The 144179-nt window shown below is 38.5% G+C and overlaps 10 protein-coding genes across 12 annotated transcripts; 5 read left to right on the top strand and 5 right to left on the bottom strand.

Annotated features, from left to right (window-relative positions):
• Nucleotides 1-643: 643 nt before the first annotated feature.
• Nucleotides 644-7188, bottom strand: LOC122651996 (copper-transporting ATPase RAN1-like). Its single transcript, XM_043845611.1, has 9 exons — nt 6814-7188; nt 5026-5640; nt 4468-4897; nt 4010-4335; nt 2700-2758; nt 2282-2624; nt 1951-2151; nt 1577-1834; nt 644-1339 (listed from the first exon to the last, which is right to left on the bottom strand). The coding sequence occupies exons 1-9, from the start codon at nt 7132-7134 to the stop codon at nt 863-865; spliced, it is 3030 nt and encodes a 1009-aa protein (XP_043701546.1). The 5' UTR covers nt 7135-7188; the 3' UTR covers nt 644-862.
• Nucleotides 7189-28586: 21398 nt separating this feature from the next.
• Nucleotides 28587-31423, bottom strand: LOC122649843 (protein RGF1 INDUCIBLE TRANSCRIPTION FACTOR 1-like). 2 transcript variants are annotated; one of them, XM_043843091.1, is made up of 4 exons: nt 30921-31407; nt 29636-29710; nt 29382-29522; nt 28587-28956 (listed from the first exon to the last, which is right to left on the bottom strand). In XM_043843091.1, exons 1-4 carry the CDS (start codon nt 31116-31118, stop codon nt 28630-28632), a joined length of 741 nt encoding a protein of 246 aa, XP_043699026.1. In that variant the 5' UTR covers nt 31119-31407; the 3' UTR covers nt 28587-28629. The 2 variants fall into 2 exon arrangements, with proteins under 2 accessions (XP_043699026.1, XP_043699027.1); XM_043843092.1 differs by lacking the exon at nt 29382-29522 and having other exon boundaries at nt 30921-31423.
• A 12213-nt stretch (nt 31424-43636) lies between these two features.
• LOC122652009 (UDP-N-acetylglucosamine diphosphorylase 1-like) lies at nt 43637-60887 on the top strand. The gene is made up of 15 exons (XM_043845626.1): nt 43637-43849; nt 44067-44121; nt 44219-44370; nt 45788-45827; nt 46824-46916; nt 46987-47099; nt 47202-47276; nt 52916-52955; nt 53077-53159; nt 53246-53323; nt 54501-54644; nt 55334-55401; nt 59695-59809; nt 60089-60245; nt 60526-60887. Exons 1-15 carry the CDS (start codon nt 43697-43699, stop codon nt 60621-60623), a joined length of 1464 nt encoding a protein of 487 aa, XP_043701561.1. The 5' UTR covers nt 43637-43696; the 3' UTR covers nt 60624-60887.
• A 6553-nt stretch (nt 60888-67440) lies between these two features.
• On the top strand, nt 67441-69896 carry LOC122652169 (protein GRAVITROPIC IN THE LIGHT 1-like). The gene is made up of 2 exons (XM_043845847.1): nt 67441-68083; nt 69130-69896. The coding sequence occupies exons 1-2, from the start codon at nt 67477-67479 to the stop codon at nt 69894-69896; spliced, it is 1374 nt and encodes a 457-aa protein (XP_043701782.1). The 5' UTR covers nt 67441-67476.
• A 3983-nt stretch (nt 69897-73879) lies between these two features.
• On the bottom strand, nt 73880-74495 carry LOC122651220 (bidirectional sugar transporter SWEET3-like). The gene is made up of 3 exons (XM_043844526.1): nt 74456-74495; nt 74301-74337; nt 73880-74171 (listed from the first exon to the last, which is right to left on the bottom strand). Exons 1-3 carry the CDS (start codon nt 74490-74492, stop codon nt 73880-73882), a joined length of 366 nt encoding a protein of 121 aa, XP_043700461.1. The 5' UTR covers nt 74493-74495.
• A 5564-nt stretch (nt 74496-80059) lies between these two features.
• Nucleotides 80060-81815, bottom strand: LOC122651219 (bidirectional sugar transporter SWEET3b-like). Its single transcript, XM_043844525.1, has 6 exons — nt 81779-81815; nt 81632-81668; nt 81273-81495; nt 80995-81156; nt 80359-80478; nt 80060-80239 (listed from the first exon to the last, which is right to left on the bottom strand). The coding sequence occupies exons 1-6, from the start codon at nt 81813-81815 to the stop codon at nt 80060-80062; spliced, it is 759 nt and encodes a 252-aa protein (XP_043700460.1).
• A 10795-nt stretch (nt 81816-92610) lies between these two features.
• Nucleotides 92611-94308, bottom strand: LOC122653210 (tyrosine--tRNA ligase, chloroplastic/mitochondrial). 2 transcript variants are annotated; one of them, XM_043847159.1, is made up of 2 exons: nt 93790-94308; nt 92611-93741 (listed from the first exon to the last, which is right to left on the bottom strand). In XM_043847159.1, the coding sequence occupies exons 1-2, from the start codon at nt 94243-94245 to the stop codon at nt 92671-92673; spliced, it is 1527 nt and encodes a 508-aa protein (XP_043703094.1). In that variant the 5' UTR covers nt 94246-94308; the 3' UTR covers nt 92611-92670. The 2 variants fall into 2 exon arrangements, with proteins under 2 accessions (XP_043703094.1, XP_043703093.1); XM_043847158.1 differs by having other exon boundaries at nt 92611-94308.
• A 1128-nt stretch (nt 94309-95436) lies between these two features.
• Nucleotides 95437-98501, top strand: LOC122653207 (pentatricopeptide repeat-containing protein At5g16640, mitochondrial-like). The gene is made up of 2 exons (XM_043847156.1): nt 95437-98153; nt 98480-98501. The coding sequence occupies exon 1, from the start codon at nt 95828-95830 to the stop codon at nt 98036-98038; it is 2211 nt and encodes a 736-aa protein (XP_043703091.1). The 5' UTR covers nt 95437-95827; the 3' UTR covers nt 98039-98153; nt 98480-98501.
• A 2272-nt stretch (nt 98502-100773) lies between these two features.
• Nucleotides 100774-128198, top strand: LOC122653209 (cytochrome P450 97B2, chloroplastic). Its single transcript, XM_043847157.1, has 15 exons — nt 100774-100784; nt 105337-105507; nt 105677-105857; nt 106094-106201; nt 107163-107247; nt 112322-112551; nt 113991-114164; nt 117998-118045; nt 118187-118246; nt 118713-118799; nt 118990-119078; nt 122019-122110; nt 125458-125519; nt 127638-127787; nt 127881-128198. The coding sequence occupies exons 2-15, from the start codon at nt 105353-105355 to the stop codon at nt 128097-128099; spliced, it is 1740 nt and encodes a 579-aa protein (XP_043703092.1). The 5' UTR covers nt 100774-100784; nt 105337-105352; the 3' UTR covers nt 128100-128198.
• Nucleotides 128199-140784: 12586 nt separating this feature from the next.
• On the top strand, nt 140785-140959 carry LOC122652883 (defensin-like protein 1). The gene has a single exon (XM_043846771.1). The coding sequence runs from the start codon at nt 140786-140788 to the stop codon at nt 140948-140950; it is 165 nt and encodes a 54-aa protein (XP_043702706.1). The 5' UTR covers nt 140785; the 3' UTR covers nt 140951-140959.
• The last annotated feature ends 3220 nt before the right edge of the window (nt 140960-144179 follow it).

The raw sequence follows: 144179 nt of genomic DNA, 5'->3' as shown, positions 1-144179 counted from the left end.
TTCATCAGCCAAAATCTAACAGGACTGAAATTCTCTTTGTTTAGGCTTCGATAAATTAAGAACTCGGTCAATATAATCTCAGTTCATTTTGTAAGGGCTCTGTTCTCACTCCTAGGGTTTGCTGAGGTCTCAATCGAACTTGAGTGAGCCAACTCCAACTGGCAACAAAGCAGATCAGTAAGGTATTTCTTGTCTATGGTTTTACACATAAATGAATGACTCCTCAGTACTAACAGGCTATGGAAACTTCAATTCCAGTGAAGATCAATCATTCCACGTTTTAGGTTTGTAACCAAGAAATCAAGTCATGCACTCATGTCCACTGAAATTGCAAAGTAGTCAAGCAGGATCGGTGTTACTTCCCACAGACCACATCTCAGTAATAGCTTTGCTGATTGGCTAAAGGACAGAATCCTAATGCCCAGCCCATCCCAATTGAAATTAAACTCAAAACATTATATACCTGGAACTATTGGAAACTTGTAATGATTAGTGCTTTATGATTGGAGTCATTGGACCTTCTAAACCATGGTCTCACAGCACTCCAAGGAAATTTGAGGACTACATCACTCGTAAATGGTCTTAGCACCATCTGGAAAACCTTAAAAATGAATGTAAATGAGGAACAAGAGAGCCAATCAGGGAACACATATATGTTCTTCCATTCAATCAGTGGAAAATGGAGACAGATACAAGTACATGTGAGATATACACACAATGGAAGGGCAGATTCACCCCCCATGGTATCTTAACGAAGTAAATAAATGACACCCAAAATTGGGATATGGAATGTTATTTCATATTCATTCCATTCCCGATCATCCTATTTTTTTTTTCTTCTTCTTCTATTGACACTATTATTTCAATCTACAGTTATCCCAAGTAGAGTTGTAAGTCTGGGTCTTTTGTATCTTCTCAAAAGCAAAGAAGAACATACAACACTTACAGATGAAAGGGCCATGCAGGCCCCAGCTACCCAAGGCGGCAACCTGAACCTCAGTAAAGGGAAGAAAACCCCTGCTGCGACCGGGATGGCAACAACATTGTATGCCATGGCAAACGCATAATTCCATCGGATACGGGAGAAGGTCTTTCTCGATAGATCAATGGCTGCAATGACATCTTCCAAGTTGTTCCTCATCAACACATAATCAGCAGCTTCTATAGCAATATCTGTCCCTGCTCCAATCGCTATCCCAACATCTGCAGCCGCAAGAGCAGGTGAATCATTGATACCATCACCCACCATGGCAACTGTGCTTCCATCTTTCTGAAATGAACGTATAGCATCAACTTTTCCAGATGGCATCACCTCTGCTCTCACATCTTGAATGCCAACCTGCCAGCCATGAATATTTATATTGACCTTATTTATAGCAGGGAAATAATCAGGAGAGCAAAAACATATTCATGGAACAATTAAATCCCCTTGTAACAATTTAATGAGAGAGAGTGAGAGAAGTAAAATCTGTGCTTAAAGAGAATAGAAACTCCCAATTGCACATGCACTTATCAACTCACATGATTTGATGGTTGAGGTTTGGCTATGGAAAGTTTAACCAGAGATGAAACAAACCTCTTTAGCTACAGCCTGTGCTGTCCTCCAGTTGTCCCCCGTTACCATTACTGGTCGGACACCCATATTCTTGAGGCCTTCTACAACAACAGCAGCTTCTCTCTTAAGAGGATCTGCTAATCCCAAAACGCCAATGAGAGTGTCATGATATGCCACAAGTATCCCTGTTTTTCCACTTTCCTCTAATTCTGCCACAAAGCTTTCAGCTTCATCGGGTATAGTAACCCCATTTTCAAGCAATAGTTTTCGGTTACCAACCTGTTCATTATACAGTGTCCAACAAAAAACAACATCCATAAAGCACAATTATACTTCCATGATTTCAATTCGAGTACGTGAATGTATTTGAATGAATCATAACGTCAAAAGCTCACCAAAACCCTTTTCCCGTTTATAAAGCACTGCACACCTCTCCCTGGCAAAGCAGAAAAGTCCGAGACATCAAGAAGCCATCCGGAAAAATTAGACTCTTTGTGTTCATTATGGAAATCCTTAGCAGCAGATGGCTCATTGAAGAAATGAAAATGGTGAGCATAATTTACTAATGCCCTCGCCAATGGATGTTCACTGCTAGCCTACATCATCAGCAGAAAAATAGAAGGAACAATTGTCAGTAGAATGTTTAATTCGACGGTTTATGTCCATATCATACCAAGTGAAACAAAAACTAACAATCTTGAAAACAATTATGAGATCTGGACTAACCTCAGCAGAAGCAACGAAAGTAAGGAAATCTCCACGATCAATTTCTGTATAAGTTCTCACTGTTGTGACTGTGGGTCTTCCCTGTGTAAGGGTACCTGTTTTGTCAAATACCACATACTTAACCTTCTGAGCCCTTTCCAAAGCATCTCCTCCTTTTATAAGGACACCATTATTAGCACCAACACCTGTTGCAACCATGACAGCTGTTGGTGTTGCTAAGCCAAGTGCACAAGGACATGCAATCACCACAACTGATATCGCAAACATGAGGGAAAAAACAAAACAGCTGCTGTTTTCAGGTAGCCACTCTTCTGGGTAAATTCCAAATGTCCCACAAATATACCTGCACATTTATCAAAATTAAAACAGAATGGTGTGTATTTAGCAACTACCTCACAATACGCCACAGTAAACTTACCATCCCAAGAGTGTCAGCAATGCCATTGTAACCACTGTAGGAACAAAAATGCTTGCAACCTGAAAGCAAGACAACTGAGTTAAGAACAAGGTTCATGGTTTTCATTCATTTCGGACACCAGAGAACTATAAGAAGCCACACAAGGGAGTAGTTAAACCACGAAACAGAAGAATACAAACATGACAACCAAAGTTAACAATAATATAACTGATTTATTTTCAGGCATGGGGAAGGCTTACTCCACACTCAATGCTTTTCTTTCCTCTTTTTTTTCAGGGGGGGGGGGGGGGTGATGATGAGAGATTGCATTCACCCTATTCTCAGTTTCTCACAGTGGAACCACCATCAGGGGTCAATCCTACTGTATTAAGGATCCCAACCATGCGTCATACAATGTGCATGAGGTGGAATTAGATTTTCTTACCAAAGCTGATTCCATTAATTGCAGTTAGTGTAAAACCTATTTTATAATCTCTCTTGATTTTATCAGATTGCACAATTACAATTGGTATTTTCAATTCCTGAAAGTTGCTGTGTATTTTCATTTCTACCATTATTAAGTTCTCTTCTGTTCCTGTTCCTCTTTGATTTTTGGACAAATAATGAAGACCCCATTATTAAGTCCATCACTTTATCTATTTGGCTTAGCTTAAATTTTATTTTTACTTGATTACTTGCAGTCTTCAATGCTTATGAAATTCAGAGCCAGCTGAAAACTAACTCATCCTAATGGCCAGAAAGGAGGGTGAACCATGGTGGAAGTTAGTCTGCTTGAAAAATCTTAAATTTTTATCAGGAACCAAAGCCAGACGTGCAGCAGAAAGTAAAAACAAATGGTTCCACCATTTGAAGCACCATTCTGGAAGGAGAATCATAAGGGAAAGGGACACTCATGATTATGTCTAAACAAGACAAGCACCCTAACAGAAATCAATTTCTTTATGCAGATAACTATTTAGCTTCAATTGTTTCGATATTAAGACATTTTTTTTGTGAAAGACAACTGTTTAGATTCCCTATCCTCTGAGTGTACCGGGTAAATTCTAAAACACTGATAAACCCATTTTAGAGGAAGAATGAACATATAGGTCAAAGTTTGTAGAATAGGTACAGATTGGTAACTGATGAGGTAGAGGAAACAGAATGAATCAGCAGTGTAAAATAAATCCTGCTCAAAGTACTAGCATTGTACGTAATTTAATCATTTATGGAGGTTATTTTGCTTCCCCCAATTTAACGTAAACCAGTCATGGATGCAGTTGAAACTAACTAGCACATTTATAAGCTAAGACTGGACTACATGTACTTACAAAATCAGCAAATTTCTGAATGGGAGCTTTTGACATCTGCGCTGTCTCAACCAAAGAAATTATCTGACTCAAAACTGTGCTAGACCCCACTTTAGTGGCTTGTACATGAAGAGCACCATGAAAATTCATTGTGCCACCTATAACCACAGAATTGACCTCCTTCAAAACAGGTTTGGATTCACCAGTTACCATACTCTCATCAGCATAACTTGAGCCCCACTCAACCACACCATCAGCAGGAACCTTGGAACCAGGAAGAACTTTTAACGTGTCACCAGGGTGAATTAGCAAAGCATCTATCTCCCTTTCTTGAATACACTTCCCACCTGGAACCCAACATTAAATAAAACAAACCACCAAATTATTGTGAATCAGTATAAAAGGGAAAGGGTGGCTGTGCTCTACCACAGAGTGAAGCAAGAGTAATGCTTCTAAAAACTTATACGGGTGAATCACACCTGCATCTTTGACAAGCAAGATAGCCGTTGCTGGTGCGAGTTCTACCAACTTCTTGATAGCATCTGATGTTTTTCCCTTGGCAAGAATTTCCAAATACTTCCCCAACAGCACAAACGTTATTAGCATGGCACTTGTCTCAAAATATGTTGGAGACCAGAGCCCAGTGAAGGCACCATATAGAAGGGCAAAGACAGAGTAGAAGTAAGAGGCTGAAGTTCCCAGCGCAACCAAAACATCCATGTTTGTCGATCCATTCCTCAGGGCTCTGGCAGCTGCTATGTAGAAGCGCTTGCCAATAACAAATTGAACAATACTTACCAATGTAAATTGTAACCAATCACTCATTAAGAAGGGCCCACATCGCCAAAGCATTAGAGAATAGAAGAAAGGTATGTTGGGACAAACTACCCGTATAAGGAACACAGGAATCTGTAGCCATGTCATCAAATATCGACAGTAAATTGAAAAGGCCAAAGAGAAAAAGATAAGAAACGACAGAATCAAAATAGCAAGCATAATAGGTCATACATTCAAATTACAAAAAAAATCATACTCACACTGAGGAACAGACTAGAAATGAAAAGTTTGAACATATTTGAAGATTCTTCCATATGGTTTGAAGTCATTCTCGAATAAGGGCTCTGGACATTGACTTTAAGTTTTCCATTGCTTCCACCTTCAATCATATCAACTATACATCTGGAACCTATGACTTCAGGATCAAATAGAACTTCTAGTTCGGTCTGATTCTGGTTAAAATTAAATTGTTTCACCCCTTTCATGTCCCTAAGCATGCCATCTAAAATTTGCACATCCACTTCACTGGACAATCCAGCAACCACCAACAAAACCTTATCCTGTTCACCACTCTGTACTAGTGCAGCTTCAAAACCAGCATCTTCTATTGCGTTAACTATATCATCCTTACTAATGACAGAAGGATCAAACTCAACTTCCCCTAGTGAAGTGGCCAAGGCAACAGTTGCTCCGCTGACCCCAGGGAGCTTTCTCAAAATACCTTCAACAGAATTTACACAAGCTGCACATGTCATACCTCCTATCCTGAACTGCCCCAACAACTTTTTTTGTGTTTTTGTTCCAAATGTATTGGGATCTGGTAGAATCTCGGCATCAAAACCCGCATCTTCAATTGCAGTCTTGATGTCTTCATCCTGCACCCAACAGATACAGTTGTAAGTGGGAATGTCAATTGAGTTTCAAGATAATTCCTGGTCCATGTATTTGTAATAGTTATCAAGTATATTGACTAATTAGAAACTAAGCAACAGTCAAGCACAGACGGAGCTGTCCATCATGCAACTTGATGTCTTCATCCCCCGCACCCAAATGACTTTCTTTCTAGTTATCATGTATTAGAGCTACTTCTAAAACCCACAATGTTCTTTATTTATATTTAAAACTTGACTGTGAATTCTTCTTCTTCTTTTAAATTTTCCATTTTTAATTGATTTTACCTGTCATTACGCTATAATTTAGAAACCTATGCTTTCCTTGAACCAATATGAACAATAAGTGTCAGTTTGGACAATGAGAGTACCAATTCCCATGATTTCAGGAAACATGCTCAAGGATAAAATCTAGTGCTCAATGGCATTTTCAGTCCCGACAACAATGAGTTGTTTTTATGATTTGTGGAGTCAAAACATCCACCTATTTAAGTGGGAGGTCAAATGTATTCAATTTCCATGCTGATGATCAACATCACCAGATTTAACACGAAACTGAAGTAATTCTCTGCAGTTTGGATTCTCATGATCCAAACTCAGCCTAAAAGTTTTCTTATGGACAAGACAAACAGAATGAATAACCATTAGAGTCTCTAGGAGAGGAACTACAATGTAGGTATGCTAAGATGGCATTAATTGTCGATAATTGATGCAAAGCAAGGTGGATCCATTGCTATCACTCAATGTTAACAACCTATAAAAATTAAAAGGACTAACTAAAAATTCAGAATACCACACCACATCCAGCCCCATACCCCAAGAATTTTAAAAACGAGAAGTAAAGAACTGCAACACAGAGAAGGAGATTTCCCAAAAAATAAAAACTACCCAATGATAATCACAAACAACAAAAAGAGTTTTTCCTTTTGAGAACTTGAAGAATAGAAGCCAGGAATCCCAGCCAATAAGTCAACACATATACGCTCATAAATCAAAGAGAATCAAATCACGTGAACCTTTTCTCATACAAATAGAACAACCAAATATTCCTTAATGCGAACCAAATTCTCAAAATCCAAAAACGACCCCCAAATAAGTTACCAACCAATAAACACATAAAACGAAAGGAAATAAGAATCATGTATTTGAAAGACAAACCTTAACCAATCTGTAATCAAACACCACATCCGCCTTGTTCTGAAGCAAAGCAACAGAAGCCCTTACAACCCCACGGATTCCAACAAGGGCTGCCTCCACAGAATTGGAGCAAGCAGCGCAGGTCATCCCCAAGACACTAACTTGAATTCTCCTCATACCCTCTTCCACATTACCTTTCTTCTCCCTCTCTTCTCTCTCATAAGAATCCAAAAGCCTCACATCTTCAAGGTCGCCGGTATCATCCACCGGAACGACAGTCCCCGGCGTTCTTCCAACACCAGGAACCGGCATGAGCTGAAGGTCTCTGATACTCGGAGCCATTAGAGGATCCGATAAGAGACCCAAAACACAGCGAAGTTCAAAAGAGGAGACCTTTCTTGTTTGCAAATTCCAAGTTGTAGCAGCTCCCGCCGAAGTCGCTGCTGTCGATAGCGGAGAAGGAGAAGGTATTAGTAGAATTAAGAGTCTTTTATTTGACTGGAATACCCTTAAAAATATCATTTTAGTGACTGGCATATCCCTTGTACTACTCCATTTCGTAGTTTGTACTGCCAATATCCCAAGGACCCAAGCTGTCATTACCTTACCCAAAAAAAAGTTGTATTTGAAAAATAATTTCAACGGTAGGTGACCATATGTTCCCTTCTTTGGGGTCTAATGATCTCAACCGTCCAATTTAAGCTCGAAATAGTGGGAACCACTCAGTAGGATTGCTGGAATTTCTTCTTCGATTCAATGATTACGTGGGTCTATAGTTACTTGTTACCCTTCTTGGATGAGGACTTTTGATCAAGATGGGTCTATGGATCTACCGTCCATTCTAACCTATATTAAGTGGGTCCCATTTATAGGATGGGGCTCCCCCACTAGATGTATCTATTCCTTTTGGGTGGGACCTTTTGATCAAAATTGGAGCAATGAATATAACGTGGAAATGAATCAAATGATGCCTTCTAAAATGTATAAACTATGGAATTGTTTATGGGTCTTACCTAAAAAAGAAAGAAAAAAAAAACAGTTAAGGGGGATGTCTTAGGGACCAGGATCCTCTGTTGTGCCGCAGGATGTGCAGTACAGTAGAGGATTTTTATTCATGTCTTTTTTTTTTTGGTAAAGGAAAGTCTATTCATTAGAATGTGAAGAGCTCGTAGGAGAGTGAGTTAACAACTCAATCACTCATGGAGTGGAAAGAGGCCAGACTGTCGTACACGTACAAGACAGGGCCTTCCTAGCTAGGGAGTTTGTGATACAATTCGCCTCCCTAGGAATGAAAGAGAAAATACAATCCTTGAAATAGGTGGAGATATGGACAACATCAGAAAGGATAGACTGTATGGCTAGTGGAGGAGCTGCAGTGGTGCCTTGGATATATGAGATGAGGGGTTTGCAGTCAGACTCAACAATGATGCTCTCAATGCATTCGAAAATAGTCTCAAGCAGGCCAACCCTCATTGCCAGTGCTTCTCCTTCAATAACTAAAGAGAAGGAGATGACTTCAGATTTTGCAATAATAGGACGCGAGTTGTGATCTCGAATTATCAAGCCTGCTCCACAAAGTAATGGTCAGAGCTCCAGGAACCATCACTGTTGAGTTTGTAAAAAGGAGAGTCTGGTGGGGTCCAAACTGCCTTCACAGATGAGTCAAGAAACTGCTTGTTGATCTGATCGATTTTCTTTGGGGCAGACAGGTGTGCATTCATATATTCCTGGTGATAAGAAGTTGCTGCCCGGATGACGTCCAAAGGAGACCAAATTTTCTGACAGAACTGAAAATCATTCCTTGCTAGCCATAGAGACCACAAAATGTGGCTACAGAGGCTTGAGAAGTCTTTCCACTATGTTTTACGTAGCTTTAGCTCCTTGCTCCAGCTACCTATCCAGTCTTGTATTGTGAAACTTGAAAATTTTGTGATCCGAAAAGCTATAGGGCCTCCAAACCAAACAGCCCGAGCAAAGGGGCAGTGAAGAAACACATGATCTACTGACTCTACCACGTCTCCACAGCGTGCACACTTTGGGTCTACATTTAAGTTCCTGCGACAAAGTTCCTCCCCAATAGCTAGCCCTGACGGACACGCACGCCACAATAGCATCTTCAGCTTTGGTAGAGTGTGGCATCTCCAAATGGACTTCCAAACTGCTGTTGCCGTATCATGCCATTTATTAATCCTAGATGAGGAGGGCTCCGCACCAAAACAGGTATTTGGGATGCTCCTGTTCTTGATATTACATTGTAAATGGTAAGCTGATTTCACCGAATATATCCCATTCTTTGCCGCCCCCCAAACCTAGGTATCTGGACCTGGGAGGAGCGGTATCTGGATTCGAAGGATAGCTTGTTTCACTTCATCATTGAATAAAGCGTCAAGCAAGTCTAGCTTCCAGATGTGATTTTCAGTACAGATCAGCTCATCAACCCACTTAATATTACAGTTTGGAGGGCATTCCTGCTGGACTTTGTAACCAATGAGGGATGGAATCCATCTGTCGTTCCAAATCTGAATGTTAGATCCCCGTCCCTCCTTCCAGATAAGGCCTTGCTCAATAACCTTCCGACCTTCAAGAATACTCCGCCACCCCCATGATGGATTGTTGTTGAGCTTCGCTGTCATAAAGCTGCAGTTTGGATAGTATATTTTTTTCATGAGTAGAGCCCAATCAGTCTCCAGCTCACTATAAAGTTTCCAATCTACTTTTGAAAGAAGGTCAAAATTGTGCAGAAGAGGATCTCTTAGACCAAGCCCCCCATGCTCTTTAGAGTGGCTCAGCTTCTCTCAAGACAGCCAATGAATACCTGAGACTTCATTGAAACCTCCCCAAAAGAATCTAGTTGCTTCCTTTCGAGTACGATCATGAATGGACACAGGTAATTTGAAATGAGAGGCAGCATAGTTCATGGTTGGTAGCACCAAAACCTTCAACAGAGTCTCTCTTCCTGTAGGAGAGAGGTACTTTTGTGCCCAACCATGGATCTTCTTACTGGTCCGATCATTCAGATCATGGAATAAAGCCACCTTATTGATCCCTAAGTGTGATGGAAGTCCCAGATACTTCTGTAGCCCATCACCATAAGAGATTTTCCAGACTCTGCTGAACCACCTTTTAAACCGGTTTGGTGTACTTGGGCTGAAACAAAGTGTAGACTTCCTCTTGTTGATCTACTGTTCAGTAGCCTTACAAAATAAATCAACACAGTCCTTTAGGCCAAACAGCTCTTCAACCCTTAGCTCTGAGAAGATGAGACAATCATCGGCAAATAAGAGGTGGATGAGAGGCTGAGTTCGATTGTGAATTCTGATGCCTTTGATAAGATGATTCCCCTCAGTAGCCTTCAGAGTGCTACTTAATGCTTGCATACAGAGAATGAAAAGGGCAGGGGAGATAGGATCCCCTTGTCTGATTCCACGAGTAGGTTGCACCTCACATCGTTGTGCCCCATTAATAAGAATAGAGTAGCGCATTGTGGTGACACATTTCATAACAAGAGTAATAAAGAAGAAGCAGAATCCCAACTGGGTAAGGAGTCTCCTAAAAAATTCCCACTCGATACGATCAAAAGCACGCCTCATATCTAATTTTGCTGCAAACAAATGGGTCCTTCCTTTCGTCTTTCGTTTGATGTAATGGAAACATTCATGAATCGTAAATCGGATATGCTTCTTCCAGGCACAAAAGCAGACTGTGTTGTGGCAATTGTGGGTGGAAGGATGAGCTTGAGCCGAGTAGCCAAAACTTTGGTAATAACTTTAACTGCAACCCCACAAAGGCTTATTGGCCTAAACTGTTCAACACCAGTTGGATTTTCAACCTTAAGGATTAAGCATATGAGGGTATCGTTGCTTCCCTGAGGTAGTTTTCCAGAATTGAAGAAAGTGGAAGGTTTAAAAATTGAAAAAAATAAAGAGGGGAAGAGGGTCGCAAAGAACGCTACTTGGTCGTACATGGCCCTGCGTCCAGAGTTTAGGTACAATAGCGCTAAATGAATGCCCTGCCCCCAAGAAAAGTCAGAAAACCTATCCCTTGTGATGCTCACATACATGCTCTCATTGGCCCCCATGCTAACACAGGCCATGCGACCAGGTAGTATTGTATTGCCTAAAAAACATATAAGGTAAAGGGTTCTCTGAACCAATGACATAGAAAAACATAATAATAAGGTGCAGTGGAAGGGTACTTCATCGAATGTCTTTTGTGCGTAGTTTTAGTGCATGGTATCAGATTGTATAACGATACTTGCATAATCGATACAATACCGATATGATATCAGCACGGATTTACCTTAGTGGACAAATTTGCTCATAATTTTCCTTACAAAAACAGGTTTTTTTATTGTTTTATCCTTTATTTGTACTGTGTGGCGATACAGTATCGCCACGGTATCAAGATTGGTGAATACCGTGCTACGATACCGATACCTCAAACCATGCTTATGTTTGGTACAGGTTTTTCTCATTGAAGGTCTTATGCGTGATCGTACAACCATGTACGGCTGTGCAAAGAGCTTTTGCCATAACTTATTGTAAGAATAAAAAATTTAAAAAGGAATGATGCAGTAAGTTTGTTGGTAATTTACCCAAAAAAAAAAAAGTTTGTTGGTCCTGTCAATTTGTGTTGTTGGTGATATTTTGGTGCAACGTCAGTATTAGTTAAGGTAGCTAACCAGCCCATCACAAATAGAAGGCTTCGTAAGATTTCAACTTCAAAGAGTGGTTTAGGTTTGAATCACGGTCCCAGCAGATAAAGCCTTTGTTGGTTGACACGTGTTGAGTAGTTAGACTACTTTTGAGAATTTTGTGGAGATACAAGAGTGGCCATTTCGTTAAGGAAAGCCCAAAAGCCCACCCACTTCACTTTAAATAAAATAAATATTTTTGTTGCAGAAATTTGGGTAAGGGTGTGGACCCCCACCCCCCACTCCTTAATCCAATAATTGTTATCCAAGAATAAATATTCATGATCCACAATTGCAACCCAAAAGATCTGGACCGTCTAATAATATATGATTCAGTGTTTTGAGCCTACGATGACCAAATGATCATAACCGTTAATTAAGCCGTAATAATATCTATCCTAAGATTGAAAAAAACATGCTAGAGGGATGTAGGTCCGACTTAAATTAAATAGTTGAGCTTGAGATCGGTCCAACTGATTACTAAACATGTTGGGCTCAAACACTGACCAATTAATAAGTGGATGTTGTTGATGCAAAATAGTGGTTCGATTGTCATCAGATTGGGATGGACATGGCCCATTTAAGTTTATTTCTAGTTCGTTTGAGGACTATTTATTTTATAGCCTGATTAGCCAATGAGTCCGATTATGGATGGATTGGTAATCAATCGATTAAATAAAAATGTGTCCATGGCTTGGCGTACGAAGCCTAATTACCCAAATAGGCGAAAACAACCTTAAATTGATGGAAACCGATTGAAAGTTGAAACCGACCAAACTCGACCGATTGCACCCGGGCTACTTTTGTGGTTCTTAAGTGAAATTGACCAAAATGCCCACCAAATGCTCTTCCAAACCTCCCTTTGTTTACAAGGTACGCAATCCAATCTAATCTCACCCAATATATATGAGAGAGACGACGTCGTCCCAAACATTTTTCCTTCTCTATCTTTTTCTTCATTGGCTTTTAGAAGCAATTGAAGGTGGGGTGGTGGGACTTGGCAGAAGAATCCATTTTTCATTTCAAATCTAACATAACTTTATCACGCCATTATCTTTTTAGTCATATAACATTAAGAGCAAACACTGAAAGAAAGAAAGATGCGATTTAATTAAAAGTGAAGCTAACTTCCAATTAAGGAGGAATTAAGTGCAAATTAAACAATCATGCTGGCCGGGCCCCCCGCGGGCCCCCCCCGCGGGCCGGGGGGGGGGGGGGGGGGGGGGCCCGGGCCCCGGCCGCCACGCCGGCCAACCGTGGCCCCCGGGCTCCCTGGGGGGGGGCACCAGGGCTCACGGGCGGAACACCCGGGGGGGCCACCCCCCAGGGCGGCCTCGCCACCGCGCACCGGCGGCTCCGGCCCCGGCCTACCTGCGCGCGCCACTGGCCCCTCGGCGGCCTCGCTCTTCCCCCTCACCTAGGCCGCCACCTCCGGGCGGCCTCACCGCGGCCTCCCTAGGCACGACCCACACCGGGGCCTGGGGCGGGGGCACACCCCGGGCGCCCTCTCCCCCCCCCGGAAACATTGGGCAACGAGGTGGGGCACCCACCTATGCCCGTCGTATCGCTGACTCGTCACCACGGACTGAGCCCGCGGCTTAGAAGTCATGTCACCAGGCGATTCAAGCACCAAGGCGTTATCACTTCACACGGGGTATCTATCCAACAAGGATCTTGATACCACTAGGACAGCCTCCTCGCCGCGGGAGGTGATCAATACGGGGGGGGGGGGGGGGGGGGGGGGGGGGGGGGGGGGAGAGCCGGGCCGCCGTTGCCCAGGCCTCTGTCCAATTAACGCTCCTGACAATCGTCAAGCGGGACTTCCCACCGCCATATGCTACTATGGGGTGCAAGGCAGACACAACCCTATCAGGGGACATATCTAAAACTCATCTTGAATAATCACTATTCATCTATTGTGGCCAGGAGATCTAACTTTGGCATCGCGAGAGCCCTTAGGGGACCACACCGGTTCTCTCTCAAGACGCCTTTGGTCCACTTGCGGTGGGACGGCACTTTCAGGATCATTTCGGCGATTTTCTTGGCGACACATGGAATGAATCATTGCGGCTCTTTATGAGATTGGATTCCATTTCTATGGACTTTAAGGGTGTACGAGAATGGTTCTTGTTTGAAAACCTGATCCAGCCTCACTCTTTAGGGGGTTATCGGGTTGATTTGTTCCAAGGTGTTGTTGAATGAATAGTTTTACATCGGTTATCTCTAAAGTTTTCTATTGTCTCGTATGTATGTGATTCCTTTCATGTAATAGTTCGAACATTTGGATTTGATATTAAGATTGTATATATTAGAGCATGTCTCTGTTCTATTTTCCATGCATATATTACACATCTACGTAGTTTTGTCCTACCTACACATGAGGATAAATGTAACCCCTCAAATTTTATGTTGCCACATATATTTAGAAGTGTTACTATTCTAAAGTTCTACGTTGCCGCATATACCTATTACCTATTAGTTCTTACATTGAATAGTTCAAACTTTTGGATTGAATATTTACTTACTGCTTGAGGAGGTTAGGCTTGTTTAATCACTTAGTGTAGATTAGAGGTTGTTTGCTTTACAATTTTCATGCATTGTGGTTCATTTTTTGTTGATCATCAAAACAAGAAAAAAAGAAAACAAAAAAAAGATCACTTTAGTGAGTTAACCTTATTGGTTTAGGATTGACCTGGAGAATTATGAAAGTATTGCATCGATGACTGAAAGGTAGTCATGACTCATGAGTCCAATATTGCAAATGAATGGACAAGAAGACCATTTCGCACCAAATAATAAACGAGAGAGAGAGAGAAAGAGAGAGAGAGAGAGAGAGAGAGAGAGAGAAATTCAAAACATCTCGAACCTTAGGCATGAACAATGGAGCCATTCTATGTCTACTTGTCTACCACTTGTGTGAATAAGTTGTGTCCAACAAATAAACCACTTCTTATCTGTCCAGATTAGATACACTAGCTTTTGTGAGTGGTGTAAAGTAATTAACGAGGACTTATTTGATCTTGTAATCTATCTTAATTACCTCATCAAGCAATTAATCCTCCCATGTTCTGTAACTTCATTATTAACCTATAGCTTTCATAATCCTTATGGGCTTTGAAAGGGAAGATCCCCCAGCAGTTGGTTCCTAATGAATTGCTAATTACTTTATTATACAATACCATCAGCTTTAATTTGGTGCGAATTAATTTTGAACCATAATTGAAAAACCAGGTTTTTTGACTCAACTCATCCTTTTTAAAACCTTGTGAGTCAAGCGAGTCAAATCTAGTCAGGACAAGTCATGTTTTGTCTTCTTTTTTTTTTTAATATATCTTCTTTCTTCTCTTTCTTTTTCTCCGAGTGAGGAAGGATTGAGGCTATGCTGGATCTAGATCCTCTACTGCCGAGCTGCCCGGCAGGACCGTGCTGCCCAGACACGGTGCTGCATGCAATGACCACCTTACCCCTACTCGGGCAAGGCATTTGGGTAGGGGTAAGGCAAACATTGCGCGCAACACCGTGTCTGGGCAGTACGGTCCTGTCGGGTAGCTCGGCAGTAGAGGATCCAAATTGGGCTACGGTTGCTTCACAATGAGAAGAAAAAAAGAGGACTAATATTGAAGACAATAAACAAAAATTCTAGGGTTTTGCTTAGTTTAAATCAAACTTATGATCTATGAATAGTATATATGGTCCAATAAATAAATAAAACAGACTAAGTAAGTTTCAGATGACTCGGGCAAAAACACCGAACCAATAAAAACTCGGGCTGAGTCGGACTTGATATGGTCATTGACTCATTTCTTAAACCTCCTAATTAGGTTTTACGTTTTATTGACTTAACTCGGATGACTCACTCGAGTCAAAGCTTGGTTTTCCAACTATGATTTGAACTGTACTTAGTATTCTTTTTCATGGAAGAAGGACTCCAACCTTGTTTTATGTTAGGGACAAAGAAGGTTGCCAAATTGCGTAGTGCTTGAGGCTAAACACAGGAAGGGTGAAATGACCGCACTGCCCCCATGAAATGAAAAATTCCACCTCTATTTGATGCTCGTGTGAGACTCTCATTAACCCTCATATTGGTGCAAGGGCCACACAACCTAGCAGTGGTCCTCTGCCCTTTATGCTAGTTATTAAAAACCCTTTTAATAGATAGATGTACTTTATAGGAAAAAAGATGAGTACCAAAATCCATGGTTTATAGGAGATAAAGCATAACCAAGCTTAAAACCATATTTTCCCTTTAATTTTATTTACATAATTATGTTAATGAAGTGAAAATGGTGAATTATGGAGAAAGTTTAGATGGAAAATATCAACGATAAAACTTGGGCCGGTCTAGCCCATGGACTAATCAGTCCTAATCCTGATTTTGTAGCAATTAGCCTGGCCAAACATAGGCCTGAAATCTTTGCAGCCCACCCGTAAACAGTCTGGCATCAGCCTAGTTGTTCAGTGTGGCCCCGCCCAACCTGAAGTACATATTGGGCTATTGGGCTGGGCCTAATATCCAATGGTTGGATTTGCCATGCCGCCCTTTAAAATTTTTTTTTTTTATTTTTTTGTTGTTCGGTAAACATGCAGCTCGGCTGCCCGGATGGATGCACAGGATCTTTTTCGCCCTTTAACGTGCACAAGTAGATGGGCAATCAATACGTCATGAATTTTAGCTATTTTGCCCTCTATTCATATCATTTCACCTGTATCAACTAGGTATTAGTATCAAATTTATCGATACGGCTGATCCAATCCAATACCGATTTCTAAAACCGTGAGAGATACACAATTAATAACTAGTTTTATTGAACTCGATTCCGTTATGATATATGAACGGTAAAAGTAACGATGGATACACAATTACGACTGCACAGTTGATGATAAAAAATACTGCATCCGTCATGTTTGTAAATTTGAAAACTCATCAACCTATTTGGCTTAGTACTCCCACTTAATTTTGTTTATTTCTTCGACCCCTATGTTCCTCTCTTTTAACTATTTGAACATTTGTATATGGTTGTATTTTGATCCCCTTGTCTATTATTTGATCTATCTTCGTTAATTTTGCATTTACTTTGATTATTTCATCTTTATAATTATGTCTTTATCTTACTTGTTCTCTCTTATTCTCTTCTTTCTTTTTTTTCTTTCAAAAATGAATAAAAGAACAATCTCTTTTCCACTAGGGTAAGTATGTATGAATCAATTATATATATAATAGCGTGCACAGCTGGACCATTTTCTGAATTCTCCATGCTCTTCGGTGCGTGGGGCTCCTCTCTAGCACGACACAGCGTGTAGCGTATATCCAATGGTCTGCAGTACATAGGCATGTATTGGGCTGTATGCCCATGCTCTGTAGACCGTTAGATGGTGCGCTACACGCTGTGTCGTGCTACAAAGGACCCAAATCCCTCTTCAGTCCATGATGAAAACATTATTAATACCTTAGGTATGTATAGTGTAATTGAAAGGAGAAAATTAATCTGATCGTCACTTTGAAGGTATTATTTTTTGCTCTCTCTTTTAGAGAAAAAAAAAAAACCCATCAAATAAGCTCTTTTTCTTGTTCTTGTTAAGAGTGGGATGCAGATAAACTGATTCATGTCTTAACCAGGACTTTGGATCTAGACATTAACAATCCACTGATGGTCAGATGGGCCTAAGCAAGCGGTACATGTCTTCTAAGTAAATTGTGATGCCTAGCTCCCAACCACCCGAATCTTCTATTAGTGGTTTGCGGGGGCTGGTTAAGACATGTACCGCTTGCTTGGTTGAGAGGGGTGGAGATAGACTGATTCATGTCTAACCAAGACTTGCTTAGAGAATCATCTTCCTTATTTTAATTGTCTCCTTTATCTGGGGATCTTTGCACCATAAAAAGTAAAAATCATGGGAAAGAGATCGATGCCTGATCCTCTATAGCCTACGTGTGCACTGGTTAATGGGAGTGTGTGCGTAAGCATCACCTTGGGTAGGATTTCTGCTTTTCCATGGGGGCAGTGTGCTCTTCTGTGTCTAGGTGCAGAGCCACGCGGGCCACCCAACCAAGTAGCACTATTTTCCCCAAAATTCATTTATATTTTTGGGAAAAGTAATTAAGAACAGTTGGGCAAAGTACTCTAGCACCTATGTGTCTATCTCTCTCATGAAAGTACCTCGGTGCCTTCCTATGTATGGTATCATTTTGTCACACATCATTAGTGCACTCCCCTATGCCGCTTGCTCAAAGTACCCTTTCCGTATAACTTTCAAATTACAATATTGCGCTTTTGAAGGGTTTGAAAAAGGATCCAGATCCTCTACTACCGAGCTGCCCGACAGAACCGTGCTGCCTAGACACGGTGTTGCGTGCAATGACCGCCTTTCTAGAAATGTTTAAAAAAAAATTAAAAAAATGGACAATCTAACAAATTTAGGATAATAAATATGCGTGTGTGTGTGTGTGTGTGTGTGTGAACTGGAGAGGAGATGGAGTCGGTGGCCCTTGTGACTGTGAGATGGGCTGCTAATGGTGCCCCTATCCTCCATATTCTTCTAGTAATAGTTCCATTTCTCACAAAATAGGCAGGCTTGGTTGTCTATATCAGATTTCCAGCACCTGGAGTGAAAGAAAACGCTCGATTGAATTTTTGAGGCTCTCCATGAGATGAGTGTTGGTGTTGCTGTTTGTGGTGTTCATGGGCCGCCAGTGAAGTATATTAGGTCTAGTTGCATAGTCCTTGCACTCAGACACATGAGTGCGTAAAATTACCATCCACTCCTTGTGAAATAAAAAATTCCATCCATGTATATGCCCATGCGTGCTCTCATTATCTCTCGCAATGGTGTAGGAGCTAAGCGATCTCTTGCCCTTACAAATTTTAGGCCCAAGCTTTTTACTATCTATTGGACGAGAGGAGATGAACACTTTCTCCCCAAAACAACGTCAAGTATCAATTTCTATCTTTTGGGAAGGAGTGGTGGTTGGGGTTAGAACCATTATTCCAAGGTCACTATAACATTCAAACTCTCCATTAGTTTACTTGTCTAAGAAATGGATGGCTCTATTAAAATCTTTACCATTAATTAGGTTGTGTTTGGTATACATTCTAGGTCAAGAATATGTTCTAGGAGCCCGCAAAAAAATGGAATGCACCCATTCCGCATTCTAGCTGAAAACAAGAATATCCATGCCAAATAGCATTCTCATTATATGTCAGGAATGCATTTTCTAAGGATGCATTTCAAGAATACATACCAACCACAGCCTTCATTTAAAAACTCCATAAATATAATCTTAAATAGTAATGGAAATGGAATAAAATCAGTATACTTCTTGGTAGTTTTAGATGATACATTTCATTTTATCTGGATAAATATCCAAAATTACCAATAAGAAATTGGACTGAGTTTTCTCCACCTATGGGAAATGGGATTTCGTTCACTATGGTGCGGAAGAGGTCGAGAAAAAGATATCAAGAGGGTATTTTAGAACATACAAAAACCCTAGAAGGGGTTTATAAACCTCAGAATGGTGGGTTAATTGTCCTCTATTGATCAAGGGAAACTTAATCCTAAGAAATTCTAATAGAATTTGAATTTTTAACAGTCAATTTTTTTTTTTTTTGGGATGGGGGGGGGGGGGGGGTGTTAGGGAAACTGTCCTCCATGTTGCAAGAGGGCAGTTCAAGTTCTTTTTTCTTTTGGTTCTGGTACCACAGACTTGAGGTTCAAATTGGATTGGCATAAGAATCAACCATATACCAAACCTTAGCTCTTCTGTGAATTCTGACTTTGGGACAAGAATTGGCAAGATTTAATGTTATCTATTGGAATAGATAAGGGCAAAGCATGAATTTTTTGAGGTTCCCAAAGCACCTATATGTTTAGTAGGGTGGTAGACCTATGAAGTAGGAGTCAAAGAGTGGATAAAGACAAGTCCCAATGGTCAAGCTAATGGACAATGATAGGGACTGGAATGCCTGATGTTGAGTCCTTCTCCCACATAGAAGAGGACACAGAGAGTGACAAACATGTCTATTTACTTAGATATAAAAGGAAAGCAAAGTGGGACCAAGAGATCTCTCCCACCGGCCCCCCCCTCTTCCTTTTGTCCTTTTCATCTTGTCCTTATAAATGCAAAGTCAGTAGCCAATGTACTGTTGAAAGGGCATAGGGTTGAAGTTTGATACCCTTCACACTGATGACTGCAGAGACACAATGTAAAATCAATTCCACAACAGTAACACATTTGATCTCTTTTTATCTTTCAAGAGATCCAACGGTCAAAAAGAGGTGTTAAACAAAGTCCCTAAGTCAGGGTTTTAAAACAAGGAATCTGGACCTGAATCGGATTAAACCCTAAAAACCTAGATTGGATAGGTTGCTTTGGAATGGTAAAAACTGGGATTGGACTGAGACTGATTTTGATTCACATCAATTGATTCGTCCATCCAATTTCAAAATTTAAATTCATATTCTAAGTACCTGTTTGATAATCTTACTGTTGTAGTGCTGTTTCTGTGTTGAGAAACAGTAGAAGAGTTTTTTCCGTTTCTATACTGAGAAATCGCTTTTGACCCGCTTGTTAAACTTGTTCTAAAAATGTTTCCAGATGAGCAGGGTGTGTGCAAAAAATTCATACACAGAGATCATTCACATCTTCCAATAATTAAGCAAAATATGTTCACATATCCTGTTTGAGACAAAAATGCTACTATGAATGAATTCAAAACCTCAATTTTCGAACTTTAGATTCCTCAAATCAACAAAATAAAGACATCAATGTCCATTAAAACCACCTGAGCTTGGTGAAGAACCACCTGTTTTTTCATCCTTCTCTATCTCTTTTTGCACAAACTCGAGTTCGAGAGGGAGAGCGATAGGAGAGAGAATAGTAAAAGATTAGAGCAACAAAAGAGAGTTTGGGAGAGAAGACAAAGAGAAAGAAAGGGGGAATTTCTGGAATAGGGGGGGTTTCATCAGATGGTATGACCGTATGAGAGAGAGAGACCGAGATTACGTGCTAAGCTTGAGAAGTTCAGTGAGGATCCACGGCACCTCTAGTTTTAATCGCAAGAGGAAGCTGGAGATGAGATTTCTCCTCTAGTTCAGTCACAAGAGGAAGCTGGAGATGCAAGATCTGAGCTCTGGTTTCAGTAGCTAGACATGAGACAAGATTCACATCGCAAGAGGCATGGAAACTGTGTTTCAGTCGGTGGAGATGGAGATGGTCATGTGAGATTCAACTCATCACAAGAAACTTCATCAGGAACGATTTCCCCTTCATCTCTCTCTAGTTTCCCAATCGACGGGTTGAGTTGCAAGTTGAAGGAGTGTCGAGTGAGAAGTGAGAGATGTGTATCGTGAAGTGTTTGTCTAAAATTTCCTCCTTTTTTATCGGACACACTTTTGTAAATTTCAGCACCCAGAAACGTCAGAACATGTATTTGATGTTCTGTCAAAACTGTTTCACAGACCATAAATTTCGATTTATGTTCCCAGAAACACTCAACAAAAACACTCCATTATCAAGCGCTTTTTATGGTGTATTTCCATTTCACGGAATGGAAAAACACCAAAAATTGTTTCCCGTAAGGTTATCAAGCGGGTTCTAAGATGTCGATCGGTCGGTTAGGTCTTAAATAAAACTAAACTGTTAAGCCGAAATCAGTTTTGATCAATTTTGATTCAGTTCGGTCTTTTATCGGGTTCGCTTAATTGGTTTTTAACGGGCAATTATCGGTTCTTACCATTTTTGTTTCTGGTCTTCATATATATACATTAAAAAATATTGAAACTAATAAATTTTATCATTTTTTTTGGTTCAATTCGATTCCCAATTTCTATTGATACGGTTTATTTTGAATTCATTCGATTTCATAAAATCCCAAATTAAAACCAGATCCATAAGGGTCTCAGGGAAAAAATTGACACCCCTACCTTGTCCCTGCACACAAAGTGTAGAGAGACAGATGTGGTTTTGGTGGATTTTTTTCCTGTCAAGTGTGGTGCAATGCCCAGCAACACACTTTAACATTTAAGAATCCAATCGTAAAAATATGGGCAATGCATCTTTTTATCCAAATGTTGGGTAAAAGATTCATGTCTCTTGATTTTAGTTTCTCTAAACTTCTTTTTTTCTTAATAATCGTATAAGCAAGAACCCCCTTTTACAATGCTAGGCCCCTCTTTCATTAACAACAGAGTCTATAAGGCAAGCTTGATTGACAAGTCTTTCATGATACGACAGAAAAGAGCGGATCCAATACCAAGTTGGATTCTTAAAAGCACAGGACTTGGAGAGGATAAATTTCCAGTTTTGATTTGAAGTGAAGAGAAGAGAAGAGAAAGGAAGAGAAAAGAAGGGAGGAGAGAGAGAAGGTTTAGGTTTTCAAGTTGGATTCTTAAATGCACAGGAGTTAGAGAGGATAAATTTCCAGTTTTGATTTGAAGTGAAGAGAAGAGACGAGAAGAGAAGAGAAGAGAAGGGAGGAGAACGAGAGAGATGGTTTAGGTTAATTTTGTCCTATCATTTATGCCACCACTAGCAAAGCCTGACATGGGGGAAGAGAAGGATTAGGACGAATGATGTGAGAATGGATGAGACCAAACCTTGCCAAACTTTATCTTCTCTGAGGAACGAGGACCCCATTTACTCAGTTTTTGCAGGTCGGTGTGTGATTGATGATCTGCTTTCTTTCTTTCTGGCTATGAAGACCACTAAATCAATCATTGGCAATATGAAAACTGACCTACAGATAGATGGGAAGTGAAAGTGTGAACTCTCCAAGATACCCTCCTTAATAATACACTACTACTACATTTTAGATCCCTAAACAAAATGCCACATAAAAGGGAATTTGGACAAAAGTTTTCCTCCACCTCCATAATTGAACCTTTTGGAATTTTGACCAACATGAGAGAGAGTAGGAGACACCCACCCATTGATCAAACAACACTGGTAATCACATGATCTCCTATCCAGTGAATACCTGTAACAGAAATTCATCATCGATCATCTTTTAAACCCTACCCAATAAAGGGAAAATCTAAATTTCATTTTCTTTGGTGATTATGTTTAGATTTACAGTTTGGGTTTGCTAATTAAGTAAGGAGCCAATCAAGCTTACAAAGATAGTTGCTAAGAATATGGTTATAATCTCTATAGTGTTATTAGTGTGTTCACCATTATGGCAGCAGAAATAAATAGAGGAATTTCTACCTCAGATCCTCCTAATGTCGTATCTCCTCCATCATGTTGTTGTCCAACTTCAGTGAAATCTTATCTCCGGTGATATTCTTGTTAATCCGGCAATGCATCCATCCGTAGAGTGGCCTCCACAAGTGAAGATTATTTTTTGACTTTTGTCTCCATAGATGTTTTTGGACCGTCCAACCCCACTAAACGACAGCAAAATCAGGGTTGGGGTAGTCATTTCACAGGTGGGTCTGATTTGAGCTCCACATGTGAAATGACAACCCCTCCCCCTTTTGGGGCGGTTTCCAAGCGCTGGATCCCACCACGGTTGGAGAGGAGCAAGGTGCCCTTAATAATACACTATATTAGAAGTAGAGGAATATTGTAAGATGAGAGAGCGGACTCGGCTCCTGTCAATCCGGGCAGCTGGGCTGCATGTGCAGCGCCAGAGGTGAGGCGGCATGCATTTACCGCCTTACCCCTGCCCAAACGCCTTATCCGAGCAAGGGGTAAGACGATCAATGCGCATCACCTCAACTCTGACGCTGCACATGCAACCCAGCTGCCCAGATTGACAGGATCTTTTTCAGCAGCGAAGACTTGGAAAAGGTGAAATCCATTAATGGCAAAATATTTGTGGACAACCAGCGGTGGTCAAGAGTTAAAGAAGATGGTCTGCAACAGAAAGGCAATGTCTAGAGAGCTAAAATAGGACTTGCAAGGCATTGTCACCTCCATTAAAGCTGCCATCAGCCATGCACGAAAGCTGAAACAGCAAGCAATATTAACGATGTCAAAGTATGCATTGGCTTGATGCGGAGCAGACTCTTTTTTCTGGGGAATAGAAGTATACATTAAACCCTCAAAGGAAGGGGAAAAGATATTTGCCAGCAAGAGACACTAGGCCTTGACAACCAAAGAGAAAAACACTAAAAAAAACATCAATTTTTTAAGACCGTTCGGAGAATGAAACTGCAAGAAAAGAAAATAACGGATAAACCTAATACGATGATTCTTCCTCCTAGGTCAAGCAGAGGCTTGAGTATTTTTTCAATAACGCTCCTCTGCTAGGTCCCACTTTTTAGCAATGGTAAGACTCTAAACAATGGCCCATCCCATATAATCTAGTTTTTTTATTTTTTTTGGGGTAATTCCATATAATCTAGTTTTAGACTAGTGGGAGAGGGTTCTTCACAATATCAGTGTGGAGAAAGAATGTTACTAGAGAAAAAAAAAACAAAAAAATTTTATATGAAAAAAACGGTATCATCCATGTACACCTACATGATTGGATCCAGATCTTCTACGGTGTGGACTGCCCCAACAGCCGTGCAGCACCGACAAGGTCACATGAAATGACCTCCTTACCCCTGCCCGATTGCCTTACTCAAGTAGGGATAAAACGGTCATTATATGCAACCTTGTGTCTACTGTCTACACAGCACGAGACCGTTGAGACAGCGTGCCGTAGAGGATATAGATTGCACATGATCACCTTACTAGAATAAAAATAATTAAAAAAATTCTACATGAAAAAGGATATAATACAATTCAGGGAAACCTTTTCAATTCCCTACTTTAAAACAGACTTCAAAATAGAGGCATTTGTTGGGGTTTGTGATAAATTCCCACTAGTGAAATAGAGGTACTGCAAGGAAGATTGCATGTCACAGTAAATTAACTTGAGAAAATGAGAAAAAAATGTCTGAACAAAGATACTAAACACCTTGTGGCTTGTGATATCACTAGTGATGTGTCCTTAAATAAATGTGTCAGAAAAAAAATCCAATATATAAGATCATCAACTCTTTGAAAGAAATTTCATCCCATCTCGATCTTGAGCTGAAATGAACAAGTGATCGATCATGACTGATAAGTGACATGAATGAATGACTTCTGCCTGGAGCTGCTGAGAATTGAAGAAATTCTGGAACAAGGCAATTAATTAAGAGTCTCTGGTTCTGGTATTAATTATTACTCCTCATCAGATAGCTAGAGATATGATCGAGTTGTTGAGGATCTTAGGTTTAGCTAAGCCTACAGATATGGTTGATGGGCCAATGACCCTACTTTTTCATTTGAAAATTTAAAGTGTGGGAAAGAACTGTCAACCAATCCATTATCATCTTATTGGATCTGGTTTTGAAGTAATGTTTTAAAGATGAGTTTCTAAGGTTGAGTGCTGAGTTAAGCAATCAGAAAGCTAGGAAATAAGATTGAAGAAAGCTTTTACAAGTTACAAAGTTGGCAGAAATGGTCAACACCTTTTACAGTAGATGACGATTACATATATAACCAAACAACAACAACCCTAATCACCAACCCATTACCTAATGATAGTTATGGACATGCATGGTGAGAGAGCCTGAGACCCACAACTCCCTCAAACTTTTTCCTCCTTGAAGGGGCAAGGTTGCTGGCCATTGCCTTTTCTCTCTCTCTCTCTCTCTCTCTCTCTCTTTTCGAGTACATATATTGCTGTTTTGCCACTAATTGTTGACAGATAATGAAAGTGCAATCACAGAGCAATTCTCCAATAATGAAAGGTCTTGACATTTATGTCTCAAAATCTCAGTTGAAGAGGTAAAGTGGGGATGGTAGGGCATATATATATAAATGGTGACATCCCATGTGAAGTCATCTGACTCACCTGGTCTCGCTATCAGGGGGTCCTGACTCCTAATCACATGACATGAATGAATATTTATATTAGATGCCATGCACCAAATGGCACCTAACAAAAGGCCTTTGGTACTACCCTTTACCCTTCACTAAACAGAGAATGCAACTTCTTGGGTTCCTCTCTCTAATTTTTTTAACTTGGACGACGTATTGGGATTTGATTTTCAGGGGTATTCCTTTCAATCCGACTACTCTTACTCTCAGGGCGATCGCTTCGTCAAGAGCTCATCTTCCAAAGAGAGGTCAAACTAGTTCGTTGGATTCCTTCGATTCCCCCCTTCATGAAATTCAACGTCGATGGTGTCAGTCGTGGCAATCCAAGGCTAGCTGGTATAGGGGATGTGTGCAGGTCCTTTAATGCTTCCTTTATTTGTGGTTTTTCAGTAGGGATTGGGTGGAATTTCGCACTCTGGCAGTCCATGAAGCTCTTCGTATGGCTCTTCTAAGGGGTATTTCGCGCCTCATACTCGAAAGTGACAACCTTCTAGTGGTCAACTCTCTTTCTGATCATAGCTCAGACTGCCCTTGGAGGATTTCTGCGATAATACAAGATTGCAAAATTCTAGCGTCACATCTTAGTCACATTTTCTTTGTACATGCCTTTCGCGAAGCCAACTTAGTGGCTGATCAGCTTGCTTCACTTGGATCTTTCTCTCAGGCTTCTTCCTTGTGGCATCATCCCCCACCCCCTGAATGTATTCTCCTTCAGTTGTTCTCTAATTCGTCTAGAACATTGTTCCAGTGTTAATAAATCTTTATTATCAAAAAAAAAAAAATTTTGCTTTTCCTAGGGTTGTGCCTCGTGTCAATCTCTGATCAAAATTTGTTAGTGATAGATACAACGCTGCATTTTAATTGTGATAATATGGAAAATTTTCAAATTTTAGATGCAGAAAACCATAAAGTCCCATTCCTACCTTTTTCTTTTATAGGGTCCCTGGACTTGGTGTATTTATTTTCTTGAATAAAATCGGTAAGTAATGCCTCTTTTTTTTTTCTTTTTCTTTTAAGGGTAGGGATTGACACACTTTGGGTTGGGATGGAATTTCTCACATCAAGCCAATGGGAGCATAGGATTCATATACAAAGGATCCACTTACTAGGAAGGAAAGACTGAAACAGTGAGAGGCCACATCATGCATACCGGCAACTTGGCCATTATTTTTCTTACTTTTAATAGTTTTTCATAGTTACTGCTTTTGATTTAGCTTAATTGGTCACCTAAAAATATAATTGAAACAGTAATTCTTGGGTTCTCACTCCCTATTTATAGATTAATTAAAACACCTTTCTATAGACCATTCGAAGGGTCAAATGGGAAGATTCCAAACTGAATCTTTTCCATGGCAGGACAACTTGCATGCCAACTCACCTAAGCATGGTTCTATGTATCGGTATCCATATCGCTTGTATCGGGTGATATGTCTTGATTTTGTTAGTAACAGATATCGTATCGATAGCACAATACGGACAAGGGGTAAAATAGTCAAAAAAACTCAATTTTTAAAGAAAATTCAAGGATAATTTTATCAGATACAGTTGATCCAGGCCGATATCATATCAATATCATATCGATTTTGTATGTTATCGTAACCGTTTCGATACCGTGCACTAAAACCATGCACCTAAGGGGGTGATTGGCAGATTAAATGTTAATGCTTAGCTTTGAATACTGTAACCTCTTCATAATCCTAATTAAGCTTTGGGAATGAGAAGCTTAATTAGCTAATAAACATGAATTAAACCGTAGACCTCGAAGACTTTTAGTTTGATTCCTTAGTCATGCCAATATGCACAACATATATATATAATATTGATTTTTTTTTTTTTTTTTTTTGGTTGAAACAAAAAAATTATGTGAAAATAATAAATTTCTCTTGTTTAAGGACAAACAAAAAAAAAAAAAGGCAGCAAATTTAACCTCGTTCCAATTGCTGAGTTTTGTGTTGCGTTCTCGGCTACCTCGAGAAGCTTCTCCCAACAAACAATTACTAATTAGGTTTTGGGAATTTGGAGTCTGTTCTTTTTTGTTTGAAAATTTAGGATTTGGACTCTTCTTCCCGTAAAACAGTAAAATTTTCTCCATCCCAAAGCCTTCAAAATCAAAATCATAATTACTAGCAGTAGCAGTCATGGATTTGAAAATCGAAATTAGATCAAGCAAATCAACCGATTCGAATCAAAATGGGTCAAGCTCGAACTCGATTCCTACTTTCGCAAAGCATGCCATTCATACTAATAATAGTAGTTAAGTCGGAATCAGATTAAAAAAATCAACCTAACACATAATCAGAATCAGATCAGACAAATCAACCAATTTTAATTAAAATGTCCCAAAATAGACGATGAACCTAACCGATTCCAAGCTGATCCGATCAGATTAGAATTGGCTGGACAAAATCCGGATACAAAATTTTATTTTATAACCCTAACTATGGACTAATTAGGACTTGGGATTCATTTTCAATTAGATCCTACAATTCACACCTATCTATTGTACATTTGGGTCTTATCAAAAAAATTTTGTACAATTTGGGTCCACCATTGATTCCAATCTGAAACCAACCCATTCCATTCCCATGAAGGGCATTACAACACACACAGCCTTCTGATAGGGTCCCTTCTGACAAGTCAAAAAAATAAAAACAAAATAGTACAAAAGAAGCCCATAAAATGCATGGTCAGTGATTTAATCAGGTTCTTTTTGTGACTTAAAGTTTATGGGTTAAACCATTTATGGGACAACCCGGGTCCCATAGGTGTACCTAAAAGTGTAATGTGGTGTTTAGCCACAACCCCAGATGGAACAGAATGGCAGGAGAGGGTTCATGTATCCAAACCCAAATAATTGAAACAGATCTCATTTCTGATTATGGATTCAAACATGAAGCTCAAAAAAAAAATAATATATATATATATATATATATATATATATATATATATTTACCATTTATGCTACATATAGAAGGCCATGATTCATCCATAAAATTGGAGAATTAAAACTGGTTTTATGCTACATTTACCATTTCTATATTTATGCTTAAATTCTATTACATTTCATACAAAATTGATGGCTTGAGGCTGAGCATTGCATGCCAAATTTGCCCTCGATGACCACCGGGGGGGATCTGTAATAGAATTTCTCTGAGAAGAAGCCGATGATTCGCGATGACATACATCATCATTAGATTACCCTAATAATAAGATTTAGTACATATATATATATAATAGTTAATGATTAAGGATCTTCAAGTTTATTTTGAATTTCCAAATTGTTAAACTAAGAAAGAGGTGATCTATGAGGAGCACCCTTCCTCCTACTCAATGAGAGAACAATGCCAGGGAGGAAACCACTCCCTTTCTTCTTCTTCACCCCCTCAGAATTCTGTGACATGCCTGTGTTGCCTCTAGTGTTGCTTGAGCAAGATGAGCCCTTAAACTGTAATGGGTCTTCTTCTAAAATGAAGTTAGGGTTGATTTGGCCATCATCAAGAAGATCAGAGCCATCCATCCGTAATCCCTCAAATTGTGAGGCCGTCAAATCAGATTCATCGAACCGGTATAGAATGCTTGACAAATCTCCCCCCTGAAACACCACATGATCAACCTGCATTGATTCCATTTTTGAGATCGAGAGTAAGAATTGAGCACTGCTGGTATACACAATTGGGTATGGCAGAGAAACACCTTACGATACATGATAATACATTGTTAGCATTTTAATTTTTTTATCAAGTTAAATCCATTTCTTAAGAAGTAAATGGGTCATGTTCGGGGCTTCAAGAATCGGGATCGACCGAACCGGATTCCAATCGATCCAACTCGTCTTATCCTTGTGAGGGAAAACCCTAAAGGATATTAAAACACCGATTCCAGGGCTGATCTAAACCGATTCAAGTCGATTTTTTAACCGATCCGATCCCAATTCCATGTTTTTAAACCCGGGTCATTCTACAAAAGAACCAAAACATATTAGAGTCTATTGGGTCTCCAAAAGAAGTAATGAATGAGGAGTAGTAAGTTGAGATAGACCTTGCATGAAAGAGAACAGAAATGGAATGGCTCTTGGAGTATTCTGTCACAGGTGAGGCAGATGTTGGCAGAGCCCTTACAAGGCCTAGTCTGAGGCCTCTGTTTCAAGAATATTACTTTGGCACTGTTTATGGTGTAAGGCTGTCCACAGTATACAAGGAGTCAAAAATAATTTACAAAACTCATAACAAACAATTTTTTCCCTATCTTAAATCTTAATACATTTTAGAAGAAAAAAAATAATTTTTTTTTACCTGAGTATAAGAGCAATCAATGAGCTTCTCAAGATCATCCAACCTAACCACATCATTGTAGACGTATCGCCTCACCTAACCATAATATGATTCAACTATAAATTAAGCAAACGTTTAATCAATTTATCTAAGTAAAACCCAGAATAAATAACAAGCTTGTAGTGGGTAATTCAGTAATTTCAAGGCATCAGGATATGGATACCGATTAGCCATTAGACACTAGCCAGTAACCAACCGACCTCAATTGTAAAGAAAGAGAAAAAAAAAATTATTTTTGATTTTCTTGAAATTGGGTCAAGCTTTAACTTTTCTTGAAAGCTACAGCTCAGGAAGCAAGGAAGGAACCCTGCAGAAAAAATGCAAAAGGAAAATTTCCAAATAATACGGAAAGAAAGTAAGAAACCAAAACTAGGAACAGAGGGAATCGGTGAAACACAAGAACACTTCATTAAAAGAAATGACGGAGCAAGAGGGTAAAAAACTTTCTCCAAACAGAAAAAAGGAAATTAATCATGGAGATGGAGAAGTACATCATATAATGTGAGGGGAAATTGAGAAGGAAAAGTGAAATTAGAGACCAAAGTAAGCAAAATCAACAACTAGGCTTGAAATAATCCCATAAGAAAAGCACTAATGATGAATAGATTACAGAATCTAGCAAAAAGAGTTTGATAAATTTGCATGAATAAGTAGAACATAAATATTAAACAGAAATAAGAACAGACATGAAACCAAGTGAGGAGAAATAATTTATAATTTTTTGCATGAGAAGGCTCCCTACAGAAAGCAGAGAGACGAGATTAAGATTCAGTAAAAGGGTTTGATCAAAAATTCAAAAATAGCAGGAAAATTTGTAGATCAAAGTTAGAGAAATGCTCAGAAAAGAGAATTTACAAATAATCTAATGCAGAATTGGGCAAAGATGACAACAATCAAAGGCAACTAAAAGGCCACTAGAGAACATTATAAAACATATGAGAAAGATCAAACACTTGTTTTTGCAGAATTCATCTAAAAAAAATCGAATTAAGGGAGCTACAGCAAAATCCTGCTATTAATCCAAGGAATCAAAACCAAAAACTGACAACCCAGTTCAAGAAAAACTAAAATAAAACCCAAAAATAAGTAAAAGAACGAGAAAGAAAATGACAGAACTAGAGAATTTAGTTAGAATTCGGTATAAAATGAAGAAAATCAAAAACCCACGACAGAACTTGAACCAAAGCAACTCTAAAACATCAACAAGGATCACAAGAATGGGGTCCCATTTTTCCTGTTTAGTTACCTGAAGGAGAGGGTGAGAACGATGAGAAGGAACACAGTGAGGGCAAATACTTCGACAACACTCTAAGCAAAAGATGTTCTTCTCGTTCTTCCTCAAACTCTCGTGGACCCCACAAGCAGCAAAGAATGTCTCAGCTATTAACCCTTCAAGCCACGCCGGCTTCATCACCATCTCTCCACGACCTGATAGTATCACCATTATTTCACTTACAAAACTTCTTCTCACTTAATATTTGCTAGAACAGAAAGAGCTTCAAAGCTTGAAAAACCCTAACAAAACAGCCTCCTATATTTATAGCAGAGGTTCTAGAAATTGAAGGAAGCTCTTCTTTCTTTGGTTTTTTTAAGGAAAAATAGATAATAGAGAAAACCCAGGTGACTGATGACACCAAATCACCCAATTGAAGAAAGATTAAATAAAACAGGGAGAAAAACATAAGAGATTTCAAGGGAAGACTGAGAATGATTTGGTGGGGCGAGGTGCTGTGGTGTTTATGGCGGGAAGACAGCCAACCAGTTTGTACTTTTCTGTGCTCAAACAAATACCTTTTAATTTTAATTTAGGTTACTCTCTCTTTTTTTTTCTTATCTTCCTAATTTTTTTTTTGGGTTATTTCCAAATGCTCCCCTAAAAATGGCCAAACTTACAGTTGCCCCCTGAACTTTCACTAATTCCATGTGTACCCCTGCTTTCCAAACTAAGTACCACTATAGTCCCTCCCGTTAGACAAGGATGTTATGTTATAACGGATCCCAGTTTTCGAACATCGATGGACCATTCTGCCCTTGGATAGGGTAAAATGACCAAAATGACCTTACCTGGGGAAAAAAAAAAAAAAAAACTACAACTCATCTTCCCCAAACCGTTTAGGGTTTGGAGAAGATGAGTTCTTGAATAAAAAATCAAGAATGGAAGTCCGCGAAGTTAAACCACTTCCCCAATCACTGGGACGATTGAGTTGGAGGCCTATATTCGTTATCATCCGATCTCTTGCCCGAGGCTTTGAAGAATTGATTAAATTCACAATTTTTGTGGTTCTCTCGATTGATTTGTCTGAGTTTCAGACTTTTAGCTCTCTTGATCACTTCTCTGGTTCGATATCGAGAAGTTTGAAAGATTTTGTTGAGCGAATTGGTGTTTACGGTGGAACAAAAAGGTTCTAGTCTTGGAACTTAAGAAAATTTCACAAAATTTAAATCCTAAGATTTGAAATGGAAAATCCAAAACGAGAAGGCTCGATTGATGAGAATAAAATTGAGGGATCAGATCGCTTAAATCAAACCTCCGATGAGGTTTCTAATGAATCTGTTGTTGGTGTTTCGTCGAGGGAATCTGAAGTCGCTTGTGTTAGTTCTAGCGGCCCTTCGATCACTTCTCGAGAGAGTGGGAGAATCTCTGGAAGTGAACTTGATCTTACTGAGAGGCTTAGGGGTATCTTCAGAGATGAGGTTGATGACGATCTGTTGCTGCAGAGAACCGATCGAGGAAACGACATCCTTCAGTGGCTTCAGGCCTTGGATGTGCAGGCTATGGGAAGCTATCGTGCCGACGAAAGGCTAAAGCCGTTGGTGAAGCTGAATGTCTTGAGTGGTGTTACGGATGATTGCTTGCTGGCGCATATAAGTCAAGTTTGTTAGTGTACTTGCATATCCATCGCGCCCTCAATCGTGCAGAGACCAGCATTGATTTGTTATCTTGATTTTTTATTCAAGAACTCATCTTCCCCGTTCCCTAAACCCTAAATGATTTGGGGAAGATGAGTTGCTTTTTTTTTCAGGTAAGGTCATTTTAGTCATTCTATTCAGGGGTAGAATGGTCCATTGATGTTCAAAAACTGGGATCCGTTATAACATAACGTCTCTATCTAACAGGAGGGACTATAGTGGTACTTAGTTTGAAAAGCAGAGGTGCATGTAGAATTAGTGAAAATTTAGGGGGGCAATTGTAAATTTGGCCTTTTTTAGGGGCATTTGGAAATAATCCCTTTTTTTTTTTTTTCTTGAGCAGTTTTTGCTTTTTTGCAAAAGTCCTTTTGTATTTGCTAAAAGGGAAAAGGGTAACAAGCACCTGCATTATAAAAAAAATATAAAAAAAAAACACCTGTTCTTGTCTTAGTTGTACACCTGAGGGTGTCAAATTGGAACTGAACCAAATAGTAATATCGATGATTTACGATTGAATCAAATTGCACCGCATAAAAATGATCCGATTTTAACTTTATAGGTTCTCTTTGCAGTTTGATTTTGATTTTCATTTGCACCATAAAATTGAGGATCCTAAACTAGGAACCGAAGGATGAGTGAGGGAGAGTGAAGACTATGGGGAAACGCAAGAATATATTGGACTTGAAAACCTGAGGTTAAAAAAAAAAAAACAAAGACAAATGATTTTGACTTTGTTTGACTCTTATCCAACTCAAATTTTTATTTCACCTTGTTAAAATGTAAACCACACAGAACCAGACTGATTGTTATCATTATCTGGACATGGATTCTCTTCAGCGCGCTAGTGTGCCAGTGAGAATCCAACCAAGTGCTGCCTAGTCGTCGGATGCGCACTAGAGAGGATCTGCATCCCTCTCTCCCACCCTATGGAAAGGTCCACCCCGCCCTTTCTATCCAACCCCACCCATTAGTTAAGATCGCCCACTTATCCGAAGCGGACAATGTGCCTAACCTCTACCTATTTGCTAAAATGCCTTCTAATTTTTCCTTTGGAAGAAAATTTTTTACGTCTTTGTTGTCCTATTCACATATCAAGTTTCAACTCAAACGTAATTTATCAAGTGATAAAGCAAAGTATGAAAAAATTAGAAGAAATTAAGTGGTGGAGTACCAACTGGTATATTGGTATGCAATGAGAAAAAGAACCGCATGACAATAGTGTACAGATCATTGTGTACACATCTCACATCCCACATGTGGACCTTATTAAATGTCTACCCTCCTAGTGAAACTCTCCACTGGGGTAAGTGTTCTTTGTCCAGGTGCATGGCTCCTGTGCGCATGTGGGCCAATTGGAGAGTGTGGGGGGGCATCAAGTGGGATGTCATTTGTACATTCCATAGGTTCTTTTTCCACAACACTAATAAACCCGCCTCGCTAGGAACCATTAAACTTCTTCTTCCTTTTCTGTAGTGCCTAGAACCATTTAGGAATCGACATTGTCCTGTCCCAGTAGTAATTGGGACCGGAATCTAGATTTGGTCTCATTAACTAAATGGGACAATTCGGGGATGGGCATTTTTGGTACTGGTACCAGTACAGTCCCATCCCAAATGCCGAGAACTGTCCCAATTGACACCCTTACCCCGCCCCAATAACATTATCTACCGTTATCATTATCTTCTCTTAATTTTTCAATTTTTTTTTCAAAAATTGATTTGAGTGATATCTCTGTCTTGAATGACTCGTTAATAATCTGAATAATATCAATAATAAAATTCTTTAATTAACTTCATGTGCGTACAGTTAGTATTGTTCTTGTGCTAATTCTGCACCAAACTATGCGAGCATTTTGTTTTATTTTGGATGAGAATTCTAACTATTATTACCTTCCTATTTACTAAGTCCACCCAACTAATAATAATAATCGTAGCAGTGAATTATTGTGGTGTTTGAATTGTGACAAAACAAAGAGGTTTTGATTTGGAGTTCGCCCATATCCGGCGCATTTGGATTTCAGTCCTTATAAAAATTTTGTTTGAAGGAATCTATCTATGTACGTGTGTACCGTTTCTCTTGCCCTGTGTATTAACTACGGCGTTTTCTTATTCACACTCCTCAAGGTGTCAAATAATTTGTAATTTTATCTTTTTATCTATTTAGATCATTTTTACCTTTTTAGAAGATGAGAGGGATACCAAGTTTAAAAAATTCGAACACTTATTAATATACAATATGGTAAATGCAGAAAACCCTTAATCACTAAAATTCTTGAGTTGAATTCTAATAATGGATATGAATTCAATCACATAGTGGAGAGTTCACTCCAATAGCTCAGGTTAAATCTCATATTGAATTCTTGACTAATAATCCTAAATTGAGAAGAGTTTGAAATCCCATTATAACGATAAAGCACTTCTTTTCCTTCTATGTCTGAGGTGTTGAAAAATATCAACAACAATGTTTTGTATAATAGAGAAGAAAAAAAGAATTTAGTCTTAGATATTAGAACCTGGAGGCCGACAGTTTTCCTTCACATACGGTGAAGAGAAAAAATCCCTTTATAACATTTTGATGAAGCAATTTTTCAGCCCAACGTTTCTGCTGGCCTTGGTTGTCTTTGCCTTGCGGCCATGGTTTCAGCGGCCAACCATGCCTGTGACAACCATTATTTTTTAATACATAATATTGACTTGCACCGAGTAACAATCCAAATAAATAAATAAAAATTACTAATGCATCGATTCTAAATCTGTATGGTCACGCTCTGATACCAATTGTTAGAATAAACTATAGGATTTCACATCAAAACCCAAATCGAATCTCGTACACAAAACTAGAACACAAAATCAAACATAAGGGGAATCAAGATGTACCTTACACCAAATTATGTTGGAGATGATCTCTTGCTGGTTATGGATTTTTCACAACACTTCAGACCTCTTTTTGCTCTCGTTCTTTTGTGTAAAGTAGAAAAGAATAGAATCAGGACTACAGGGACCCAAAACATAGTATATATAATACTGTCTTGACCCTAAACCACAATAGGTTAAACCAACATATCCCTAAACTAGAGAGTGAACCGAACCGATTTATACAACTTAATTCTCACCAACTAATCAAACTGAATAATTAACTAAACCCATAATTCTTACAATTAGAACTTGGAGTCAGTTTCCCTTCACATAAGGTGAAAAGAGAATCCCTTGCTGATGGTTTTGGATGTCTTAGGATAAGTATTGGGAAAAATTGAGAGGATATTATCGACTTTGTACAATAGTGGATAGAGTAATAATGATCCTACATAGTTATACTTTTACTTCACCTATTGTGGAACAAAACTTTTGCTCTAGGACCTCGTGTTATTTTTTTTTTCTTCTTAAAGTTCATGTTATGCTTATAGATATATTGTTTCTCTAGTTCATAATTTTTATTTTTTAAGGTTTTATTTCCTTATAGGATTTTTATCCCTTTTCTAGTAGAACTTTATATTATAGGTTAAGGGAAAAGATCTCCATGACACCGGCAATCAGATCATTTGTGCATGCCCTCACCCATTTTATTATAACACCCTTTTTGAAACCCCATATACCCTTTATTATCAGGGTTTTCCGTAATACCTTTTCATCCAATGTCCAAAACTGCACACGAACGTAGAGCGAACCCTCTCCCCATAGGTTAATAAATTGGATCTAAACCTTTTTATTTTTGGGTGGGGGTATGGGAATCATATCTTCTAGCACTTTTGTTTGAGGGAGTTTCTTCCTTGGTTGATGGAGAACAGGAGAAGGTCCTTTGGTTGTAATTTGTCGAGTTTTAATGAAAAATTTCTTTCACAAAAAACACAATTGTAAATAGTAAATCTGCGATTTAGGTCAAGGTTTAAAAAATCAAAATTACGATAATTGAATCGAGTGATATCGATCATGAAAAAGGCGTACACAATGCACAAGATTCCTGCCACTAAGGAGTTTGGGGAGGATCATAACTTACGCAATCTTAGCCTTTGCTTTCGCAGAGAGACTGTTTCCAGACTCGAACCCATGACCACTTAGTAACAGTGGAGCAACCTTACTATTGCACCAAGATCCGCTCCCTCAATTGATCTCGATCATGATTCATGATTATTCAAAACCGATCAATCCGTATCTGATTTCTAGGGTTTTAGGATAATTATGGCTGATTCTGGCCATTTCTCGACCAATACCAACTGAATCTAAATAGGAATCAAAATTTGTGTTTTTTTTGGTAAAATTGGTGGAGGCCGATTCCTTTGTCCATGTCGGCATGTCGCTTACTTGGAGTTGGCTCCTCAACATGTACGGTTAGAGCATGTGAAGTGTCCTTTTCACTTTCATACCCGTTTTTGCCCCTTAAATGACCGAACGGAGACATTTGGCATTCTTCAACATACGTGGAGGTGCAGAAGAACTAAACTCGCTTATAGAGGGGTCCAAAACTAGTCCGAACCGACGAAACTGATCGAAACCAAAACTGATATGATCTTATCGGATTAGGGTTTTGTGATACTGAAACGAAACCTTATTGTCCCGAAATCAATAGGACACCGAATTAAATTTAAAAAACCTGGTCGAGATCGATATAGCTCGACAAAAAACTGATACCAACCTAAAATTCATTAAAAATACAAAATTTTTTTCTTCACTTTTTGACAATATTTACAAGGCAAATCAAAATCAACTCGAAACCAAAACCCAATAGGACCACGGATCAAGCTCCTCTCCATTGACCCCCATCACCCAGGAGAGTCATGCTGGAATGTGTGCCTATGCGCATCGCACCTTGGGCCCAATTAGCCCAGCCATTGGATATTTTACTGGGCGATGGACTCCCTATAGACGAGCCGGATCCTTGGAGAATGAGATGTTCCAACATTCCAAAAAAATGGCCAGGATAAAACCACATGGCAACATGGGGCGGTTTGGTTTTGTCCTCCTTGTGCCGTTCTGTATAGGCAGCACCGCCAAAGACTTTCAAGCTTTGGCAACCTCCTAGGCTTCGTTAGGTTAGGTAAACTACGAAACTATCACTGTACGGACGACACAATGAAAAGTAGCATTTATACATTGTTTTTAGGGAAACTGGAAAAAAAAAAAACCAACATGGTACCAACAATGGCCTACCTCAGTTGGTGAGCCATTGTGCGCTTCATGCCCATGCTTACCAGGAGGTCTCGAGTTTCTTGATTGGTACCTTATCCCCTCCCCAGTTCGATCCCCCCCCCCCTCCTCTATACAAAATATATGGTATCATGGATAACCGATATAATATTTGTAAATATCGGACGTAAGGCCAAAAAGGGACTCTTTTGAATTTATGCCCCACAAGGGCGATATGATCAAATTTGTATCGTATTGGTATCCGAACTCCGAAGTGACAAGGTAATCTGGGTTTGTGTGTGTTAAGAATGTAATCTGGGTCGGAGGTGACAAAGCCCATCTGATGTTGGGCTGGGCTAAGAGTGATGAATTTTGAATAGGGCAGAGTCGAAGACCTAACCTGATGTTGTTCAAATTTGAGCCCAATTTTCTCATGGGCCTCCCAAGTTGCACCTTAGTAGAAAGTGGCCAAGAAAACTTCCTTGAAGATATATATATAGATATTGCCTTCACATTGAAGCTGCTTGAGGTGCACGCATAACAGATCCTATGTCACTCTCCAATATTGCAATCCAATTTCTAAAAGAAAACCCCCGTATTGCATCAAGCTTTGTTAAAAAAAAGTCTAGCAATTTCTTAATTTATCACGAATCCTATATCAGCTTCAATATCAATCCAAGGAAACCATGGATTCCATCCAGCTTTTGCAATTTCTTAATTTATCACAAATCCTTTATAAAGCATTCTCATTTGTTAATTTGAGTTAAAATTTGATCATTCAGATGACTGTGTGGTCCTTTATCACAAAGAAATATCCATATTTATTGATGCCAAATCGTTAAAATCGTGATTAATTACTAATCAAGATACATTTTTATTAGTCTAGTAAAGATCCTAGGTTTACGAAAATAAAAATGTTAATTAAGGGGACCACCCTCATCTCCTGACCACTCGCTTGTACACTTGATTAGGGCAAAGCTAGGGTGGTCCAGATGATTAAGTAAGCTTTATCTAACTAAAAACTATTCTTAATTACTATTCCAATACTAGGTAACAATTAACCTAACTTGAAATATGGATGGGCACACACATGTCAAGACAATGCAAAATATTCACATAAGATTTTGCCAAATATTTATACCATTAAAAAAAAGAGATAGATTAAAATTAATTTCATTTGGAATGAAATGGTTTGATTTCCTCGTATAGTAAATTTGTATATAAGAAATCCACCGAAAGTGTGTCTCTTTTTAAGTCAATATCTGACAAGAGGGTGTGTGAAATGACTACTACACCCCTTAGAACTTTGTAAATGATTAGAGGTGTGATGGTCATTTCGTGCGCTCCTGTATCAGGACGCAGGAACAATGGCAACCAAGTGACATTCTTTCTCCCTTAATTAAAATTAATTTCATTTGATGAAAAACCTGAGGACCACATTTCAGTTTCTTTTTTAACAAACCAGTCAATGACTCTAGGTGTATCTATCCATCTTAAAACAAGGCCTCATGCTTCCATATGCTATAGGATTTTTAGATGATATAAAATTTGATTCCAAATAGCAACCAAACAGAACCCTAGATGTGTACTGCTTTGCATCAAATATTATTAAATATAAGAGCACATGAAGCAAGGAATATAATGATATTATGACAAGAGTTGCAGGTGTGATTGCAGATAAACCAATTGCTGCAAGCCAACTCAGAGCATATCTAATAATGTCATATAAGACAATTTCTTTCTTTATAATGATAATAATAATAATAAATTAGAAGGTTTTATGTATGCCATGTATGTACACAGTCGTATCTTCAACTGTCATTAGACGAAGGAGAGAGAGAGAGAGAGAGGGGATGTGTTATTACAATTCTGCCTCCACCCTCATCCAACGATGGAAAAGCATGACCGTATATGTACATGACCGTTAATACAAACAGGTCCTTTATTTTTTATGAAACAAACTCTGAAACTAGAAAAAGTCCTTCTAGATGTCACCATAACGCAGTTAGCGACTAGTGAACTATTTTCCATTTGGCAATACATGGTTAGTCCATATGATAAAAGATCCCATATGTATCTCAGTGGTAAAAAATTTACCCGGATAAATAAGAAAAGTAACTTAAAGTATGATTCAATATTTTAATAAATTATGAAAATACCATTAGATGAAAATGAATATAAAATACAAAACTGTCATCTTTTATAATTTTCAGTTACAAGGATTTACCCATGCATGTAGAGTTATGTGGTAATTAGTAAAGTGTTGTACTTAACTATGCATAGTGACACCTACATTTTCCCTTAGAAACTTGAATTTACATTCTTGATGATAAAAAAAAATTCATTCTTATTGCCACGATGAGGTATCATGCGCATGAGCATGAATATGACCATGACCCTGACCAGCATGTTCTAGGCTTCTGGCCCTTCATGGCTGTGTACATTGACCTCTTTTACATGATGAGACCCAATAGTGGTTTATGGTTGATTAGATGAACCCAACTTTTGTTCATAGGTCACATGTCAAATTTCAGTCTAAATGGAATTTGACAAATGACAAAATAAGGCTAGATCTAAGAAATCTAAAATATGAGAGAGAGTGCATGATCGAGATCAGCCGATTTGCACGATCCGATTCCAATTTATTAAACCTTGATTAATGTAAAGCAGAAAAGACTCTCTTAATTCCTATCCGACCAAGGATACACCTACCCACATTCTTGTTAATCACAGCCCTCCAAGCAATAACTATATGCAATGAGGAGCAACCATGGTAGATAGGTATTCACCCAAACAAACAAACAAAAAAACAAAAAAAACTTCTTAGTAGATAGATTGTTGTTAATGATAACTAAGATTTTCATTACTTTCTTGCTTTGATTGAACGATGATGGGGTGTAGGGTCTACTCGATCTACCTGTGATCCGCTTTAGAATATGGCTTTTGGGATGGCTAGTAAAGGAACCTCACCCACATAACCTATCCATTAATGTTCGGTGGTAAGGATACATAATTAGACCCCAACTTCCAATATTAAAAGTTTGCTTTATTTCTCTCCTTCTAAGGACAGAAAAGTGTAAACTTTATCAAACATATATAACATCTCCTATTGGTGATAATTGGAAAGTAAACATGTGAACCGATCTTTTTGCATTATTGGGCTTTACAAGTTAAATGGGGAGGAGGGAAGATCTTCTTCTCTCTTTTTATGTTCATTTCTTGTTTCTATTTTTCATGGGGTAACCTCTTGGCCGGCCTAAACTTGGGTTTTGGGTTGGTATTTTTCAACCTAATTAATTGATGGTTTAAGTTTAGCTATGTGAGTGTTATTATTAGGCATACGGTTTGGAGAGGGTTCTCTAGGGGGGTCTTGGTTCTATCATATGATAAATGGGTCGTAATTTTGTGGACACGTGGATCCTAAGTTCCCTCCCTTCGCACATGCTTACAAGTATCAAAATTTATCAACTGACTAAATCAAGTATTAAATTTTAACGAGGACACTTGTTTACGCAATTGGCTTGAGGCTAGTGCGGTACTAGGGCCTAGCCTCAAGAGGTTTTGACTTTTGAGTTTGACATTTCCTATTCCTTATCTATTTTAGGATCCACCCACCACCACCTCAGGAAAAAAGTATATTGAAAATATAATAATGGTTGTGGAGTCTCAACATTGGTTAGAGTAGAAAAAACTTATAGTTGTTGTAAGGGTCAAAGCTGTCCAACCCCACTCAACCTCGTTAACAAATCAAAACCAAGGTGAAAACCATTTTATAAATGGATCAACCCATTGTCATTCCTTCGTAGTCCCAATTCTTTGAAATAGAATGATACATTAGATATACGCCGAAATTTTTGTTAGTCCCCTAAACTTTACCGATATTAACCCCAACTCTTATATTAGATACTGCTTTTAAGATTCCTGGTAAACAAACTTTATATCTCCATCTCACTAAGTTTTTTTCATTATTATTTTTTCCTTCCCTTCACTTTCAAATCACTTTCAAATTTTACTCATGAGTACATATTAAGATGACAATGTATCATTTAATTATTAGTGTAAATATTATCTTATTAATACCTATATATCATATTAATATCCACATGGACAACCTCAATTAAGGATGTAAATGGATATTCGTAAATCAGTATTCGATCCGCGTTTGTATCCGTTTAGGAGAATTCGAATCCGTTCGAAACTAATCGGATACGAATATGATAATCCCCCTATCCGATCGATTATTATCCGATTCGTTTAGCAGTCTGACGGTAATAAAATATCTAAAATATAACCATGTGTTTGTCTATCATTTTAAGTTACCTTATTGGATTTTGTTATCTTATTTTTATAAATTTATACATTAAGATAATGTGATTCTTTTTCTAGATTTGCTATTGGTTTATATATATGGTTTTATTCAATGTGATACATGGAATTACATATCTATTAAAAATTCAAAAGTAAAAAACGTAAGAGAATAAAATACTAAGAAGAGTAGAAGAAAGGGTAGTAACTGAACTCTCAAGTCTCAACCCTCACCCTCATCATAAAAATGGTAAAAATATCAACGGATAGTTGAAAAATTGTATTCGATCCGTATTCATATCCATTTAGAAGAACTAGTATTCAAAAAATCACTATCCAAAAATTATCCGAATCCGTCTAAATATAATCGGATGCGAATATGATAATGCCACTATCCGACCGAATTCGATCCGTTTACATCCCTAACCTCAATCATATGGTGCATATTGTTCAAAATTACCCCCAAATTATTAGATTAATTAAAGCATTAAATTATTCTAATAAATAGTTAATGCTAAATTTCTATGTAAACTAAGATTGTGCTATAAAATTGATCAATCCACATCACATACATCACATACCATATCTTATTAAATTAAGGGTATCCATTAATAATTATGTAAAACATAGTTTTTCTTTTTATGAATATTTAATATGGAGTTAGATACTAAGATCATTTTAATATATACTTGAAAATTTAACTTAAAAAATAGTGAAATTATATTAAGCTATATTTTGTACATTTTTAAGAAAACCAAGAGAAAGAAGGATAAAAATTTACCTTATTGGGAAGAATAAAAAAGAATTTAATTGTTTGAGATTTCTTCCACAGAGCAAAATTGGCCGATTTCCGAGTCTATCTCTTACAGTTTTAAGGATTTTAAAAATCGGAATCGAGGTAAATTGAACCCTAGAATTGGCTTCTCCGATCTGAAAACCTAATGATCCAATCCCAAAAACCTTAAAATCAACTGCTTCGACACGTCTGAATCGGGATCAATCACATGAAGTTGGCCAATTCTATCGATCGAAATCGGCTGTGATTGATCTCAATTTTCACTGGTTCAATCTGATCGATTCACACCCAAAAACCCTAGAATTTCCGAAGCCTGTCCGAGACCTGATGTTATGTTATTCAATGTATTTACAAATTTGCAGTTCCATAACCCACTTGTTGAGTAACCTCCACATTCCCTCTCTTCACCACTTCGATCGGTACGGAGCTTTGCCTTCCATTCAAAGAGAAATATTCCTCATTTGATTGAAACTTTTCTCTACGCATCCCTAAGCTTCTGCCCCATTCAAATCGTTTCTGTCTCACGCCATTGCCGGAGAAGGTTGTGCTCGGGGTTGTAAAAGACCGTTAGTAGCTCTGGAATATAATTCAGGTTTCATATAGGAATGTGTGAGGTAAAGTGGATTCCAGAGAGGCCATGACAGGAGTCGCGTGTCGCGTCAAGCCCGTGGTGATTGGTGACCACAGAGCGAACCCCGAATATAATAATAGCGGAACAATACCGTTGTCCTCTTATTCCTCGCTTTACTTCGAAGTTAATGGTAAATCCGATATTTAGTATCGAATGTAAGGTTATTTTCGTCATTATGTCCACTTCTCCCTCCTTATATCTCGGTCACTGTAATCCTCAATAGCAAATAAGAAGCAGAGCTCTCAAGGGGAGGTCGAGATATGGGAGAGCTAACTATAGCTGTCGACTACAATGCCTCGTCTCCTCCACAGTCTCTGTTGGAGAGGCTCAAGGATTACGGCCAAGAAGACGCTTTCGCCCTCTGGGATGAACTCTCCCCTGAAGAACGACAGCTTCTCGTCAGCGATATCGGGGTAATTTCATCCATTTCTGATTCATCCATGCAGATCCAGCTTTTACTTCATTTGCAGTTGCAAAAACACCCCTGCAAATGAAGTAGTTGCAAGTTTTGAAGGACAAACATTGAACCAATCTGGTTCTTTGATGATCTATTCAGAGTATGAAATATAAACACCCCACCCCCAAAAAAAAGTCTGATCTTGTTTGATTCAATTTTTTATTTTATTTTAGAGCTTAGATCTTCCAAGGACAGATCGGATCATTCGCTGTTCACTTCGATCTCAAGGTTATTTTTTCTTTTCTTTTTATTGCTAAGTTGAGTTTTTTCTTATATGATATAGGTCATAGTTATGTGATTTTTAAGTCATTTTAAGTGATTTCAGGGCTTCCGGCTCCGGCGATTGAGCCAGTGCCAGAGAAATGTGTTTCTACTGTTGAAGAGAGAACACTTGAAGAAAGAGAGAGATGGTGGAAGATGGGCTTGAAAGCAATCTCAGAGGGGAGGTTGGCTGTGTTGCTTTTGGCTGGTGGGCAGGTGGTGTTCTTGTTTCAATTGGTGGATGTGCATGCTTACCTAACAATGATTTAAAGTAGATGCGATTCTAGATGTATCAAAATTGCTTGTGGATTATCTGGAGTTGATTTTTAACAGCTTTTTTAATTCTTTTGATGGCAATAGATTCACTATTTTATTATATATAAAGAAATTAGAAACATACTGCACTTATAGCGACTTCATTAAAGAACAAATAGGTACTGTTTTCCTTTTCATGTATGTAGTTGGTTTTGTTAGTTCATGGTGTCATATGGTGTTCTACCCGAGGTATTGTTGTCTTTTTTGTTATGTTGATGGTAACAGTACTTCTTGGTGTATTTAGTTTCCAAAAACCGGTCAAGATGTATTTTTAACGCAGCCAGATATGCATGGTGCTAATTGAGACAGTCATCTGAAATAACTTAACTCACAGATTCTTTTAGGATTGAAAATTGCCATATAGTTCACATGAATAGAGAATAGAGATGCAACACAATCTCAAAGTCGAATAAAAATTCTACAAGATTTAACATTTCATCACTAATCTCTAAGTTATGCAAAGCTTCTGCTTTCCACTCCCTGGCAAGTTTTCCTGGATCTTCTTTCTATTAAAAAATATATATACGAGGAACTTGGGTTGCAGTCATGTTTTATCTTCTGAGTGGCCCAATTTTGAACATAACGTTGTTAGGGAGATTGTGTGGCAGCGGTGTAGTGGTGGTGGTTGTTTGTCAAATTTGGGCGGTGATTAGAAAGAGAGAGGCTCGAGTGGGTGGTTTAAATCCCTTTGGATTTTGAAAGAGGAAGTAGATGAATAAGAATAGCAAGAAGGTGCCGCCACGTTGCAATATGATAAAAGAAGGTTGTAGCGGAGGCTTGGCATCTTTAAATCTCCTGTTTCTTCTTCAATCCTCCTCTGGAAATGTCTGATGGGGTTGGGATTTCCCTCACAATGAGAGTCACCAAACCAAATACACTTGATATGAGCCCACTGTTTCCCTGCCTTAAAACAATGTTACACTTCCAGGGGAGATGTTGGTTCTTATGTTATTGGTGCTGTCTTTTTTTAATTTTTAAAAGCATACAAATAGGCAAGAGGTAACTGGTAGGCTAGTGGTAATTGGTTACACATTCATTCTTATGTTGTTTGTGATGACTCTTCCTCTTTTTTTTTTTTTTTGGGGGGGGGGGGGGGGGAATACAAATAGGCTAGTGGTAATGGTTACATTGCCCCTGGCTGTTTTCTGGCCTTTTAAGTGTATTTTTTGGGTGTATCTTTTTCTTCATCTTCTCTTATTATGTTTTAGTTAATTTGCTCTTGGATGTTTTACACACCAACTGTTCTTTTTCTTAGCATTAAACTGTAAAAATGTATAGATTGTGCAAGTATTCATTACACTGAAATTTTAATGCACAGGGAACCCGCCTTGGAAGTTCTGATCCCAAGGGATGTTTTAGTAAGTAATTACTGCATTTATTTGATCGTTGGAAAATTTTAATACTACTTGCTTTTTTCTTGTTGGTATCTCTCATTTTAACGAAAGGTGGTTGTGGACTGTGGGTTGGAATCTCTTCCTTTCATTTGCATGCATAATGATTTGATCTACATGGTCTGCCACTCCAAGTTTGTGTAACTTGCTGAGGGTTTCATGTTGTTGATTTTACTTTCATTCCCTGTTAAAAGAATGCCACTTGTTGTATCCGTGTCCAGTAGATTTATAACATGATTGTGGACAGTGGGTCACCCAGATCCGGTGGTGATTACGATGATGCTTTTTTATACTTAATGCAGAATGGGATAAATAGTCAGATATTGGGGAACTTCTGAACCTGTGGTTCTGCTACTAGCATAATATGGTGGGGAAAATCTGTTCAATTTTGTTTTTTAAATTTCTATGAATGACAATTTTTATTACAAGCTAAAAAGATGGTGTAAGAACAGTACAAGATAAACAACAACCTTGTCTGAAATATCTGGAATCATCACCCATTACCAGATTGTGGGAAAGGATATTTGCCGATACGCATAAAGGGTGTTAGAGCTCCTGAATTGGAAAGCTCATCTTGTACATAGTTCATGGGCCTAAGCATCCAGTGGAATGAAATATATGTCAAGGAATTGAGTGCATGGTTCTCCATATAATCATCCACCCTACTACAACCACCAAAATTCCCCTTTGGCAAAATAAGGCTGTAAATATCCCTCAAAACCTCCTCTTTCAATGGAATCCCCTAGTTTTTGGATTAGTTTCACCGTAGTGAAGCATGATGTTATGATCTTCCATTTTGGATTATATAAAAAAGGGCATACCCAGTGCATGAGGCTCCCGCCACTGCGGGATCTGGGAAGGGTCATAATGTATGCAGCCTTACCCCCGCCATTTTGGATTATATAAGGCATTAATATCTAATTGATTCTGTTTGCTTATTCTTTTCACATTCGTTTGCCTCAGACATTGGTCTTCCATCCGGAAAGTCGCTGTTTCAACTTCAGGCGGAGAAAATTTTATGTGTTCAAAGACTTGCCGCTCAGTCTGTAAATGAGGGTAATTTTAAATATATTTTCTGTGCTCCAAGTTCATCTGACATGCTGTGCTGATAAGTTTGTGTCTGCAGGCTCAGCTGGTTTTATGCCAATACATTGGTACATAATGACTAGCCCATTCACTGATGATGCCACACGCAAGTTTTTTGAAAGTCACAAATATTTTGGCCTTGAACCTGATCAAGTGAGATTTCTGAAAATTTGTTGGTATTTTTGTTCTTATTAATTTAGTAACTTGCTCAGTATTTTTGACCTTATTTTCATGAAAACTTTCTCTGTAATGCAGATCACCTTTTTCCAGCAGGGTACAATTCCTTGCATCTCCAAGGATGGTAGATTTTTTATGGAGACTCCATACAGAGTAGGCTCTCTTTTTATCTTTAATATCTATTGTCTTCATATTTATTTATTTTTGTTTTGGAATTATGATTTATATCTCAGAATGTCAACTTCCACAGTTTGTTGTACTTCTTTTGTTGTTAATATCTATGCTTGCTGTCGACCGAAAATGGAATTTGTGGATGCGTAGATATGCATTGTTATGTTGAAAGGTATTAATTCAGTTCCAAATTATTATTATGAATCTTTTTAAGTTTAATTTGAAAAATGATTCGGTCAGTTTAAGAAAAAAAAGGAAAGGAATTGGGAACGTAGGGTTAAAAAATGCTTTCAATACTGATCAAAGAGGAGAAATGGTTGCTTAATTTTCTTTGAGAATGTATGGTTAAGTGGATTTATTATGGAAAGTAATATGAAAGAAAAATTAATTTTTGTAAAATCTGCACATCAGTTGATGTTTTTATTTTTGTTTTTAACAATTCTGTCAGAAGAGGTTATTTGATGCATAGTTGTCATGGAGTCTGGGTGACCCAAGGCGTTGCAAGGGGCCTGGACGCAAGGCATCCAAGGTGACATAGGTAGGTGCCTGAACACCTATGATCTGATGTCTGAAAGAAGTTAGGCTTTTGCCAGAACTATGATTAGAAGTTTGGAATAATATAATTAGCACTGTGAGTGGGTGTTTATTTTGGTCTAGTGGTTTGATAAGAAAAAAAGATGGACTTCCATTGAAAGAGTTATAGCGTGGTGTGGAACTAGCTTTCATGAATGGAGATAACCATGGATAGTTAGAAACTAGGGTTAGATTTGGAGTCCTGTAGTGAGTCTTTTTGGGATGATGAAAAAGGTCAAATGCATGTGATGCAATAGTTGTCAAGGCGTCGCCTAGTCTTCGCCTAGGCGACGCCTAGGCGTCCAGGCGCCTTGGCCGACTTGGACGCCTTGATCGCCTCCTTGGCGTCGCCTTGAATTTGGACCCTCTCCACTGCCTTGGGTTGCCTAGACGCCGTGCCAACTATGTGTGATGGATGGAAAAGCATGGTGATTTGATGGAGAAATCATAAAAAAATTGTAGTCTTTGAGATAGGAACTTCAGTGTCTGGTGTATTCTTAGGGTTTTGAAGGAATGATCAAGAGGTTAAGATAGGGTGGCCTATCTGGTGACATGGCCACACTACACAGTAATTGAAACAAAGAAATTGGTTAAATAACTCTCTTAAAACCTCCTACTACTCAAAAGGACTTGTTACATATGCATAGAGTGGGGATTATAATCAGAACAAATCCAGCTATAGCAACTACGAGGCAACAATTAAATCCTCCCCCCCCCCCCAAAAAAAAAAAGAAGGAAAAACAAGAACTCAAATTAAACATTGATGGAGAGATCATTGGATAACCTGGGAAAATCTGAATTGGAGGATCTTTAGGCCCTGTTTATTTGATGGAAAATAGTGGGGTGGGAATAAGTGGTGGGATAATTGTAGGGTTTTCCATAAAATTCCAAAAAAGGCAGGTGTTTGGTTGGTTGGGGTGGGAAACTAAGCACCATGAATTAAGGAAACTTGTCTACCTACGTGGACCATGGCAAGCCATTTATCCCACCCATCCCACCATTTTGGGTAGAATTTTGTGGGGAAGGGAGGAGAATGATTTTATTACATGTGGGGCCTAGAACCTATTACACATTGGAATAAAAAATTATGGAATTCCATTGTTTACCATTGTTTCCTTTCTTTCTCTTTCCCGGTCTTTAACCCCATTACATGTGGGTCCTAGAACTTCTCCTTTCCCACCTCTTTTTGTCCACCAAACTATCGGGGTTTAAGGTGTTATGAGGGAAACATTATTCTGGTCTTCTTGTGGTCTATAGGTGTTGCAGATTCTGTGATGGTGGAATTGATTGCTGTAGCAACAGGAATTACAGTAGATTTAGGACTTTGGGTGGTTGCAATTGATTGTAGAAGGTGACTCAATATTAGTCATCAAGTCTTCAAGTCAAGAGGAGAAATTTCATGGAGATATTCCACTTGATCAGGCAGGCTAGGTCTGATGAGGGTGGGTAAGGATGAACCCCAGGTATAGAATACAGACCCCTGTTTAACAAAATCCCAAGTAAAACCAAAAACAGAAATAGGCAAGGTTTAAAGTATCGGTATTGGGTATTGTATCGGCCGGGCGATTTTAAGAGACTTATCGTATCGTATCGGAGAAACGTATCGATCGGTGCAGAAACGCATGAAAATGATCAAAATACGCATGAAAATACATTTTTGGACAAAAAAAATAATATAAACAAGCAATTTATGTCATATATCATGCATATACACTAAGAATTGTGAATAATGTATCACCAGACAAGTGCAGCACTTTGAAATTGTTATAAATAGATTAAAAGATGAGATTTCTTACATGTAGAATCACTCTATTGCCATGAAGAATGTTGGGGTGGATCAAACTCATGTTTGTAAGGGTCTTCAAGAATAAGAGCAACTAGGATGATGTTGTGTACTGACCGAACATAAGCACAATACTGACCTTTAAGGAAGCCATTTTTCGGTTTTGGGTGAAAAATGGTGGATTTGAGTTCAAATCTTTGCAAATTTATACAAAGCATGGAATCTAATAGTTAGTTGAACCTATTCTCCTTGAATCATAGCAAAAAAAAAAAAAAAAGAAAAAAAGAACTAAAATGCAATATTTGAAGCAAAAGATCATGTTTTTTGAAAAAAAACCTACCTTTCCCTTCAAGTGTTGAGTATATCTTGTATTCCAAGGATTTGAGTGCGATGTGGATCCGACCGATACCGATACGTATCGGCCTATACGATACGATACGGACTGATACTTTAATCCATGGAAATATGTCAACAATAAAGTCAAAATTCAACCCTATCAGATGGGGTTCAAATTCTGGTCAAAGGTAGGATGACGTTAGAATAACAAAGCCTCAAAAGACTGTGATGATTCAACGGCCAGATTTAAACCAATTGGAAAATTAGTGAAATCAGGAAATTAAATAAGAATATACAAGAACTTTAATTACTGTCAATTAGAAACTCAGATCAGCCTTAAAGCTAGGTCGATTTTAGTATTTGGGCAGTAGATGAAATCCCCAAAATATGGTGAAAATCAGGTGGTTGGATTAAGATTAATTGACAAAGAGCTAAACCTGGAAAACCAAAAAAGGCAGAATTGAGAGATTTCAAATATCTTCAGATCAGCAGTTCTGATCAGGTTCATACCCTGGTTGAAGGTCAATCTAAACAAAGTCTTTGTTACAGAACAGGATCTAAAACCAGTACCTGCAATTGTGAAGAGAGAAAGAATGATGGAGAGAGGATAACCTGAATCACGAGAGATTCAGAATGTATTCTATCGTGGTCTACTCCTTTATTTGTAATAGCAAAACAATAGACCCACTAAGAGTAAATGACTAAGTACAAGTAAAGAAAGAAACAAAAGAATACTTAGTATAGGGTTGATGAATCCCACAGAAAATTAAAGAAAGAAATTAGACAACAAGAGCTGTACTTGCAAAGAAGAAGAAGAGTAAGGGAAAGGGACATGATCAGATTTCCCACTTGATCTTGACCAGATTCCATCCAGTTGATCTTAGAATCCCACTGAGGTGGCTGCTGTCTCTCATAGCTCCATATAGCAAAAAAGCTAATTTCATTATTCATAGTCCCACTGAGGGTACATTATAACCCTCTTTGGACCCTGTAGTGGCAAGAGCCTCGTGCACTGGGTACGCCCTTTATATAATCGTTGGGAGCTTTATGGCTCAAACAACAAATTATTTTTTTTGGTACAAAAATAAACAGGGTTGAGTTAACAAGATTCATACTCTAAGAAGGAAAGTAAAAACATAATGAGAAACTGAAACAGAGTTTTAAGACCATCCTAACTCCTATCGTGGGCTACTTAAGGCGCTTTAGATAACAAATAATATATTAATATGGGCCTGGCCTTAATGGGCCTAGCCCACTTGATGCAGATTCATCACCAAATAGGGCTTGTTTCATTGGAAATAAGTCTAGGGTTGAGTTACATACATATTAGGCCTTTAATCCCATGAGTTTCTAATGTAATAGGCCACTTTTATGGGCCTAAAATATGGGTATATAGGTTGCATACGGGATTAGCCCAATACTTAGTTTATTTTTATGTTTTTTAATTGAACCGATTCAAATTGGTTTCATCCAATTGGTTCAATTTAAGTGATCATGTGACTTGGTTAAGTGGTCATGTGATGTAAGTTGGGCTGGATTAGGACTCTCTAGGTCTAGCCATGTTTTGAGTCTATTTCTTTTAGTATTTTAGTTTCCTAGTTGGTTTAAGTTACCTAATAGGTTAGGAATAAGGTTAGACCATTCCTTTTTAGTGTCTAAGTCTATTTTTGAGTCTTCTATATAAGTTTGTAAGGGATATTTGATTAATAAAAACTCAGCTTTATGCTTGCTGCCTTTGTTGCTGCCTTTGCTCCATCGTGAGTGTGTCTTGTGAGTAATATCAAGGTGAGGGATTGGTGGACTCCGATCGACTCCTTGTATCTTGTAGATCGGGAGGTCCTTCTTCTAGTTCTTCAAAGCTGCTGCCATTGAAGACCTGCAACAAGTAAGAAATTCTGCAACTATTCTTCTTCCTTCTAGAAGGTCATATACAAGGTGATTTTCGTGAGAATTCTGCCCAGCCAAATCTAACCATTAGAACTTGCTAAAAAGTCTTCCTCAAACCCTAAGAGAGAATCGATTCAAATTTCAGCACCATCCACCCAGCCGATTGTCTGAAATTACAGTTTTACCCCTCTCTCCTACTTCTACTAGGAAACCTCCATAACTCCAAATCTGTCCATCAGTTTCAAACCAAACTTTCAGCATACATCCCTTACATAATTGTTGACACTCGATCCAAGTTTCAGCCCCAAACTCCCACTCTAACCCCTTCATCTCCTTGCTCCATTAAAACCCAAACCCAAAACCCTAAAATTCAATTCTGCCCAAAATTACAGAATTTCAAAACTCATCCAAATCCTAACCTTTTTATACCATATTGACCCCCTAGACCTGCCCATTAATACCCTATAAACCCCTTTCCCAATATCCAACCCAAACCCTCGGAATTGACGTAAATCCTAGTGTTGTCCATTCGAACCAGCAGCCGCTTTTGTTATTTGATCCTGTTGTTTGGCTCCTAGTAGGTCTCCTACCTATCTAGGACTACATTACCACTACTTACAATACAACAAAAATAAAAGACTAACTAAACCCATCAAGGTCTGAGTTAACTCAGTTTCAGCACTGAGTCAAGAGTGCTTCTTCTACCTCTAGTACTTTAAAAAGTGCCTATCCTGCTGGTGATCTGCATCAGTAAGATCTTATTCTTGCATGTAGATATGAAAGATATCTTCACAGGATGGAGAGTGCTTCCATGTTATAGCCTGTTCCTTGTATCCTCAATGTGTTATTAATATTCATACAAATTGATTTCAAATGCTTCCTTGTTAATTTGTTATGGCTTGTTCCTTTTATTCCTCAATTTCTTATTAATATTCATACCATCAGATGGTTCTTGTTTTGAGTTCTATTTTTCTCTTTGAGCTAGTTTCTTTTCTATTCTGTCTATATGATAAATCCATAAACCTTATTTTTGAAAAGCCAGGTTGCAAAGGCACCAGATGGGAATGGAGGTGTTTATTCTGGTATGACATTTCAATTATTGCGGATGTGAAACACATTAAAGTTAGTTTACTTCATGTTTATTTTCTACTTACCGGGAAAAATTGCTGATTTCTTTCATTGGGCTATGGATTTATGAATCAGCTTTGAAGTCTTCAAAACTGTTGGAAGATATGGCCATGAGAGGTGTGAGATACATAGATTGCTATGGAGTCGATAATGCATTGGTGAGACTCATCTTTTGTTTGTTGTTGGTTTAGGAATCAAAAGAAATATATTCTCTTGAACTATATTTAGTACCATCTGTATGCAGGTCCGAGTTGCTGATCCAACTTTCTTGGGATACTTCGTTGAAAGAGGTGTAGCTGCAGCAGCAAAAGTCGTGCGTAAGGTAATTACTAATTACTAATGCTATTTTTTTGGTCATTGAAATCTAAATTGAAATTCAGCTTCCAGTCTGAAACTTTCCATGCTTTGTTTCTTCATCCTTAATGTGTGTCGCATGTACTTTTTGGGTTTGAATTTGGCTGCTTTTATTTGTCTTGAACACTTTGTATGTACTTATCTTTTCGTCTCTCTTATTAAATTTTGTTTCTTTGCCTATCAAAAAAAAAAGGTGGAGGGGGGGGGGGGGGAGGGTATGTCTGCTTTGATTAATGATTATACATTCTTATATAAGAAGAAAAAATCAACAACAATAGCAATGTATGGCATTTAGCAGCTGGACATCTCTTTCTTTTCACCTTTATGCTATTTACTTTTTGTTTTCCTTTGTAGTGCAGCTTGGTAAATGTTTTTCATTTTTTTCAATTCTCTTTGATGATGTAAGAACAATACTACGTTAAGTTTTGAATTATTTACTCAACTGATCTGATTTAGAATTTGTTAAGGATAAGGATTATGTAACCCATCTAGATTCATTGTATGTAGGCTAAGGACTGTGGCTGTGCTGTGACTCAGCCTTAGCTAAGCAGGCCTTATGTGTAACTCTTGTCCTTCTTATAACTAATAACGGCCTATGTCATCTTTGACAAGCCAAATCATTCTTTGATTTTCTCTTCTCAACTTAGTATCAGAGCTCAATATTTTTTGGGTATTTTTTTCTTCTTTCTTGCTGCCGAATGAGTTCATTCAACTGCCGTTGAGGCTTTGGCCTCCCCCCTTGGTTTAGCATGTTTGATCGAACACGTTATCGCATGTTACACAACACTAACCGCCACTGACGACCACTGGCCACTGACCACCTCCGTTTGCTATTTCCACGGTGACTTCACATCATTACAAGTACAATGCCACCACTCCGCTGTATGATGAGCTCAATAATATTTGTTGTTTTTTCACATGAAAACTCTAACAATCCCTGTAATAGAGGTTGCAAATTGAACATATTACCACTCAAATTATGCATACTGTGAAAATCTAGTTAAAGCTTGTTTTGGAATTTGTTTGAGTCCTTACATTTATGCTTTATTTATTTTTTGGTTGAACTTTATCAATATTCTATTTTCTTTTCCTCCTTTTGAACTAATAATGTTTATACATGTTTGCTTTATTTGACTTGGTCACAGGCGTACCCACAAGAAAAGGTTGGTGTGTTTGTTCAACGGGGTAAAGGTGGCCCACTCTCTGTTGTTGAATATAGTGAATTGGATCCTTCACTGGCTTCTGACATCAACCAGCAGACCGGACGACTTCGCCTTTGTTGGAGTAATGTATATTCCTTACACATTCCTTCAATTGTTTCCAGTTGTAGTTATGTGCTTGTCTCTGCTTCTCCTCCTCCTCTCACCATTGTCTTAACTTTTTTGTGTGTCCAACTCTTTCTGGGCTAAAATTAATGCCTCCTTGGTTATAATGTTAAGCATGCAATCAGTGCAACTCTCCTCTCTACCCAACATTATAATCACTCCTACATCCTCCGCAAACCCTGAGTCACTGCTTGGCAATTTCTACTGTGGACAACCCTTCTGTACCTAATCAAATCACTCTCTCCACAAATTCCCCTCAGATTTTCGCTGTCCACTAAATCTATCTGTATCTTTTCTGCCCCACTCTCTCCTACTCCACTACAATGGGATTTTTTTCCTAACCATCTCACTTCACTGCTGATCAGAGATTACTAAAAACTACATGGTTTTGCGATTTTAAACTAAATATTTCTTCATACATGAGTATGCTTTGCAGCATTTTTCAATGTTTGTTATTTCTGAAAAAGATTCTTTTTTTCCGCCATTCTGTTTTGACCTGTTCTAGTTTCTGAGTTATAGGAAGTCAAAGGCCTACCGTATTGTTATTTCCATCAATGTACTCTTTTGAAAAATTTCAAAGCTAAACTGAGTATACTTCTGGCTCTCCTTTAGGTTCATAATCTTTATACTTATCTCCGATTTGCACTGTTCAGGTCTGCCTGCACATGTTTACTTTGGATTTCCTGAATCAAGTGGCAAATGGTCTCGAAAAAGATAGCATGTAAGTGACATTTCTATTTTCTTTTGAACCTCTTTCCTTTTATCCTTACATGTGTGCAAATGTGCTTATCTGTGCATGTGTGGGTATGAAGTGAATGGCTAGTTGAATACTGCTGCTTTTGATGAAGTCCATTTTCATGAACTCTTGAAATTTTGGCACACTTTTTCCCATGGATTGATTAAAATAATTGTTTCTTTTGCTATTTCAGTAGTTTTCATACTCTAGGTTGTACATGGGTATATGAATTATCTAGTGCCCTCTACTAAAGGTAATTAATTGATTACATGCAAAAGTTGCATTAGCAATATATGTGTTTTAGAGTCTTACACCCCCCCTTTAATTGTAAACATGCCCATTCAATTTCTTAGATGGGATACATTTGATGTATGTAGTTGAATATTTAGCACAAAGCTCTGGAGTGTTTTGTCATTATGGATTTTCTTTGTGAGCCTTCCAGTTGTCTTTACCCTTTACTTTTTCTCCCTTTTTCTGGCAACAGAAAAGTATTATAAAATATTATAGGCAAAAGTTTTCTTGCACTTTGAGTGCGGGGGAGAGTACACCAATCAAGGGTTATAAATGTTTTCTCTCCCCCCCAAACAATAGGACGAAGTCGATAATTCCCCCACTGTTCCCCTATACCCTATCATGGTTTAAATTATCCTTCCATATCCTCCGATACTAACCAATGCGTATCTTATTTTTAAGGTACTGATACGATAACTAAAAAATTGCTATTATTACATGTAAGAAACCATATATTTTATCCATAATCAAAAGCGTATCTTTTATCTCTCCGATACGTCTCTTAAAATCACCCTTCCGATACGATACCCAAATCCCGATACCGATACTTTAAACCTTGACCCTATGGACACCTTCTAAACCCATCGGTCAAGGGATCTCCCTTGACTGTGGGTTTGGGAAACTCAGTCCTAAATTATATTCTAGTGTCAGAACAGAGGTGTACTTAGTGTTGAATATACAGAATCCTGGTATGTGCTCTTCTTACATTTACCGAAGAAAAAAGTTTCTGGTTGTCCTAGTTAACTGAGTTTTACCCTTTTCCCCCAATGAGCTTCTAGTGACGCCTTGGAAGTCTCTACCATTGCAAGCCCAATGAAATAGCTATGTACCTTTCTCATTAATCTTCAACTTCTATGGGCCAGATCGTCCCATCACTATTGAAAATGACCTTTGAATGGTTAGGTTGGCACATCTCTCTTTTCTAACCTGCCGGCAAGAATGATTGCGTCACACCTGTTCCCCTGAGTCCTTTACTCCCCTCTTCCCCAAAAAGGTATGTGGAGAAAAGTTCTGTGGGGGAGTGTACTGCCCGCTCCTAGACAGAGAGGGTGGGGGGGAAATGACCTTTCTGCTCCCCAATGAAAGGCGGAAATTCCGCCCCCATGATGCCAACATGCGCACTCGCACATGCTCCCCTACAGAGAACAAAAAGGGTGTATCCAGTGCATGAGGCTCCCAGAACTGCGGGTCTAGGGAGGGTCATAATGTACGCAGCCTTACCCCTACTTTCGCAGAGAGGATGTTTCCAGACTCGAATTGGAGCAATCTTACCGTTGCACCAAGGCTCCCCCACAGAGAATATATATATGGGTGAAGGATCATGCACTAGCGTTGCACAATGGAATCCAATATGCTAGCAGTTTATTGATTGTTAGATCCCCCATTCTACATATTAACCGTTTAACCCATTTATTGTTGGAACCAGTTCTCTCTATCGCTTCTACCCCCTCTCCCTCTCCCATCACTGTCCCGCTTCCCGCTGAAACCATTGGCGCTGCTCTCTCTCATCTCCAATGATGGCTCCCAAGTCCTAACCCCTGCCCCACCATCACTCCCTCCCCTCCCCACCCACAACCCCTCTACAATGCATCCTTCCCCTGCAACTCATTGCTACAATCCATTGTTGCATCTGCCCCCCCCTCTCTCTCTCTATATATACATATTGCTATATATATATATATATATATATTGCTACAATCCATTGTTGCATCTGCCTCTCTCTCTCTCTCTCTGGAACCTTCCAAATTTCCATTTTCCGAAGTTTAAATCGCCTTGGACATCGAACGGCATAAGCTAATTAGAAACTTTTCCACTAGGATAGGCCAATACAGTAGATAAAATTGTATCCTGTAGTAAAAGTTCTCCTAACACAACTATCCAACATGTAACCCTAACTAATCCAACAAGGGGTGGGGGGGTGAACAAGGTAACGGGAGATGGGGGCTGTTGGATAGAGGGGGTTCGTGGCCGTGCGATAGAGTAGTGGAAGAAGCCGTTGAGTTTCCTGTCACTTACGTAACAAAGTACTCAGCGATCAAAGTAGAATCACATAACCAATAGAATCAGAAAACTCAATCGAAGAAGAAAATGGAAACACAAGTTCGTCGATAGAAACCATCAACATAGGAAAACTCCTGAAATGATTATTCTTCCATGAAAATTTTACCACGGCAAGACTGGGACTGCATCAGTAAAATTTAAGAGGGATCAAGACATGCCTTGATAATCCTTCGAGGTAGATTGTTGTTCGCCATTAAAGCACGAATTTCAGTGGGGGTTGCAGTCCTGCGGACGGGGTGTTGTGGGGAAGAGTGGAATTGGGGTAGGGGAGTAAAAGAGAGTGTAGCGGCAGTGGAGATAATGGAATTGCAACAATTGACAGGTTTAATGGGTGAGATCAAGGAAGTAGATCCGATGATCAATAAGATGCTAGTGTATAATATTCCGTTACACAGCGCTAGTGTATACATTATTTTCCCCATATCTACACACAGACACACACACACAACAAGGTGATTCAGTGCATTTTCTTATTGTGATTTAATTGGTAGCCTCTGCTCTAATGCATCCAATCCTGGGTTGTGTGTGTGCGCGCGCACCAAGTCTAACACACACCTAAGTGGAACTAATTTGGTATGCATTGGAAGGAAAAAAGAAAAGAGTTTTAAGTGTTAAAAGAGGTGGTATTCTTAAGTATCATTTTGGTTCAGGAGTTGGTTTATGGTTTGACTGGAAGGATAGCTATGAAATTAATATGTTTATGCTCAATTGGGTAACGGATATTCATGGAATTCATTTTTATGATGCTCCAAGGATTTTGATTCTGTTCTAAATCGTGGAACTCTTGGTTTTCTATTTTTCGTAAATGAATGTTCGAGCTCTCCTTAAATCTACTGAAGTTATCTATTGAAGTGGTCCTCTCTTCCAGTCTGCCCTGCATAGTCCATTCTGGCAGAAGACGTCCCAAGTTTGGTTCTCGCTTCTATTATGGACAAGGGAGTCTCTCTCTACTTCCCCTTCTGAACTGTTAAGTACAATTGTTGCTAATATTAGCCAAAAAAGTGACCTGTACGCTCACGTGCTGTACAATTCCGTGGTCACATCAGATCCTCTAGAAAAAGTGATCCTCACTCCTTGACAAAACAGAAATCTCACCCCTATTTGTTGACAAAATCATCCCATTGATCTGTAAAAGCATGTTTCATCTCCCTAAAATCTGGAATAACTGAACACCGACTAGAAATAAAACCTTTTGCCTTGACTGTAACCCAATCAGCAGCCTCTCCCTTTGCCTCAAAGCACACAGGCATTTCTCCCTTTCCAAATGCTCCAAATAATTGAAATGCAATCAAACCCCACAAACCAGCCAGCCTGCCCTCCCTCCTAAGGTCTCTCTCTCTCTCTCTCTCGGCTGTAAGTATCTTTTGATAACCACTTGAGTTGTGTTTGATATGAATCACAAAATGTGGTTTGTTCTGTCATTTTTTTGTTTCACGAATTTTCAATACTGAATACCTCTTAAATTAGGATACACAGTGACTGCTAACTGTTTTGCAGCTAGAAGATATTTGTATTTCATTGGAGTCGCACCTTTAACACTCGATCTAAATACCAACCATCTTATTTACAGCTCTCCCCACCCCCCCCCCCAAAAAAAAAAAAAAAAAAAAAAAAAAAAAATTTGAAATTATTGGTAGAGTTTTAATATTCTATTTAATAGCGTTATTTGGCTACTAATTACAGATTGTTCTACATTAATTTCAAGTGTTCCACGCTTTTTTTTCTGTTTTATAACCATGGAACTGTATGGCATGCCCTTGCATTATAGATGGGATCTTTGAAAATTGGCAAAGTCAGGGAAACATTCTACAATCTGCTGTTTTAAGTTCAATTTAATAAACCCATATCCTTCTTTTTTAACTTCTTTGTGAGCTTGTGTAATTCTATGATTGATCTTAATGATGAAAATGTGCACTTTGAGTGCAGTTACCACATTGCTGAGAAAAAAATCCCTTCTACACATGGGTTTACAATGGGCTTGAAGTTGGAACAATTTATATTTGATGCATTTGCTTATTCTCCTTCAACAGCACTCTTTGAAGTGAGTCACTTTCGTCTCCCCAGAGTGATAGGCTAGTTTGAGGTGGGTTCAGATTGGTTAATTGTAAACTGCCCCACGCTGTGGAGAACCAACAGATTGTCTGGTTTTACAAGGTGTGGTGGGGTGGAGCAGGGGTCCTGAGACTTTCTGGCTTACCAAAAACCTGAACCTACCCAAACACCAACTTCAATTTTTTTCTTTCCCTCAAGTGTTTCCTGACTTGGAAACAGTAGTGTATTAGCATGTTATACTTACCTATTTAAGATTGGAATAATTCAGATACTACGAGAAGAGGAGTTTGCACCAGTGAAAAATGCCAATGGATCAAATTTTGACACACCTGATAGTGCTCGCCTCTTGGTTCTCCGCCTTCACTCTCGTTGGGTGGTTGCTGCAGGTGGCTTCTTAACGCATTCGGTGCCATTATATGCAACTGGTATTTTCCCCCTCCATTTTTGGGCTTTGTTCTATACATTTTTCGTACTAGAGTCTTATTTGAATATGAAGTTGTCTCTCAGTACAGAAGAAGAGTGGAGGAATGGGAATGAAACATTCTGATCCTCGAGTTCAATTCATGGACAAAATTTAATCTTCTTTGCTGTTGTTTGGCTGTTTAGTAGTTAAATCTTGATAATGACCAGTCTTGTTTATCTGTTCTCCTCCCTCCCCTCTATTTTCTGGCTGACCATTTCTAATTTTTGTGGACTTGAGCTCAGGTGTGGAAATCTCACCCCTTTGCTCGTATGCTGGAGAAAACCTAGACGCGATATGCCGCGGGAGGACATTTCATGCACCCTGTGAAATTGCTTTCTAGATTGTTGTTTTTTGTGTGGTTCTATCCTGATTAAATCTAAATGAGTGGCTAATTACCGATTTGTCTGTCATTTGGGTATCTAGTCAATAGCTGGTGTAAATCTGATGTCAGAATTAGGCGTATGTCTTCTTCCTAGAGAGGAGAGAATTAGAGGGTGTGTTTTTCCCTACTCGGCCTTGAGACAGGATTGGCTATTCTTTGCCTGTTCATCATGCCCCTTCTCACCACAAAAAACTAATAATATCAAAAGTTCTCTGTGCATTTCAACCTCCCGTTTTCATTCATTTCCATTTACCACGTTTGGAATGAACAATCAAATCCCTTTTTGACTTCGATGTTATCTGGCTTCGTGGATCAGCAGGTTATTTGGCCTTTCTTCTTCTTGTTATAGACTTGAGCTGGGCCAATGGTTCCTGTTATTGTTCTTTTTCTGTTGGTCAGGGTGGTGCTTATTGGGCTTGTTATGATGATGAAATGGTATGGGTTGTGCTTTAGTGCCCATCTTTCCAGCATTGTGTTTTTGGATGTTCAATGATTGAAGGTTGGACAGAGTTGCTAATACTGGAAATCAACTTGAGACACCCTATAGTGGTGTTACCTAGACCTATTGCTACTGTGCTGTTACTTTAAAAGGGCAAAATTCAATAGAAAATGGAAATATAAAGGTGTCTTCTAATTTCAAAGAAGTTCGTGTTGTAAGGGGGCCAAAAAATGGGGGAAGCAGCGGCAATGAACAGGGAAAGTGATATGAGCATCTCAACAACATCCATTTGTCGATGGTAACATGGACCAGAATGGAGTCTAAGCACCTTTTTTCATTCTGACTTGAACTAAAATCCTGCCACACGCGGTGATAAAAACTTAGGTGTTATGTGATGACCGTATGGGGGTGGGCAGAAATCCCCATCTTTGAATGTTGAAAGACTAAGTTCATGAATTCAATACGAGCAGAATTGGAGAGGATTTTGATGTTGATGCCAACCTGTTTCAGAGGGAAGTTAGTGGGCTTTCACTCATTTGAGAGCGACAATGTTGTAGTAAGAGAAGTAAATTTTCAGGAGATGTTCTGGTGCAGTCTTTAGCTGAGGAAGCTCAGGATATTGCATGCACTCACCACAACGTGCATTGGTGCAATAGCGTCATTCATCCCTCAACCGTCTGTCTACATATGCCCGGTGATCACTAACTTGAGTCTGATTTTGCCTTCTAATGGCGTCATATTCTCATACTCTCTGGTAAAGCATATTTGGAACAAAGATTGCCATTGTTCAGTGTGATACTTGAGTCTCTGTTTCAAGTGTATATCTATAGACCATTCCCCGAATTTTTATCCTATGCTGTAACTGCACGGTGCTGTATTGCATCGTGCGGTGTTGCAGCGGTGCTGTATTGCATCGTGCGATGCTGCAGAGACAATGTGTGCCATGTGGGGTTCGCTGTGCCACATGGTTTCTGCAACACCGCACGATGCAGTACAGCATCGTACTGTAACAGTAGAGGATAACGATTCTCATTCCACCTACGACTGCAAGGGGATGTAGTGACATTTGAGGAGAATGTCATTTGCTATGAACCCTCTTGGACCAAAAAATTGGCGATCGATGACTAATTCTCGAGTGACTATCAGCCTGGAAACAGTAACTCATGGTGGTGTGATTTCTGAGTATGCAGAGAATTGGAAGCCCGTATGTATTGTGAAGACCATTGACTAATCCTTAGTACCGAGTAAGACGGTGATGTACACACCCTCTCATGGTTTCTCTCCTCGTTTAACAATGTGAGCCATCTTTTGTATACGAATTGATATCCACCAAAACTCCTTTCTCCCTATAAATATGTACGGTGTCAATATAAGGAGCACCGTATCAATCTAACAAATCAAAAGGTCAATGGTATGTTCGTTATCCAATATTCAGTGGTCCAATAACTCATATGAACACTAACCCCTAACTTGACACACCGTGACCCATTTCATTATTAATTAATTTTTCCCTTAGAAAACCATAGCAAATTTTTTATTAATGTGCAACGAACTATGGATTGGCTTCTGATACGAGATCAAAAAACCACATTTCGATAAAATAAAAAAAATCCACTTTTTGGCTGATAAAACCAATTCATATTGGTACCCATAGCATACCGGTATAACTGATATGTATAGTATGGATTGGTTGTATCAAGTTATATCAAGCCAATTTGAGATCAAAAAGTGGATTTTTTTTTGCCCATACAACCGGTTCATATTCATACCCATATGATGATATTGGTCTTTACGAAGTTGATATATAGGCTGACACAATTTCAATACATATCGGCCGATACGGTCCAATGAGAGAGCTTTCGAAGCCTTTATTTCATTATATTGGGCCAAGAATTCTGTTGACCCAAACCCATGTCCAAGGCAATTTGACGTTGGGCCCAATTCGCCTCAGAGCCCAGGCTTGTAGCCTTCTTCAAGGCTTGTAACACTGGCGCGCGCACACACACTCACACACACACACACACGCTCTCTAGTACACTACACACTTGAATACTGAAATTGCAGCAGCAAATCCTTGTACAGTAAGTACCAAGTAGTGAGGGTTGTCTCCAGTAACCAGTTCGTGCCACCATTGTCCAGATGGGGATGATGGAGCAAAAACAGAAGAAGTAGTAGGTTCTGCTGAAGTGGGAGTTCTTGAAAACTGGTAAATGGCCATGTTCTTTCTCATTTGATTTCTGAAAAATTAGATCTTTTGGTTATGGAGACATCAGCTAAGATTAAACTCAAGCACCCAACCCGGTTGCAGAGCATGGGTTATTCGGCAGCTTCAACTTTAGAGCTTGAAATTTTTATTGTTACTGAATTCTAGCATAATTTTTCTTCTTTTCTTTGCTCTTGCTAGGCGGAGTTTCCCTTCATTCCAATTTTCCCCCATTCCAGTGGATAAGAAAGCTGGTTAGGGGTTAAGTAGATGATTTAACTTTTCAGTTTTCAAGCTCGAAACTGTTTTAGTGGGATGAATATTTTATTTATTTATTTATTTTTGGAGTAATTGGTGGGCTAAATTGAACTTTCAGTGCCCCTTCTCTCCTCCATAATTCCCCTTTTTTCCCTTTTCTTTTCCAAGCGGTAAGTGGTTATAAGGCTTTTAGGTGGAGGCATTCATCACTGACATTCTCGTTTTCATGCTTCAAAATTGGATATTGGCCTGTAATTTTCAATAGCTGTTGATTTCCAGATTAGGTTCTCTCTCGCCCTCCCCCTAATCGGGTTATTGGGCTGGAGCCAACAACCATACAAAGAAATCTCCTTTTATAGAAGAAAAGGAAAAAAAATTGTACATTGACTCTCTTATTAAATAATGACAGAGATATGGATGAGCAGTTGCAAGAAATAGGTAAAAATATAACAGAAAAGTTATAGGGTTACTCTGAAATGGATAAATATTACAGGAAATTTGTGTTTTTGAATCACAATTGTGTCAAATCCTTAGATCCTTAGGATGTTTGTTATCTTTTTTCTCTTCTTCTTCTTTTTTTTTTTGGGGGGGGGGGGGGGGAGTGTGTGTGTGTGTGATGGATTTTGTATAGGGGGCTTTTCCTTGCTCCTGGGTCGTGCAATAAATGTGTAGTATGATTGTTAAGATTGTATGTTGGTTGTATATTTTGTTGTTCTGTCAGGGTAATTTGATCGCATATAGAATCTGATGCTGTATATCACAGACGGTTCATTTCGCGTATTTGTGTGATTGTAATTAATTTGAATTGCGCTTGAGAAAATAATTGAAACTACCACATTTTAGCACAATATCTTCATGGGAGGATATTTTTGGGACGGGATTATAAGAGAAGTGTTTACCAGGTAATTGTGATGGCCCAGTAAATTGTCAAGTCTGATGGTTCAATCAAATCACTACTCTTGACCTTCCTTGGAAGCGCAAACAGTCCCTCATGTTTGAAGAATTTTCAAACTGAGGTTGAATCATATGATGCCAATATTGGCTCAGTTTTGTTATGGTTTCTTTATTGGCATTTTTCTTTTCATTTACTCCAACCCAGTAAGGTGATCTTATCAATTCTACTTTCAGAATCTATTTTCTGACAAGAAAATGTGTGGTTTATATAATTATAAACTCCATGAACTGGATACTTCATTTTATGGATTGGTGTTATGCAGAGTTACCAAGAGATGGGCCGAACCCATTCTATGCACAGGCATCCAAGCCCCATGCACAGGCTCTGCCTAGGCGCTTTGTTGGTGTCACCTTGACGCCCAGGCCCCTCGAACGCCTTGAGTCACCTAGACGCTGTGCCAATTATGTAACTATACCACCTGCATACTCTTTTTAACTGTTAGGTGAATCTTTAGATCTCACTCATTAGTTTGTGTATATTTTGTGTAGAGTATTCCTGATATCAGGAGGTTCTTTTGTATGATATTGTTGAATTGGATCTAGTTTCACTTTTCCAGACAGAATCTCAACTTCTATACAATGAATCCTCCCAGTTTTTTTTGCCTGTGTGGTTAATGTTCAACGGAGGCCTTTGGATGCTCCAGTACAGAGGAGTGATTTGATTCAGATTGAAGGAACTAAAACAACCTTAGGAGTAGTGGTGAGGAAAGACATGCATAGCTTAGGCCTTGTATCAAGTATGACCTCAAATAGAGCTCATTGGAGGGCAAGGATCCATGTAGCCAACCCCATTTAGTTGGGATAAGACTGAATTGGTGTCGTTGTTGGTCAATGTTGTTGATATAGTTTTAGATTCCTACCATTGATGTTTAATATCCAGTAAAGTAGATGGAGCTTCATTTAGAATAGTTGAATGCTATAATATAATGTTAATATAGGCTTACCCTCAAACGGTTGCCTGGTGTTCTAGTGAACAAAAGTATGATTTAAAAATCTGCACGTTAATATTTGAAACAAATTTCCTCATTTTTCATCAATTTATGAGTTTATCACTTCATTTTAACAGTCACATCATGAACAGTAGAATTGAACCAGGGAAGAAAACATTATTTAATTTAACTGGAGGACACCTTTGAATGGTTCCATCAGTTTGTAGAACCCTAGTACTTTTGTGTTTATTATATAGTTGAGTGGGAAATTGCAACAAAGTTTTAAATATGAAAGGTGAATGATCTTATCCTTTCCTGAAATCTGAACTATATCTCTTTGGATTGATCCTCAATGGTTTGATTTTCTTTGTGAAGCTGGTGTTCGTTTTTAATGGTGATCAACAACACATAATCTGGACATCATGTAAAAAAAAGCAACCATCTTTTTTGGCTGTGTCACACCCTGGAGGTGTTACACTGTTTATCTTTTCACATTGTGGGGGTACTCTGAGTTTTAGCTTGGGTTTATCATTGTAAAGCACAATGACTTAGTTTGGTGGTCCACAAAAAAATGAAAGGAACTTGATGGCTTCTACAAAAGACCAATCCATATAATCCCAAGATATCCATCTTCTTGCATCTCCATAAAAATCAAATTAAACTTAAGAGTTGTAGAAGTTTTAGTTGTCAGGGTGTCTGGGCGACCCGAGACGTTGGAGGGGCCTGGACGCAAGGTAACACCAACAAGGAGACCTAAAGCGACCAAAGCACCCGCCTAGGCAACCCTTGACAACTATACTAAGAATTATGCTTCCTATTGTACAAAGGAAGATTAGATTTAGTTGGAGGGATAAAAACATCCATGTCAATGTCAGTTTGCTTTTTTTTTCCCCCTTTCTTCGGACCCATCTTGTCTCCTATTAGCTTCAATAAAATTTCAGATTAATAATGATACCATTGAATGATCTAGCATCCTTAGCTCCTTTGTGGCAGATATTAGAGAAGTCATATTCGTTTTGAACTTTTTTTCTTCTTCTTTGGACCCATCTTGTCTCCTATTAGCTTCAATAAAAATTCAGGTTAACAATGATACCGTTGAATGATTAGTGGTCACACAGGAGTTTAGTATCCTTAGCTCTTTTGTGGCAGATATTAGAGTAAGTCATGTTTGTGTTAAACACCATAGACTAAAACATTATTTTTTACCCCCTGGTTGACTGTAGAACAAGTTTATTAACCAATAAGGGGTGATATGCCCCACTGTGAAGAGTTTGTTGTAAAATGGAGCACGTGAAAAGAGGGTAATGCAAAAGGAGGAAGAATTAAGGAGAGTTTATTGGAGTGTACTTCTGTGCTTAACCTCTCTCTCTCTCCCTCTCCAAAAAATGTGAAAGATACTAGAAACAAAGTTGTGGCATGGCTTCGTGGTTAAAAATTGTAGACTTGACCAGGACAGGAAGTGACAATCAAATGATCTTAAGAGATGCTAGAGATTTACATGTTTGTGTTAAACACCATAGACTTGTCAATTGAATTGAGTAAAGCCTTCATTAGCAAGATGGAATGATCTCGTCCATTGTATGGATGTGTTGTTTTCTTTTGATTTTGCCAATATTAATAGAACAAAAGGTACATAACTGACATTTATGTATGCATCTAATGGCATAATTTGAGTTCTGGAAGATCCTATATGTGTCATGCCCAAGAGGGGAATTGCAGTTTCCTATTTTGTATATATGATGGGCATAAGAGCTTATAGCCCTAAATCTATATGCAAAATGAAACTGGATGACAGTCAATCATATGAAATCCCCATTTTCCTCCTTGCATTAACCCTATGGGATCTGTGGCTCAAACTCCACATGATGCATGATCCAATGCTGTTAACATAAGGACTACTTCAGCCCATTATAGATTCCTTATTATTTATTTATATGTTTCTAATTTCCCCCACTCTCTCGTCTGTCACAAACACACTTGAACATACAAAGACTGAAACAAAGAGGTCAAAGTGAAGAAAAAAAGGGAATGGCAAACAAAGTATGTAACTTGACTGATTTGGTTCAACGAGTCACGGCTTCTTGCTTGCTGCATCCACTTGCACGTGAACATGAACCAGAAAGTAACTCAGAAAACCAGGCTGAAGATGAAGAAGACGAAGTTGAATCATATAGCCAAGCAAATGAAGATGAAGAAGGGTTCACAGTTTTAGGAGAGAATAAAAAGGAAGTAACTTTGAAGAGGATGATGGAGATGGAGGCATTAATGGGAGAGGTCGTTGATGCTGTGTCGGCTATGAAGAAGGCATATGTTAACTTACAGGATGCACACTGTCCTTGGGATCCAGAGAAGATGAGGATGGCTGATGTTGCAGTGGTGGCAGAGTTGAGGAGGCTTGGGAATATGAGGGAGAGGTTCCAGAGGAGAGTACAAAGAACTGGAAGAGGAGGACTTCTAGTGCCACCGAGGGAGGCAGTGGCGCCTTATGAAGCAGCAGTAGATGAGCTTAAGAGAGAAGTAAAATCCAAGGAAGTGGAGATAGAAAGCTTGAAGGAGAAGCTCAGAAACATCACAACTGGTGGGAAGAAAGGGAGGTTTCAATCTAAGAAGAAAATCAGCAACAGTAAAGGTCAAGGTACTCTCTCTCTCTCTCTCTTTCTCTCTCACACACACACACAAAAAAAGCTTGTTGCGTCATTGATACTGTGAAGAGATAATTTTGGTTCATTGACTGAAGTTTGTAGTAAATGGATGTTGTTAGGGTTTAATTTGGATTTTCTGCAGTGTTGATTGTATGAATCATTGACAACCAATCAGGATGGGATATGAATCTTGACAAGGGTGTTTTTTCTAACAATACATGTGGAAAACTTAAGGTCAAATAAGGTCAGTTGAGTTTAATTGAGTTGTGTATGAAGGCTGTTTAGTCACTACATACTCCTTTGTACCTGGCATTGATTAATAAAATATAGACAGAACAAATGCATGTCACAACTTGATTGGTGCTATGTGAAATATTCTGTCACATTCTCTGCAGCAAATTGTAAATCGCCGTATGGGATAGACATCTGGAATGGGAGTACCTTTCCAATACACAAGTATCTTACACTGTTTTAATAACTTATATCCCGGTAAAGTATCCATTTTTTTGACAAAGATCCCTCTTGCCAAGACTGTCACATCTTTTTATAAACTATACATATTGCTTCAACAAATCCAAAATCAGATATTGGGACCCCATGCAGCTATTTTTGAAATCCTTCTCAAATTTTTGTTTTGGTTTGTACCTTTCTAACATGTGACAGGTAATATGCTGTAATTTTGGTTAGGGAATGACGAAATATCTTTACTAATGACAGGCAGTTATAACTTCTCAATTGATTAAGGAATAGAGAGCTTGGGTAAATGGGTTGTCTTTCCATGTACTATGCTTTTGTGGGTCCTTTGCAAGTATTTTATACACCTTCAGTTGTATATTATTTTCCTGGAGTAACTGTCTTAAGATGACCTCACGATGCTCTCAATGGTTTTTGTTTCATGTGTAGAGCTCCGTTGTTGAATTCTAGTGGTAAATGGTTCTGGTGATGCATTATTAAAATTTAGTGAAAGTCATTTCTTGCAGTTGAGATCAGGAGTCTGATACTCTGATCCACATCTCCTGATCTTTGGTTGCAGTTGTAGCTACCTCTGGACCTGCCCCTGGATCTGAATTGTTTCAAACAATAATGAGCCAGGTGAGGGAGAACTCGAAGTCCTTTGCAGCTCTCCTTCTCTCCCTCATGCGATCTGCTCACTGGGACATCACTGCGGCTGTTCGATCCATTGAAGCTTCCACTACCACCACTACCAATGACAAGATCACATTTAAAGTTGAAGCACATCATGCCAAGTATGCCCTTGAGTCCTATGTGTGCCAGAAGATGTTCCAGGGGTTTGACCATGAGACTTTCTACATGGATGGCAGTCTTTCCTCGCTTCTACAGCCTGACCAGTACCGGAAAGACTGCTTTACTCAGTTCCAAGATATGCAGACTATGGACCCAGTCAAACTCCTTGGCATTTTACCAACCTGCCACTTTGGGAAATTCTGCTCCATGAAGTACCTGTCCATTGTTCACCCCAAGATGGAAGAATCTTTATTTGGAAACTTGGAGCAGCGCAATCTGATTTTGGCTGGAAACCACCCTAGGACTCAGTTTTACAAAGAGTTCTTGGGTCTGGCAAAGGCCGTCTGGCTTCTTCACTTGCTGGCTTTTACACTTGAGACAGCACCTTGCCATTTCCAGGCAAGCAAAGGAACTGATTTCCATCCACAGTTTATGGAAAGTGTAATCAGATTTTCTGGTGGGCGGGTGCCGGTGGGTCAGATTGTTGCATTTCCTGTTAGTCCTGGGTTTAAGCTTCGCAATGGTTCAGTTATTAAGGCTCGGGTTTATCTCATGTCTTGAACATCATAGTGGGAGATGAGTGATGCTAGGAGATGGTTTCATTTTTCGATGCTACCTGTTCCTCTATTCCAAATCTAAGCAAATCTTGAACAGAAAGGAAACCCAGAAATTGCCCTAGGTTTTCTGATGGAAATGCATTTTTATTGACCGATTAGAATTATCTCCCAAGGCCTATAATTGCCTCAGAAGGTCTCCAAATGCAAGGTCAATAAAGGGTAGACATTTCTCCATAGCATTTTTTCTTTTTGGTTTGCATTTTATATGTACTCAGCTTGGATACTGATCACTTTAATTGTAGATTATGTTACGGGTCTGTATCTGGATGGGTGCATTATTACTAGTGAAATGCAGCTATTTTGTATTTCATATATTATAATAATGACTTGTGTGCATTGCAAATGTTCTTTCTTTGAGCCTATGATGCAGGTTAAGAAATGATTCCGCGTTCACTTGCTTATGAGCAACATGCCTTGAATAGTCAGAGAAGAACCCAGTAAATCATGCCAATACCCCTGTTGCATCTGCTTTCTGAATCCTCCAAGTAACTTATCAATACTAATTAACTTCAAACATTTTACTATTGTAATGGAAGCATTTCCTTTCAAGTATCAGAGAAAAGGTTTGCTGGTTAAATTTGATTGTGGCTCAGGTCCTCGTATGAGGTCGGTCCTTGGGACCTGAGCACCATCCACATGGATTCCACAGGGGGTAGTGGATTCCATGTGGATGGTGCTCAGGTTCCAAGGACCGACCTCGTACGAGGACCTGAGCCGGACTCGTTAAAATTCAGTAGTTCTATAATTGTGTTGTGACACAATACTGGTATTTATGCAACCAGCTAAATTGGCAGTGACCATTCCTTGAAACAACTATGGGTGTATAGTGGACTAAGTTTTGGTGAAGTTAATTTTGGGCCAGTCTAGAGAGGGTTTTCTCCATGCAGGTATTGGTTCTGCCATCGTGCAGTCCAAATGGGACTGTAATTTTGTGAACAAGTGAACATGCGATCAAATATGCGCATGTATGTCTATGCATTCTCTCTGTAGTCTAAGTTTTCAAATAATGGAGTTGACCAAGTGTTATTCTTTCCTTTTCTGTAAGCTCCTTGTAAATAGGAAGATCTTTGTACTGAAATTCTGTATATTGAGAATAATAAAAGAATCTCTGTGGGTTCACAATTGTAGCCCCCCATTTTTTTTTTTCTTTTGGCTCTTCATGTGTAACCTACTCATTATTCTTATGGCTTCATCAAGCTGTTCCCTCTTCCAATACTTTTTCCTCTAAGCCTGTTACTCTCAAACTGAACAAAGATAATTATCTGTTATGGAAAACTCAGATTGTTCCAGCATTACATAGTGCGAGGATCGTGGCTCTGCTAAATACACTTCTTGGAAATGAACTGATCAACTTCTGCTTAGTTGGATCAAATCTACTTTACCAGAACCGCTTCTTTCACAATTGATTAGGATCTCAACTGCAGGTGAAGCCAGAACTACCCTTGAATGCATATTTCAGTTCCAGTCAAAGGCAGGTGTTCTTCAGCTTAAAAAGAAATTATTTGATCTCTCTAAAGAGGGTATGTCTATGTTCAATTATCGCAACAATGTTAAATCAATCTATGATTCCTTAGCTGCTTCAAATCAAAAGCTTTTTTAATGATGATTTGGTTCTTAATACTCTTCCTGGTTTGACTCCTTCAAGAAGTCTGGGAACAGCAGAGACAAAGGCTAATAGAGGAGAATTCCTTTTCTTAGGTATCATTACTGAAGACATGTATTTATACAAGAGAATGGAAGAGCTGTTACTGATGTAGACAGCTACCTACCAACTGAATCTGTTAGAAATCTGTTACACTAATCTAACTACTAACTGAATCTGAAACTGAGATGGTTACAACAGTTATATAGGTATAACAGTAGATGCTTCGACATCTCCCCCCCCCCCCCCACCCAACAAAAGGCACACAGTGAGTTTGGACGTAAAATGTTGATGACACAAGGGGAGCCTTAGTGAACACATCTAAATGATAAAATTTTATGCAATTCAGGTCTCTTACATGGATTCATTGTGTGTTGCATCAAACTAATTGTCTGTATAGAAACTAAGAAGGGGAGAGGGGGAAAAAGGGAAAAAGAACAAAGAGATACAAACAGCATTTTCTTTTGGTAGTACTAACAGTACAGACATAAGACTCTTTACTCGTATATTTAAAATTTTGATGTATACTGAAACCTTAAGCCTTCTCCTCTTCAGTTGCTCTGATTGGCCTTCTTACTTTCACCTGTGCAAGGATAGAAAAGGATATCTTATGGGGTCTTTCCTTAGTTATGCAACCCTACTGAATTTGAATCTAGGCGCCGGGCATACCTGGATAAGGTTGTTATTCTTTGTTAGTCACCGGTAGCTGGCATTCGTTTTTCCTGCCATTCGACTCTAGATTTGTATGACTTTCTTTGTGAATTTCACATTTCCAGTAGATGCAGTACAGCACAAGTTGGAGGAAACTTAAGGGAACACCCAAGACACTGGGGAGCTACAAAGAACATTTGAGTATTTTGGGCTTAGAAACTAAGAAGCTCAATAGCCTAATTAAGAAGAAATTCATATCGTTGCTTAATTTTGTACAAACATATATATTTTACCCCAATGAAAGGATCATGGCCCAATAGTCCATATAGCCCCCAGAGTGAAGTGTTGAGGAATGAGAACAAGGATAAGTAGAATGGCATGAACTCCACACTTTTTGTCTTTATTACTTGTTTCTGCAATTGTAGATTGAAGTTAAGAGAGAGAGAGAGAGAGAGAGAGAGAGAGAGAGAGTTAACAACTAACTAGTTTAGTAACCAAGTTTCTAAGTTCCCTTGTTAAGCTCCATTTTGAGAAGCTATCACTTCTCCACTTGGGGTATATTTGGAATTTCAAAGAACAAGATTCAAGTTGCATGTAGACACCAAAAAGAAGTATCTATCATAGATGCTAAGCCACTTAGTCCATAAACATAAGTGGTAAAGATTATCTATTCTTACATGGAGAAGATTTCAATTAGAGAAAATCTTGTTGTAATCAAGGTTGGTTACAATATAATTGTAATTTTACTTTTTTGCCCTTTGTCTTATTTTCAAAAGTAATTTTAGTCATGGATAAAAAATGTTTTCAAAATAAGTTGAAAGGTTCTACCCAACAAAAAAATAAAAAGAAAAGAAAATCTTATCATTATGTAATATTCAAAAGTTGTCATATTGTGTATACAAAATGATAAAAGTATCCTTATATTAAATAATTTTTAAGAATAAAATAAGAAGAAAAAAAATAAAATTACAACTTCTTAGTTCACTTGGTGACAACAAGATGCACCCTTTATATATTTCAAAATCACATATTCCTGTTGATGTGACATTAATTTTGTTATTGAAATGAAATGAACAATAAGAAGAGAAAGAGCACCAACCATAACAATCAATGGAGAACTATACATCCCTACCGCAACCACGACTCCGATACTCCCTACAAAAAGCTTCCGGTGATGGTGATCATGCAAAGCAAATGTCGAGACTAATGTGGTGATAGAGACCACTATGATCACAACCACCACCATCAAAATCGCCAATATTCTCTGCATTTTGAAATATATAACCAACATTCTGTTTTAGGAAAATCTTATTGTAACCACAGGTGGTATAAAATCTTATGTTTTCAAAGAGAATAGATTCTTGTCACTTCACATATAAATTTGGAAAAAAGCGCAAGACTTTGACAACCCTTGACAGCGACAAAATGATAAAATCCTTTTTTTTTTTTTTTTTTTAACAAAGAAGATTACAACTTCTTAATTCACAACTTTAGTGACAAAAAGAGAAGAACATCTTCTATTTTAGACTGTTATGAGCGTCAGCGATGTAGAGGTACACTTCTCAAAATATCAAATAATTTTATAATTTTACTTTTCTGCCCTTTTGATATGATGCACAATTTTTTTTTTTTAATCAATGCTTAAATGTACACAGAGAAATGAAGAAAATTAAGTTAAATGGGAGTGTTGGAGGGGAGCTTGCCTTTCTCCTTGAAGAAGCAAACCAAATATAAATAAGAACATAAGCGGACTCTAAAATTACTCCAACACCACAAATAGTGATTACTGTGATATTTTCCCACTTGTAGCTCACAACAGGCAACCCGTACCACAGGTACAATAGAGCTCCCAAAAGAGTAATAAAGTAAGGGACACCGGAAAATTCCTCAGTGCTTCGCTTCCTCGTGACCCTTTTAAAAGTTAATCTGTCATGAACAAGAAAAAATATAAACAAACATGTATTTTTATAAGTTACAAGAATCTGGAAATTAAAATGGATCGAAATTAATCAAGAAGGTAAGTGCAGTGGAATGAAACCAGTAGTCTTTAATTACATTGGAGCTGAATAAAGTAGCACAGAAGTGACATTGCCTGCAGTGAGACATACAAGACATATATATATATATCATGTATTAGAGTTCAGTTTTATTATACAAATATGGTTCTCTAATTAATAAGAAAAAGAGATATAAAACAACCAAGAACATACCTGCTATGCCTAGTACCAATTGTATTTTTTTTTCCATTCTTCCACTGGCCTCTACTGTGCTGTCGGATGTGCACCGTCACCCTATCGATATTAGAGGATCCTGATCCTTATAAATTACCTGATGGGTAAGGAGTGTGGGGAAACTAGCTAAGAACTAGTTAATGTTTCAAATCCTCATGGCAACTTGTAGGGCTATAAATAGTGTATGGGTTGATCATATAGTAACCCCTCCCATCAAAAAAAAAAAAAAAAAAGGGAGAATATACAATGGAGAACGCAAGGCCGCACTAGACATAAGGAATCCAACAAAATTTTGTTCTTTGTGAGATCATGAGGAGATGTAAAAGGAGTTCCACTAAACATGTCCCACAACATTGATCAGGATTCTGAGGTAAGGATTAAAAGAAGGGAGTTTAATTGGAGAGAAAGAGAGAGATGTGCTTACCAGCTGAAACGCCTCATGGGTGGGTGTTTCTTATGAAGAATATTATTTAGAGAGTGCTTTAAGGGTGTCAAAATGGAATCGAAACCGTTTGTCGGAACCAAAACTGCTCATTTACTATCGAACTGAATTGTACCGTATAAAAAAAATGTGGTTCTATTACTGGTTCGGTTCAATTCAAAATTGGAAAACCGTCGGTTAACTGAATAGAAACCTAGTATGAACATTCTTTTGTTAAAGAATGTTGTTAAGCACTCAAAAATATTAGGACTCCTTACTGAGATTTTTTTGAATTTCAATTTGAGTGCCAAATTCATGAAGGGCGGAAGGTTTTAGTACGAACATGTTAGTACGAGCATGTCTTGGTGGACTTTGTTAATGAATTGAGTGGGATATAGATTGGTGATGTTCTCAGGTTGGTTTCTCTTGCGGTACTTTGCGGACTTGAGTAATCACTTAAAATTATCATTGCGACTAGCATGTCTAAGTCTAAATGAACTTTGCCTAGTTAGATGTGTATGAAACAATATAATTTCTCCCACATAATAAGGATATGGAAAATAAAATTCAAGGGTACAAAAGTGAAACCGGTATTATAAATCGCATTTAAATCGGATAACGAAAACTGAATAGAAACCTCTAAAACCGCATAGCATATAAAACGATTCTGATTTTGAATGATTCTTATCCAGTGCGATTTTGATTTCTACCTTGCAAAATATGCACCGAATCAGAATCGCACTGTTTGACATCCTAAAGTGCTTAGTGCTATATGGGACGATAGAAAATATAATCAAACAGTTCGAGCATGGGAAATAATCTGTGATCCCTTAGATTCCTTTCTTTAATAAGGAAAATGCTAGCTTGACAATGTATCCTATTAGAACTTCCTTGAAATGAACTTCCCCATCTACTAAGCCTCCATCTGCTCCCTCCTTCTAGGGCTCCTAAAAGGTGAGCACAATCCCGAGATAACACCCCAGATTTAGGAAGTGAAAGTGAAAGGGCATTAAAAAAATAGATGGTTTTTACTTTTCACCCTTTCTGAATATTTGGTTTTTTTTTTTTTGTAAAGTAAATATTTGATTATTTGTAGGCTTAAGAAAAGGTCTTAAAATTTTGCACACTGTAATACTATTTGGAATCAATTAAGAACCGAAACTATCTCACTAAATGATTCTTTGAATCTCAAGTTTGTAATCAATTAGAGAACCATGATGTTTCTAGTCCTGACCCCTTAGGACCGGAAGCAATTCAATTAGAAATCAGATCGAATACCCAGGACTAGACCGATTTACATTTCGAAATTTACGGATTGAATTTTCCCAAACCCACGGTCAAGGAAGAATGATATACCTTGACGGATGCATACGGATGGTGTTCAGAGGGTATCGTGCAAGGGGTAGGGGCATTATCGACTTCGTCCTATAAGGGTCAGAAATCAAAGACCCCAGGATGGTGGCTGACTCTTCACCCTATAGTGAAGGATTAATGTGATTCTTTGGTATATTGGGTTATCAGTCATTTTGTATTGGATTGCTTGACTTTATGTGATAGTTTCGTTATGAGTAGTTATAATTGGGCTCCTAGACAGGATGTTGTTCGGCCCACCTTGTGGCAGATTTTGCTTTCAGTAGGATGTAGCTAGAATAGATAATATGCCCTTATTTTCATGGTGGAGGCGGACTTGTAATTCTATAGGGATAACATTTTTGTGTGCCATGACGTTGTTAGGTGTATCACCCAAACTCCCCCTTCTGCAATCCTAAAATTGACCTCCATAAAGCCTATGACTCTCTCAATTAGGATTTTCTCTTTAAATTAATGACCTACATGGGTGTTCAATTCTTGGGAAGTACGTTTACATTGTGGGTGAAGAGCTGCATTGAATCACTATTCTCTATTCTTGTTAATGGTAGCCCTGATAGCTACTTTGCTACTGGAATGGGCATTAGGCAAGAGGATGCAATGTCTTTGCAACTTTTTACCCTAGTTATGAAAGGCCTTACGGGATTACTTAATAAGTTGTTCGTGGATCAGAGAATCCAGCTAATCCCTCGATGAAGCCTCTTTCGATATCTCTTTGATTTTTGTTGATGACATGATGATATTTAAAAAGGCTGAATTACAATAAGCCCTTTTCACTTGGAGTGTCCTTTTGATGAGTTGATCTGCCGTTGGAAGGACATCAACAAAACACCTACAAGAAGTGAAAGATTTTTTGGGAATGCGCTGAACTGAAACTAGACTGCTTTGGTCCATCCCGCATTAGGAACCACCATCCAAAGTAACTCTCATGCCAACCTAGATGATAAGGTCTCATTTATCTTGGGATGCCTTCCAAATTACTCGTATGTACTTGAAAAATGTGTAAGATAATGACAACTTTTGATAATGATTTAAAAGGTATCACTAAGACCCTTTAGTAAATTAAGCTAGCCAACAGTCCAAATCTGATCAATTTTGTAAATGTGTATTGAGGTTTTTTTTTTTAAAAGAAAATATAATTTTTAGTCAAAATGGTTTTGGCGGTTGTCACATTTGGACTCAGCCGGTACATTTTGGAGTACCCTATATCCATATCTAGCAAGAATTTTTAAGAACTTCCTTTAGAAGGTGTTGTCTTGTAGCTAGGGCTGTAATCGGATGGGATTTGGCTCGTATAGTGGTCTATCCGCATTTGCATCCAATTAGCTTTCGGATGGATTCAGAGAGTGCTAAACGGATACGGACACAGATACATAATGGATATTTTATCCATTTACATGTAAATATAACTTTTTGGATAGTTATAGCCTATTCGTATCCGCATCTGTTTAGCTTTCGGACGGATTGAGATAGAACTAAACAGATATGAATATGGATATAGAAACGGATTTTGACTATTCATTTACACCCCTACTTCTAACTGCCTTGGGGAACCTACTTCGTTATTTGACAATATATTGATGAACAAAGAAACCTTAAAACCTTATTTCCAGTTGCATTGGAGTGAATAAAGATGTCACAGGCCCACAAGTAGATAGTGGTTAGAAGAGGTGGGATCTTTTTGATCTTCCTATGCTTCTCCTTCTCAGTCGGCTAGGTTGTCTAGGGTAAGCCCAAGTGTAAAACTGGTTTGGACAGTCTTTGTCCTTTTGTTTACTCTTCGGTGTCTTTTCAGCTTGTTTGGATTGTAGGGATAGACCGTTGTTTTTGTTATGGAGTTTAATTTTTTTTATATTTAATTATTATTATTTTTTTTTTACTCGATCTTTTCTCTTTTTATTTATTTATTTATTTTTTTGGGTGGGGGGAAGAAATTCTAAGCTTCATTAAATATATTTTCATTCACTCTCTCACCCACCAAAAAAAAAAAAGAAGATACCACAATATTGGAGTATTATCTCATGGCCACACAGATAAATATTGTAAATGCTTAGGCTGTGTTTGGTATGCATTCATGGACAATAAAAACAACTATTTTTTATCATCCGAGAATACGAAATCGACTTAGAGTGCATTCCAAGAATGCATACCAAACGCTGCCTTAGTATACTTTCATTGGTTATGAATTCTTTGGAATTCGAAAATTATAAATGAATAAAAGGTGGTCAATTGTTATTGAGGTTGTCTGCTACGGTTTGTGTTGTGCTGTTGGGGACATGGTCTTTAAATTTGTATTATTGTCTTCTGTAAAAATCTTTGGTGAGGAACTGGTGTATGGTACTATATAGCAGGCACGAAATAGAGGTAGATTTCAGTAATTTGGCCTAAGCTATTTCATGGATTTGCTTTCTTATCTATCACTACTTTTGTCTCCAAGGATATATATGATGGGTGCTTGGGGATATATTGGCTACTTATTTTCTATTTTCCAGTCATTATAATTAACTTCCTATTGGGGCTATTCTCTTTCTTTGTAATTGATCTCTGCCTTAGGATTAGTGTGAGTAGAGACTTGAAATTAGAGTTTATTTTCCTTTAAATATGTAAGCGCCATGCTCCTTGTTGTGGCAAAATTTGATTCGAACTCTTCTGTGGCCGAGCTGACCTGCACAGAAGAACATAAAAGGCTAAGGAGTGTCGGCCTGATCCGGCGGAATAACTCCGATGCCTAAGTTAGACCATCTTGCAATAGATAATCTCAAGTAGAGAAAATGTGAAGTCAAGTCTCCCCCCTTTTTACCTGGGCTTGGAGTTGATATTTATAGAGTTTGGATGATAGATCGGTGTAGGCCTTTCATCGGTGCTAGACCGTTGTTCTGATCTCTAATTTGTACAGGTGGAGGTCTTCTAGTGTGGATACCTGTCACAAAGAGTCATACGAAAGGCATGACCTTGGGTCATGCAAGATGCATGATGTGGGTGAAGTAATTCTGTCTTTAGCTTGATTGTTGGCTCAGGTCGGTTTGGCATCGGGTCGGCCTAGAATCTGATAATTGTAATGAGCTAGATGGATGATCTGAGGGTCGGCTCAAGTCAGATCGGGTTGGCCCGTCATCTGACTGGTATGATGACCTGGATGGATAATTTGATGGTCGGCTTAATTCAAATCGGGTTGGCCCAACATTTGACAGGTATTATGAGTTGGATGGATGATCAGCTCAGGTCGGTCTCAAATCTAATGTTTTTCACATGTCATCCTCTCACTAGTCGATAGTAATTTGGTTCATCACTCCTTATATAGTTAGTTGAATATTGAATTAAATTTTATATCATTATGTATTTTGAAGTCTCCAAGAACTTCACCCATTCCAAGTCTTGAATAACTTGAAGACAAATCTAGAAGAGCTTATATTGCCTTTTGCATGGATTCATTGCGTGTAACATCAATTTTTTTGTTCTGTAAAGTAACAAAGATAGGGAGATGGAATTTATAAGATATATATATATAAAAAAAAAAAAGGAAAGAAAGAAAACGACACAAACAGCAGTTTCTTTTGATACTAACATTACAGACTTAAGACTGTTATTTTTATATTTCAAAAAAAATTGAAATACACTAAAACTTTAAGCCCTTCTCCTCTTCAGTACTTGTTCTGATTGGTCTTCTTACTTTCCCCTGTAAAAGCACAGAAAATGATATTTTATGGTTCAGTTCAAGAGTCAACCCTATCACCTGGAGAGGGTCCTTATTAGTTATGCAACCCTATCTGTAACTTGTGTACCTGGATAATTAATTAAAGGGAGAATGATTCTTTGTTAATCACTGGTTTCTGGAACAGTACGTTTTCCTTGGCAATATTTTTCTCAAGATCTGTATCATCATGACTTGGTTCTTGGTGAATTTCCTGTTTACGGTAGATGCAGTACAACACAAGTTGGCAGACGCTTAAGGGCCAACCCAAGAGATTTGGGAGCTGCATGCATGCATAGAACATTAATTGAGTATTCATTTTGGGCTTATTACAAACTAAAAAAAATATATAATTAAAGATCAATAATAATAACCTAATTATGTCCAAGTTGCTTAATTTACCGCAATGAAAAGATCATGACCCAATAGTCCATATGGCCCCCAGCATGAACTGTTGAGGAATGAGAATAAAGATAAGTAGAATGGCATGAATTCCACACTCTTTGTCTGTATCACTTGCTTCTGCAATTGTCCAGTTGTGGGTTATTTTCTACACATAAGAGAGAGAGAGAGAGAGAGAGAGGTGGATCCAGATCTTCTATGGCACCGGTTGCCCGTCCTGTCGTGCTACGTAGACACAAGGCGGTGTGCATTGACCACCTTACCCCTGCCCGAGTAGGAGTATGGCGGTCATTGCACACAGTGGATCCAGATCTTCTATGGCATCGGCTGCCCGTCCTGCCGTGCTGCACAGACACAAGGCGGTGCGCATTGACCACCTTACCCCTGCCCGAGCACCTTGCCCGAGTAGGGGTATGGCGGTCATTGCACGCAGTCCTGTGTCTGTGCAGCACAGATAGGACAAGACAACACGCCGTAGAAGATCTGTGTTGAAATCAAGTTGCATGTAGATACGAAAAAGAAAGTAAGCACCTTGCATTAAATATAGTATATGATAGATGCTAAGCCACTATTAATTAATTAATTAATTAATTAATTAACTTAAGGGGTAAAGATAGAAAGAGAGAGAGAACCAACCACGACAACCAATGGAGCACCATACATCCCAATAGCAACCACGAGTCCAATGCTCCCGACAAAAAGCTTGCGGTGATGATGGTCATGCAGTGCAAATGTTGAGACTAATATGATGATGGAGACCACCATCATCACACCCACCACCATCAAAATAACCATTCTCTGCACTTTCAAACAGAGATTAATTATTTAAATTTTAATTAATTGGTTTTAGAGAGGTAATTAATTAAGTGGGAGATGGATCGAGTTGGATGAGGAGGTAGGTAGCTATTGCATGCCTTTCTCTTTGGTGAAGCAAACCAAATATAAATGAGAACGAAGGAGAACTGAAGAAGTACGGCTACACCACAAATAGTGGCTACCGTGATATTTTCCCATTTGTTGCTCACAATAGGTAACCCATACCAAAAGTACAATTCAACTGTCAATAGAGTCACAACGTATGGGATACACGAAAATTCCTCCGTGCTTCTCTTCCTTATCACCCTTTTAAAAGTTAATCTGTCATGAACAAGAAAGAGATTAATTAAATTAAAACAAACATGAGTAATCGATCTGCAAATATTAATTGGATCAAACTGATCAACAAGATAAGCACAGTTAGCTAGTGGAAATTAACCAGTCGATCTTTCATTACATTGGAGATGCATAAAGTAGCACAGAAATGACATTGCCTGCAAAACATACACATTTCATACATTAATTAATTAGTTAATTTATTAAGCTGATGGCCACAGGTTAATTAAGAAAATAAACAAACATCAAGCTAGCTAGAAGAGTATACCTGCTATGCCGACTGCCAATTTTAGTTTATCTTCCATTAATCTTCTTCTCTGGTGACTATAATGACTTGATTAAAGGCAACAAGCTAGTGTGTGGAAGGAACTAGCTAGCTAGCTAGCTAGGAGGATACACAATATGCTTCAAATTTTCATGGCACCTTGTAGGGTTATATATAGTATGTGTGTGTGAGAGTGAGGGAGAGGTCAAAATGGATCAAAATCAAATAATGGGAAAATGTTTTTTTCTTTTTTTTTTTGATAAAAATAATGGGAAAATGTAGAATGGAGAAGTGATGACTGATGACCGCATAAGACATAGGGAATACACTGCTTTTTCTTCTTTGCTGATGAATACATGTCAAAGGAGTTCCACTAAAAGAAAGGAATTTTATAATGAGTGAATGTTCTTTGTGCCACAGCGCAGGTTGCGTCTAGGTACATGGGCAGCCTGTGCAGAGGGGCAAGGTGGTCATTGCACCCACCCCCATGTCCCTGGACGCAGCCTGCGCCCAGGTACATGAGCAGCCTGTGCAGAGGGGCAGGGTGGTCATTGCGCCCACCCCCATGTCCTTGGGCGCAGCCTGCGCTGCGGCACAAAGAACAACACCCCTTTTATAATTTTTGGAGAGAGAGAGACGCTTTTTGGGTGCTTTGTTTAAATTCCCATATGAATCATATTTAAGGGGTGCTAGTGCTAGTGCTAGTGCTAGTGCTTGGGATTTTCATTTTTCCTTACTAGTACACCACATTTAAGAATTCAATCGTAAAAACATGAACAGTGACATCTTTTTATCCTCTCAAGCGTTGGATGAATGATTGGATTCTTAAGTATTGTGCACTGCACAAGATAGTGCACCACACTTGAGAGAATTGAATAAATTTCCCAGTAGTAGTGCCTTATAACAGGGATTGATCTCCCTCCTTAGAATGAAAGATATTATTTAGGCTGGGTCCAGGCATATTTTTATATGATTTAATTTGATGGTTCCAATCCTCATCCACTAACTAAATATCAGGTAAACTCCTAGCTACCCCAAATATATAGATAATCTGAGGAAAGCTTTATCATATTCCCATATTGGAGGTGGAAAAAAAAAAGGGTATAATTTAAGCAAAAGGTTTTCTAAACAAATAGATCTAGAGGAATTCTAGACCGCCACCAAGTTTTACCATATAAAACAATGACGCGTTAATTTTAACTGTATGAATATCTAAAAAAATGATCTAAATTATGAAATTATTCAAATTCAATTATATAAACTCTCTTGATTTATTAATATATTCCATGTGTTTTTAGCCATTCATTTCTATTTCTTTTTTTTTTTTTTTTTAAATGTTTAATTTTGTCATCACTTGCGCAATTCCATTTCAATTGAAACATGATATGAGACTATGAGAGCATGGACCTTTGCTTAGTTTTCTATCTACCGTTTTCCGGACCAAATGTCTAGAACTATGTTTGGTTTGGCAGAAATCAATGTCATAAAAACCGTTTTCTTAATTGGGACGTGGGACGTGGGACGTGGGACGTGGGACGGGGGGGAGTTAGGTGTTTTTCCTGTCCTAGATGTTGCCTTAGACGCCGTTTGGCACGTCTCTTTGAAATATTGAATGAAACCCATCAAATAAAACACCACCGTTATTCTTTTTCTAATTGTCTCACTACTACCATGCTTCCACCACCACTATCCTCTACCAACTTAAAGAAATATAAAAAATCTTTTCTTAGAAATTAAACTACCAAATGGATTTCTCATCCTTGAAAATTTTCAGATTGATCATTGATACAATCAAAACAATTTCAATTTCTTGAACAAATATATTTGTTGACTATTTCGTGAAATTAATCTGAAATTTAAATAAAAATCATACCAAATCTGGCCTTAATTGGGATGTTGGGGGGAGTTAGGTGCTTTGTTCACATGCAAAACTTTGACCCAAACAGAAATTTTCAAATGTTAGGACTACGGGAAAGTGCAAAATAATGGTCAAAGTACTGTAAATATTCATGAATACACGTAGAGATGCATGGCAATACACAGAAGGGTATTTGATTGAATTAGGACCATATTCTATCTATGGAACTCCAAAATAGCCATATGATAGTTCCATGTGGTACAATGAAGATGAGCCGCTTTGACAAGCTTTCCAAGGCTGTGTTGTTCAAATGAGTTTTTCCTATCCTGATATAGACTTTGATTTAGATAACTAAATATTATTTTCCATGAAAGAAAGACTGACACTAATGTCTGTCCCAAGAACTGAAATTCTTAGATTTAAGCCCAAAGAGTCTTTTTTAAGGGGTAAAATAAACCATTGAAAGATTCAAGACTACCTAAAGGGTGCATATCGTGAATATTTATGAGTAAAAGTTTGCATGGGATAAGATAATCATGAAATTTTGACCGATATGATGTACCTTGCAACTCATTCTGTTTGGTAATCATAATTCATGAACCCAGTTACCATAAGGAGCATATCGTAAATATTTATGAATAAAAATCAAATAATTTGATGTTTCATTTTTCTTGTTTGAGTGAAGTTATGAATCTATAATCTAGAATATGGTATTCGTGAAAAAAGAAGTTGTCGATCAATAATAGAAATTAGGGAAAATATCTATCCCCTCACGTCTAAGTTTGCTTAATATCAATCTAGTACCCAAGTTTTGAAAAATATTTACCCTCTCTCCTATTTTATAAAGATTGTATCAACCATATCTTAACTGTTAAAAAAACCATTAAGTGATGAAATGGCATGTATAAAATTTTTAAAACCCCAAAATACACTTCATATAATTTTATTTCAATTTTGCCCTCTCCTACATTTCCTTTCGTGTCTTCTTCTCCCGTTTCCTCTTCTTCCGCTAACACCACCATCATCGCCACCACTGCCGCCTCCGATCATCTTCCACCGCCAGCACCATCGAGAGCACCACCACCACCGCTTAGAAGTTTTTATTCTGCTTCCACACTGAGCAATACTATCAGAAAAGCTCAAGTTCTATATAGATCTACTATGCAACCTGCGATCTACTCGACGGAGATCCCCTGAGCCAGGGAGAAAATGAGATTCTCCTCCTTTTCTTCTCCTTCTTCTCCTTCTTTTCCACTTTATTCATTTATTTTTCTTTACTCCAATCACGACTAACCAGCAGCCGCATACTATTCTCCTACTGTTTCCTTTCTTTGGTTCTTCTCCACCGCGAGCTCCATCTTTTCACTCCCATTTTCCTTCTTCCCCAACCGAAACCCACCTTCTAACTGATTTTTTTTTTTTTTTGTTTTCTAAAATCTCAACCCAGTCGAACCCATCTCTTTTTCCCATTTTTTGATACCCATTCTCTTCTCCCATTTATGGAACCCACTCACCGAACCCAATAGAAAAAATCTTGTGAAAGACCATGCTTTCCTGATTATTTCTTCTTCTTTGTTTAAAAAAGTCGTCCTATAAAAAAACGATTGAAAAAGCCCCTAAGAAACTTGGGGAGGAAGAAGGAGATATGAATCGAAAGAGTTTTAATAGGCAACCAGAAACGGAAACCTAGAAAAGCAGAGTTTTAAAACCTTAACTCTCTGGAAGCTCTTCTCTCTTAGGTTTGTTCGTCCTCTTTGCTTTCTGTTGCAGATCATTAAAGCTCCTATGTTTGCAAAAAGAGCTTCTGAAGCCCCTCCTCGAAACTGAATTGATGGAGGTTTTATGCTCTCTCTTTCATAAATGTTCCCTGCAATTCTGACCAGTCTCCAAATCGGTAGTCGTCTTGGGCTCTCAGCCTTCTCTACATACTCCTCCTCTTGTTCTTCTCCCCAGCTCCATATTCTGGCTGATTTAAAACACCATTACCGTTTTGGTAGCTTTAAGAGAGGTTTGTTCTGGTTTTCCAAAGCCATGGCTTCCTTAATTTCTACTCCAGAAACCGATTCAAGACGGAGGAATCAGTCATTTCCCATCGAACAGAGGCCCCAGATGCTTAAGGATTTTCTAATAGGGAGAAGGTTCGATGACTCTGGTTGTATAATAGATCGCAGGTAGGCTACTAGGAGAAGGGGAGAGAGAGAAGGCAGCTTCGGTGTAAACATCGGATTGGACGGCTATGGGAGGGCGGCAGTGGTTATGGACATCGTGAGGGTGGCGGTGGTGGATACAGCCGTGGTGGCAGTCGTGGTGGTGGATACAGTGGTGGTGATCGTGGCCAATTGAAGAAGGGCACAGAAGAAGAGAGAAAAAAGAATTGAGGTTAGAGAAGAGGGTAATATCGTTTTTTCATATGCTATTTTAACAGAGTTAGTCACTTGGGGTACGGTTGATACAATCTTTATAAAGTAGAAGAGGGAATAGATATTTTTCAAAACTTGGGTACTGGATTGATATTAGGCAAACTTAGAAGGGAGGGGGTAGATATTTTCCCTAGAAATTACCTATAGAAATAGGTAATGGAGCAGGTATTGGAAAAAACATAATGGAGTAATTACCATGGAACTTACTTGTTCATAAGAAGTGGGCCCACATTTGATCTACCACATGATAGTCATTGGGATCATATAATGAGACTTTCCTTATGAAGTTGTATCATTAATCCCTAGAGAAATTAGTTATGAGATTCCATACATATTTAATTAGGAAGAGAGATGGGCAACAACATGTACGTGTGTAGGCTTCATATAAATCGTTATCCCCTCCACCCTACCCTCTGCCCGAAAACACTGCCCAAATTGGAATCCACTCCCCCTTATTAGAGGAATCAGAGGGGGCAGCGAATTGGATGTGATAATTATTCAGATTCATATACGTCGAAGAAGGGGAGAATGGATTTCGATGAACTGTGTGGGTGACACATTAAATGAGGAGAAATGAGAGAGGAATGTGAGGGCGCATATATTAGGCGTTTTTATCCCATTTAACTATATCAAAATGAAGTTTCGGTATATTAACTAGTGAATATGTTTAGACAAAGAGATCTCTACAATGCCGATTACGTAATTCATTGTTATGTTTCCTTCTTTCTTTTTTTTTTGGGAGGGGGTTTGCTGTCACCATATAGTTGACTATATATACAATATTTACATCTATTGTCCACATTAGCATCTAATCATCTAACAAATCTCAACTTAAAAAAATATCACTGTATGAAAAAAATAAACATTTAAGAAAAGGTTGAGAAAAATCAACTTCTTATTGACAGAAAAAGAAAAAAAAAATCATAGAAACTATGGACAAATTCTATTAACGCAAGCTATGGATTGAAAAGTTTACTTATTTATTTATAAAGATAATGAAAAATAAGAACAACTTGTCCACTAGGGATTCCAATTGCCATTATCATTAAGAAGATATAGAACAGAAAGAAAAACAGATAAAGCAAGTAAGCAGGTCCATTGAGTTTTGCACTTTACATTATGGTATATATCATTCTCCAATGAGGGGGTTTTATAATGATAGAGGTTTGAATGATCTATTAAAAACAAACAAAAGATACTCAAGTGAAGCAAAGCTTTAGCCCATCAGAGATCTCAAATGCAAGAGTGGAGCTTTTCTGTCAAATGGGTTCTTAGTCAAACAGAAAGTTGGGACCTATTGAACATATACATCTGCAGCATTCTTCTATTGACTACCATTCATCCTCTCTTGCTTTCATAGCTAAATATTTTTTGTCAATTTGCCTCCTTTTATATTATTCTTTTTTTTTTATCAGACTAACTTTAATTTAGATACCCTCTTCCATACTAATGGCTCATGGACATTCTTACCGTATTGCTTAATCCATATTGATCATGTATTATTGTTATAAGAATATTATATTCTAAAAAATAATCAATTACTTTAATAATGGAAGAGATTATATAATATCAAAAGCAGCTAGCAAGGCATAAAAATGCTACATAAAGGCCCACAATGTAACTGCTTACACATGTCCCTATATGCAAAGATTTTGGCTAATTGTGAGAAATAATCACAATCCAATTCCATTTTGCTAATTTGCTAATAAAATACACTTATGTGAAGGATCTAATTGGCTCTCCTTAGGTACAAGATTGGATCGTAGACTTTTGTCAATTGGAGTTTGACAGGATAGATTCAGGCTCTACTGTGAAGATTGCTGCATTGTGCATCAAAATAAAAGACTCTTACTTGAAGACTGTTTACTTAGCTCTGTTAGTTGCTAAGCGAATTGAAATGAAGGGAAGTGGAAACATATCTAATTACTATCGACAATGATTGTGTAATTATCTGTTGTTTGCAAAATGAAATGAAGGAAAGTGAGATTAAAACAACAGTAGAATGAAAAAATTTCTAATTATAATCAACTATGAAGGTGCTCTGCCAACTAAACACCTTTTTCTCCACTATAAATTGTTGCCGAAGCTTATAAAGGGGAGCTCATATGAATGCAACCTGATTTTTTAATCAATTTGAGTGGTCCATTAGAAAGGGGAGCTCATATGAAAGCAACCTGATTTTTTAATCTACATTGACCATGGCTCATTATTTAGTAAGCTTTTTCTATTATAGCTATAGTTTCATTCAATTAACCATTTGTGGTCTGATTCCCAAGCTCGAAGCACCTTTTTCTCCCTAAACCTTTTTCTAGGTTAATGAAGTGACTAACGGCTAATGGGAAATAAATACATGCTTAAGTAGTCAGAATCAACCAAGGAGTGAACTTCTGAACTAACCAATGGAAGGACAGACCAACATTTCAGCAACTCATTAAGTAATTACTATAGTTATCTGTATGGATTATCAAGGTGATCGGGGAGGGAGTTTTCTCAAGACATCATAAATGCATAGATTTGAGCTTGTATGCTACTCTGGTTCCCTAAGATCTCATGTCCAGGTCAAACTAAAGGCAGCAAAGAAGAAATAGAAAACAAAAACAACCAATTAAAAGAACTGCCAACTGTTTGTCCAGTTCACTCCATGCTTCTAGTTCTTTCATCAGAATCTGAAAGTAAAGTTTTAATGTTATATCAACCAAACCCTAGCGATTGAATTCATACATTGGCACCTTAAAGAGTAGAGATTCCCAACCCACAACCTTGATGGCAATTCAAGAAAATCAGTTTCATCCAGGAAATAGAATAAGTTGAGAAGTACATCAAATGTCAAAAATCCCTATTTACATAAAACTTGTATGAGCGTCTAAACAATTATGAATTAAACAAGAAGTTGGAGCTTACATGAAAACAGATTCAGAAGGTATAGGCTGGGCTGAAATCGGGCGTGCTGCCGCTCTGGCCTCCCCTCATGTGCATGAATTCTTAGTAGGGCATCCTGCACCTCCTTAAACTGGAGTCCATACAAGAAGGATTTTGATGAGTTTCAACCTAATCAGCACCAACTTCTTCACATGAAGGCCTTATTAATGCTCCTTCACATTTTTAACCGTAGCCCATCATAATTCTATGTTGTTTCTATAAGAAGATAATTTAGAATCACCATGAGAATTTGATAAGTTTGTCTCATGTACAATCTATTCTTGAATTCACACACACTCAACTAGGATAATTTTAGTAGGAATTTTACTGTAGTTTCCAGGTAGTACATAAAGCCATGAAAAAAGGGATTTAAAAACAAAAAGGAAAATAGACTGCAGCTCAAAGAAAATGTTTCTATGAAACAACATTTCAAGTTTGAAGGTTGTAATACCATGCCATTTACAACAAACATACGAGCTTACTCCAGATTAGCATTTGGTAAACTTGTTCCAGAACTAGTTCCAGAACAGAATAGGCGTTTGAAAAACCTGTTCTGGAACTAGTTCTTAACACTGTTACCATAGAAATGATTACGCTATGAATAGTTGAATAAAAGGGCCTTGGTGGATTCGAATCACCATCCCCTTGGAAGATGCTTGAGACATGCTCATGTTCCAACTGCTCTACCAATTTGAGCTAAAGACCCAACAAGTAGAGTTTGAAATTCAAATACAAATCCCATTTTTCCCAACGGGTGTAACTAGAACAATGATTAATGAACAAATTCAAATACAAATCAGAGCATGCATCTATGTATAGGTGGAGTGATCATACTATTTATATAGAAGTCAATGTTAGTAGTCCTAGTTGGTAGTGACTTATATTTGTTCAGTAATGGCCAAGTTACACATTAAAACTGGGATTTCATCCCTTCTAGACAAGTGCATCGCTAATGTTTGATTTACTACCAGTGACTACAATCAATGTGACACAAAATCAAAATCTCCCATCCCATGTAACTCTTCTTGTAGTCTTGAAGGTAATCGTAAAGCTCCCATCCCATGTAACTCTTCTTGTAGCATTGAAGGTAATCGTAAAGCTCCCATCCCATGTAACTCTTCTTGTAGCATTGAAGGTAATCGTATTGAAGGCTTGATGCAACTGCAATCCATCAGCCAATTCCTACTTACCCATAAGAAAGTATAAACCAGTAGAGGTGCAGTCAGGTTTGGGACCCATTGTGAATACTCTTTTGTACATTGTATTTGGATATTGAGAGAGAGAGTTTGATCATACATTGCACCACCCAATGTTTTGCAGAAAAAAAAAAATAGTCATCAAAGCATCAATTTTTATCTTCAAGCATTCATGCAAGAAAGTCACAGTATAAAATTAGCAAATGAGCACCCCTGTGGAGTAGTCATAAACTCATAATCATTCTGTTCGAATTCCCACATGATATAAATGGGACCCAAAACATCATACATAACAAATTACACACTTGCAACTCATGATCTAAAGCACAATAAATAATATTTAAAAAAACCTACCTGTTGGCCTAATCCCCCCAACTAAAAATCCACTAAAAGCTACATCAACGGATCAATAAGCATGTGCATAACCACCAAGATAATGTTAGGGTCGTAGAGCTTAAGGATCATATTACACAGAGCATGCAAGTAAGTTCCTTGAGAAACTCTAATATACTAAAGAATTATTCTATATAAATGCATTCATCAGTCTATGTACAGGTCTAGACCTCCTATCCTATAGTCAAAACCCTAGCAATGGTAATGCAGCAGGCCCTTCACATGAAAAAAGAGCAACAAGAAAGCCTAAACAGGCCCATATTCCATGGGTTACTAGCCTGGTCAAGTACATCCTTAGGTAATGTAGCGTAGGTGAAATAACTCCACTTAGGACCAGATTCTGTCTAAGGGTTGGCCGAATGGGCAGATTAAGGTTATTAGGGCAAAATTTAGGGTTAGGGTTAAGTAGTGGTAATAGGGTTTATAGGGTTTTAATATGCAGGTCTAGAGGGTCTTAATGATATAAAAATACTAAGGTTTTGAAGGATTTTAGAATTCTGCAGTTGGGCAGAATCGTGTGGCAGGGAGTGGCAGGCCTTAGGGTCCTATGGGATGAAAGGATTGAAGGGGTTACAAGGGGAACTACAGGTTAGGTTTGTGGTCGAGTGTGGGGAGGGTTATGGGGAAGTGTGGGCTGAAAGTAGAGTTGGGGAATGAGGTCTAAATCTGGAGTTATAAGGGAGTCCTAGTGGGAGTAGGAGTTGCAGGTTTAACGGAGTTTAGGTTTGGATGGAAATCTGTAAATTAACTCGCAGATCTGTACTTACTGTAGAGCAAGAATATTGGCAGCAACTTGAAGACTTGAAGAAACCTCCTGACCTTCCCAGTGCAAGGAGTCGCAGGAGAACCCACCCTTCACCACCTTGAGTCCACAAGGATGCAGCTCGCAGAGGAGCAGAAACAGCAGCATGCAGGCAGCAATAAAGCTTTGAACAGCAGAAATTTTTATGCAGGAGTTAGTGGGGGAGCATGCCCACGATCTGTCTATTTATAGTAAAAAAAGGGCCAAAGGCCTCATACAAATAATCACACTAGAACTAGGAATCCCAGTCCAAAATCCTAGAACCAATCCTAGTCAGATTAGGACTAATGACTCCTAACCTGAAATCCTAATAACAAAACATAAAAACATCAGACTTACACTCTAAGTAGGAGTATAAGTTTTAAACAAATAAAAGACTCATCCCTCTAAAATCGTGGAGGGGCATAGCTAAGAAAATAAAAATAAAAAGACTGTTTTAACCCTACTAGCTAAGACACAAAGACTAAAAGGCTCCAACGAAAATCAAAGGCTGCTCTTCTTCTTCTTTCGTGTGCTTGGACCTGCATCATTAGGCCACTACATGGGGCCTTTCAGTTATTCTATCTTTATTACTAAAGTTCTCCCAGTTAGAATTGGAGTTGTTAGAGATTTATTTCTTTTGCAGTTAGTCCTATGCCTAGAAGTGAATCTAAGTTGCTATATTGGTTTTTTGGTCATTTATTTACTTTTAAAAATTGTAATAGATCTATGCTATTTCTAGTCATGATAGGAATTTGAATTTGGGAGTTCAATATATGAATACATACCCTGGCCAGAGGAGCCACAACTTAAAAGTTAAAAGTGATTAAAGTTTACTCTGTTTTGATACAAAAGGCATCTGAAATAAAATTGCATCCAATGATTTGATTCCAACCTAAATCAGGTTCGGTTTCAAAAATAACTTGTGCATTCAATTCAATTACCCATCTGGATGACAGTCTACTTAGTAGCCAGCATCTCCAACAATTTCCCTGTAACCATAAAGTAGATCAAGTGCCATTGGATGATTGGAATGGAAACATAAATGTTCATATGCTAATTTTCACATCAAGTGCAATGTTAATTCTATGCAAAGGGAATATACACAAAAGAAGTTTGGGTTTGAAAAAATATTTTGTATCTGAAAAGTGTTACATGGGCATGAAGGGGCCTGTCCATCCACAACGATCCTGAACACATTCGATCTAATAATAATAAATTTATAAAAAAACACACACACAATTTGTATTGGAAACAAAAAAGTAAAATTGAGAAACATAAGATAGTCCAGACATCATTTTTATAGAAAAACGTGCTAATATAGGAAATCAAGGTATCCTTATAATCATCTTGTTCTTCTTCCCAGCAGACAAAAGAAGCACCTTCCCATCAACAATATCAACAGCCTCGATCTTCTTTCCCTCATCATCAACTCTGTTGTTGTTCAAGTAAAGCCCACCTTGCTTAAGAAGGCGGCGGGCAGCTGACTTACTCTCAAGCAAACTAGTGGAAACAGAGAGATCAACCAGAGAAGCATTCAAGACTTGGTCATAGGCCAAAGAACATGAAGGAACATCCCCAGCAATACCTTCAATGGTTTTCCAATCCAACTTTGTCTCAGCTCCAGGCCTCAATGCTTCAGTAGCCTTCAAGGCCTCCACCAGTCCTTCTTCGCCATGGACAAAACGAGTTACTTCTTCCGCGAGTCTCCTCTGAACCGAATTGGGTACATATCCAGATGTCTTCATCTGCTCTTCCAATTCCCTGATCTCCTCCATACTCAGGAAAGTAAGAATCTTGAGAAACCTCACCACATCCACATCAGGAACTGAGAAGAAGTACTGATAGAACTTATAAGGCGACAACGTCAAGGGAGACAACCAGATAGCACCATCTTCAGACTTGCCAAATTTGGTTCCATCACTCTTCAACAGAAGAGGAAATGTCAAACCATATGCTCCTTCTAACCGAAGAATCTTCCGAATCAGTTCAGTCCCAGCAGTTATGTTTCCCCACTGATCACTCCCCCCTATTTGAACATTAACCCCCTCGTTCTTAAACAAATATAAAAAGTCATAACCCTGCAACAACTGGTATGTGAACTCAGTGTAGCTCATTCCTTGTTCAGATTCTAACCTCTTCTTCACACTCTCCTTGGCCATCATCGCACCCACCCTTGCAAACCGGCCAACATTTCGCAGAAAATCCAATAAGCTGATGTCCTTCCACCAGTCAAAATTATTCATAATTACAAAAGAATCGCATAAACCCATATCAGAGGTCAGGTTTTTCTCACTACCCATTGTTGAAATCGAAGTCTTTCTACCTAAAATCCTAGTAACTGTATTCATAATCCCTACCGTGTTATTCTCTAATGTTTCAATATCTAATTCTGGTCTTTCTAAGCTTTTCCCAGATGGGTCTCCAATCCTACCTGTTGCACCACCGATCAAAGCAACAGTTTTGTGGCCGCATCTCTGAAACCAAGATAGTACAATAATACCAAGCAAGTTTCCCAAGTGTAAGCTTTCAGCAGTAGGGTCAAAACCACAGTAAACCTTCAAAGGACTGACCTTCGGTTTGGAACAAGCTGACCTAAGATTCTCGCTGGTGATCGACTCAAGGAGACCTCTTTCTTCAAGAATGTCAACAACATTGCGTCCGCAAACAGAGGAAACATCTTCGTTTCTCGTTGTTTCCAACGTTTCTTGAGCGGGTTGAATGCATCTGATAGATAAAGATAAAGAAGAATCGTTTCTTGGGGTTTTCAGCGAAGAAAAGATGTGGTTGTTGCTGCAGCGTACAAATGTGAAATTAGGGCTTATAGAGAGGAAGAACAAGGGCTTCCTGTTTCTGCAGAAGAAGGCCCTTGAAGCAGCAGCCGTGATTGCCACACTCGCCATTTGTGGAAGAAGCGAAGCTCCTGCCACGGCAAAACAGAACCACAAAACGCTTCCTCAGAACAAGAGGATCCTCTGTGAATGTGAACGGTTCGGTTCCACTATACAAATAGACAGCCTAAGTGAGAACCGAAACTGAACCGCTTATAATATTAAATACTTGGCCTGGTTTCTTTATGTCAAAACCAAACCGGTGTATTAAGCGGTCAGCCGGTTTTCTATCGAGCTACGTTTGGACTTTAACCCTTAAAAAAAAAAAAACATAATAAGACAAAATCAATATGATTCATGTGTCTCTCTCAATCTTTGGATTCAAAATTTTTTGAATTTTTTCTTTTCTTTGCATCCAAACATAGTCTCTATTCTCACTTATTTTTTATGATCCTCAGCCATGGCCGATTCCCAAACCATTTTAAGCCCTATTTTGACCCATTTTAAATCATGCACCAAGAAAGTTGTGGACTTGGATCCTATCAATCTGGGCAGCGTGCAGCAATGAGCAGCGCCTGGGATTGAACAGGCGTTTTTACCACCTTGCCCCCTGCCCAACACCCTGCCCAAGCAGGGGCAAGGTAGTCAAAGCGCCTGCTCAATCCCAGACGCTGCACAAGTGCTGCACGCTGCCCGGATTGACAGGATCTTTTTCCAAAAGTTGTGACCGCATGGACATAAAGGGGGATGCATTCAACCCATGACTAATTCAAAACATGATCTCTCTATTCAACTGTTGAACCAGCCCCACTATAGGTCAGGTTTTGAACCAAAAACCAACATCAATTGATGTCAATTCAATTGTTCAGTCGGTCTCTCTCTCTCTCTTTGCATGCAAAGTGAGAGATTGATGCTATGTTTGGAGGACAGAAATAGAAAAACATAATAAGATAATAATTGATTTACGTGTCTCTCTCCTTAAATTAAAAATTTGTTGAAATTTTTTGTTTTCTTGGCTTCCAAACATAGCCTGAAAGCTTTAAAACTTGAAGTACAACGAAGTGGTATGAGTAAAGGTCATCTGTATAATGGATTTTAGTTATACCTAGCCCAGGCCCATCCGCCCACATACAATTGCAAACCCAAAATCCAACAGTCGTATTGGAATTTGGAAACCATATCTCGCCACGAAGCGATGGCAGTGTAGGTTTTATTGGTTTTACAGGTTTTGTGGTCTGCACTCTGCACTAAAGTCTTAAACTCTGAAGTCATGCCATGTCTCGGGTTGTGGCTAAGAGCTGAAGGAAGGACTGAAGGAGAAAAGATCTTCAAGTTGGGAAGTTAGAATTTGATACGGCATTGAAGGATTCAGTGCATTGAAGCCCTCCTGAGCACGGCTTTTGAGCTTTAATGGCGGCCTGTTCTGGGGTTTTTTTCTCCTCAACGGCTAAACCCAGTTTGTTGGTGGGAGAAGTATCTTGAATTAGAAACCGGTACAGGATCATTCTCTACTTTTCTGATTCAGGTTTGAAATTTGGTTTCTTCCTTTACATAGTTCTACTTTTCAGACTGGGTTTGTGTTGAATTGAGCTTGAATTAATTTATTTTCTGAACCGCCCAAAGCGAACCGAGAAATATTGCTTTTTCTTTAGTCATGCCTTGCTCTGCCCCTTCCGTGACAAGTCATTTAAATAGAATCTGCAGAAAGGCATGGTCTTGTTATCAGTTACTCAACTTTTCCGTGTCGTGTTCTGTTGAAAGCATAGAATTTCCAGACGAAAGAATTAGTCCTGACAATAACGGCGAAATCCCATACCAAAACCTAAATTTGTACTATACATTGCAGCGTGGTATGCAGAATTATGCGGCTTCTGGTTTTTACAAAGAAGCTTTACACACCTTAAATCTCATGAGTCAGATAACTGGGAAGCTAACTGTGTATGATTGTAATTCGTTTATGTACTATTATCTAAAGTCAAGAAAAGCCTCGATGCAAAATTTAGTTGAAGTGTATGGTCTAATGAGAGGATTTGGTACTCCTCCGAATGCCTTGACTTATAATACTCTCTTGAATGGATTACTCTCTTTAGGGACATTGCAATATGCATTTTATTTCACAGAGGAGATGTATAGAAATGGATTTATACCATCTTTCAGTCTTTTGTCGAGGTTATTGAAAAAGTCTGTCAAGTTGGGGAATTTAATGGGTTCTCTTTATGTGTTCATACTGATGTTGAAATTGGAGTATTCTCCAACCGAAACCGCTTCAAACATGTTGATTTTTAGCCTCAGCAGAGCTCAAAAAGTTAACGAGGCAAATTTTGTGCTCTCTGTGCTTTTGGATGGGAGCTTTTTTCCTACTTTGTGCAGTTATAATTCAATTCTTTGGGCTTTATGCAAGTCTGGCCAGATTTATACTGCTTTGGCACTGTTTTGTTCTCTGAAGAAAAAGGGGCTTGTTAATGATGTGTCCTCATATTCAGCTTTGGTTCACGGATTTAGCAGAGAAGGGCTATGGGAAGAAGCTTATCATGTTTTAGAAGAGATGCAGAAGGACGGGTGTACAGCTAATGCCATCACCTACACTACCATCATTAAGTTTCTTTGTGATGATGGGAAGATCAAAGAGGCTTTCTTCCTATTGGATAGAATGGAAAAGGAAGGATGTGAACCAGATTTGGTTACATACAACATAATTCTTCGTGCACTTTGTCACAAAGATAGAATTTTAGAAGCTTTTGAGCTCCTTCGTGTTATTGATGGAAAAGGGTTATCTCCTGACCCATTCACCTATACTGCTTTGGCTGGGGGGTTGTTAAAAGTAGGAAAAACAGGGATTGCAACTCAGTTCTTGCTTGCTTTCTTCTCCAGGGGCTGTTTAGTGGATGTTGCTACTTACAACATCTATTTCCATTGTTTATGTAACGAAGGTAAATCAGGAGAAGCATTATTACTGTTAAAAAGTATGATGGAACATGGTTTTACACCAAATCACATGACATATAACACAATTTTAAATGGATTCTGTAAGGATGGTAATGTGGATGAAGCATTGGAGCTATTTGATCACTTTGAAAGGGCTGATAATGGGCCTGACTTGGTTTCCTTTAATACAATTATGGCCATGGCTTGCAAGCTGGGAGATTCTGCAATGCTGCAAAGGGTCTTGGATCGTATGGAAAGTGAAGGCGTCACACTTAATATAATTGGTTCAACTTGTCTGATTCAATATTTCTGTAAAATGCAGAAGTTCAACGAGTGTTTTGAGCTTTTGGAGAGTATGATCTACAATGGCCCTACTCCTACTATAGTCACTTACAATGTGTTTTTGGACAACCTTTGCAAGGAAGGGTTAGTCGGAACTGCATATCGGATTTTTAGGCACCTTAAAAGCAGCGGACCTTCTCCTGATACAATTTCATACAATATTCTTATAAATTCTTTCATGCATGAAGGAGATGATTGGATGGTGGAACAGTTGTTAAGGGATATGTACAACCAGGGAATTCAGCCGGATTTGGTTACATATGGGTCCTTTATCTGTAGCCTCTGTAAAAAAGGGAAGATATCAGTTGCCCTCCTCCTGCGGGACCAGATGGTAGAGGCTCGGCTTAAGCCAAATATCACCATATACAATATCTTATTGAAATCCATGTTTCGAAGTGGCAAATTGTGGGAGGTTATCTTGCTATTGAAAGAGATGGCTGTAAACGGACTTGAGCCAGATATGATTTCTGCTGATATTCTAAATCAAGCTATTTCTAAAGGCCGGATGAAGAGATTCCCCAAGGCCATGAAAGCTTTTGAACTCGTGATTGGCAACAACTTCTGCAGAGAAACTTATGTTGGCGAAATAACAGGCTGAAAGACTAGAAAACTGATCTTTTGTGAATTTGCATGTTATTGCTTGTGGTTTCAAGGTCAACCAGATTGGATTGGTTTTGATAAAGCTTTCCTAGAAGATGTTTACATGAAAACAGGTATCATCTATACCTATTCTCTCGTTGCAGAAAAATTAATTCTTTTCTACTTCCTTTTCTGTCAGGACTGGTTCTCTGAATTTCATAATTACCTTATATTTGATCATTTTGTTATCAAATAACACGACTTCAATGTTTTATGATATCCATACCAAATATTCATGAAGATATGATTAGTTCAGCTGGTTCCACTTGAATTACAAATTAAATGTATGTCTTGTCCCTGTATATTGTCCAACACGTTAACCTATTCTTGTTGGTCTGCAATGATTTTGTACTAACTCCAAAGCTTCTTATTAGATTATCTTCTTTGTTCTGTAAAGCAGGCTGTCCACCAGAAGCTCTCTAACCATAAGACATAAATGTAATGTCCCAGGTTTACAGGGAACTGTGGAGTGCTGGATTTTCATGGTATCTCTCTCTCTCTAGCTTGTTAAGTTAATGGAATTTCTTTTGCAGTTTATGCATCGTACTCTCCTTTTTTTTTCCCCATGTTGTTTAATTTGTTTGCTTTCATTAGATGCTGGCCATGCAGAACCCACTGGCTGCTGTAAAAAGCTGATGGACCGACTAGTGTAATAATCAAATGTAGCTCATCCATGTTCCAGTTTATTCTCGAGACAAGCAGAACCATACATTGGTTTTGCATTAGCTGATGACATAGCTTTTTAGAAGCCACCTGTGATTTCCTTTACTTTCTCTATATTGGATTTTCTGAAGTTGTATATCCATCTATTGTCAAAATTTTTAACTTTGTTTGTTGTGCTGAAATTGATTATCAGATTTGCCTTATCGATGAATCCGCCATGGGTATGCATGTCACTATTAATCAAAACTTGAAGGTAAATATTGCCAAGACTTCCTTAAGATACTTTATGCCACTGGAGGCCTGTTACTGTGTTGGAGTGCTTGTCTGCATATTTCTCACTTTATTGCTGTTCAATTTTGGAACTAGTTTGCTGGAACCAACTGCAATTCCTGTTGGTAAAGACTATTTTTGCCGTGGTGCAAAGTCGAGCCATAGCGGTGGCCAGGCACCCAAGGCAAGCACACATTAGGACGAAAATATGCCCCCTTTTGGGTACATATACCACGTTCCAGTTTGTGTTCTTCTTTTTCTTCTTATTCCCCTTCTTTCCCTTTTCTTATTCTTTTTCTTCCCCTTCATTTCTCTTTCCCCCACCCCCCAATTTTGACTAAATCTGGTCTGAGTGCCTAGACACATATGGCAACACCCTGATAGTTATGATAGAGATGATTCTCATACTATCTTGAGTGGGCTTGGATTGGTTGAATGTGAGAAAGATATCAAGTTCACAAGTGAAATCGAGTCTGATGAATATTTGTCAAAATGTTGTTTTGCTTTGCCAGAGATTCGTTGTGGCTCTAATTTCATAGGAAGAGAATGAAGGGTCTTGTCTGAGAGGAGACGACGATCTCAAGTTCAATCAATATTTTTTAGTCCTGAACTGGATGCTTAGTTGAATTCCAATAATTCGGTTCAAACAGAATTGGGGAACTTTTTAAGAGCTTCACAGCCTGCTTCAAATGTCTATAGGATAAGGGTCAGCCAGGGCCACCTCAACCAGATGGTTAATGGTGGCCTTGGGGATGTTGATATACTACCAGATCCAATCTCTGGGATAATCTGAAATTGTTGGGCATTCCTCAAATGGTGGCTTCCCAAAATATTCTCTTCTTTTTCTGATAGAAAAATGCATATTGTTAAAGAAAGAGGAAGATGGAAAGGAAGTTGCCAAGGGACTAGCAGTAACTCTATTGGCATAGAGACCCCATGATACAAAAAGGCCCCAAAGGCACCGATTCTGTCAAAGCTGTCGAACCTACTTAAAGCTCTAGTCATCTAGTAGAATGAGGTGTTTCAGTCTGGAAGCGCTAGAATAAATCTTCCTAAAATAGTCTGTGAATCTCCATGGGAGTCTTCAGCATACTTCACCAACCTGACGATAAGGCATTGTTCTTCACAATCATATTTAATCCTAGACACTGATTTCTACATGTATCTATAATAGTTTTGACTGATTTTCTCCAGATCTGTATGATCCATTGTATGCATGGAATGTCATAGGTGAAACCTTTGATTTTTTCACTTTTGTGCGATAGGGACTTTTTTTTTTTGTCTTTTATTTTTATTGTTAAAAGTGGCAATGCGATACTTTCCTGAAATATTGCCTTGAAAAACTTCTGTTTTCCTTTCTTACAATTTTCTTAAGTCGGTGGTTTTGGTACAGGGCAGCCAAACATGGAATCAGTGCAGGACTCCACTCAGTTCTACCATGTGGCAACTCAGATGGAGCTGAAATTTTGTGGATAGGTAGAGCCCAACGTCTTTTTAGACCAATGCAAGTTTGTCAAATGGCAAAACAAAGAATTGAAAATTCTGGACTATCAAGATGGTGCTTGGTAATTCATGGGAGGGATGGCATTAGATAAGCCAGTAATGATTGAATTTGAAGCTGAAATTTGACATGTGGCTAAGCTAGACCGATCTCCAGATATCCAACAGTCAGATTTGCCAAATCACTTTTCCACGTGGTAGAATAGGGTGCGGCCGTCTAAAATTTTTCTTGGAGGTTTCCCTGCATGAAGCCTTTTTTTTTTTTTAATCAAATCTTATCCTTTTTGTTGTTTTTACCCTGAGATTCAACAAATTGAACCCCTGTTCTTATTGTAGTTTAGTAGCTCTTCTGCTCTTATATTCATTCAAAGTGATACTTTAAATTACGGTGCCTGAAATTTTTTTTTTAAAGCAATTTCCTTCTCTCCATATTCTTCTTTGGAAGATATGTTTCCTTTCTTTACTAATGCAAGCCCCGTTTGGTTGTGGGAAGTTTGTGGGCAGGAATGATCAATAAAGTAAAGTCTGACAACTTTTCCGGGGTTTTCAAAAGTTGGGATGGTTGGATGCCTAGGGTTGGAGAGGCTCATTGTCCAACAAAATCCTTGTCTCCCTTTTGTTCCCCTCACCCCACCCTCTTCAAAATCCCATCAAATTGATAAGAAATTGAGGAAAAAGGTGAGAGGAAGTCGCAACTTTCCTTCCCCATCCTCTTCAAAATCCAACCAAACATGCCAAGAAACAGAAAGGTGCAACTTTTCTTCCTTCAACTATTCCTCCCTCAATACTCCACAACATATGGGGTCCAATCCCTAAATTTTTCCACCCCAACCTCCCCGTCAACCAAACGGGGCCCATGGAAACAATTACCACTTCAGTGCATCTACTAGTGGCCGTTTATACCGAAGTTGTAATAAAACGAACATGCTTCTGGGACAGATGTGTAATTATATTTTTTATATGTCCAGGTGGAATATAATATTATATTCATGTTTTAATGGATTCATATTCAACAATATGTTTATTTTCATGTCTTCCAGTGTCATCGATGCAGAATGCATAGTTACAGCCATTCAGACACCCACACCCCATGGAGGGTTCAGATCTATCCCCGTCCGTCCTCATGTGGGTAGCATATCTGAACTTGCCACCGAGGGGGGAGTCCCCAGTCCTTGTACTGATGCTCCTATCTGTTCTTTAGAAAATAGAAGTTAAAGTTTCAGGTACTCTATATAATTAGGGATGTAAATGAATAGTTGAAGTCTGTTTTCATATCCATGTTCGTATCCATTTAGTACTATCCGAATCCGTCTGAAAGCTAAACGGATATGGATATGGGTAGGCTATAGCCATTCGAAAAGCTATATTTACATGTAAACGGATAAAATATCCGATTCGAATCCGTATCCGTATCCGTTCAGCACTATCCGAATCCGCCCGAAAGCTAATCGGATGCGGATGCAGATATAGCACTATCCGAACCGAATCCGATCCGTTTACATCCCTATATATAATCCCATCACCACCTAAGGGTGTCAATTGGGACGGTTTCCGGTATTTGGGACGGGACGGTACCGGAACCGGTACTGAAAGTGCCAATCCCAGTGCCGTCCCATTTAGTTAACAGGACCAAACCTAGATCCCAATCCCTATTACTAGCGAGACGAGCCGGTACCGGTTCTTAAACGGTTCTAGGCACTGTAGAAAAAAGGAGAAAAAGTTTAATTGTTTCTAACAAGACGGGTTTATTAGTGTTGTGGAATTTTTTCACTATCATGAAATCTAAGTTGCCTACTGCTTTTTATAAAGCAACTTAAATTATGAAATCATAGTTTTACTTCTTCAAACTCCTTAAGATCATATATAATAAGCTTCTCATTTTTTTAAATCTAGAGAAGTCCTACAAAATGGAAGAATCCTGTTGTGTTTCCTCTTTGATTTTTCCAAACAAAACTCTATTTATCACACATGTCACATGGTAGTATGGTACGAAGTACGAAGTGCAAAAAAGAAGAACGTAGATGTAGTTGGTCGAGGGAGGAAGGAGTAGCACTGTAGTAGGTTCTGTGAGGAGAGACTTCAAGCTACAGTTGTTGACCTGTTGTTCCTCTTCGTATTCAAAAGGCAATTAGTGAAACCCTAATGAGTTGTAATTCTTATACCCTTTTTTTGTTTTTTTTTTTAAAAAAAGATCTTATATACTCTTTCTTTTTAAACGGTACTAGTAGTTTCGGTACCATCAAGTACCTAATTGGTATTTCGGTACTGGTACCGTTGAGAATCCCGTCCCAAAACCGTCCCGTCCCATTTATCATTCGGTACCAAAATAAAATATCAGTACCATCCCATTTACTAATGGGATTGTCCGGTACCGGGTTTTAGTGGGACGGTATTAGGACGGTTCCCGGTTCCGGTCCCAAATTGACACCCTTATCACCACCAATAGCCGAACTTAGAAACAAATGATCCGTAGCAATTAAGAGAAGGTTACAATGGTTCGAATTTGGGGTTACGATACAATAAAAAAACAATTTCAACAAAAAAAAAAGGGAAATTATCAACGCCACCCCTTGACGTTTGCCTATATTTTAAGGCACACCCATAAACTACCATAATATCAACGCCACCCCCTGCTTTACCAAATTAATTCTACACTGTCCCCCTATCGTTAGCTAAAAGCTGTTAAATGGTGATGTCAGCTATTTAATATTTTAAAAAAGACAAATCTACCCTTCTTAGTTGGCAAAGTACCTAACTACCCTTTCAATTAAAACACCCACAAACCCTTTTCTTCCCCACACTCACCCACAACCTTAAAGAATCCACCGCAACATCTTCCTCACCCTGGATCACACATCCTTCAGTTCTCCGACCAAACTCGAGTTGTAGAGGCGAGTTCTCTGTCCAAGCCTCAGTCTCACTTGATCACAAGCTCGAGTTGTAGCGGCGAGCCCCCTTTTTCTTCTCGCCTGATTCCGATTGAGCCCCCTTCCTCTTCTCTCACTCCTCTATCAACAAACATTACAGAGCAAGCCATATTTTTTAAAACAAGTCATTAGAGGTGGTGAGATGGAGAGAGAAATAATGAAGCTTCCTTGGTTGCCTTGTCTTCTTCTACTTCACTTTTGAGTTTTTGTTGAAGCCCTAGCTCTACTCCTCTGTTAGTTCAGATCCCGGTAATTTCTCGCTTGAGCTTCATTTCTGATTCATTTAATATTCGTTGTCGATGAGAGATGCGTCTTTGCAGTACTGATTAGATGGGAGAATTAGGAGCTTTATGTGGTTGAAATGTTCACCATATGCTATTTTACCCCTTCCACCTCCTCCTCATCCTCTGTCGGGCCTTAGCAAAGTTGCATAAAGAACACCAGGCATGTCGGTAGTAGCAAGCACGATTACGCCGTCCATCTCCGTCAACAGCTGGTTAATGGCCTACTCCCTCTCATCGGTCCCACGTCCGAACCCAGCCCCACGTTGCTTCCATGATTCAAGCACTCCAGGATAAACTACCTGAAGATTAAGAAGCTGAAGCTCGAATTTCTTCTACCAAATCCTCAAGTGCAACAAGAGTGGTGATGCAGTCAGTCCAATTCGCATTAAGAATTTGGTGTATTGTAACATTTGTCTCAATAGCAAATACCTGCATAACATGCTAACTAAGTGTGTACACTTCTGGGTGGATGCCCATAGCATCCATATATAAACGGAAGCAGTATGCTATGAATTCCATGATTTGTAAGAAATTCCAGATTTAGATTCCAATTGAGATGCTGACCTTTTATAGCCCAGGGAGTAAAGACACTGGATAATACCTCTAACAAATTCAGGTATCTTAATTAAACCTTTTGAATTGAGCAGCTGAGGTAATACTCATTTTCTATGAGAGATGCGTCTCTGCCTAAGCAGAAACCTTCTAAGAAAGTTGTCTGGTCTGGAACCAAAATCGTGGAAGTGGTTTTCTGGTTTTGCTTTTGGTTGTTGGTGGTTACTGTTTTTGCTCCTATTGTTCTGTTTAGGGATGGGAGCGAGAGGCAGGGACGGGTGGTGGTGGGGCAGAACAGTGGGGAGTGGGAGTGGAGATTGCATAGCAGGGCCGCGATGGCTGAAAATGAGTGGGGGCGGAAGTTGAGGTGGAGGTGGAGGTGGAGGTTGAGGATGAGATGGGAGGGTAAAATAAGAAATTTGTTTAGCAATAGTTTTTTTTTATGTTTTTACAATAAAAGGTATATTGGTCAAAGAAATTTTATATGTTAACACCGTTAAAAAATGGGTAATGGTTGATATTATGGTAGTTAATGGGTGTGCCTTAAAATATAGGCAAACATCAGGGGGTGCCACTGATAATTTCCCAAAAAAAATACAATAAAAAAACAAAAAATGTTGTGATATATTCAAATGTCATTAGTGTTGTGACTTTTAAAAAGGCAATGTTGTGATATATTCAAATGCCATTAGTGTTGTGACTTTTAAAAAAGATTGCCTTTCTAGGTTTAGTGGAAAAGAAAAAACTTTCGCCTAATTTCCATTCTCCTTTAGGCACCACCCCACTTCCAGTTACGAAACAAGGTGGATTTCGGTTGTGCCTAATGCCTAGTGGCATGTGCACTGGATAAACTCCGATAAAGTATTATATTATTTGACACGAGTTAATAATCTGACATCGGTTGGCTTTCACGTTTTTTTTTTTTTGGGGTAAAATCGGTTGGCTTTTCACAGTTTCACTGATACAGAGTCACAGACGGTATAAAGAAAAGCTTTGTCACCACTTCAACTCAAGTAGAGCATTTTTGTGTTCTTAAAATTTCGATAAATTTGGATCCAAAATTTCGATCAATCCGCCATGGCAACTGCTCTGTTACAGTTCCCTGTGGTCGTCAATGGCAGTTATCAAAGGGATGAAGTTTCTCTGGTGGATATCTCCACAACCGCAAATTTACGCTCAGCTACTACAATTACTAATCATTTGAAATTTCGGAAGAAGAGACTTCAGATCAGGTTTTCTTTTTTCTTTTTTAACTCTCTTCAATCCCTTACTCTTATCTAATCCCTAATTCTCTGAATCTATGAAGGACTATATTCTTTCAATTATTTCCGTAAGGAACGGCTGAAATTGGTAGCTCGGATTTGAAATAGTAACGGGTCAAAAGAATTTGTCTTCTTGTAGATGCCAATCAGCTAGTACTGAAGAAAAGAAAACGAGAAGAAATTTACTTGACAATGCGAGTAACCTTCTTACTAATCTGTTAAGTGGAGGGAGTCTAGGAACGATGCCGGTGGCTGAAGGCGCCGTATCTGATCTGTTTAGCCGACCACTCTTCTTCTCGCTTTACGATTGGTTCCTGGAGGTGTTTACCATCACCAATTCTCTGTATTGCTACTTGCGCCTCTTGGTTACATTGAATATTGGTCGGATATTGGAAACTGTATTGTGGATTATTATGGGACAATGCAACTAAAGGAGGAAACACCTTATAATATGTCATATGTAGCAACATATGGGGTTGTTTGCTCTGGCTTAACTGTGATTGTTCTTTAAATAAAGCCATACAGTTTCCTTACTTGTTTATTTATTTATTGGCAGCATGGTGCAGTTTACAAACTTGCTTTTGGACCCAAGTCATTTGTTGTTGTATCAGACCCCATTGTTGCAAGACATATTTTACGTGAAAATGCATTTTCATATGACAAGGTATGAATTAACACTCTTCTGTTTCTATTGTTATTAGTATGGGCATGCTTCTGCATTTTCATATGACAAGGTATGAATTTACACTCTTCTTGTTGCAAGCATAGTAAGCCTATCTTTCAGGGAACCCTACTCTTGTAGTTTCCGTTTTAGTAAATAAACTTCACTTCATTCTCTTCCATTTCTGACGTAGGACTTAAGTTCTCCTAATCATATGCTTTGCAAAAGCAACAACGGGAAGGTGTTGGGGTTAACAATTGTGAGAGACAAAAACAAGTTTCTCCCAAAAGGAGATATTTTGTAACTTCTTTATTGATTTAAATTCATTTTGAACCAACAGACAATGGGTAGAAATGGTTCATATCATGAAGAAAAAAATGGTATGGGCTGTCGAGGTTAAACTCAACAGTGGGTCGGGAACCTGTTTATACACAGTTAAACATGTGACTGTTCAAAATGGATGCCGATGTTTCACTTTGGCATATAGGGAGAGGGATGGGTATGCTAGCACTCTATGTGTCTATCTCTCTCTTCCCCACTTTGAAATGACTCCCTTACCCCTCAAAGGGATAAAAAGAGAGTAATAGACACATAGGGTGCTAGCATACGGTATACCGCTAGCATACCCAGCCTTTTCCCTATCATATATTAAGAATCAGAGTCCGTTAAGGCCTTTGTTGAATAGGCTTTCATCTCTATCTCATCTGCGTGATATTGAACTGTCCTGTCAATGCTGCCTTGTGCCAATGATAAAGCATAAAACTCTATACACATCTAGGTTAATGAATTGACCTGGTCAATTATGATGAAGTCAGTTTATTAGTGGTAATTAAGGTTCTAGAATATTAACCATTATCAAATACTAGCACTTTAGTTTTGTCTTCATTATTGTAACCATTACATTTTGTTGCACATCATTTAATATGCTTCTTTTCCCCGTTTGAGTGGTCGTATTTTTAATTAGGGAGTCCTTGCTGATATCCTTGAACCAATAATGGGGAAAGGGCTTATACCTGCTGATCTTGACACTTGGAAGCTGAGGAGAAGAGGTATGCAAGTTATATATCCTTAATGAGTTTATGTTTGCAGTCCAGCTTTTAGACATCAGTCTACAACCAAGCTTTAAGCTCTTGACTTAATCATTGAGCTGAGCAATTGTTATAGAGGTTGTGTAGCAATAGATCCAGTAACATGGTCTGTGCTGGCTTTTGACCAGACTGGCCATGCCTGAGTTTTTGCTGGGCTGGAAAAAGGTGCTCTAACATGGTCTGTGCTGGCCATGCCTAAGTTTTTTATGGTGCTGGAAAAAGGTTTTAGAGCACATATTTGCTTTTGGAGCTTAACTTTGGGCATCCTAGCTTCTGTCCTGATTGGCCCATCCTCAGTTTTTTTGCCAAGTAAACAAGGTATAGGTTGCTGCCTTTTAATGGACCAGAAGTGGTAGTTTTGGTGGGTTTGACCTGACACTTACTGAGCCCAGGAGTCTGATCTTGCTTGACCAGAGTTTATGCATATGACTGTTGAATTATCCAATCCAAAAGCTTAATCTATTAGGTGGAGAGGCCCAACTGGTATATGAAGTCATCCAAGATCCCATAGTTAGCCGAGGTGGGATTATTCCCAATGCTTCACATAACATATTGCTCCTCTTTTGGGTGGTTAAACATATGGCATGTGTGGTGGTCCTTTTGGGTGGCCGTGCACAGATATTTGATATATGTAATGGGCTTGGTTGCTCTAATACCATGTTGAATTACCTAACTCAAAAACTTAAGGTATTAGGTAGGCCCAAGTGCTCAGCTGAGTTAGGCGATGTGGGATTAATCCCAACATATTGCCCCTCTTTTGGGTGGCTAAACATGTGGCATGTGTGGTCCTTTTGGATGGCCGTGCACAGATATATGATAAATGTAATGGGCTTGGTTGCTCTTATACCATGTTGAATTATCTAACTCAAAAACTTAAGGTATTAGGTAGGCTCAACTGAGTTGGTCGATGTGGGATTAATCCCAACAATAAATACTACATGTGCACCCACCACTGGCTGTTTAAAGGATTGAATACACAAATGCATACTGTGTGTCACATACATGGATGATTCATGATTTCATCTACATTTTCGCATGATATCTTGTATATCTTAACGCATGCATATGTAATATGCCTAACAGCCTAAGCTTTTATCAAGCTGAGAATGTAAAAACAAGAAAAACCTAATCATCTGATTTTCTCATTTCTGACTTTTTTTGCCTCTCTTTCTCATGCAACTTTCAGATCCCCCCCCCTCTCCTGTCTGGCTTCTTCCTCTTCTTCTTTTCTGAACTTGCCTCTCTACTAGATGAATTCTCAATCATTAATGCTAATCTACTCATCAGAACAGCTGCCACTCTGGTGGTAACTTCTCCTTGTAATGTAGTCCTAGGTAGGAGTAGTCCCACTAGGAGCCAGGGTAATGGGGCCACATACAAGGCCTGACCGATTGGGTTAGGGTTTACTAATTTAGGTCAAAACTAGGGTTAGGGTTGGACAATGACAATGGGGTTTATGGGGTTTTAATGTGCAGGGTGCTTTTATGGTCTATAAATAATAGGTTTTGGGAAGGTTTTCAAATTCTGCAAGTTGGACAGAATTGAGTTGCAGTTTTTGGGCTTTAATGGAGTGGAGGAATGGAGAGGATAGAGTGGGAGTTATGAGCTGGGTTTTGGATTGAGTTTGGGGAGAGGTGTGGGGGATATAGGCTAGAAGTTTGGTTTGAAACTGATGGATAGATCTAAAGTTATGAAGGAGTCCTAGTTGAGGTAGGAGTTGCAGGTTTAATGGAAATTAGGGTTTGATGGATGGAGGGGGGGGTGTGGATTAGGTTAGAGGATGAAGAGGGGAAGGATATATGCAGGAAACTAAAGTTACTTATTGGTTTGATCTCCTTCAGAGGCAGCAGCAACAGCAGCTTGAAGAAGCTCGATTGAAGAAGAAGAAGAACCTCCCGGTACTGGACAGACGCAAGGAGTCGTGAGAGTCCACCCACCCTATCCACCTTGAGATCCACAAGGATATACACTCACAAAGAGCAGCAGCAATGGCAGCAAGCATAAAGCTAATTTTTTATTAATCAAAATTCGTATTCAATGCTGGCCTCCCTTACAAACTTATATAGAAGACTCAAAAATAAACTTAGACACTAAAAATGAAAGACCTAACCCTGTCCCTAACCTATTAGGTAACTTAAATTGACTAGGAAACTAGAATACTAAAGGAAATAGACTCAAAACATGGCTGGACTTATAGAGTCTTAATCTAGCCCAACTTACATCACATGACCACTTAAGTTGTCACATGACCACTTAACAAAGTCACATGATCACTTAAATTGAACCAATTGGATGCAACCAATTTGAATTGGTTCAATTAAAAAAACATAAAAGTAAACTAAGTATTGGGCTAATCCCGTATGCAACCTATATACCCCTAGTTTAGGTTCATTAAAATGGCCTATTACATAGAAAACCCTTGGGAACAAAGGCCCAACATGTATATAACCCAACCCTAGGCCTATTTCTAAAGAAAAAAGCTAATTTCTATGATGTACTTGCATCAACTCTCCCCAACTTGAAAAAATTCGTCCTCGAATTTTGCAGTGATGAGGGGGAAACAACTTGTGAGTAGCAGCTTTGTCCACTCCCAAACAGAACTCTGGTGAGGCAAGAATATTAGGAATAAAGTCTTCAAGGCATGGAGCTTTCTCTTCAGAGAACCATAGTGGCATAACAAACTCTATATGATTGACCTCTTCAAGAACAGTATCTTGGATGTTGATGATTTCTTGTGGAGTGTTCTCAACCACCACTTCATCTTCCATGTCCTCAGCCTTGTCTACGTTGCTCTATTCAGTGTAGACCTCTTCAGTAGTTTCTTCTTCCATTATGTTTTGGACCTCCACATCAATTTGATGGCCTAGCTTCTCAATTATGATCTCAACTACTGGTGCAGCTTGGTCTACTTGAATTTCTTTTGCTATCGGTTCTTGAATCTCTTCAACACAAACTGCCTTAGTAGAATCTTCTGTTGGTACATCCACCATTGGTGAAACTTCAAACACAATAGATGCCACTTGCGTTTGAGTTGACATGTTCGGCAGTCCCTGTGGCCGTACAGTCGATGTGGTCACCTTTGGTTGTAACCCTTTTAGAGTAAACAAATGGTATAGACGGTGTCGATCTGGTAGGACACACGAGTTGTTTTCAGGTTCAATCCAACCTTGTCGCTCGTCCAACCAATCACAACCTACTGCAATAAAGCTCTTTGGAAATGGTACCGGCTGACACCAAGCATCGTCAGAGTATGAGGAACGCTTAAATTCAACAAAGACTTTACCTATAGGCATGATGCAAGTCTCTCCTGATTAGGACAACATATCCACCACAGATTGTGAAATAATGTTGTTACGTCGCCTCTCATCAACAATTAATATGGTTATGCTCTCATTGGGTAGACGACCTCGGGTCTTGAAAACGAAGGGAGGTGGATCTTTCGAGGCTTGGTTGGAGCTTCCCTCCACCATAGCTCTGATACCACTTAATGTAGTCCTAGGTAGGAGTAGTCCCACTAGGAGCCAGGGTAATGGGGTCACATACAAGGGCTGGCCGATTGGATTAGGATTTACTAATTTAGGTCAAAACTAGGGTTAGGGTTGGACAATGACAATGGGGTTTATGGGGTTTTAATGTGCAAGGTGCTTTTATGGTATACAAATAATAGGTTTTGGGAAGGTTTTCAAATTCTGCAAGTTGGACAGAATTGAGTTGCACTTTTTGGGCTTTAATGGAGTGGAGGAATGGAGGGGATAGAGTGGGAGTTATAAGCTGGGTTTTGGATCGAGTGTGGAGAGAGGTGTGAGGGATATAGGCTAGAAGTTTGGTTTGAAACTGATGGACAGATCTAAAGTTATGAAGGAGTCCTAGTTGGGGTAGGAGTTGCAGGTTTAATGGAAATTAGGGTTTGATGGATGGAGGGGGGTGTGGATTAGGTTAAAGGATGAAGAGGGGAAGGATATATGCTGGAAACTAAAATTACTTACTGGTTTGATCTCCTTCAGAGGCAGCAGCAGCAGCAGCTTGAAGAAGCTCGATTGAAGAAGAAGAAGAACCTCCTGGTACTGGACAGACGCAAGGAGTCGTGAGAGTCCACCCACCCTAGCCACCTTGAGATCCACAAGGATATACACTCACAAAGAGCAGCAGCAATGGCAGCAAGCATAAAGCTAATTTTTTATTAATCAAAATTCGTATTCAATGCTGGCCTCCATTACAAACTTATATAGAAGACTCAAAAATAGACTTAGACACTAAAAATGAAAGGCCTAACCCTGTCCCTACCTATTAGGTAACTTAAATTGACTAGGAAACTAGAATACTAAAGGAAATAGACTCAAAACATGGCTGGATTTATAGAGTCTTAATCCAGCCCAACTTACATCACATGACCACTTAAGTTGTCACATGACCACTTAACAAAGTCACATGATCACTTAAATTGAACCAATTGGATGCAACCAATTTGAATTGGTTCAATTAAAAAAACATAAAAATAAACTAAGTATTGGGCTAATCCCGTATGCAACCTATATACCCCTAGTTTAGGTTCATTAAAATGGCCTATTACATAGAAAACCCTTGGGAACAAAGGCCCAACATGTATATAACCCAACCCTAGGCCTATTTCTAAAGAAATAAGCCAATTTCTATGATGAACCTGCATCACCTTGTCTCCATTCTTCATCATCTACGACTTGTCCACAGTTTTTGGATCTAAGGGTTGGTAGGGATGCAATAATTAATCCTCGAGAGCAATGCTTCAATGAAAACCAGAATGCATTAATGTCATTACTTTAACCATTTTAATTTTATCATGCTTTCAAGAACTAATGCATCATTGTTTTTTTCCCCTTAGCTCTTTTTAATACTCCCCAAGTCTTCTTGTTTAACAATTTTGTGGATAAATTTTGTATGTTACCCTTTTCTGCTAGCCTTAGATTTCTGGGTGTATATTTTAGACAGCTGTTACTTCTCTGACTTGGAGGATATTGAAGCTAACAATTATTTCAGCTGTAATCGCCATGAATTGCAGTTATTGCTCCTGGGTTCCATGCTTTGTTCTTGGAGGCTATGGTCAAAATATTCACCGATTGTTCAGAGAGGACCATATCAAAATTCGAGAAACTTCTAGAAAGAGCTGAGGCTGAGGTTGTTGAGTTAGATCTTGAAGCAGAGTTTTCAAGTTTGGCACTTGATATTATTGGGCTTGGTGTGTTTAACTATGACTTTGGGTCAGTGACTAAAGAATCTCCAGTTATTAAGGTTTGGTTCAATGGATATACATCCTGAAATTTCCCTTGTTCTTTTGATGTATCGTTCAGCTCAATAAAATGTTACTGTTTCTTAGGTTAGCATCTGCTTATTTACCTTGAAAAATTGGGTATCTGTAGCTTGGAACTTCCTTTTGTCTGTGAAATGGCACTATATAAGATGTGTTAGTCCTACCAAAAAAATATATATATATAAGATGTGTTAGAATACCAGATTCTTATAACCAGATTAGAAGAAACAGAGGAAGAAGAAGAGAAAGAGGGGAAGAAGAGAACCACGCAAGCTCCAAGGTGGGAGAGAGCTTGCGGCTAGAGCAGAATGTTCTACCGCAGGTCTGTCCCTCTCTATTAATAATAAACCAAAATTAAAATAGGACAATTCTGCCCCTTACAACTAATTGACTTTACATAAACTTTAAGGACTAATAGAAAGGAGAATAGAAAGACTAAACTGCCCCTAGATCCTGACGGTAATACTTCAACAAGATGCTTTCCAGTCTTCACTACATCAAGGACAATAGGATGTTAATGATCTAATAAGAGCAGGTTTACCCGGTGAATTCCAAATGCTTCAGCAATCATGCCCATAATGTGTTTCCAAGTACTGTTTATCCTTATAAAGAAATGTAGATGATATCTTTAGAAGGGTAATCTTAAACTGTAGGAACTTTCTGATATGGTTTCTTGATAAATTTGCAGTTATGGGATGCTTTCTTCTTTTCACTTCCCTAATATCCTCTTCACAAATTGTTTATGATCCATCAACATTCCTTATAATGTTTATCATATACTGATAATCTTCCAATGTAACCTGTGTTTGAAGAATCCCGAGGGATGTATTCAAAGTAAAATCCTAGGCGTATGAACACTTTCTCATTCTATCTAGCGTGGCTTCCTTTCTTGACCTGGTTGGGGGAGTTTGAAAAAGGATGGGACTTTTGTTGATGTATATATTTATGTTGCCTTTATTTAACAGTTCAAGCTTTTAGGCTAAGCAGCAGTGCACATGGTATCAGAGCGGGGAGGTCGAGTGTTTGACTCCTGGGAAGTGCGACGGGGTATCCCGACACTTCTTTCCCCTTGTTGCCATGTGTTTGTGAGTGTGTGTGTCATGTTCAAGCTTTTAGTTTTTGCAAATGAGTTTTTGTTAGAGTTTCTTGCATTCTAGTTTGTCTATCTATTACTGGAAATAAGTTGGATCCTTATGTAGTAATTAATTTCTCTATATTACTTTTATTCTTTTCTTCCATAACTAAAGTGAACAGTCCAGGCCTTTATATGTTGTTCTCTTTGTGACTGTAATTTTGTGTTTATGAACTTATGTGAAAAAACCTTATTATTCTACACTTGCTTCCTGTGGGTCTTTTGCATTGAAACTAAAAGACATGCTATTGCAGATTTTGATTTAGCTCTTCCATAAATATATTACAGGCTGTATATGGTACTCTTTTTGAAGCTGAACACAGATCTACTTTCTACATACCATATTGGAAACTTCCTCTAGCAAGATGGGTGGTTCCCAGGCAGAGAAAGTTCCATAACGACCTTATGGTTATCAACGACTGCCTTGATGGACTCATCAAGAATGCAAAAGAGACCAGGCAGGTGAGAATAAATTTAAGCTGATTAGTGAATGAAACTTGAGTTTTAACCATGAATTTTCTTTAATCATAACGACCTTATGATTAGGGCTGCAACAGGGTCGGGTTGGGCCGGGCTTTTTAAAACCCTAGCCCAACCCTGAGTCCCCTTAGCTGGGCCCAAGCCCGCCCTAACCCTGACTCAGGGCCTAAATACCTTGACCCTAACTCTGACCCTGACGGGCCAAGCCCAGCCCAAGCCCGCCCTGATTGGCCCTGGCCCTACAATAATTAAATTAAAATAACAAGCCTATGAAAGATGTGAGAGAGGAGGCTTGAACCCAATACCTTTTGGTAACAATTGGTTTTTATACAACACAAACTACCAAGTGAGCTAAGCACTTGATATATGAATAATAGCTTCTATTTTTTGATAAATAAAGAAATTTCTTCAGGGCCAAAATCAAGGTCGGGCTGACCCGAGGTCTCAACCCTGACCTGGCCCGACCCTGGCTCAGGGCCAGGAATTTCTGGCCCTAACCCGCCCTCAGGGCCAGAAATCTTAGCCCAGGCCCTATTCGGGCTCAGGGCGGGCCAGGGCGGGTTCGGGCTGACAGGGCCAAACTTGCAGCCCTACTTATGATTATCAGACTGCCTTGGCGAGTTGGTGCCGCCTTATGGCCTTGTAACAACATTCTTTATATTATATCAGTTTTTTTACACTTCACAAGTTTATGTTGATTATATTTATTGCTTTGTTTATTGATGAATATGCTTATATTATATATTTATATCCTATGCTTGTTTATTTTATGTTGGTTTCTCATATTAGGTTATTACTAGCATAATTATATCATATTGCACTGATATGGTTTCTATGCTGCATATAAGCATAATTATATAAGGGCATGAGATCGCTGTCTGGTTGTGTAGTGCCTGCACCAGCGTGGGGCCCAATAAGAGCACATGCAGGAGCATTTGACTGAATGGGATTTTTTAGTTCACTGGGGGCTGAGCAATAATTTCACATGATCCTGTGTCTAGGCGCAGGAACCACATGATCAGTTAGCGTTCTTTTTCCCATTAAATAAAATTTTACAAGATTTGTGATTTCAGTTTCGACCTTGGTTTCTACCCTGGCCGGGATAAAAAACCCCGAATATTTCGGGTTTCAACCGAAATTCGACCAAAACTCTGCATGTTTCAGTTGGCCATATTTTGGCTTAAAACTTTAGGGAATCTCTAATTAAGCATCTCTAATCATGGTATAATCTTTAGACTGCAAAAAAAACCCAAATTGGTAGTTTTGTTTCATACCTTAGAGTGGTAGTGCACATTGTACCCTGCTGTATACTTTCTCAAATATAACCTATTTTACACATAATTTAGTATTAAAACGCACAAAATTTAATGAAAACATCTAAATAATGCATTAGGAACAAGAAAAATCATATAATATTACACAATGTCAAAGTATTACATGTATAAGTCAAGTGTTACAAGTAGTCAAGTACAAGTATACAATCAAGGTTAAAACACCCCTACAAAATCGTTCTCCAACTCTAAGTTAGTACCACATAGAGTTCCGGGAAGGATTGAAACCTTTGGTGAAAAAGGGTATACTTCTAAGTTTGAATCTTGCACAAATCTTGTTCAAATGAGGCAAATTGTTGTTGTATATGCGTTGGAGTAGCCCCAAGACTTTGCTCCACCAAGAAATGTAGGTGATCTGGCCAAAAAAAACGAATCTGAGATTTTTTGGAGTTATTCCCCTAACAGGTGAAACCATTCGAAACTCATGAAATGGGTAGAAATTTCGACCCATTTTGATTGAACAGTGCTTTTATATATACTGTTTTGTATCATTTCGGTTGACATGATACCGAAATCAAGTTTTCGCAGATTTCGGACAAAATTGTGAAATTATGGTCAGAATTCTGCATACCTAGTGAGTCGACCTGCGTTTTGTTTTGAGTTTTTCAAAACCAAAAATTTTCGCGAAATCTTGGTAGTTTTGACAGAAATTTCCAACCATGTTAAATCATGATTGCTATATTACATATGCTGTATGCCTAGGTGGGCACCTTGTTGCCTAAGCTCCTAGGTACCTCTCCAACACCTTGGGTTGCCTAATCACGTTGACAACTATGATAGTGGGCGAATTTAAAACGTGTATAAGGAATCATACCCCTTTATTTTTGGGTTCATTGTTAAAGGTTTTCCCTTTTGCTGCTTCTGCATCTAGATATACTCAACAAAAGGTTATTCTCTGATAAAAAGCAACCCTATTTAAGTTGACATACTATTAAGTATTCACACAAACTATATCAGTACTAATTTAAACAGTGACGTAGCCACAGAATTTAAGTTTTCTTGTTCTTGATTGTTCCCATCTTGACTTATGTGTTGTTTTTAAGCTTTGTGGAATTAATATAAGAAGAACATCAAAATTGCATTTTAGTTTGTTGATAGTGTTAGTATACTTTCTGTCAAGGCTCCAAATTTTGTTTATGACCAGAATTTTGACCCTGGTTAAAAACTGAAATATACTTTCGAAATCTGTTAAATGGGCTCGAAATTTGATCCATTTTGTAGGTAAATTTGCAATAGGAATGAAGAGCCATAAAATTGAAAAGCAAAACATTGCCCAGTTTTGACCATTTCAAGCGAAATTCCACTGTTTCGGTCATTTCACCAAAATTTCTACTGAAACCTTGTAAACCTGGCAAATCGTTGGTGGGTTTCATTTTGACCAGGGTTGAAATCATGATAAACCGTCGAAATTTTGGTATTTGACCAAAATTTCAAACTATGCTTGCCTTGGGTCGCCTAGACGCCGTGACAACTATGATTGAAGTTAGTGAGCTTTGTTGGTCCTTCATCATTACCTTTTTTTTTGGGTGGGAGACAGAAAATGATGCATGATTATTGATTACTCGTATACTCTTCTTGCATGGCTACATGCATTGTTTAATCTTTTTGTACTCTTCACTTTGTTGCATACTTGGAGAACCTCTTCCTATTTGTCTGTGACTTTTATTTTAGATTACAATATACTTAATTTTTGTGGTCATGGAAAAAGTTACAAAAACAAATCTAGTTAGAGACATACAAGGCATTCTTAATGGTATGGCGGAAAGGAGAGTTAAAATGGGACGTTGTCCAATGGTTTTATCTATTTTCAATGTTTGAGGGGGTTGAATGTAGTAAGCTGCTTCTGGAATGGGACAACATATGTTAAAGGAATGGGTTGGGTGATTGTTTGTAACGTTTCCCTGCTGATATCTTATCGCCCGCCTTTTTTTTTGGATGAATAAAAAAAAAAAGTCATTACCAAAGGAAAGAAAAAAGGGGGGGGGGGGGGAGAGGGAACATACAAGCACGAGCCTGCTGATATCTTATCAGCCTTCTTCTTATTCTTTCATTTTTCAAAAAAGAAAGTACCATCTTAAAAAAAAAGAAAAAGGAAGTATTTGTGATCTGGATGATTTCATACTTAGATGAAGAATGCAGTTAAATCAGCAGTAATGGCAAAGCAATCTCTAATGCACTATCACATGTGATTTTGTGCAACATTATTTGTAACACTTGATGGTGATTGGAGATAGGAACCTGGTAAAACCCTTGATATCTGAACAAACAAATTCTGATGGAAAATCTATTATGATTGCATCATATTATCAAAATATGTGCTGTTTATGATTATGTAAATTACTCTCTAAGCATAAAAGCCTGGGCATCCTATAAAGCTGGAATGTTTTTAAATGCATATTTGCTGTCTCTGGTATTGTAAACATGATTATGTTACTAACAACTATCTAGTTTGTTCTTTAATGCTGATTTTCCATTTTATTGTAGGAGACAGATGTTGAGAAACTACAACAAAGAGACTACATGAATCTTAAGGTGGTTATGGTTCCTCTAAAGAGGAAGCCCCCAAATCCCACAGGCTATGTTTAAACTTGGTTGATTTTGTTTTGGAGCCCAGTAGTCTTTCAGAAGCACTCATGCGATACTTGTCATTCTTTTTGTGGACATGCCTTGCAGGATGCAAGTCTGTTGCGTTTCCTAGTCGATATGCGGGGAGCTGATGTTGATGATCGTCAGGTAAATATATGTCCTGTAATGTTCCAGTTTGTTGTGACATTTTGAACAAGGGGTATTAGGTTTAGAATGTTCCAGTGTCAGACCTTCATTTAGGCCCATGATTACCACATCTGAGATCCAGAGGGATTCGGGACCCCCTTATGATGCTTTTGAATAAGAGATTGCCTCTCCTGAAAGTTGACTTGATGAATGCCTTTACCCTTACGTCCCCTTCTCTCTCTAAGTTAATTCCCAGGTGGGGCCTGTCAAATGATTTGCATAGCCTTGTTTCCAATGACTAGTTGGTTAGTGGAACTGGAGAAGCTGGAAGATTGGTCTTCATATGTCCTGATCTAAGTCTTCCTCTTTAAACATTTCTGAAGTATCTTAGAGACTTAGACTATTATTGCGAGTTTGGTTCAAATTTCCTTGGTCAAGGGTAGTTCTCTATTATAATCTGTTACTTTGATGTCTGATGTCTCTCCAGCTAAGGGATGACCTGATGACCATGCTTATTGCTGGCCACGAGACAACTGCTGCTGTTCTTACCTGGGCTGTTTTCCTGCTTGCCCAAGTAAGTTTTTGCATGACTAGACTGTGATAGTGGTCCTACTAATTTCAGAATAACTCAAGAACTATTTATGCATTGAATCTTATATATTTACTAAAATTTGCATTTCATGGGGACTTATGTCTTACGCAGATATTTAAATGTTTTTACATTTTTGGAAACTCTAAATGCCTCTTGAATTGCATTATCACAGAACCCTTCCAAAATGGAAAAAGCTCAAGCAGAAATTGATTCTGTACTTGGTCAGGGGAGAGCAACATTCGAATGTCTTAAGAAGTTGGAGTAAGTCAACAAAGCCTTTAGTCCTGCTTACTAGTTATATGAACTGTACTATGCAACAATATTTTGAGTCATCCCATGTGCACATAAATGAATGCTTGCATGCATGCATATGTAGTATATACACACACACACACACGGGCACTCACATACTCACAGAATTAATGTTCTTAATTTTCTTCTATGGTGCTTGGATACTTCAAATTTTGAGCCGTACCAGTGTCCGACACTTCATACAGGCCAATGAGAATGCAAGAAATGGAATCTTTACCCCGCCCAAGTTGTTGTGTGTCCAGGTGGCTTAGGTTTTCTATGATAACCCACACATCATAATGTTATTATTAACTCAAGAATGGGAATCCTGAAATGTATTTTAAACACCAGCACAGTTCAATGAACAGAAAAAATGATCCACACTCTTGGCTTCCTGCTTGTAAAGGAAACGTATGTTGGCCATTTGATATCTCTTGATGTCAAATGATTCACTGCAAATTTTTAACTAGAGACAAGCCTCCCATAATTTAAACGGGAGCCCGACCGTAATGGCATACGGACAGCTCAACCCAGCCGGGGTATGCGGGTCCCACAGGGAGAAAATTGTATTTCAGCCGATTCGACCCCCTCCGTGACCAAACAAAATAATAGTTTCTTATAGAGTTACTAACAGGTTCCTTACCTACTGCCCGACTTCTTAGATTGACAGGTTTTGCATATGCTCCACCCAGCATGCAAAACTTATATGTGAGGTCCCGTTTGGTTTGTCAGGCCCAATGATAGCTATGTCAGTTGATTCTTCGGGGTCCGCCATTGGTGAACTGGGGGATTGGTCTGAATCCTCAACCATTAAGGTCCAGAACATCGATGCATATCCAAATGCTGAACCTGGACCTGGAAGTACACAAGCTCAGTTAAACTCGGTTTAGAGGTGGTTTTACAGCTTTAGAGGTCCTATGTCGAAGGATTCAGTCAAGCACTGACCAACAACTCATCTCTCGAAATCCTTCCTTTTTTTGGCGGGGATCTCAGATACTGACAAGTTTATTCTACAGGAGAAGACTGGATTCTCTTTGGGTCGTTTTCCTGTCAAATACGTGGGTTTACCTCTTATCCTTGCTAGGTTGATTGCTCACCACTGCACTCCTATTTTAGATCTCATGCGCAAAAGACTACAACTATGGAAGGGCAAGCTTCTCTCTTATGTTGGTCATCTCGAATTGATTAGATATGTCCTTCAATCCTCTTACATGTATTGGTCTTGATACCTTTGGGCTACCTCAACCCACCATCAAGGATCTGGAATCCCTTATGCGTGTCTTTCTCTGGAAAGGATCTGAAACTTCTAGATTCCTCCGCCCTAACAGCTGGGCTTCTGTCCGTCTCCCCAAAGATGAGGGGATTTTTGGTCCAAGAAGAATTAAAGAGGTTAATTCTGCTAGCATCCTCAAATTGATCTGGAAGCTTCAAGCTTGTGGCTAAAAAGAAAAGTATTTGGGTTGTCTGGATGTATGCTGGCCTGCTTTGTAATGACTCCATTTGGACTGTCACTACTTGCTCTGATGCTTCTTGGGTCTAGAGGAAGGTCCTTAATCTCCGGCCTCTCGCCCTAGGGGTTGTCGTCTCTAAGATTGAGGGGTGGTGCCCATATTAGTATCTGGTGCAACCACTAGCACCCCATGGGTGTGCTCCTTCCTTTAGTTGGTGCCAGAGCCCTCTATAGTTCGGGGTTCCACAAGCAGTCTTTGGTTGCAGACATTATTTGCCATGATGGTTGGGCCCCCTCCTTAGTTAGCCGATATATTTGGTTGCAGACATTATTTGCCATGATGGTTGGGCCCCTCTCCCCTCTCCTCAGTTAGCCAATATTTGGAGTACCTTACCTTCCATCACAAGAAGACCACCCGGTTTAGGCGATTTAGTTACTTGGTCTCCATCTTCTATGGGCTTGTTCAGCTCTAAGTCGTTCTGGGATCTCATCAGAACCCGTGCCCTTATCTTTCCCTAGTGCAAGTTGGTTTGGTTCAAGGCTTACATCCCCCCGCCACAGCATCTTTGTCTGGCAGACTCTCTCTAATTGCCTTTCAACATAGTCCTTCCTCATTCACCGGCAGATTCCAGTCTCCCCAGACTGTTGTCTCTCTTCGAATGCCTCTGAAGACGTCGATCATCTTTTCTTCTCTTGTCCTTTTCTCCTCCTCAATTTGACACGGTCTTTAACTAAGTGTTGGCTAAGGCAAAGAAGAATTCTCCCCTTCCGGAGAGAATATATTTGGGTGGATATAATTTTTTGCCAGCAAATCCATCTATGATGTGGTGGGCAAGCTTGCCTTTGGAGTGTCTGTCTCTCATATTTGGATGGAGTGAAACCTCAGGAAATGGTCTTCTAACAAGAACCTTCCTTCAGATTTGGGACTCCATAGTCTTTGAAGTCAAAAACTAAGTGTCAAGGATCTCTTCTAGATGTGTTAACTCCCCTAGGAACAGGCATATTGTTGTCTCCTGGGGTCTCCCCCCTTCCTTCTAGCCCCTCAGGGGGTGAGCTTTGTATTTGTTATTTTTTCCTTGTATTGTCTTGGATCTTCTCCCCTCCTATTTTGGGGAGGTTCCTTGTTTTCTTTTCCTTTGGTAATGAATTTTTATTCACCCAAAAAAAATAAAATGGAAATGCATATTTTTGTATTTAATGTACTTATCCCATTGTCAGTAAACCGTTATAGTCTCCCACTTTACAGGAGTAATCTTTCAATATTTTGCTCAGATTTATGATGCTATGTTTCTTTTCAAGTTTCTGTTTATCTGTTACTATAGTTTCAAGTCTCTAGGTTTTTTTTTTTTCAAATGGTGTATTATTAAAATAAGATTCATTGGTTCTTATGCTTTGAGCTATTCTGATTACAAAATATAGGATGAAGAAGTGTTAAAAATTTAAACTTTACATGCGCACAGATACATACGGCTTATTGTTGTGGAGGCTCTTCGTCTATTTCCTCAGCCCCCACTGCTTATTAGGCGTTCCCTCAAATCAGATGTATTGCCAGGTACAAGTTGTCATTGACATCGTATCTAACTTTAAGTAAATATAATGATAATTGTGGTATTTCTTCTCATTGACCTCAATTTGAAGATACCAAAATTCGAATACCTTTAGTATATAGATGTTGGTAGAAAGGGCATGCCCATGGAATTGTTCTTCCAAATAAATCCTGTTCTAGTTATATAATGATATGGTTTGATTCAAACTCAAGCCACTGGATTGCCTTACTAATCAAATATAATTTACTCATCAGAGAGAACTTTTATTATAGTACTTGAGATTTCATTCCAATAGTGAGTTATTTTTTGTGACACTAAATTTTGAGGAGCCATGAAGATGATGCAGAACTACATGGATTGAAACAACAACTATAACCTGTCTATCTAATCCTTAGATGGTTCACTCCAACTAAATATCAGACGGTGGAAACACCATATTGAAGCCATATGGTTGATCTGTTCAAGAGAACATTAATAAAGTCTGCACCCATATAATTACTGCATTCTTCAGGGCCATTTGTATGACACTGCTTTTGGGCTTTCTTTTTATATCAGGATTTCAGATTTTAACATTTGCAAGTTCTTTTACCTTTCTTGGAGTTCTCCATATTTAAATTAGTTCCTTCGTCAATCACGAATGAAGGGGAAGAGGAAGAAACAGCACACAGATTATAGAATACAATATTGTTTGTCAATTATGTGAAACAACCTAAAGGGGGGTGAATAGGTTGTGTCTAATGGATTGGGTCCTTATTATAAAAAAACTCACAAAAAAAATTGATGAAACAAATGATTTATAGTGTTTCGACTCTTAAGAGTCTACATTCACTCCTCTCAACACTTCAGAGAATTCCACTAGATGTTTCCTTTCAGTACAGTAGGTGGGAAACAATACATTTACAAAATCTTGTTACAGGATAAGAGAATCCTTTACAAAATCTCTTTTAAGGGTAAGAGGATCCGTGCACAAAATCTTTTAAGAACAAGAGTATCCGTGTAAACACCTAAGTCCACTCTAGGCTAATGCACACTTAGTTTGATCAAGAGTTCTACCAACTCTTAGATCAAAACTACGATTAAACATAAATAAACAATTCAGGAAAGATAGTAACTATATAGAGAATACTTCCTAAGTTCCTATGCAAAATGGTATGATTATGAAAGTGAATGCATGCACATGACGAAGGCTGATTCAAAGCTTCTTCATGAGAAGATTGAACATTGTGATGTAAGCCTTCAATGGTTGAGTTGACTCAAACTAAATCTTATAATGATGATGCTCAACTCAAAAGTCGATAAGAAAAGGACAAAAGATTCTGAATAATTTCTCTCAAATGAATAGTATTAATAGCCTCAAAAGCTGTGCTTTCTTTTTTCCTTTAGTAGCCTATTTAGAGCCAAAAACTGTGCAAAGAGAATCTCCAATGGTCAAATAGTAGTCGTTTTTTGGGTCAACCGGTTGGATGAACCAGCTGGACCAGTTAAAAGACCCATTGGACAATCGGCTTGATACCGGTCGGACATTCTCCGTCCGTTTTGCCAGCCGGTCAGACCGGTTTGCAACTCTGTTCCAGCCGGTTGTAGCCAGTGGCTACTGCTTCTAACTGGTCAGGCCTGTTGGTGCAAATTAGCCCTGTTTTGCTCTGTTTTGGTCGGATCTTTTGGGGCTTTTACACCAAGTCTTTTGACATTATTTTGGTCTTATCAAAGGTCCAAATATGCAATGCAAGTGTGTGCAAGTGTCTTCAAATAAACTATGTGCACACGAGCGTCTTTGTAGCTTTGTCTCAACTTTCAGGCTTGTCTTGTCTTCAATCTTTAAGTGTATCTTGACTTCAATCTTCGAGCGTGTCTTGACTTCAATCTTGTCTTGAGACTTGTCATGACTTCAATCTTCGAGTTTGTCTTTCAGCTTTACCAATAGACATTGTCTTCATGAGCCTTGTTCTCAATTCTTCTTTTAGTCTTGTAACTCCAATGGAGTGGTGTTTCAACCTTTATCTTACATCAATGAGTAACTACAAGACTTTAAATACATAGTAAACTTACTCAAGTGTTTGTTATCATCAAAACCTAGCTGTGTACAACTTGGGAAAATGGGATTCTTGAGTGGGTAGTTCCCCAACAAATTAGTTGTCAAGCTAGGAAAAGGATATATTGACAAGGGAGGTAATGTTATAATATTTCCGTCTCTACTAAGTGCCAAGGATTCTTTAGAATCAGAAGCATTTTTTTTTGGATTAATTTAAAATTCATTACCAAAGGAAAGAGAAGGGGGGAGGGGTGAGCAAACAAAATACAAGGCTCTGCCTTTACATAGGGGGAGGCAAGGGCCTGCAAGAGGGGAGGGAAAGAACTCCAAGGAAGCATAATAATTTTGTTGAAGCTTCGTTTAGAGGATGCTATGTTTGAGACCGAACATCTTCTAAGTTTAGCATAGGTTGGCTGAGTTGCTCATTATCATGGAGAAGAATTTTCTTGTCGCCACATCTTCTAAGTTTAGCATAGGTGGCTAGTGTTCCTTTCATTCCTTCAAAGTTTGCTTCTTGGGTAATTCAGGCTCGGTTGGCAAGTTGGAACCTTCAAATACAGAAATGTGCTCCATGTATTCTCAGAGCCCATATGCATGGCAGACTCTGCTGTGAAATGTGAGAGACCATCTATTCAATATTAAATTATCCACCTCTTCTGGTTTCCTTCACTGGGAGATTGAAGGGACTCAGCTACAGTCATTGGATGGATTCTTCAACTAATTGTTATCTAAGAAGACTTTATGACCTTGTGAGGAAAGCTAAGGCTTTGTTGCTGCTGTCTTCTTGTTCTCTTGCGGACCTAGTTTCCCCCCCCCCCTTTCCCTTTCCAACTAGCAGATTTTAAGGGACTGATAGTAAGGATCCAGTTGTTGATAGTCATATTCATAAAGATCTAGTGGTGGAGGGTAGACATCTGCTGGAAAATTCTTTCCTATCAAATAAAAAAAAAAAGGACCTACCCAGTACACAACGCTCCCGCCAAATATGAAGAAAAAAATAAAAATATAGAGTAGACTAACTTCTTATTTGAACCATGTCAGATACAAATAAATGATGTTATTACCATTACCTATAATAAACAACCTCTGAAATCGCTAACTGTGCATCTGTCATGACCCAAACCTGTAAGGGCTAAGATCAGTGATCTCATTCCTTAAGCCAATATCTCACAGTAACTGTTTTTAAATGCTTTATACAAATGTTGCTGTTCCAGTTACCATCTCTCTCTCTCTCTCTCTCTCACACACACACACACACACACATCTAGGACATGATGGATAACGCTGGTCTAAGCATGGAATTTTAAATCAATGATGCAGGAGGATACAAGGGTGACAAAAATGGATATGCCATTCCTGCTGGGACTGATATTTTTATTTCTGTAAGTAGAATTTTTCTTAGTTTCACATATTTCGTGGATACTTCAGATCTAGGGATACAGTAATTTAGGTTTTTTTTTAATAAATATGTTGATAGCCAATATTTTATTGAGAAAGAAAGGAATAGCTAGGGTACATACTACAAACAGACAGACGCCAACTGCAAACCCCTACCCCAACCCATGAACGAAAATAAAATATACAGGCAAGCACTATCTGATCACGGCTATGATAGAAAAGTGATCCCAAAACATAGTTTGTTGACCAAGGGGCACCCTGGAAAGAAACAAGTAACAAAGATCATATTTCTCGGATCCTACTGATGCTGTCATGAAATGATTATCGCCCTCCAGCACCCTGAGACATAACTAACGAATGACCCAAGCTGAATCTTCCTCCACCTGGACATGCTGAACAACTCCTCTCCTGAGAACATGATATTAGACAAATAACAAACTTTACAGTGGAGAATCACAATGCTTAAATATCATAAGTATTCTGATTAATTTTGCTAAGATGTTTGATGCTGGAGCAAAAGGCCCAATTGAAAGCGACATGGACCAATAAAAAACCCATAAGCAATGGGGGATGGGCACGTGATTCCCACTTTTCTCAAACCATGTGGTCAACATAATCTTAATTATCTGTATTTGATATTTCACCATGCCCTCGGGGAATAATATCAATATGTGAGATAGCTGTTCAGCCTAGGAACAATAATAATTAGAACTTTGTACCTTTAAATCTTCTTAGTATGAAATTTTATTTGATTTGTTATCTGTTTGGATTTGTATAGCATTTTCATTTTGTTATACTTCTAGTTAAATTAGGGAAACTAGGGAGTTTTATTTTATTACTTTCATAGTTGCTGTGTCAACTTTGAATTCTTTCTTATTAAGAAAAAAGTATTTAGAACCAGCCTGAGATTTCCTGCTCTATTCCATTTCTAAAAATCTTTGAAACCCAACACCTATTTCAAATCTAGGTCTGGTTGATTTCAACTACTCATTCATGTCTGCTGAAGTATAATCACCATCCTTATTTTTATAAAATAAACCAAAAAAAGAAAAAAGAAAAGAGCTCTAAAGTATCTTTGATCCATTTCATTCTCCCTGCATGAAACAGAACTCTACTTTCGAAGATTAATAATATGGTTTAATCAGTTTGAAGAATAGTCTACTATGATTGCTGTTTGGTGATAACGGAATATACAAGATGAGGATATTTCTGCAGCTTCAATAGAGATAAATTATCTTAACTAGCATGCTTAACCCTGAACCCTAAACCCTATATATAAAGACACCCTTGGAGGGCCTAGGAGAGGTACAATCTCAAAAAAGTTTCCGAAGGCCCAAACTAATCAGTCGCCATTTATTAAAAACTGAAGAAGGATAATTTCATTGTCAAAAGTCCCAAACACTCCTGGAAAGTGGAAGACCATAAAACTGAAATTTCCCTATGTGCGTTTATTGTCCTTGTGTTTCTATGATCACTGTTCTTCAACCAGTCCCAAGCCTAAATGACTTTCTGCAAAAATGATAATGTGTAGTATTCGTATTGGTCTGAAATTTAGCCCATGATTATATGGTGATGTGGATAAGATGTCTGTGAATTTAGTGCCTATGTCAGATGATAGCTAGGTGAGCTGGAAACTGTTTCAAATTTAGGCATATATTCTTATTTACTTTTCTTTTTGTAAGTCAAAATGCCTTACAATGAGGGGAATGAATGTCATGAAAAGCAGATGCACACACACAGAATTTCGTTGGGATTATGAGGTTTAGACCTCATTGATTAAGAATTGCAATAATATTGCCCACCAAAAAATATAATAGTATCCGCAAATCTTTACCCATGGATGGGTAAATTGATGGTTTAGAAATAATATGGATTTTATGCATCTACTTATGGCCTGTTTAATTTAGTGTACAGTTGTAACTGCCCATGGAGAAGTAATTGATTACTTTGCAGACAGCACCTCTGGCTCATGGGATGTTCTTTCAGCTTCTGATTCCTTCTCCTTTTCTTTTCCTTCCTGTCCATCTTTGCTCCCCACCCCCCTCCGTCCCTTTTTTCCTTGATAAGGTTGAAGGCCCTTAGAAGCTCCTTTTCTGGTTCAGGTGTATAACCTTCACAGATCTCCCTTTTTTTGGGACCGACCTCATGACTTTGAACCGGAGAGATTCTTAATGCCTAGGCAAAGTGAAGGAATTGAAGGATGGGCAGGTTTTGATCCAGACCGGAGCCCAGGAGCAATGTATCCTAACGAGGTCACCTACCCTTTGTTACTCTTCTAGTATATCGTCCTTGTGTACAAATAAATGTTTGCTACTCACAATTTCTTTTACTTCGTAAATTGTCAGATCATATCAGATTTCGCCTTCTTACCTTTTGGTGGGGGACCGCGTAAATGTGTTGGAGACCAATTTGCACTCTTGGAGTCAACTGTGGCTTTGGCACTATTGTTACAGAAATTTGATGTAGAGCTGAAAGGATCTCCCGAATCGGTAGAACTCGTTACTGGTGCAACAATTCATACTAAGAGTGGTCTATGGTGCAAATTGAGGAAGAGACACCATTGACTGAATGTAGGAGTGTTGCAATCATATCATTGATACTAATTGTAAACCCTCATTTACTGATTACAGATCAGCCATTATAATTTCATCAGGGTATCACTCACATCCTGAAGAATTTGATTGTAAGAGGTCCTCAACATGTAGTTATGTACCCCTTTTAGCTAGTGTTCAATTCTTGATGTCTCTTAACCAAATTTATCTGAAGAGTAAGCCAGAAATGTGCTTGTTTTACTCTTAGCTTTTCCATACAAAAAATACAACTGTTAAGCGATTAAGAGACAGATGTTGAGGTAGCTTCTTTTATTTACATGGGGATTTGTAAATATTTTTAATTTCATAAGTTGTGAATGTAAACATAATTTATACCTATCAATTTTGTAAATCTTTTTACTATCCGGTAGATCTTGGTAATTCTTCCTTTTAATTTTTTTGTTGCATCTAGACCTTAATCGGCATTTTGATCAAAGATTGGATGAAGTTGAGGGATGAATAACTCAATTGCACAATGCAACCCTCTGCATCAACCACTTGAACCTCCGCATCACCGCCCCCACCCCAGTGAGAACCACAAAAAATGGAAGGATGGTTAGAGAAATCGAAAGCTCATAAGTAAGCCAAAATAGAATGTGGGAAAAAAATAATAAAGAACATCTTCTCCCGCCGCCGACCGACTACATCACCGGAAAATCCACATAAGATCAATGAGAGATTCTCATTTGAGTAAAGTTCAGTTGGTGGCGGATAGGGTTTGTGGGAATGACCTCGCTGAAGAGCATCGAGAATCTTATAGCAGCTCGAAAGTCCTTGAAGACGAGCATAGAGAAATCAAAAGCTCATAATCTTGGTGAAATGGGTTCCGTGGGTTGTGAAATGGAAAGGGAATAACAGATTGCATCTGAATTCTGGTTCATTGAGCTCAGAGATAGAGTAAGAAACAATTGATCTGTGACTCCCAGATTCAATATTCTCATTCCCAGATCAAATTGGGGGAGATAGAGATGTGTATCCATCCGTTCTCCCAACCACTGAAAATTTTCCCCACAGTAGATAGCCGATAGCCTATAAAGACCGCCGCTACCTATTTTTGTTTATAGCTTTAACATTTTGGAGTCTTCCCCTGTCGGAATGGACAAAGTTTGTCGATTAAAGAATCGGGCGGCAGAGAAGATCACTATAAGTGGTGGGCACAGAAAATATGCTGTTGTCAAACCTTCGTTCTGATCTCTCTAGTTACCTTGCAGTTCTCAAACGGCTTGAAGAGGCGTTGAGGTTCCTTGCTGATGATTGTGGGTTAGTGATTTGAAAGAGGCAGCAGCAGGTCGGTCTTCAGTTTGGGATTTTGGGATAGAAGGGTAAAATAGTAAATTTATATTGGTCTGAAGGTAGTTTGGATATTTAAAAAATACTAATTTGATGACATCATCACTTAACTAGAGAAAATTAAGAGAGTGGACCATTTTGTAATAAACTCTTAAGTAGGGGAGTAGTGATTTTTAATAAACATTGGGTATTGTACTATTGTGAGAATGAGTCAAAGTTAGGGATGTAAATGGATCGGATTCGGGTTCGGATAGTGTTATATCCGTATTTACATTTGATTAGTTTTTTAATGGATTCGGATAGTGTTAAATGGATACAGATACGGATACGGATTGGATATTTTATCCGTTTACATGTGAATAGCTTTTCGGATAGCTATAGTTTATCTATATCCGTATCCATTTAGTTTTTGGATCGATTCAGATACTGCTTCCATGCTTTGAATTCAGATCCAATCTGAGATAGATATTAATTTTACTACTTTTCTTTCGTGTGAAACCCAACAATTGGATCAAATAGAATAAAATTATCAGAAAGACAACAATGTTATTGCTTCTTCAGGCTCAAATTGAAAGACAGAAACTAAAATTAACCCAAGGAGATCGAATCATTTATTTGGAATAACTTTTATTGAATTAAGTATAATAGCTTATATATATACTAGGTAAATATAGGCACTGATGATTCAACTTAATTTCCCAAAGGTTGCATGCATGCATACATATTAGTATCAAAGAAATTCAACAAGATATAACGCAGTTGCACATCAGTAGCACTTCGCAGTATCCTCTGAGATAACCCTCGTCCCGACACACAGTATCACATTCTTCGTCATTGTAGCAATCGCCCTCGAATCGTTGGCTCGGCGTTGTGTCACACCCATTCACATGCACCACCATCTCCTCCTCTTCATTAACAAATTAATTAAGTCAAAAACACCAAAACAAACAAATTAAAGACATTAACAATTAATTATTTTGCTGATGTAGAACACATCTAATTAAATATAAATTGGAGAGAGAAAAAGAGAAAGGTTAATTACCAAATGCAAACAAGACCAACATGACGAAGAAGAAACAGAAGAGAGACCTGCTGGACGCCATGGAGACTAACTTTCAGTATCAATATCAGAGCTTAATTGAGAGGGAAGGAATAAACCTTGTCGACATGTGAAATGGGTTAATAAGAGTAGTAGTACTCTTTTATAATGAGATTTTGAGGTTCTAGAAGATTCTTAATGAGAAAGAAATCATTATTAATTAGTACAGTTCACATGTTACTTCATGACCGCTTATAACCTATTGCAGTAAAACAGTGACAAATGTAATTAAAGCATGTGGTGGTTTTTAATCAGTTAACACAGTCATTGATCCACGTGTACATCATTCAAAGGCCTTTTCTCTGCTATTCTTTCTTGTTATAATTAATATGATATAAATCCAAATATAAACAAGGAAAGCGATCAAAGGAGATAACTTAAGAAAGGGGAATTTACACATACCACCCTTGAGGTTTGACGAAAGGATATTTTGACCTCCCAGTTTTGAAAAATTCTATATGACCTCCCAGTTTTGAAAAATTCTATGTACCTTCCTAAGGTTTACAAATGTTAACAAATAAACCCATTCCGTCAGTTCATGACTGACAGTGTTAAAATCAAAAGGAAAGATTATAAAAAGACCCTTTCAAGTGGAAAAAAAAAAAAAAAAAAAAAAACTGTAACTCATCTTCCTCAAATCGATTGGGAACGATGAGTTGCAGGTATTCTGAAACTCAGTAATTTACTCACTGACTCAGAGCAAGGGAACGATGGTGATGTCACATGGAGGAGGCTTGGTTCCATACCATGGTGCATACACACATCTCATATTTCTTCTTCTCCGCGGTGGTGGTGGTGGTGAAATAGAAGATCTTAGCAACGGAAGGTAGGGGAATATAAAGGGGAGGAGTATTCCTCACTCTGCCTGATGTTCCCAATGAAGCTGCAACGATGGTGACTCGAATTCCATTGGCTCTAGAGGGATTTTTTCGAATGCTAATAGGGAGAGAGCACCGGACAACTTCCTGTGCTGCAGTAAGGGTCTGTGTGGTGAAAACGAACTGGGGATTTCTCTGCCAATTTCCCCATCCGAAGTGGCAGACGAATTGCGTCGGATCGGAGACTCTATCAGGGCGAAGATTCAATCATTTAACGAACACCACGGCCGTGTCCCCATCCAGAGCTGCACCGTAGACCAGCGACGTCTCCCATGAATGAACTGGATAATCAATTCCAATTACAACCGACGCATCATCTTGTAATTCTTTTCCTCTGCTGCGCTGATTCTCTCTAATTCCAGTCCTCTCCAGGAGAACCCAAGCGGAGTGATTAGCTGGAGATTTGGGACACCGGGCAATTGACCTGTAACCATCGAATTCGTCTACAGACAGAAGGGGAAGTGAGATGCTGTGGCGGTTCTTGGGATCTAACTCATTCGATTCAGTAGATTTGTTGGTGTTACTAGAGGAGGGCAGAGGATGGTATACACAATTCCATGCTGTGTTCCAATGCAGCAGAGATAGACCCTTCGTCATTATCGTTTAGCATTCATTTCATGATCACCAAAACCCATTCCTCCGAGCAAAGATCCCAATAAGCATCTTCGGTCTACCCTTCACCTCTGCCGCCTGAACGGGCTGTAACGATAACGACATTGATCTTTGCTCTCAATCTGAGCTGGTGTCCTTCAAACTTTGCGATAGTTCGAGCTGTTCGACTGCTTGAGGTGAGACCAGTTCAGATTGAGAGCCGCAAAGGGTTTCACTGTTTCAGGCTCTGATGGTGCTAAGAATTTTTTTCACAACACCTGCATTGTGGACTATTTCCAATGCCTACTGATTGTTTTGGCCGTTAGATTTGATCATGGAATGAATGCTTAACTTCACTGCTCCCTAACCAGTCTCTTAAACCTGCAACTCATCCCAGTTGATCATCTTGGGAAGAAGAATCATGTGACAATGTTGTTCCTTGATGATCATTGATGAGACTTGAGAGATGAATAACAAAAATCTGAGTTTTTGTTCCCTACAAGGATACCTGCAACTCATCTTACCCAATCAATTTGGGGAAGATGAGTTGCAGGTTTTTTTTTTTTTTTTTTTTTTTTTGTTTTTTGTTTTTTGTTTTTTTTTTTCTTGAAGGGGTATTTTTGTAATTTTATCCTTTGATTTTAACCTGTTAGTCATGAACTGACGGAATGGGTTTATTTGTTAACGTTTGTAAACCTCAGGGGGATACACAGAATTTTTCAAAACTAGGACTGTAAAAATATCCTTTCGTCAAACCTCAGGGGTGGTATGTGTAAATTACTCATTAACAAATTGAATTCTTCCAACTATATATGGTGGGAGTTGGACGGTCCAAGCATCTAGTCCCATTAAAAGACAGCAAAAATAGTGGTGAATTGGTCATTTCATAGGTGGGTCCTACTTGGTCTTCGCCGTGAAATGACTAATCCCCTGTTTTTGGGATGGTTTCTGAGTATTAATGGATGCTCCAGCTCCTGCCACGGCTGGAGGAGAGCCATAATAATCATCTCCTCTCAATGCTTCTTTATTTCTTGGTTTATCACATGTAAATGGTTACTTGTTTCTTTTCTTATCCTTTGTAATCAACTACTCTATAGAATCCTCTATCACCTTGATTATCTCTTTCTCTATCACCTTCTCTATCACCTTGATTCAGTTCTGTACACACCGTTCTCCCTTCTTATAGAGAAGGACAGAATTGATCAAAGTAATAGAGGACTCTATGGAGTGATTGATTACAAAGGATAAGAAAGGAATCAAGTAACCGTTACATGTCATAAAACAAGAAATAAAAAGCCGTTGAGAGAGGAAGAGGATACATGTGATAAAACAAGAAATAAAGAAGACCACCACATCGTTGAAGAATGCATTTGTACTACTAATGGTGGAAAGTATGTTGGTCCATTTTTTATAAGGATAAAAATGAAAAAAAAAAGAATCTAATTTTTGAAAAAAAAGGGGCAAACTTGACCAATATCGATTACTAAAATCTTGATTACAAAGCATGAAAAGATAGGGAATCGATGGACACTTTTAAATTCTATATATGAAAGGGGAGAGGTTCCTTGCATTCCCCAACTACAATTTTTGATGAATGAGAGATCCCTCTTTCAAATCTGACAATAGTGAAACGGATATTTATAACATATCACCCCCTCACATAAACAATGATATATGAGGAAGCATGCAATTTCATTTTTAAACTGACTTTATCCACAACTTTTACCCATATGAGAGTTTTTTTTTTTTTTTGGATAATGATATGAGAGTATGTATTGGACCTTAAAAATGGTGGATTGGACTTTTAAGAGTGCGTAATGGATCTTAAAAATCCAATCCACCATTTGAAGGCGTGTGCAGAAAAAAGGCCTTTGAATGGCATACACATTGATCAATTACACATTCTTCAAAAACACCAGGGGAGGTACATATAATTTGGTCAAGAAAGAATTACAACTGACAACTGGAAAGCTAGCTGAATCTTCCTGCAAGATCTGCCCTAGAGTCAGAGGAAGGAATTTTTTTAATTTTTTTTATAGAAGTCTAAGGAAGATTTTGGCTAACAAAGAAAGTTGAATCACTCAAGTTTTCACAAGCTAAGTTAGCCAAAAAATATGCAACGATGTTGCTTTCCCTGAACAAGAAATAAAGATTGACCGGTTTGACCCCAAGCAAATCAATTAAAGCCAATACATCCTGGAACCAATACTAACATTTCCAAATAGGACATGCCCTCTGAGAAACAAGGTTCACAATCATCCAGGAATCCGAGTTGACATAGCAGACGAATAACCTAACTCTGCACAAATGTGAAGCCCGCCCTGAAGGGCCTTCATTTCAGCCTCTGTGTTCGAGTAGATCCCATAATAGTTGGCGAACACCAAAATCAACCTACCATTCTGATCCCAAAGAATCCTACCACCTCCACTATTACCCGGATTTCCTTTACTTGCTCCATCAACATTTAGTTTCGTCACATTGAAAGACGGGCACCAATACACTGGAATGGGCATCCTCATCCTTATAGATGGAGATTTAACCTGAAGGATCTGAAAAATTAAACCATCCTTCAACGACAGTTTCTTTTTTAATGTTGCAGGGTAAGAGATTTCTTGAATCCATGATTTAATTTTTCCAATAATCGTAGAGATAGAACACAGACTTTTCCCATGACAGAAGTTATTCCTTTCTTTACAAAGCTCCCACACAATAAAAGAAAGTAGCATTGTCAATCATTTATAAATTCATATTACAGCAAAAGAATTGTGGATCGGATTAGAATCTACTTGATTTCTTAGAAATGCTTATCGTAAAGATGTAATGTTTTACATTCCCTGGTCTCGCACTTGTCCTCTTAAGGGAAATCAATGGAGATTTTTCAACTGAAATAGTGAGAAAAGCTTTGAAGTTCCTTCACAGGATTTTAAAACAAGAAATCTAGGATAAAATCTATCATTGGTGATTCCGATTCTCCGAATTGGTGCTCAAGAACCCTAGAATCGATCCTCAGATCCAAGAACAGGGAATTTCTAGAGTATTTGGATGTAAATCAATTGTATCGAGATCGATCACAGACGATTCACAATTTTTAAAACCCTATTACTTTGTAAAAATTGTTAGAGGTCAAAAAAAATAGAATGATCATGGCCAGTTAAATTTGACCTTGAAAATTGAGCAAATGATTGGTAAAACTTATCGTTAAAAGTTAACCGTTACGTAGAGGTATCCAAGTACCAATAAGTCTTCACATTAGACTACTCAGATCTGATGTGAGATATTACTCTTACCACCTTTCGTGTGAAACCCACCGATTGGATCAAATAGAATAAAATTATTCTAACGAAAATGTTACTGCTTCTTCTGCATGCATGCTCAAATTTGAAAGATAAAAATTAATTAACCCAAGGAGAAGCCTTTATTTGGAATAACTTTTATTGAATTAAGTATAATAGCTTGTAACTATATATACTAGGTATATATAGGAACTGATTCAATTTTTCCAAAGGTTGCAATGTTGCATGCATGCATACATAATAGTATCAAAGAAATTCAACAAGAGGATGTGACCCAGGAGGCTTGAATTCAAGACCTCCTAGTAGCAATGGGCCTTTACGCACCATTAATTGCCAAGTGCGCTAGGCACTTGACCACAAGCAATATCGCAGTAGCACAGATGGTTATAATGTCTTTCGCAGTGTCCGCTGGGATAACCCTCGTCATGACACACAGTATCACATTCTTTGTCAATGTGGCAGTCGCCCTTGAATTGTTGGCTCGGCGTTTTGTCACACCCATGCACATGCATCACCATCTCCTCCTCTTCATTAACAAATTAAGTGAAAAACACAAAAATAAAGAACAATTAAGCGAATTGAAGACATTAACAACTAATTTGCTTATGCAGAACACGTGTAATTAAATATAAATTGGAAAGAGAGAGAGAGAGAGAGAGAGGGGTACCAAATGCAAACAAGACCAGCATGACAAGGAGAAAACAGATGAGAGACCTGCTGGACGCCATGGAGACTAACTTAATTTCAGTGGGAATAAACCTTGTGGATATGTGAGAAGGGTTAATAAGAGTTTAGTACTCTTTTATAATGAGAGTTTTGAGGTTTTTAGAAGATTCTAAATGAGAAAGAAATCATCATTAGTACATTTCACATGTTACCTCACGGCAGGCTTATAACTCATTGCAATAAAAGAAGCAGTGGCAAGTGTAATCGAAGCATGGGACAGTTTTTAGTAAGTTAACTGAGTAATTGACCAACGTGTTTAGAGGCCGTTACCTCATGGCAGGCTCATAACTCATTCCAATAAAGCAAGAAGTGACAAGTGTAGTTAAAGCATGTGGTAGCTTTTAGTCAGTTAACTGCGTAATTGACCAATGTGTACGCCACTCAGAGGCCGTTATCTCATGACAGACTCATAACTCATTACAATAAAGCAAGCAGTGACAAGTGTAGTTGAAGCATGTGGCACCTTTTAGTCAGTTAACTGAGTAATTGACCAACGTGTACGCCATTCAGAGGCCGTTACCTCATGACAGGCTCATAACTCATTGCAATAAAGCAAGCAGTGACAAGTGTAGTTGAAGGCATGTGGCAGTTTTTAGTCAATTGACTGAGTAATTGACCAACGTGTATGCCATTCAAAGGCCTTTTCTCTACTATTCTTTTCTGTTTTAAGGGATTTGACTCCTGTCATGCAGTGGTAGGAGCTGGAGCGTCCCATCCAACTAAACGACAGTAAAAATAGGGATGGGGTGATCATTTCACAGGTAGGTTCTATTTGGGCCCCACATGTGAAATAACCACCCCACCCCCTGTTTTTAGGTGGCTTCCATGGGCTCGACGCTCCAGCTCCCGCCACTGCAGGACAAGAGCCAAATCCCGTTTTAAGAGGATATACAATCCAAACGTTCAGATTAATCGGGTGACACCATAATCCTCTCCGTCTTTCGAACAGCTCTTTATTTCTTGTTTTATCATATGTAACACCCAAAGAAAATGGCATAGTACTGGCTCGCCTAGGAGATCGGTGAGGGGTTCCCACCAAGAGACGGTCTAGTACTAGGGGGTTTTGGAAATCGGTGAGAAGGTGTAAACTTAGTCTCACATTGGCTAGGGAGGGAGATCCTGACCTATTACTAAAGGGTGACCTCTTCTACTTGGTATGACTCGTTTTAAAGTCGTGAGACCTATGGGTCAAAGCGAATAATTTCATGCTTAGGGAGGGACAGGGTCATTACGGTACTATCATAGCAAGCTCTCGACACGATTGTTGGGGCCACAGCGGGGACGTTGTGCCCATAAGAGGGGAGAATGTAATTCCTCGAGAAAATGACATAATACCGACTCACCTGGGAGATTGGTGAGGGATCCCCACCAAGAGACGGCCTAGTACCAGGGGGTTTGAGAGATTAATTAGGGGGTGCATACTTAGTCCCACATTGACTAGGACCTCATCTACTTGGTATGACGTGTTTTAAAGTAGTGAAGCACATGGGCCAAAGCGGACAATTTCATGCCTAGGGAGGGGCTGGGTCGTTACAGTGTTATCATAGCAAACTCTCAACACCAATGTTGGGGTCACAGTGGGGACGTTGTGCCCATAAGGGAAGAGAATGTAACTCCCCGAGAAAACGGCATAGTACCGGCTCGCCTTGGAGAACAGTGAGGTGTCATTATCAAGAGACGGCCTAGTATCAGGGGACTTAGGAGATCAGTGAGAGGATGCAAACTTAGTCCCACATCGGCTAAGGCCTCCTCGACTTGATATGACTCGTTCTAAAGTCATGAGGCCCATGGATTAAAGTGGACAATTTCATGCCTCAGGAGAGATTGAGTGGTTACAATACATCCACACAAGGCTTTAAATGGTGGATTGGATTTTTAAGATCCAATACTTACTCTCCCATATATGGGGTAAAAGTTGGGCACAACGTCCGCCCAAAAGTTATCTTTAGATCGGAATCAATGGTTAGGATTCTCCCATTACGCCCACACGTCTCTTACTGACAATCGTCTTATTTCATCTATTTTACACTAGTTAGTAGTATCAATCTCAATTCTCATCGCCATAATAATTTATTTCAAAGGACCCATCTAAGCTATGATTTAGAGATTCACAACTTCTGGCACAAGTAAAACCATAATCCTTAGCTTGAGGAATAAAAAATTTTATGGTTTTATAAGCAGTTCCAAGTAGTCATGTTTGGATTATGTCATGTATTCTAAAGAAAGTGAAAGCTCTAATCTTCCTTTGGAGAGGTAAAGTATCTGATTACTAGAATAAGAGATTTTGCGCTTGAATCAGACGACGTTGGGTAACTGAGGAAGATTTTGAAATGTTCTCATATATTTAAGGGAAAAAGTTCTCTGTCCGGGAGTGTGGCCTACGCCAGCACTCCTATGAGTCTATCTCTCTCCTCTTCATGTGAAAAGACACTTCTACCCCCTTATTTTAAGGAGGAGAGAGATAGACACATGGGAGTGTTAACGTGGGCTATACTCCTGTACAGAAAACTACTTCCCTATATTTAAATATGGGTTAAGGACTGAGTTATCCTTGAGCCACAATAATGAGAAAATTCTCTTTCAAATCGACAATAATGAAACGGACATTTATATGTTTGAGTTAAAATAATCTCAACGAAATCGTAGCTATGGTCGAACACGAGGAGATATACGCCACTCTATTTAATTAACTTAAAAGTAATGCAAAGTGAACCAAATTAAAGTGTTGAATTAAACTAATTAAACTAATGAAAATTAATGCATCCTAACTCATAAGCATCTAACAAAATTAAAGAATTAAATTGGCGTCCTAACACATGAGCATCTAACCTATCAAACTAAAGCGAATTGAAAGGAATAACAAAAACGCAACCACACTTCATAATCACATAAAAAGAAACAAGAGAATAAAAGTGCATCCACATACCACAACCATATAAAAAAAATAAAAGAAATAGAGGGAGAAGAAGAAGAAGATAGAGAGAGATGGAGGACAGGGAGAATGAGATTAAGGGTTTAGAGAATGAGATACCTTGATGTGCTTGAATACTTGAATAAACTCACCATGGCTTCCTCTTCTAAATCTCCATGTCTTGTCATCAACATAGGAACTTAGACTAGGAAGCTTTAAACTAAAACTATTACAACCATTAAACTAGACTTATGAAATCAAAATTAAGAACTTAAGCCAAAAAAATAGGAAAAGAAGAGAAAATTTCACTAAGTGAATGAAATAAAAATTACACTAAAAAACTGAATTAAAATTGAATTAGAAACTAACTAAAAACTGAACTAAAAAAAACTAACTTCTTACAACCCAAAGGGCAAGGGGTATTTATAGGGGGAAGAGAAGAGAAGGGAGAAGAGGGAAGTGTATGAGAAATATTCCCTAAGAAAAGAAAATATTCTCTTCTCCTTCATCTTTTACAATCCTTGAATCCTAAGAAAAAGAAAAAAATAGAAAGAAGAAGAAGAGAAGATTGTTTATATAGGCTTATTTTCAGAAAGTAAACTTCAATTCTAACAAGTCTTCCTTTTCTTTGTAGATATCTTCTCAAAGCATAAAATCAAAGCATCTTTGATTTTCAACTTTCCATAGGTGAGAGAATATCTTTCAAAATAAGTCTATCCAAAGTAGAATTCCAGAAGTGCCCTTGAGAAGTTGGAGGAGGGAGAGAGTAAGGGTGATGACTAGGATTCCTTCAAGAATAAATAAAATATCCATTCTATCCTTCAGAAAACGTGGAGCATGGGGTGCTTATATAGGCCTCACCATTGTGTTCCGAAAAATCACCCAAAATAGACCCAAATTTCGTCGATTTGGAGTTCGAGCAAGAATATCTCAAGTTGAAGTTGGATCGTCACACCATGACCCTCCAAATGGAATCTTTGGTACAAGAAATATAACTTCTAATAATTGTGTTAAGACCCTGCAATCTGAACTTTCGCTTCACTTTGTCCCCAGCCGACTGTCAATAATTACAAATAAACCCCTATAGACCATTTTCGTGCTTCGTTACGGAAACGGCCGTAACTTCTTTGTTTCAACTCGGAATCATGTGCCGTTTAAACCGTTGCGAAGCTGACTCGATGGGCTACGTATCCAAGCCATTAAAACCTTTAAACAGCTTAAAAACATTTCCTTAGCATCATCTCCTCCATTTTCACAAGAATTCACTTAAAATCTGAAAAGCATAAGAAAGCACCGAGTAACTTTGTCCAATATGGTAAAATGTATGTTTTATGCCCTAAGATTTCACACATAAATGTGCTCATTAATAACATATCACCCCCTCACATAAATAGTAAATGTATGTATGGATTGGTCGTTTACAAGAAAGAGTAGCAGAGAAGTGCATGGCATCAGTTGTTAATTGACTAAAAACCATCACATGCTTCAACTACACTTGTCACTGCTTTACTGCAATGGAGTATGAGCGGCCATGAGGTAACATGTGAACTATACCAATAATGATTTCTTTCTCATTAAGAATCTTCCAGAATCATAAAATCTCATTATAAAAGAGTACTACTCTATATTAACCCTTCTCACAGATCCACAAGCTTTATTCCCTCAATTTCTGAGATTGATATGGCGTGCAGGTCTCTCTTTTGTTTTCTCTTCGTCATGTTGGTCTTCTTTGCATCTGGTACACCTCTCTCTCTCTCTCTTTCTGTCTCTCCAATATGTTTTCCCTTCTCACATTTTATTTGTTAATGTCTTTTGCGTAATTCTTTTTGTTTGTTTGTTTGGTTTTTTTTACTTTTGTTAATGAAGAGGAGATGGTGGTGCATGTGAATGGGAGGACGTGTGACTCGCAGAGCCATCACTTCAAGGGCCCGTGCTTCAGTAACAACAATTGTGCTAATGTGTGTCTGAACGAGGGTTTCTCCGGCGGACACTGCAAAGGGTTCCGGCACCGGTGCTTCTGCGAGAAGCCTTGTTGAATTTCATTGATACTATTATGGATGCAACTTTGGGAATATCGTGATTCCTATATATACCCTCCAAGTATAGTTACAAGCTATACTTATTTAATAAAAAGTTTTTTAATTTCCAAATAAAATGCTTCTTCTTGGGTTAATTAAATTAGTTTCTATCTGTCAATTTGAGCATGCATGCAGACCAAAGAAGCAGTAATAACATTGTCATTCCAATAATTTTATTTGATCCAATTGTTGGGTTCCACATGAAAGGTGGTAAAAGTAATTTTTCACATCGGATCTAAGTAGCTTAATGTGAACACTTATATATACTTGGGCACCTCTTCTTAACGGTTAATTTTCATTTTCAAGGTCAAATTTAGTTGGTCATGATGATCAATGGATTTTTTTTTGGGGGGTCTTCTAACAATTTTTACAAAGGAACATGGTTTTAAGAAATAGGAATCAGCCAATTTGGATTGGAATTGGCCGTGATCGATCTCGATTCTCATGGATCTGACGCAATCGATTTACATCCAAAAACCCTAGAAATTCCCTGTTTTTGAATTTCATGATCGATTTAGGGCTCTTGAGCATCAATGCAGGCTGATTATGAAACGAATCGGAACCGCCAATGATCGATTTCATCCCAAATTTCGTGTTTTAAAATCATGTGAAGGAACTTCAAAGCTTTTCCCACTAATTCAGTTGGAAATTAAATCTCCATTGATTTCCTTTAAGATGGCGAGTGCGAGACCAGGGAATGTAAAACATCACATCTTTACGAAAAACATTTCTAAGAAATCAAGTAAATTCTAATCCAGTTTTAGCTGTAATATGAATTTAAAAATGATTAAAAATTCAATTGCAATCAAACCTTTTTTAATTTTTTATTTACAGTCCTTAAATGCATGCGAGATGATCTTTAGATCGGAACCAACGGTTGGGATTCTCCTATTATGCCCACACATCTCTAAGTGACGATCATCTTATTTCATCTATTATGCATTTACGACTTTCAATCTTCTCATTGACATAATAAATGATTTCAAAGGACTCATCTAAACTGTGATTAGAGATTCACAACTTTTGGCACAAATAAAACCATAATACGTACTCAGCTTGGGGAATCAAATTTTATGGTTTTAGGAGCGGTTCACAGTAGTCAGAGCCTTCACAATGTAGAAGAACTTAATTGTTCTATTCATGGAGGAACCAATTTTTATTGTATCTGCTTTCTTTAATTGTGCCACTTACACAACTCAGTCAAGGGTTTTGAATGTTAGGAACTTGGGTAAAAATCATCCTTAAAAACTAGTCGTTAAGCATCAACTTATTGCACATTGGTCAGTCCTTGGAGCCCCCAAACATCCAATGTCACTTAGAAAAATTGAGGTCAATATTTAGCTTTTTATATGATTAGTAAGGAGGTTTGAGACTTGGTATTTATTCGGTCATGATGTATATGTCTCGTATATTTTATATGGGACATTAAATATCATAAGTCGGTAGGGTATTAAAAGTCAAAGTAAATTCCAAATTAAGTGATGTAGTTCAAATTATTAACATCTCGCTGGTAAGATATAAATCTCACTGGTACGATACGAAAAAAAAATTTCTAGATGGCAAGCATCTTCCAACACTTTCACACAAAAACTTCAATTCAGGTAAACATGAATACTTCTTCATCAAATCAAAAGCATCAACTTATTGCACACTGGTCAGCCCCTGAAGGCCCCAAAGATCTAATGCCACCAAGAAAAATTAGGTCCAACATTTAGGTTTTTATATGATTAGTACAGAAGTTTGAGACTTGGTATTTTTTCAGCCATGATATGCCTCGTACATTTTATATGGGACATTAATTGTCATAAGTTAGTAGGGCATTAAAAGTCAAAATAATTCCAAATTAAGTGATGTAGTTCAAATTTTTAGCATTTCACCGGTAAGATGTAAATCTCACCGGTGAGATACGAAAGAAATTTTTCTTAGTTGGCAAACATCTTCAAATACTGTCACATAAAAGCTTCAATTCAGGTAGACATAAATATCTCTTCATCAAATCAAAAGCATCAACTTATTGTACACTGGTCAACCCCTGGAGCCCCCAAACATCCAATGTCACCCAGGAAAATTGGGACCAATACTTAGGTTTTTATATGATTAGTACGGAGGTTTGAGACTTAATATTTTTTCGGCCATGGTATATATATCTCGTACATTTTATATGAAACATTAAATATCATAAGTCGGTAGGGCATTAAAAGTCAAAGTAAATTCCAAATTAAGTGATGTAGTCCAAATAATTAACATCTCGCCGGTAAGATGTAAATCTCACCGGCAAGATACGAAAGAAATTTTTTTTAGATGACAAGCATTTCCGAACACTTTCACACAAAAGTTTCAATTCAAGTAAACATAAATACCTCTTCATCAAATCAAAAACACCAACTTATTGCACACTAGTCAGTCCTTGGAGCCCCCAAACATCCAACGCCACCCAGAAAAATTGGAGCTAACATTTAAGTTTTTATATGATTAGTACGTAGGGCCAACATTTAGGTTTTTATATGATAAGTACAGACGTTTGAGACTTGGTATTTTTCAACCATGGTATGCATCGTACAGTTTATATGGGACATATGATGTCACAAGTCAGTAGGACATTAAAAGTCAAAGTAAATTCCAAATTAATTGATGTAGTTTAACTTACGAGCATCTCGTCGGTGAGATGTACATCTTACCAACGAGATACGAAAGATATTTTTTTTAGTAGGAAACACCTCCGAACACTGTCACAAAAAACTTCAATTCAGGTAGACATTGATACCTCTTCATCAAACCAAAAGCATCAACTTATTGCACACTGGTCAGCCCCTGTAGCTCCCAAACATCTAATGCCACCTAGAAAAATTAGTATGGAGGTTTGAGACTTTGTATTTTTTCGGCCATGGTATGCCTCGTATATTTTATATGCGACATTTAATATCATATGTCGGTAGGGCATTAAAAGTAAAAGTAAATTCCAAACTAATTGATGTAGTTCAAATTATTAGCATCTCGCTGGTAAGTTGAACATCTCACCGGCGAGATACGAAATAATTTTTTTGTAAGGAAACACCTCCAAACATTGTCACACAAAGGCTTCAATTCAGATAGACATGAATACCTGTTCATTAAATAAAAAGCATCAACTTATTGTACATTGGTCAACCCCTAGTACCCCAAAACAACCAATGCCACCCAAGAAAAT

This window comes from Telopea speciosissima, chromosome 2 (genome assembly GCF_018873765.1).
Source record: "Telopea speciosissima isolate NSW1024214 ecotype Mountain lineage chromosome 2, Tspe_v1, whole genome shotgun sequence".
Classification (NCBI taxonomy): Eukaryota; Viridiplantae; Streptophyta; class Magnoliopsida; order Proteales; family Proteaceae; genus Telopea; species Telopea speciosissima.
This window is presented reverse-complemented; position numbering and strand designations above follow the sequence as displayed.

Coding starts and splice junctions, on each gene's coding strand:
- LOC122649843 (XM_043843091.1), bottom strand. CDS start 31,118: ATGGTGATACTATCAGGTCGTGGAGAGATGGTGATGAAGCCGGCGTGG. Junction 29,523..29,635: donor TTGATTGCTCTTATACTCAG/GTAAAAAAAAAT, acceptor TACTGTGGACAG/CCTTACACCATAAACAGTGC. Junction 28,957..29,381: donor TCTGTTCTCTTTCATGCAAG/GTCTATCTCAAC, acceptor GAATCAATGCAG/GTTGATCATGTGGTGTTTCA.
- LOC122651220 (XM_043844526.1), bottom strand. CDS start 74,492: ATGGAAAAAAAAATACAATTGGTACTAGGCATAGCAG. Junction 74,338..74,455: donor ATTGGTACTAGGCATAGCAG/GTATGTTCTTGG, acceptor GTCTCACTGCAG/GCAATGTCACTTCTGTGCTA. Junction 74,172..74,300: donor CTACTTTATTCAGCTCCAAT/GTAATTAAAGAC, acceptor TGTTCATGACAG/ATTAACTTTTAAAAGGGTCA.
- LOC122652883 (XM_043846771.1), top strand. CDS start 140,786: ATGGTGGTGCATGTGAATGGGAGGACGTGTGACTCGCAGAGCCATCAC.
- LOC122653210 (XM_043847158.1), bottom strand. CDS start 94,245: ATGGCGAGTGTGGCAATCACGGCTGCTGCTTCAAGGGCCTTCTTCTGC.
- LOC122652009 (XM_043845626.1), top strand. CDS start 43,697: ATGGGAGAGCTAACTATAGCTGTCGACTACAATGCCTCGTCTCCTCCA. Junction 44,122..44,218: donor CTGTTCACTTCGATCTCAAG/GTTATTTTTTCT, acceptor AAGTGATTTCAG/GGCTTCCGGCTCCGGCGATT. Junction 45,828..46,823: donor TGATCCCAAGGGATGTTTTA/GTAAGTAATTAC, acceptor CGTTTGCCTCAG/ACATTGGTCTTCCATCCGGA.
- LOC122652169 (XM_043845847.1), top strand. CDS start 67,477: ATGGCAAACAAAGTATGTAACTTGACTGATTTGGTTCAACGAGTCACG. Junction 68,084..69,129: donor CAGCAACAGTAAAGGTCAAG/GTACTCTCTCTC, acceptor TTGCAGTTGTAG/CTACCTCTGGACCTGCCCCT.
- LOC122651219 (XM_043844525.1), bottom strand. CDS start 81,815: ATGGAAGATAAACTAAAATTGGCAGTCGGCATAGCAG. Junction 80,479..80,994: donor GTGCTCCATTGGTTGTCGTG/GTTGGTTCTCTC, acceptor GGACAATTGCAG/AAGCAAGTGATACAGACAAA. Junction 80,240..80,358: donor GTCATGATCTTTTCATTGCG/GTAAATTAAGCA, acceptor GCATGCATGCAG/CTCCCAAATCTCTTGGGTTG.
- LOC122653209 (XM_043847157.1), top strand. CDS start 105,353: ATGGCAACTGCTCTGTTACAGTTCCCTGTGGTCGTCAATGGCAGTTAT. Junction 105,858..106,093: donor TTTACGATTGGTTCCTGGAG/GTGTTTACCATC, acceptor ATTTATTGGCAG/CATGGTGCAGTTTACAAACT. Junction 118,046..118,186: donor GAGACTACATGAATCTTAAG/GTGGTTATGGTT, acceptor CATGCCTTGCAG/GATGCAAGTCTGTTGCGTTT.
- LOC122653207 (XM_043847156.1), top strand. CDS start 95,828: ATGCCTTGCTCTGCCCCTTCCGTGACAAGTCATTTAAATAGAATCTGC.
- LOC122651996 (XM_043845611.1), bottom strand. CDS start 7,134: ATGGCTCCGAGTATCAGAGACCTTCAGCTCATGCCGGTTCCTGGTGTT. Junction 4,898..5,025: donor TTTCTAGTCTGTTCCTCAGT/GTGAGTATGATT, acceptor ACATGGCTACAG/ATTCCTGTGTTCCTTATACG. Junction 2,759..4,009: donor TTCAGAAATTTGCTGATTTT/GTAAGTACATGT, acceptor TCTTGCTTTCAG/GTTGCAAGCATTTTTGTTCC.